The following is a 144,179-nucleotide window of genomic DNA, read 5'->3' as shown; positions in this document are numbered from 1 at the left end:
CTTCACCACCCTCTTATCCTCCGAGCTTGTTACAATAGCTCTCCAAGATATTGAATATTCTTGGGATACTCAGACCAGCATAGTCTTGTTGTTCTGCCTCCTGAATGCACTTCAGGTTCTGCTTAAAGTTAAACAACTACTTAGGAAGCTCATCCGGAGATCTGCCCGGAGGCAGTATAGTTGTGGGTGGCAGGGAGTATGGGAGGATATGGGCAGGCATCTAGAGCAGTTGGCACCCCCAGTGTTTTGGAAATTCACCCCTGAACAACTGCAAAATCCTCAAAAACTGGCAGAATGCTTGAAAAAAAGGTGTCATGATTCTGGCAGTTCCAAAGTAACACAAATCATTGTAACATGCTGGGGCCTGGCTCATGCCTATCGAGCTGCCATGGATACTGCTATCAACTTAGTGACAGACCCTGCGGCCACTCCAAGCCCTGTGATAGATCCAACGGCCACTGTGACCCCTACGGTGGACTCTGCAGCCGCTCCAGTCCCAGCTCCTGCAGCCGCTCCAGTCCCAGCTCCTGCAGCCGCTCCAGTTCCAGCTCCTGCAGCCGCTCCAGTCCCAGCTCCTGCAGCTGCTCAAGTTCCAGCTCCTGCAGCTGCTCCAGTCCCAGCTCCTGCAGCCGCTCCAGTCCCAGCTCCTGCAGCTGCTCCAGTTCCAGCTCCTGCAGCTGCTCCAGTCCCAGCTCCTGCAACTGCTCCAACTCCAGTTCCTGCAGCTGCTCCAGCTCCGGTTCCTGCAGCTGCTCCAGCTCCTGCAGCCGCTCCAGCTCCTGTGGCTGGGTCAGAGAAAAGAGCTGTAGCAGTGCAAGTTGACCCTGCAGAGGGTATTCCAACCTCTGTGGCAGACCCTGTAACAAGGTCAGAGAAACGAGCTGTAGCAGTGCAAGTTGACCCTGCAGAGGGTATTCCAACCTCTGTGGCAGACCCTGTAACAAGGTCAGAGAAACGAGCAGTAGCAGTGCAAGCTGCCCCTGTAGAGAAGGTGAAAAAAGGGTATAGAGATTCAGGTCGTTTAGAACGCAGAGAGTCTTCTGCCAAATCTAGGTATAGAGACAATGGAGACGACGACGACGACGCTGGGCCATCAAGGATTCAGGAGGAGGAAGATGAGGATGCCGAAAAATCAACAGTAACTACCCGAAGCCTAAACGAGCATGAGTTACGAGATGTGCGAAAAGATTTTGGTCGCTGTATAGGTGAGCAGCTTGTCACCTGGCTGCTCCGATGCTGGGACTCTGGAGCCAATTGTGTGGAATTAGACGGCAGGGAAGCCAAGCGACTGGGATCCCTTGCTAGAGACGCAGGCATTGACAAAGCAATTGCAGATGGAGCACAATCTCACAGCCTCTGGAGGCGTCTCCTCTCAGCTGTGAGGGAAAGGTATCCCTTCAAGGAAGAACTTTTATGTCTACCAGGCAAGTGGACCACTATGGAGAAGGGAATCCAGTACCTGAGGGAATTAGCCGTACGGGAAGTGATTTATGAGGATCCAGACCTCAGACAAACATCCACAGATCCAGATGAAGTCAGGTGTACACGACCCATGTGGCGGAAGTTTGTACGGAGTGCACCATCATCATATGCCAGCTCATTGGCAATAATGGCCTGGAAAGAGGATGAGGAACCCACAGTGGATGAAGTGGCTAAACAACTCTGGCAGTACGAAGAAAGTCTCTCTTCTTCCTTACAGGCCTGCGTCTCAGCTGTGGAGAAACTTTCTGAAAAGGTTCACCAACTTGAAGAGAGATTATTCTCCTCCACACCTGTACAAAGCAGTGTCTCAGCTATCAGGGGTAGGCGTTCATCCACACAAGGGAGACGATATGGTGGGTACTCACCCTGTGCCACCCTGTGGTTTTACTTACGAGACCATGGAGAGGACATGAGAAAATGGGATGGAAAATCTACCGCGACCCTAGAGGCACGGGTACGTGAGTTGCAAAAGAAAACAATTGGGAAAAAGGGATTCTCTGACAAGTTTGCTGCTCCAACTTCCAGCAGACAGTCCTTCAAACACAGAAACGAAGAAGATTCTGACCAGGGTTAGGGGGGCCCTGCCTCCAGCCAGGGGGAGGAAAGGGACAATCGAGTTTATTGGACTGTGTGGATTCGATGGCCTGGCACGTCAGACGCACAGAAGTATAAGGCTTTAGTAGACACCGGTGCACAATGTACTATAATGCCATCGAGCTATAAAGGACCAGAGCCCATCTGTATTTGTGGAGTGACAGGCGGATCTCAGCAGTTGACTGTATTGGAGGCTGAAGTGAGTCTGACTGGGAATGAGTGGGAAAAGCACCGTATTGTGACTGGCCCGGATGCTCCATGTATCCTTGGCATAGACTATCTTAGAAGAGGATATTGCAAGGACCCAAAAGGGTTCCGGTGGGCTTTTGGTATAGCTGCCTTAGAGACAGAGGGCATTAAACAATTATCTACCTTGCCTGGTCTCTCAGAGGACCCCTCTGTTGTGGGGTTGCTGAGGGTCGAAGAACAGCAAGTGCCAATCGCTACCACAACTGTGCACCGGCGGCAATATCGCACCAACCGAGACTCCCTGATTCCCATCCATAAGCTAATTCGTCAATTGGAGAGCCAAGGAGTGATCAGCAAGACTCATTCACCTTTCAATAGTCCCATATGGCCAGTGCGAAAGTCTAATGGCGAGTGGAGACTAACAGTGGACTATCGTGGCATGAACAAAGTGACGCCACCACTGAGTGCTGCAGTGCCGGACATGCTGGAACTCCAGTACGAACTAGAATCGAAGGCAGCCAAGTGGTACGCCACAATTGATATCGCTAATGCATTTTTCTCCATCCCTCTAGCAGCAGAGTGCAGGCCACAATTTGCCTTCACTTGGAGGGGAGTCCAATATACTTGGAATCGGCTGCCCCAGGGGTGGAAACAGAGCCCTACCATTTGCCATGGACTGATCCAATCTGCGCTGGAGCAGGGGGAAGCTCCTGAACACCTGCAGTACATCGATGACATTATTGTGTGGCATGGCGACACAGCAGAGGAAGTTTTCGAGAAAGGAAAGAAAATAGTCCAAATCCTTCTGAAAGCCGGTTTTGCCATAAAACAAAATAAAGTCAAAGGACCTGCACGAGAGATCCAGTTTTTAGGAATAAAATGGCAAGATGGACGTCGTCAAATCCCAATGGATGTGATCAACAAAATAACAGCTATGTCTCCACCAACTAACAAAAAAGAAACACAGACTTTCCTAGGTGTAGTGGGGTTTTGTAGAATGCACATCCCAAATTACAGTCTGATTGTAAACCCGCTCTACCAAGTAACCCGTAAGAAGAATGAGTTTGAATGGGGCCCTGAACAACAACAAGCCTTTGAACAAATCAAGCAGGAAATAGTCCATGCAGTAGCCCTTGGGCCAGTTCGCACAGGACCAGATGTAAAGAATGGGCTCTACACTGCAGCCGGGGAGAACGGCCCCACCTGGAGCCTCTGGCAGAAAGAACCTGGGGAAACTCGAGGTCGGCCCCTAGGGTTTTGGAGTCGGGGATACAGAGGATCTGAGGCCCGCTATACTCCAACTGAAAAGGAGATATTGGCAGCATATGAAGGAGTTCGATCTGCTTCGGAGGTGGTCGGTACTGAAGCGCAGCTCCTCCTAGCACCCCGACTGCCGGTACTAGACTGGATGTTCAAGGGAAGGGTCTCTTCTACGCATCATGCAACTGATGCTACATGGAGCAAGTGGGTTGCACTGATTACTCAGCGGGCTCGAATAGGAAACCCCAGTCGCCCAGGAATATTGGAAGTGATTATGGACTGGCCAGAAGGCAAATACTTTGGGATATCATCAGAGGAGGAGGTGGGTCGTGCTGAAGAAGCCCCACTGTACCGCCAGTTACCAGAGAATGAGAAGAAATATGCCCTGTTCACTGATGGGTCCTGTCGTATTGTGGGGATGCATAGGAGATGGAAGGCTGCTGTATGGAGTCCTACACAACGAGTTGCAGAAGCAGCTGAGGGAGAAGGTGAATCGAATCAGTTTGCAGAAGTGAAGGCTGTTCAGCTGGCTTTAGATATTGTCGAATGAGAAAAATGGCCTGTTCTTTATCTCTACACTGATTCATGGATGGTAGCAAATGCCCTGTGGGGATGGTTACAGCAATGGAAGCAAAACAACTGGCAGCGCAGGGGCAAACCCATCTGGGCTGCTGCATTGTGGCAAGATATTGCTGCTCGGGTGGAGAACCTGGCTGTAAAGGTACGCCACGTAGATGCTCATGTGCCCAAGAATCGGGCTACTGAAGAACATCAAAACAACTAGCAGGTGGATCAGGCTGCTAAGACTGAAGTGGCTAAGGTGGACCTGGATTGGCAGCATAAAGGTGAATTATTTATAGCCCGATGGGCCCCTGACACCTCAGGCCATCAAGGTAGAGATGCAACATACAGATGGGCTCGTGATCGAGGGGTGGACCTGACCATGGATGCTGTAGCACAGGTTATTCATGACTGTGAAAGATGTGCTGCAATCAAGCAAGCCAAACGGTCAAAGCCTCTTTGGTATGGAGGACGATGGCTGAAATATAAATATGGAGAGGCCTGGCAGATTGCTTACATCACACTCCCTCAAACTCGCAATGGCAAGCGCCATGTACTTACCATGGTGGAAGCAACCACCGGATGGCTGGAAACATATCCTGTGCCCCATGCCACCACCTGAAACACTATCCTGGGCCTTGAAAAGCAAGTCCTATGGCGATATGACACCAGGGAGGAAGTTGTATGTAAATTCCTTTCTGCTATTAGAGAAATTTGACGCAGTGAAAACTAAACAATATATATATATAAAAAAATAAATACATAAAAAAATAAGGTATTCTTTCTATAAGGTATACTTTTTTACTGGCAGTGTGTTTATATTAGTAGGATATATATGTATTCATTTCGTGAGAACCAGTGCCCAGGATCATGAGGCTAATACCAGCTGCTTGTAGAAGGCCTCATCAACCTCCTCCTCCTCCTCCTGATCTCGTGATCTGTAATACACCCCCACAACAGTGTCCCCCATACCAGCCCACCCCTTAATTCTCACTCACAAGCTCTCCACTTGTCCTTCACCCTCCCCCAGGTGGAGCTGGGTACACTCTAATTGCTCCCTCACATGAAGGGCAATTCCTCCCCCTCACTTCCCCAGCCTGTCTTTCCTAAAAAAGACATAGCCCTCCATGACAGCATTCCAGCCATGCGAGCTGTCCCACCATGTCTCTCGATGGGTCTCCTCTACACATCATGCAACTGATGCTACATGGAGCAAGTGGGTTGCACTGATTACTCAGTGGGCTCAAATAGGAAACCCCAGTCGCCCAGGAATATTGGAAGTGATTATGGACTGGCCAGAAAGCAAATACTTTGGGATATCATCAGAGGAGGAGGTGGGTCGTGCTGAAGAAGCCCCACTGTACAACCAGTTACCAGAGAATGAGAAGAAATATGCCCTGTTCACTGATGGGTCCTGTCGTATTGTGGGGAAGCATCGGAGATGGAAGGCTGCTGTATGGAGTCCTACGCGACGAGTTTTAGAAGCTGCTGAGGGAGAAGGTGAATCGAGTCAGTTTGCAGAAGTGAAGGCCATTCAGCTGGCTTTAGACATTGCTGAACGAGAAAAATGGCCTGTTCTTTATCTCTACACTGACTCATGGATGGTAGCAAATGCCCTGTGGGGATGGTTACAGCAATGGAAGCAAAACAACTGGCAGCGCAGGGGCAAACCCATCTGGGCTGCTGCATTGTGGCAAGATATTGCTGCTCGGGTGGAGAACCTGGCTGTAAAGGTACGCCACGTAGATGCTCATGTGCCCAAGAATCGGGCTACTGAAGAACATCAAAACAACTAGCAGGTGGATCAGGCTGCTAAGACTGAAGTGGCTAAGGTGGACCTGGATTGGCAGCATAAAGGTGAATTATTTATAGCCCGATGGGCCCCTGACACCTCAGGCCATCAAGGTAGAGATGCAACATACAGATGGGCTCGTGATCGAGGGGTGGACCTGACCATGGATGCTGTAGCACAGGTTATTCATGACTGTGAAAGATGTGCTGCAATCAAGCAAGCCAAACGGTCAAAGCCTCTTTGGTATGGAGGACGATGGCTGAAATATAAATATGGAGAGGCCTGGCAGATTGCTTACATCACACTCCCTCAAACTCGCAATGGCAAGCGCCATGTACTTACCATGGTGGAAGCAACCACCGGATGGCTGGAAACATATCCTGTGCCCCATGCCACCACCTGAAACACTATCCTGGGCCTTGAAAAGCAAGTCCTATGGCGATATGACACCAGGGAGGAAGTTGTATGTAAATTCCTTTCTGCTATTAGAGAAATTTGACGCAGTGAAAACTAAACAATATATATATATAAAAAAATAAATACATAAAAAAATAAGGTATTCTTTCTATAAGGTATACTTTTTTACTGGCAGTGTGTTTATATTAGTAGGATATATATGTATTCATTTCGTGAGAACCAGTGCCCAGGATCATGAGGCTAATACCAGCTGCTTGTAGAAGGCCTCATCAACCTCCTCCTCCTCCTCCTGATCTCGTGATCTGTAATACACCCCCACAACAGTGTCCCCCATACCAGCCCACCCCTTAATTCTCACTCACAAGCTCTCCACTTGTCCTTCACCCTCCCCCAGGTGGAGCTGGGTACACTCTAATTGCTCCCTCACATGAAGGGCAATTCCTCCCCCTCACTTCCCCAGCCTGTCTTTCCTAAAAAAGACATAGCCCTCCATGACAGCATTCCAGCCATGCGAGCTGTCCCACCATGTCTCTCGATGGGTCTCCTCTACACATCATGCAACTGATGCTACATGGAGCAAGTGGGTTGCACTGATTACTCAGTGGGCTCAAATAGGAAACCCCAGTCGCCCAGGAATATTGGAAGTGATTATGGACTGGCCAGAAAGCAAATACTTTGGGATATCATCAGAGGAGGAGGTGGGTCGTGCTGAAGAAGCCCCACTGTACAACCAGTTACCAGAGAATGAGAAGAAATATGCCCTGTTCACTGATGGGTCCTGTCGTATTGTGGGGAAGCATCGGAGATGGAAGGCTGCTGTATGGAGTCCTACGCGACGAGTTTTAGAAGCTGCTGAGGGAGAAGGTGAATCGAGTCAGTTTGCAGAAGTGAAGGCCATTCAGCTGGCTTTAGACATTGCTGAACGAGAAAAATGGCCTGTTCTTTATCTCTACACTGACTCATGGATGGTAGCAAATGCCCTGTGGGGATGGTTACAGCAATGGAAGCAAAACAACTGGCAGCGCAGGGGCAAACCCATCTGGGCTGCTGCATTGTGGCAAGATATTGCTGCTCGGGTGGAGAACCTGGCTGTAAAGGTACGCCACGTAGATGCTCATGTGCCCAAGAATCGGGCTACTGAAGAACATCAAAACAACTAGCAGGTGGATCAGGCTGCTAAGACTGAAGTGGCTAAGGTGGACCTGGATTGGCAGCATAAAGGTGAATTATTTATAGCCCGATGGGCCCCTGACACCTCAGGCCATCAAGGTAGAGATGCAACATACAGATGGGCTCGTGATCGAGGGGTGGACCTGACCATGGACGCTATAGCACAGGTTATTCATGACTGTGAAACATTTGCTGCAATCAAGCAAGCCAAACGGTCAAAGCCTCTTTGGTATGGAGGACGATGGCTGAAATATAAATATGGAGAGGCCTGGCAGATTGATTACATCACACTCCCTCAAACTCGCACTGGCAAGCGCCACATACTTACAATGGTGGAAGCAACCACCGGATGGCTGGAAACATATCCTGTGCCCCATGCCACCACCCGGAACACTATCCTGGGCCTTGAAAAGCAAGTCCTATGGCGACATGGTACCCCAGAAAGAATAGAGTCAGACAATGGAACTCATTTCCGAAACAACCTTATAGACACTTGGGCCAAAGAACATGGTATCGAGTGGGTGAATCACATCCCCTATCATGCATCAGCCTCCGGGAAAGTTGAACGATACAATGGACTGTTAAAGACTACATTGAAAGCAATGGGCGCTGGAACATTCAAAAATTGGGATACGCATTTGGGAAAGGCCACCTGGTTAGTCAATACTAGGGGATCTGCCAACCGAGCTGGACCTGCCCAATTAACCTGTTACGTACTGTAGATGGGGATAAAGTCCCTGTAGTGCATGTAAGAAATATGCTGGGTAAAACAGTCTGGGCTACTCCTGCCTCAGGAAAAGGCAAACCTATTCGTGGAATTGTTTTCGCTCAGGGACCTGGATACACTTGGTGGGTGATGCAAAAGAACGGAGAGGTCCGGTGTGTACCTCAAGGAGATTTAATACTGGGTGAGAATAGCCCATGAACTGAATTGTACCATGTTAATTACTATATAATACTGTATGTTATCACTACTATGACTACTGTAGGTGACTAATTAGAATGTATGGAAAAGAGTGTAACCTGAGCATGACATAAATGGTATGGAATAAGGGGTGGATAGATGTCCTGGTTTCAGTTAGAACAGAATTAATTTTCTTCCTAGTATCTGGTGGAATGCTGTGTTTTGGCTTAGGATGAGAAGAGTGCTGATAACACCCCGATGTTTTAATTGTTGCAGAGCAGTGCTTATACCAAGCCAAGGACATCTCAGCCTTTTGCTCTGTCCTGCCAACAGGCAGGCTGGGGGTGCAGTAAGAGCTGGGAGGGGACAGACCCAGGACAGGTGACCCAAACTAGCCAAAGGGGTATTCCATACCATCTGACGTCATGCTAAACAATATATAGGGGTGGCTAGCCGGGGGGAGGGGTCCAGACTGCTCGGGGTTAGGCTGGGCATCGGTCAGCGGGTGGTGAGCAATTGCATTGTGCATCACTTGTTTGTACATATTATTATTACTTTCCGATTATCACCATTGTATTATTATTATTATTATTGTTATTATTACTTTTGTTATTATTATTTTCCTGTCTTATTAAACTGTCTTTATCTCAACTCACGGGCTTCACTTTCCATTTCTCTCCCCCGTCCCAGAGAGGGAGGGGGGAGGGTGAGCGAACGGCTGCGTGGTATTTAGCTGCCGGCCGGGTTAAACCACGACACCAAGAAACAATCATCTTAACAAGCAACGAACTCGAGACCACACTTGCAACTTTCTCTTGCAAATTTGGAAAAAAAGCTGCTGTAATTCTTCAATTAGAGCCAGAAGTTGTTTCTGGGACACATAGAATGTTTATCATACATGTTCAAAAACAAAGCCACACCATAATCCCTGCACTTAGTTCATCTGCTGTCATGCATTACACCTCTTATGACACCATTAAAACACTAGTCTTTAATCACTAAGTTGATAAATGCACTTTATTTCCCCCTCCCCTTAACTTGTGTGAAAGAACAAATGGACAGCAGAAGAAGGCTATACTAAAGATCTTAAAATCTTTGTCAGCAACATGGACAGTAGGACTGAGTGCATCTTTACCAAGTTTGCTTACGACACCAAGCTGCATGCTGTGGTTGACACGATGGAAGGAAGGGATGCCATCCAGAAGGACCTGGACAAGCTTGAGAAATGGGCCTGTACAAACCTCATGAGGTTCAACAAGATCAAGCGAAAGGTGCTGCACCTGGGTTGGGGCAATCCCAAGCTCAAATACAGACTGGGCAGAGAATGGATTGAGAGTAGCCCTGATGAGAAGGATCTAGTGGGTGTTAGTTGAAGAGAAGATCAACGTGAGCTGGCAATGTGCACTTGCAGCCCAGAAAGCCAACTGTATCCTAGGCTGCATCAAAAGAAGCATGGCCAGTAGGTTGAGGGAGGTGATTCTCCCCCTCTGCTCTCCTAAGACCCCACCTGGATTGCTGTGTTCAGCTCTGGAGCCCCCAATACAAGAAGGATATGGAAGTATTAGAACAAGTCCAGACGAGGACCATGAAGACAATCGAGGGGCTGGAAGCACCTCTCCTATGAAGAGTGGCTGAGGGAGTTAGGGTTGTTCAGCCTGGAGAAGAGAAAGCTCTGGGGGGAGACCTTATTGTACCCTTCCAGTACTTAAAGGGGGCCTACAAGAAAGCTGAAGAACTCTTTGTCAGAGAGTGTAGTGATAAGACAGGGAGTAATGGCTTTAGACTAAACGAAGGTAGATTTAAATTACATATAAGGAAGAAATTCTTTACTATGAGGGTGGTGAGGCACTGGAACAGGTTGCCCAGAGATGTTGTGGATGCCCTATCCCTGGAAGTGTTCAAGGCCAGGTGGGATGAGGCTTTGAGCAACCTGGTCTAGTCGAAGATGTCCCTGCTCATGGCAGGGAGGTTGGAACTAGATGATCCTTAAGGGAAAACATTACATTGGTGTAGCTTTATTTTAGAGCTGTGGAGACTGAAGAGCAAAGTCATATTCTATTCATAACATCTAACATTTTAAAAATGTCTTCCTTGTCATGCTGACTATTTAAGTAATGTATCCAAAGCTGAAACAGAATCTTCCCTAGCCAAGTTTTAAAAATGAAGAGGTGGTAATTATTATTATTATTATTATTATTATTATTATTATTTTGTCTGTTTTTTTTTTTTTTTTTGAAAAGCCTGGAATGCCTCTGAAAAACAGATCCCCAACACAAAAAAACCAACCTTGACAAGTACCAAAATGGAGTTATTTTAAATATAGTTGAGGGATTTTTGAAACAGCAAGGAGGCCATGACTTGCTGCAGCTGAGCAAACCAAGCTGCCAGGACGACTATGAGAAGTTCCCATGACAGTGTTCCCACATCGCCCGATTGAGGAATTTAAAAAATATTGTTGCCAGCAGCTGGCTTCAAGGACGAGATCTATGTGACTGCTAATCACAAGGGGGTTGTTTTCTTGCAGGTGTTTGTCTGAGTGCTTTTGACCAATAATCTTGTGTGAGACACTATCCACCCCTGTTAAGTTTGCTATAAAAGTCAGGCTATTCGGGTAATAAAGGGGAAGCATGATCTGACCATACTAGTGTCTGTCATGTTTTCGGCCATTCTTCCTGCAACAAGTGGAGCCCGAACAGGCTGAGACCCGGCGAGACACGGAGAGACCTGAGAGGCACGGAGAGACCTGAGAGACGCGGAGTGGAGTCGCGGTGAAATGCGGAGAAGTGCAGTTTCTGAATTTTAATTTGATCTAGGAGAAGCGCCCCACCATTTGGTGGCTCCTGTTTGGGACCAATGACATCTTGAACCTGAATAAAGGTAAGCAAAAATTTTGATTTTTATGAGCTCCCTTGCTGGCTGCAGCACTATTTTTTGCCCGTAATTCTGCGTGCAAAGATCCGAACGAAGACGACAGAGTCGTAAGTATTTAAGGCGTATACCATTCGGTTGGGTGGGATTCGGTTGCCTGTGTGTGTAAGAGTGTGACTGAGATGAAACTGAGTTCTGAAGCGAGTGTGGAGGTCTTCTAACCGCGGTTCCAATCTCCCGCAAGGGACTTGGCCGGTGAAGGACCAAAGCGATTCCTATAGGATTTGTGGGTGGGTGATAGGTCCTAAACCCCCTGCAAGACACTCTTACTAAGGTAACCAAGGGCTGTGGGAATTGCCATAGTAAAATTCCTAGATGGGTCAGACAGAATCAAAGACCAGGGACCAGAAGAAAGGGAGCAAATTACCAGACATACCACCAGAAAGTCCATTAGGAATAATGATTGGAAATTGGAACGATAGGGGCCCCAGAAAAGGAAAAAGTAAATTAAAAATGGTCCAGTATTGTATGATAGAATGGCCAAAGGAGCCTTTAAAACCACATGTCTTTTGGCCTGTTTTTGGATCCTTTGAAGACTGGATTTGCCAGGCCTTAAATACACATGTTAATTCAAAGAAACCTTTTAGCCAAGAAGAAAATGATCATGCAGGATTATGGATCAGGACTTCACATCCTTTTCCAGCCTCAATATTTACACTAAAAGCAGATGAGAAATTTGAAGAAGAAGAAGAAAATAGGAAAAAGAAAAAGATGATGAATGGGAGCCGTTGGATAACCTACCACCTCCATATTCTAACAATCCACCCCTGGTGGCTCCCCCTCCGGTGGCCATGGTATATCCACCAGTACCACTGTTGCCCCTGCCTCCACCACCAACAGCACCGGAATTAGACTGACCTCCGGCTGCATGTATGAGAAATAGGACTGCTGTATCTGAGAGAGCTTCTCTATATCCCTTAAGAGAGGTACCCCTTGGAGGCTATCAGGGAGGCATCGGGTTTGTGGCAGTCCCATTAAATACCCTGTTTGGTCCTGTTTGGGCGCCAGTAGGGAGGATAAAATATCTATTGGTAATAGTAGATCATTTAACACAATGGGTAGAAGCTTATCCCATAGCATGAGCTACGGCACAAATGGTGGTAAAAATTCTATTAGAACACCTGATACCTAGATATGGGATAATCCAGTACATTGATTCTGATCAGGGCACACACTTTACCTCTAAAATAATAAAATTATTATGTCAATCATTAGGTATTCAGTGGAAATACCATACTCCATGGCACCCACAAAGCTCAGGGAAAGTAGAAAGAATGAATCAAACAATAAAACAATTGGCTAAGTTAATGATCGAGACACAAATGCTTACCTGGACAAAATGCTTACCGTTGGCACTTTTAAACATAAGAACTAAACCACACAGTGAGACTGGATTATCGCCATATGAAATGTTATATGGTATGCCTTATTCTCAAGGGATGACTCTAGGGAACAATGTAGTTGAGGATCGTAGCATCCAGAAATATATAATTACTATTGGAAGGAGATTACAAGAGCTAAGAGAAATTGGAATAATGGCTCAAACACCACCTTTAGGATTTGCTATTTATAAGATACAACCAGGAGACAAGGTCTTAATAAAAAAAAAAACCTGGAGGGAAGAATCATTGAACCCCCGAGGGGAGGGACTGTACCTTGTTTTACTGACTACCGAAACAGCTGTGAGAACCGCAGAAAGGGGTTGGACCCACGCACCCAGAATAAAAGGACCAATAACTACCGAAGCTTGGAGGGTTGAGTCCGCTTCTGGGGAACTGAAACTAAGGCTAAAGAGGGACTAGTATTCTGGCAACGAGGCTCTTCATGAATTAAGGGCACCAGATAAAGAGGAAAAGCCTGAAGGGAGGAAAGGGAGAAGGCAAGACCGGGGCAGGACCCTCCACTGCGGTGTGTAGGGTCTACCGAGGGAGGCAACCCCTATGGGTATTGACTGCCAAGTGAGAGGGCCTCGACCGGACTTCTCCCGTACTAAGGCCAGGTTGTCCCGGGGAAAGAAAAACAAACAAACAAAAATAATAATAAATAATAAATAAGAACTTTTTAAAACCCATATAAAATTGTAATTAGTTTTCCAGGAGCTGGATCACCCCAAAAGGCTGAACAGTAACACAAGCTCAAATTGATCCTGGAAGCGGGCCCAACCCCTTGATTGAACGCATTTCTCACACCCTCAAGATTGGACGACACAGAAGGATAAGAAATGTTATATTTCCTGGTACTATTTTTACAGGGGCAATTGAGCCATGGGCGAGAATGGAAGAATAACATTTTCATTCTGGGGGAGGAAGTAGCCAAGGCCTTTAACCTTAGTAACTGCTGGGTTTGTGGAGGACCAGGGGGGGAACTGAAAGTTGGCCCTGGGTAGCTGGCCCGGTCGAACCCAAGTGGTGGGTTAGTAATTTGAGTGAAGTTCATAATGGGACACAATTTTGGAAAGAGGAAGAAGGCCCGTGGCAATTGCACTCGTCAGATCGGGGTATATACTGTTTAAACAGAACAGGAACAGTAGAGGCAAAAAAAGCATTTGTAATTGGACTCTATATCCCAGATATGATTGTACTGATCCTGAATGTGGACCTATAAACTGTACAGCATGTAAAGGAAAATGGAATGCTACATACATGTATGTCCAGCTGAAAAACGGGACTTGGATGAAATGCTCATATAAAGAATTTTTTGGATCTGGATGTAAAACCATGGCAAGCGCACAAGCAGAGGGACAATTTGACGTTCAGATCCTGAGCTGTCAGTGTGATAACACCACTAGGGAGCAGCGTGTGGTAAGGGTCTACCGCTGGAGGTGGAAAGATGAGAATGGGAAACAAGTGTTCTTTAAACATTTCTGGTCAGCTCGTAATATGACAAGCCGCCAAGGAGAACTTGGTTGTAATTGTAAGTGGGAATCCAGTGCGGGAGCTTGGAGGTGTACATATACGAGTACTAATGGGGCGGACATTGTAACAGGACCACTCGGTAACGAAAACACTCTGTATTTTCATGTTCCAAAGAATAAAAGTGAATGGGATGGTCCTTTTCCAAATGGGACGTGGGCTCTAAAGGGACATTATTGGGTGTGTGGCAAACATGCCTACAAAAGGCTACCAAAAGACTGGTCAGGAATATGCTATGTGGGATACATAAGACCCTTGTTCTTTTTATTGTCACAAATACAAGGAAATAAATTAGGAATAAAATTATATGATGATCTGAATACAGACAAACGATCTACTGATGCTTTCTTAGCCAGGGGTAGCACCCAAAAAATGGAGAGAAGATGAATGGCCTCCTGAAAGAATCATAGAGCATTATGGACCGGCTACCTGGAACCCGAATGAGGTAGTATCGGGGGCCCGAGAACCTATTTATAATTTGAATCGAATAATTAGTTTGCAAGCTGTCCTTGAAATTATAACCAATCAAACAGCGACGGCTTTGGATCTTTTGGCTTATCGGTCCACCCAGATGAGGAATGCTATCTTTCAACATAGAATGGTTTTAGACTATTTACTATCAGAAGAGGGGGGAGTGTGTGGAAAGCTGAACGATTCTAATTGTTGTTTACAAATTGATGATAATGGGAAAGTGGTTAAACAGATAACAAAAGAAATTAGAAAATTAGCCCACTTCCCAGTACAAACTTGGAAAGGTATGGATTGGGATTTGTTTTCATGGCTGCCCGGTGAACCATGGGTTAAAAGGATGTTATTTTTATTTTTATGTGGTGTAATGATGTTATTATTTATACCTTGTATGATACCTTGCTTTACATTATTGATGTGCCGGAAAATAAATAGTACGCAATTTGTGATGACTTCGGTAGAGAAGGAAGGTGATATGTCAGTAATGATGCTTAAGAATTGGACCCACCAAGAACGGACTGATGAAATCCAGTTGTTACTGGTAAAAGTTGAAAAAGAGACACAAATTGAGGATATTAAAAAGAAGATAAGGGATTGTGAGGAATGTTTTAGCAATTCGTGTCAATAGAGAGCTTGAAGGGAAAAGTATTTGTAGGCTTTTCCTTGAAGTCTCTGATATCTGGGGGGGGTCCAGAATAACTGCTAACTATTATGACCATTGCATGGGACACTATGCAAGTCTCTGATATCTGTCCAGGAGATTAAGGAGAAGGGGAAAGCTGAAGGACAACTAAAAGACAAAGCTTGCAGGGGATGCTGCACAAGTCTCTGACATACAGCCAAGTTGGACAAAGAAGAAGGACAAGAAAAAAAGCCTGGGAGGAAGACTATGAGCCTTCAGCACGAAAGACCCCCAGAGACCCCCAGAGGGACCACCGGAGACTGATATGCATGCTCCAATGGGAGGGTTTAGATTCTGGAAACTAATTATAATAACCCTGTTTTTTCTAGAAGTAGTAATGAATATGTATTAGCCTAGGAGCATAAAAATAAGCCACCTGATGTAACTGGTGTGCGTCTTGGTGGAGCGGAGGCTCCCGGCGCACCCAGTGCTGTTTGCTTACCTCTATTCGTTTAATAAATTGTAAAACTTTGATTGTAATCCTATTTGGGACTTAGCCATTTATTACACTACGGAAGAGAGAAAAGATCTGTTCATGCATCTTACTTGGACTACTCCATTGGGGTTGACTGAGATCATTGTACATATCCCACGAAACGCTGAATCCTTTTCCTCATTGTCCCTTATGTTTTGCAGAGATGTACACCTAATAAATTGGAAAACAAATCCTAGCTAATTCTACTACTTTTTCATTCAGTCAGGTCAGAATTAGATTACAGTATTTGATGGAGTAAGTCACACTAAGATGACATTATTTTGAACACTTAGAAAAACACTTGTTGCACAGTGTTTAGTACTATATTCCCATTATGCATCACCTCTAGAATCTGGTTCTCCTGTTGCACTACATATAATTAGAAAGTGTGACCTGTATTCCATTAAATACAAAAGAAACATGCATCCAAAATATTATAGGAACTATCATCATTAGAAGTGGAACATATGTTATCACAGTATGAATTATGTCAGATACAACTTACAGAACATGTGTTTAACTTTTACAGCAGCAAGCAAGCTATTTTATACATAAAAAGTCTATAACATTCCTTACAGCTATTCAAGTCTCATACTGAATTTTAAGTAATGCACAGTTTAAATTTTACAGTATTTACATGCATTCTGGTGGATTTTAAAATGCTCTTTCATAGTCAAGCTTTAACACAACAAGCATGTGACAATCTTATTCCATGCATAAATTGGTTGTTAGCCACAACATAAAGAATACATGATGGTGCTACTGAAAACTCACAAACCTGACAGGACAAGATTAGTCACATGGTTGTCAATGATTAAGGACTAAGATTTTGAAACCAACTGAAAATATATCTAAAAGTGAGATAGAGAAAAGAAAAGAGTGAAGAAACATGAATTTTAAGAAAAGAAGATTGAATAATACACACCAGGGTCTTATAAACTGCTGTAGCACGAGGGCCACCTCTTGAGGACAAATGTAACCAAGACGACCAATTGTTATTGCTAAGGAAATGCAATCACGGTTATACACCACCAAACGCCAACCAAGACATGAACAAATGAAGGGAAGGAGGAAAAAATAAACAAAAAAAACCAACAAATAACTAAGAAACAGAAATCAACAGAATCTATGCATGATAAACATAAGATTTCACCAGTGCATTATCACCACCCCCTAAATAAGAGGCAGCAACATATATGGTATACTCTCCAGGGTAAAAGAAAAACTAAATTATTAAATGAGAGAACACCAAAACCACAATTTAAAATCCAATGGTTTTCTTTCTGATTTAAGCAGTCATTTTTCCCTCTTCAGACTTCTCTACTACATAAAAGTGTATGGCAGGTAAATTTAAAAAGTTTTTATTCAACTGTACTATTATGGATAATCTTGAAAAATGGAATTATCCATTTTAAGTTTTAGCATTAAGTACGCTATTCTTTTCCTATATTTAGAATTCAGGATTTTAATAGGTCTGCTATTTATCAGTAAAAATATATTTAGAAATAAGTTTACATTTAATATATCACAGCAACTATCTGCAGAAAAATAATTCTTTAATCCTAATTTCTCCTGTTCACAACAGGCTTTCTCATAAAAGTCGTGTAACAATATGACTTCTGATACAAAGGCATAAGAACACATGAAAAGCCAAATCACATCTTGAGATGATTTGGCAATTTGGTTATTTGTTCTGAGGGCCCAACTGAACAAGATATCATCTTGAAAATGTGTTTTAATGGTGTTTGCTCAACTCACGACGACTAATCTTTAGAAAAAGGTGGGGAATAATGTAACAGGATTACTTGAAGCAAAATACATTAATACTAAAATCCAGTAGAATTATATGAAACAGAAAAAGAAAACCTATGTTTAAGGGACATACTATGCAACACTAATTAACAGGCATTTGTAAACAGTTTCTATGAAACATGCAATAAAGCAGATGATGCATTTTCCAATAAAAGTTTGGTGTAGGACATACTAGCAGTTTGAAACATACTCAACGAAAGCTGCAACTCAATGGCAATATACTTTTTTACCTGACATTACTCAATTTCAATATGCAGCATCTAAAATTTTCAGCAGATCTAACATAAAATTATACATGTATAGTGCTGAAGTACTAATTCCAGATGAAAATGTACTCTTAAGTTTTATCTCACAGAATCATACAATATCCTGAGCTGGAAGGGACCCATAAGGATCAGCAAGTCCAACTCCTGGCAACACACAGGTCTACCCCAAAATTTAGAACATGTTACTAAGTGCACAGTCCAATCGCTTCTTAAATTCAGACAGGCTTGGTGCAGTGACTACGTCCCTGGGGAGCCTGTTCCAGTGTGCAACCACCCTCTCGGTGAAGAACCTCTTCCTGATGTCCAGCCTAAACTTCCCCTGCCTCAGCTTAACACCATTTCCACGGGTCCTATCATGGGTGTTTACAGAGAATAGGTCAGCTGCCTCTCCACTCCCCCTCGCGAGGAAGTTGTAGACTGCGATGAAGTCCCCCCTCAGCCTCCTCTTCTCCAGGCTGAACAGGCCCAGTGACCTCAGCTGCTCCTCATATGTCTTCCCCTCTAGGCCCTTCGTGAGCATCTAGCATCTTCGTCACCCTCCTCTGGACACTCTCCAGCAGTTTAATGTCCTTCTTGTACTGTGGTGCCCAGAACTGCACACGGTACTCGAGGTGAGGCCGCAGCAGTGCAGAGTAGAGCGGGACAATCACCTCCCTCGACCGACTAGCAATGCTGTGCTTGATGCATCCCAGGATATGGTTGGCCCTCCTGGCTGCCAGGGCACATTGCTGGCTCATATTCAACTTGTTGTCAACCACAACCCCCAGATCCCTCTCTTCGGGGCTGCTCTCCAGCATCTCATAGCCCAGTCTGTACGTAAAGCCAGGGTTGCTCCATCCCAGGTACAAAACCCAGCACTTGCTCTTGTTAAACTTCATGCGGTTGGTGATTGCCCGGCTCTCCAATCTGTCCAGATCTCTCTGCAAGGACTTTCCACCCTCATCCGAGTCCAAAACTCCTCCAAATTTGGTGTCGTTGGCAAATTTGCTCAGAACACCTTCTAGTCCTACATCCAAATTATTTATAAAGACATTGAAGAGGACTGGCCCTAAAATGGAGCCCTGGGGGACCCCACTGGTGACTGGCCACCAGCCTGATGTAACCCCATTTACCATAACCCTTTGAACCCTACCCATCAGCCAATTATTCACCCATCATATGATGTTTTTGTTAAGTTGTATGCTGGACATTTTGTCCAGTAGAATCCTATGGGAAACCATGTCAAAAGCCTTGCTGAAGTCCAAAAAGATCACATCAGCTGGTTTCCCTTGATCAACTAGACGGGTGATGTTATCATAAATGTTATCATAAAAGGAAATCAAATTTGTTAGGCATGACCTACCCCTCATGAACCCATGTTGGCTGGGACCAATGACTGCATTGTCCCCCAGGTGCGCTTCAATAACTTCAAGAATCATCTTCTCCATAATTTTACCAGGCACTGACGTGAGACTGACAGGCCTGTAATTGCTAGGGTCTTCTTTCTTACCCTTCTTGAAAACTGGCACAACATTTGCCAGCTTGCAGCCTACTGGGGCCTCTCCAGATTCCCAAGACCATTGAAAAATAATTGAGAGGTCACCCGATGACATTAGCCAGCTCTTTGAGCACCCTGGGATGGATCCCATCTGGACCCATGGACTTGTATGGATCCAGGTGGAGCAGCAAATCTCGCACACGTTCAGGGTCGGTTGGGAGTTTGTCATTCCCACCATCATGGTCCTCCAACTCAGGGCACCCTGGATCCGAAGCCCACCATCAGTGTTGAAGACAGAGGCGAAGAAGACATTAAATGTGTCTGCTTTGCCTATGTCATTGTCTGTGAGGAGACCTTCCCCATCAAGTATCGGACCTATATTTTCTTTGGTCCTCCTTTTTCTGTTCACATATTTTAAAATGCCCTTTTTATTGTCTCTCACAGACATGGCCAGCTTCAACTCTAGTTGGGCTTTGGGCCCACTAATTTTCTCACTACAAACATGAACAGCATCCCTGTATTCCTTCCTCGTCACCTAACCCTCCTTCCAGCAGCCGTACACTTTCTTTTTCCATCTAAGCTCCAGTAGAAGATCCCTGGTCAGCCAGGCCGGCCTTCTGCCCCACCTGCCTGCCTTCCAATACTTTGGAATCACCTGATCTTGTGCTTTTAGGAGGCAGTGCTTAAAGACTGACCAGCACTGATGGATGCCAATGCCTTCAAAAGCAGCTTCCCAGGGGACCTTAGTAACTAGTTCCCTGAGCAGCCTGAAGTCTGCTCTCCCCATATCCAGGGCTGAAGCGTTGGTGGCAGTTTTCCTTCTGTCACCATAAATTCTAAACTCAACCACTTCATGGTCAGTATGACCGAGACAGCCGCCAATTGCCATGTCTCCCACAAGACCCTCTCTGTTTTGCAGCAACAGATCAAGGAGGCCACCTTTCCTAGTTGGCTCCCTTAGCACCTGCACCAAGAAGTTATCATCTAGGTGCTTTACGAACCTCCTGGACTTGCTTGTGTCAGCTGTGTGGTGATCCCAGTTGACATCTGGCAAGTTGAAATCCCCCATAAGGACAAGGGGAGTTGGATCTCGAGGCATCTCGTAGTTCTGCAAAGGATAATTCATAGATGTCGTCATCCTGGCCAGGTGGTCTGTAATAGACTCCCACTATGACATCCCCTTTATTTATTCTTCCCTTAATCCTTACCCAGAGGATCTCAACTTTGCCATTGCCAACTTGAAGTTCAACACAGTCCAGCCCATGCTTCACAGACATCGCCACCCCGCCACCTCACCTACCCTGCCTGTCCCTCCTGAAGAGCCTGTAACCATCCATTGCAGCACACCAGCCACAGGACTCATCCCACCAGGTTTCGCTTATGCCGATGTCGTAGTTGTAGAACTGGGCCAAGACTTCTAGCTCATCCATTTTATTCCTCATACTGCGTGCGTTTGTATAGAAGCACTTCAAATGCGCCTCCCTACATGCAGCACCTTGTGGAGCTGACCGAAGGACCTTACCGGCATACAGTCCCTCTGATTCTAGTGCACCATCCCTTAGCTCATCACCGGCGTGCCATGTTTTATCCCCTTCCCCCTTTGACTCTAGTTTAAAGCCCTATCTATCAGCCCTGCCAACTCCTGAGACAAAATCCTTACCCCCCTCTGAGAGAGGTGCATCCCATCTTGTGCCAGCAGGCCTGGTGTCACGTAGACCTTCCCGTGATCGAAGAACCCAAAGATCTGCAGGTTGCACCAGTCCTGAAGCCACGTATTAATATGATGTGCCCACTTGTCAGCACTGATCCCCCCTATTGAAAGGACAGAGGCAAACACAACCTGTGCCCCTGATCCTTTAAGTAGTCGCCCCAAAGCCCTAAAGTCCCTTTTGATTGATCTTGGACTTCTCGTTGCTACCTCGTCATTACCAGCCTGAAAGACCAGTCGCGGGTAGTAGTCAGTGGGCCGTACCAGTTGCTTGACTTTCTTAGCTAAGTCTCTCACCGGAGCCTCAGACTTCCCTGTCGGTTGGGTCCAGTCGGCATATCGGGCCCTCTGTTCCTTTCAAAAGGGAGTCCCCCATGACAATAATCCTTCTGTCTTTCTTGACAGACAATGTAGCAATGGAGGGGGTAAGTTGCCTTGCCTTAGGCACCCTCTCCAACTGGGACGGGCCTTCGTCTATGTTATAAATGAAGTCTCAACTCAATCTGAATTTTGTAATATTTATAAAACAAATATTTATAAAAGGTATAAAAGGCAAGTAAACAGCGCTGGGTGTGCGGGGAGTCTATGCTCCACCAACACGCACACACGAACATCAAACATTCTAAACATATAGAACATGGCTTTTACATACTAAACCCAAGTATGCCTATACATAGGTACAATCAGGAAAGAACAAACAATCCTTTAAGTTCCGTGACTTAACAGTCTCCATTTTCCATTCCTTTTCTTGATTACAAACAACAGTCTCCATTTTCCATTCCTTTTGAACAATATGTCTCGCTTTAAGTTGTCAAGCAACTCGGTCTTTGGGCCTTATGTATCCCGTTCTTCCCAGATTGAAGAAAAACATATCTATCTCCTTTGCAAGGCCAATGAGGCCTGGGTCAAAAGGCACATCCAGGTCAGCAGGGGGCGTAACAGCAAAAGCCTTAGATGGCTGTGGCAGCAGAGGGGCCGATGGTGATGGCATAGCAGTCGGATCAGTAAAGGAGCCCGCAGCTCCCTCACTATCTGGCAAGCCACACGTTTGTGATTGTGGCTCCACATGGCTCTTTAAGGCCTCAGAGACTGCTTGCCAGGTGCTGAGCAATCCCAGTCATTTTTAGTTGCAGAGTCCCACACCTTGACCTCAGTTTGGTCCCATATTTCAGGATCATAAACTGTCCGATTGTTAAGAAGGAGAATAAGCTGTAAGGTTACCAGGACAGTCTTTGTTCCTAAGGACGTATGATTCCCCATAATGCTCAACTGCTTACCAGCAAGAGGCAGTTGTGTGCACGGGTCCGCTTCTCTCAGCTCGAGCTTCTCTCCAGCTCCAGTGCGCCTGTTTCCAGCAACTTTCTGTACGAGCTTCTCTGAGTGGGGGCGGGGGGGGGGTTGCTGGTTAGAACTGTTAACATTTATTGTTTAGTGTGGTTTCAAGTGTTAACGAAACGCGGGAAAAGCAATCATGTTTTGTTGCTTTCGGGAACCTTGTGGTGGGCAGAGCATGTGCAGAAGAAGAGGGAGACAGTCGAAGCCGCTCCTGCAGTCTGGAACAAAAGGTTGCTAATGGTGATGGGGAAACCATGAGCCTTTCACCCACAACGACCACCACAAAGAGAATTATAATATGAAGCGGGGATAGGATATCCATATGTATAGGCGTACTCGGGTTTCTTGTAAATATGTAACAGCAATGTCCTATATATATTTGGAAAGTTCGATGGTTGGGTGTGCGTGTTGGTAGAGCATAGACTCCCTGCGCGCCCAGCGCTGTTTACTTGCCTTTTATAAATATTCTTTTATGTTACTAAATTCAGAGTTGAGACTTCATTTATAACAAATTGGTGACCCTGACGTGATCTTCTTGGACTTTGGATCTGCGACCGGTAAAGGGAGGCGCCCCACCTAGTGGCCCTTGCTGATAGCAGTGCTAGAGTTCAACAAGATTTCGAACATAAGAGGCAAGTAAAAAAAAAAAAAAAAAAAAAAGAGCTCTCCGTCAGTGACCCGTAGTCTTGCGCGCGAAGACCTGAATGAAGAGGATTTGTGAGTATACCGGTATACCGTTTGGTTGGGTGGGATTTGGCTGTGTGACTGTGTATAAGGGTGTGACTGAGACGGAACGTAGTTCCGAAGCGAGTGCGGAGGTCTTCTAACCGCGGTTCCGATCTCCCGCGAGGGACTCGGCGGGTGAAGGACCGAAGCGATTGTTCTAGGACTTCGTGGGTGGGTTAACCACTTGCAAGACACCTCTACACAAACACAGCCAGGGATTCGGAACCTCTTTAAGGTTTCCAGGGATTCAGAACTTATTTTAAGCTTCCAGAGATTCGGCCAGGGATTTGGAACCTCTTTAAGGGTTTCAGGGATTCGGAACTTATTTGAAGGTTCCAGGATGGGTCTGGGGGAAAGTAGATTCTCCAACCTGGGAGACTCAGAGAACCCAGACATTCCACCAGAAAGCCCATTAGGGATAATGTTAAAATATTGGGATGTTTGGGAATCGATGAAAGGAAAAAATAAAGAGAAAATGGCTCAATTTTGTATGATAAAATGGCCAAAGGAACCTTTAAGGCCACATGTTTTTTGGCCATTTTTTGGATCCTTTGAGGATTGGGTGTGTCAGGCATTAAACCACTATGTTAACTCTAAGGAGCCTTTTAACCAAGAAGAAAGCAATTATGCAGCTCTGTGGGTAGGAGCCTCAAACGCATTTCCCCCAAAACAAATATTCGCTTTAAATACAAGAACTGACAGGGGAAAGGAAGAATGGGGACCTCTGGATAATATACCCCCTCCCTATTCATGGCAACCAGAACCGCCACATTTTGAAAGTCGATTGCCCACGGCCTGTTCTCTATCCCTCTCCTCCTGCACAAAGGACTAGAAGTAAGATAAGAGCCACAGAAAGGGAGGAAAGTGAAACACGAGGCCGGACTGATGATTTAGGAGGCCTTTACCCTTTGAGGGAGGTACCCCTTGGGGGGAACCAGGGGGGAATAGGGTTTGTAGTGGTTCCTTTGAACACGTCAGATGTAAGAAATTTTAAGAAGGAAATGGGAAACCTTTTAGATGACCCTTTAGGAGTTGCCGAAAGATTGGACCAGTTCCTAGGTCCAAACACGTATACCTGGGAAGAAATGCAGTCCATATTAGGAATCCTCTTCACTACAGAAGAAAGAGGAATGATCAGGCAAGCAGGAATGAGACTGTGGGAAAGACAAAATCAGGGAGGTCCTCCAGGGGATGTGAAATGGCCAAATACCAACCCTAACTGAGATCATCAGGCTGCTCAGGGGAGGCAAAATATGAGGGATCTTAGGACCATAATGATACAAGGGATAAAGGAATCGGTTCTAAGGGGACAAAATATAAATAAAGCTTTTAACGAGTGTCAGTGCAGAGATGAATCTCCAACTGAATGGTTAGACAGGCTGAGAAAAAGCCTTCAGATGTACTTGGGTATAGATCCTGATTCCCCTGCAGGAGGGGCACTGTTGAGAACCCAGTTTGTAGCAAAATCCTGGGAAGACATCCGAAAGAAATTGGAGAAACTTGATGATTGGCATGAAAAAGGATTAGAAGAATTATTGAGGGAAGCAGAAAAGGTCTATGTGAGGAGAGATGGGGAAAAACAGAAGGCAGATAGTGATGAAAAATTCAGAGTTGAGACTTCATTTGAGACTTGAGACAAAAGGAATGGAAAATGGAGACTGTTAAGTCATGGACTTAAAGGATTGTTTGTTACCTTTTCTGATTGTACATATGTATAGGCATACTTGGGTTTAGTATGTAAAAGCAATGTTCTGTATATTTAGAATGTTTGATGTTCATGTGTGCGTGTTGGTGGAGCATAGACTCCCCGTACACCCAGCGCTGTTTACTTGCCTTTTATGAATATTTGTTTTATAAATATTACAAAATTCAGATTGAGTTGAGACTTCATTTATAGCAAAACGTATCAAAAGATCCATCAGATGTTGTCAGCTAATGCTATGTCCAAAGACAGACTATTCTAAGTGACTAAAGAAAGTCCCACCATCACCAGGATCTTGCATTTAGCTTCCTTCCTTCAGGTGCTGTCAAGTGTTAAGCTGACCAGGGCCAGAGAGAGATTGAAAAAAAGGTCCTTTGATAGTATCGGGTCTTGGACAGCAAGTAAAATACCATGGAAACAACCCAAACTGTTTTATTCTAGCGTGCCTGTGCCATGTGAAGCACTACATAGAAATAAAACAAATTTCAATAGCTGTCATAAGAAGATGCACACAACACATACGCATATGCTATTAATAAACAAATGTATGCTACAAAACAAAAACAAAACAAAACAAAAAAAATGTTTTTTTTGCCCATGTTGTGTGTTATCTGTGCTTTGTCCAAAGTATTCTGTGTTTATACATAAATTTGCATGTCTATTGTACTCTCTGATAAAGCAATTTCTACCAAAGATGTGCTCTACTACACTGGAAAAGGGACACACAGAACAGCTTAGCTATACTGAAAGCGGTTACCCCCCAAAAAAAACAACAAAACAAAACAAAACAACCACCACTCATTAGAAATTAGCACACATTGCACCAATTTCTATGAAGTCCTATTTAACATTTATATTGATATACATATCTCCTCTGAGCTGAAAAATTGAGAACAGGAAAAAAAATCATGATGAAAAGCACATTTCACAAGCCACCACATACACAGACATTTATTAAAAATGGAAAGTATTTGTATAATAGTAGAATAATTGTGTATTAGGCAAGGCAGTCTATGTATTTTACATGTATATATTTAGTATTATCAAAATCCACGCAGAAAGATCAGCATTTCTCTTTTGTAACATGTAAAGCACATTGCAATAACCACTGAGCCAGTTTTTCAATATATGATAAGTGCTTTTACAGAACATAAGGTATACTCACTGGTTTACATGTATTTAGATGATGTCCTACAGAATCTGCTAGAGTTCCTATAGCATCATAAAGAATCAGCAGGTTTTTATGCTGGTATTTACTAAATGCGAAGACCAAAGTATCAAGTATATATGCAAGATCAGGAACAAGCTCTGTACAAGCCTCTTCTTCTAGAGTAGCAAATGCACTTAAGGACCAAAACAAACAAAACAAATAAACAAAACCCACGAAAACACAACAGGTCAGTCAGTACCTTGAAAAACAACACCACCCCAAAACACCCCACACTACCCATTTCTGTTTAAACATAAAATTGTATTTAGTTCTCAAATTCATCCAAGGTATGTTTTTAAAATGGTATTACTGAGGTAATCTCATTCTATTTTGAACAAACACATAAGGATTCAGCTCTTAAACTGTGATCAAGAAAATTCAAAAATATTCCTGTTATGTGTACACAGGAAGCCCACCCCATTCCCCCCCAGCATTACTATACATAAGTTGCAATGTATTAATTGCAATAGTAGGAACCATAACAACAAATGCTTATTTCAGCTAAAAACAGCTCACTATATTTAATGTCTACTGCTGCAGCTGCATCTAGAAGCCCCAGTGCTGTTGTGCCAGTACAGCACCAATATCAGACTGTATTCTCAGCAGTTAACTACATAGAAAAACAGACACAAAGGCATGGAAAACTAGAAGCAAAGACAGCTGACAAACAATTTTAGCCAGCCTTGGTCAATGCACAAATCATGACATCATGGAAACTTTACAGCTCCTTTGTCAAGTGTTAAATAAGCATTAAACAAAACAAAACAAAAAAAAAACAACAAAGCAAACAAAAGTCCCCAGTATGTGCCACTTCAGAGAAACAATAAAATATGAGGTGAACAAGCTCCTACTTAGCCCTCTACCAAGTACACAAATGCCTTTTTCTTAACAGTGCAACTGTGAACGCTTTGAGTGACTAGCATTATTTTATTTATTCTTTTATTATATTATTTTGAAGTATTCTTTCAGAAAGGCATAGAACGTGAGCAGGAAAACATGTTTCAATATCTTTTTGGGTACCCCCAACTAAAGGAGCAGTTTCTCAGTAGCACAGAAATGAAAGTTAGGCATCTGAGATGATACAGAAGATAGTGATGAAAACATATAGTATCCTACAACCAATTTTCAATATAGTAGACTAATGATCCGTGCAGCTATTTACTATAAGGATGCAGGTTGTTTTTGCTCCTCTCCAAGAAGTATTGCTAAATTATATTGCTATTTATAAAGCTAGTATGTTTTGACTTGACATTTTGCAGCCACTCACCGAGGTGATCGGCTCCAGGGCAGACACATTCTGCAGTGGAGCGGGGCATCGAGGTGGGCAGGGCTTTTTTTCTGGCATTGAGGCAGCTGAGGGAGCTGCCGGGACCCTTGACTTATTACAACTCAAGAGTAATTTGTGACTACTCAAGAAACAGCTGAACCTACTCAAGTTAAAAATAAAATTAAAATAAAATAAAATAAAATAAAATAAAATAAAATAAAATAAAATAAAATAAAATAAACACTAGAAATGAAGTCATGCATTCATTGATAAAGGCATTAAAATATCTTTCCATAAAAAAGCAGTGTCATGAACAGTACTTTTTGGTTTTGAAGCTTTGGCTTACCTGCAGGCAGCTTCTTGTACTCTCTTGTTGCTATCCAGGATATGCTTTAGCAACTCAGTCATTAATGGCTTCAAGTATGTGTCTGGGTGTTGACTAACTACCCAGTGTGCATAGCGACTAAGAGTCTAGCATGTAATGGAGCGCACAAGAGCCTTTTTGTTGGAAAGGCACTGAATAAGGTGAGGGATCAGCTCAGGAAGATATGCAATCATACCCTGCATGCAGCCTATAAGGAAAAAATATAGTTATTGCAGTACCAGAACCAAAACTTTTTTTTTTTTTTTTTTTTTTTTTATTTCCTAGAAGGGACATATTTTCATTCTTTATCATGTAGCAATACATTTTAACAATATACAAAGCAATCCTAAGTCCTAAAAAGAAACCTTACCATAAACAATAAATAAAATCTACAATCACATTTATATTAACTTCAACCATATTTCTACTTCAGTGTTTTGCCAATCTCTAGAAATACTGTTTTATTAAATGGATTACAACACGTAGATCTAAGTAAAATGAGTTTATAAAATTTGCATGTCCTACATCAGTCAACTCAGTGACTAAAACAAGTAGAGAAAAATTTGACCTTTATAACAAATAATCACATCATTTAAAAGGATTCATTGAGAAATCTAATTTTCTTGTCTTCTCCTAGCATCACACAAATACTGAGCAGCAATAAAAGCTACACCTTTCAAGTCAACAAGGGCAGTAATACACTTGCTAGAAGAACTTTTACCTTGCTTGTCTTGAAATCAAAATCAACAAAAGTTTTCTAGCAACAAAGAAAAAGGCACTGTGAAAAAGAAAGATAATCCAGGAATGGACCCAAATGTATTCCTTCATTTTGCAAAATGGACATAGATGATAGAAATACAGACAGAAGGCCAAGCTTGTGACTAAGAACAAAGAAATAGAAGTTATCACAGAATCATAGAATGGCTCGGGTTGGAAGGGACCTCATAGATCATCTAGATCCAACCTCCCTGACATAGGCAGGGATGCCACCCACTAGATCAGGGTGCCCAGGGCCTCATCTAACGTGGTCTTGAACACCTCCAGGGATGGGGCATCCACAGCCTCTCTGGGTAGCCTGTTCCAGTGCCTCACCACCCTCTGAGTGAAGAATTTCCTCCTAACCTCTAATCTAAATCTCCTCTCTTTTAGTTTAAAACCACTCCCCCTTGTCCTGTCATTTTTTTGCATGAGCAAAGAGTGGCTCTCCATGTTTTTTAAAAGTCCCCTTTATGTACTGAAAGGTCGCAATGAGGTCTCCTCGGAGCCTTTTCTTCTTTAGGTTGAACAGCCCCAGCTCTGTCAGCCTTTCTTCATAGGAGAGGTGCTCCAGCCCCCCCCAGTCATCTTTGTGGTCCTACTCTGGACCCGCTCTAACAAATCAATAGCCTTCTTGTGCTGGGGGCTCCAGACCTGGATGCAGTACACAAGTAAATGCACCTAGAATGAATCACAGAGCTACTTTAGAGCTAATTAAAAACACAGCAATCTGATACGCACTGCTGCCTTACCTTCAGCAATTGCTCCAAGCACAAGAATACCAGATTCTTTAACTACCCATTCTGGATGGAAGAGCAGTTCCTTCAAAAGAGGCAAGATGTATGGCAGAAGTTCATCATGTACATGTACATTGGCCAGGACATCTAAAGCAGCAGCAGAACATTTCCCTGAGGGGAATCAACAGCAAGAATCTCTGCTTATTATACAACCAGTTGTAGTTAGTATAATTCTTATTTTAACTTTGAGCCGCCAGTGAAGTCTCAGGGCATTAGAAAGAAGGATACTTCCATTTCATTACAATACATGGTGATCTACTGTGTGCTGGTGAAAAGCTACAGCTACCAGTTTTGCAGTATTTAGAATAACCACTAAAAAGACATATACACTGGGGAAGTTGAAACTCTCACTTACAGGAACCACACAATCATATTGCAACATTGCATACACTATGTAATTTCAGGATGGTGTAACACTAAGGAAGAGGTAAGGTCTGTGACATGAATGTAACATACTGGAGAAACTAAGGAGTGATGACCTAAAAAAAATTAGCATTTGATTGAAACAAAAATGTTCAAACACGATCCATGTTTCAAACCAAATTAAAGTAAAAATAAATTAATAAAAAAAATAATAAAAATCAGTCTCTACAGACTGAAAGGAATCCATCAGCCTCTGTTCTGAGCTCTTATACATTATTGCTTTTTTCTGATGCACCAGTACAAAGAACACCTCAAAAATAATTTGAAAGCTTTTAATCTTGTGTTTTTACCAAATAAAAACACATAAAAGAAAAATCAGTAACAACTTCAAAATATGATTAAGAAATCCTTACTATTTTTCTGCTGTGGTGTTATGTCTAGAAAAACAATTCTAAGATTGTTTTGTAAAGAAACTTTGTATTATAGAATTTATACTGCTTTTTTTTTGGTTATTAAAATCTCGGGTCCTTATTAATCTCTTAGAAATGGTCCAAATGGAACAAAATTACACACTAGACAGATATCAGGCAAAACATACATAGCATACAGAATCACACACAGAATCACAGAATTTCTAGGTTGGAAGAGACCTCAAGATCATCGAGTCCAACCTCTGACCTAACGCTAACAGTCCCCACTAAACCATATCCCTAAGCTCTACGTAACATGCAGAAATCCTAAAATGGACCTGAACTGTTAGTAGACCCAAATATGACACAGATAAGTTTCAGCCGGGAGGAAGGAACTATTAGAATAGATAATAAATATTAACCTTTCTGCTCTGCTCCTAGATGAGGTCCAACAGATTTGCATGAATCAAAACATAAACCCTCAACACAGAGCACATCTCAATTACAAAATAATAAACATCACCAACTCTCAACAAAGATCAATACATGCTGTTATTAGCTAAGGCTGTTTCAGCTTTCTACTAGAGGCAAAAAATGGAGGGCTCCCATAATTAATTACCAGGTGTAATTAGTAAACAATGCTGTTAACTGTTAGGCTGCACTGATGTTTCCTTTCTGTTCAAACTGGAAATCAAATATACAACAGAGGCTAAGAAATAGGGCACGAAATTCTGAATTTCAGATAATCCGAAATCTCTCGAGCCCAGATGACATATTTCAATACAGATTTCCCCAACTGTTCTGCTCTTTCTCTTTCAGGCTACCACTCACAGTAGCTTTAGCTTCCTTGCCATTTTAATCAAAACTCTGGACCACAGGGCATTCTCTGTCAATTTCAACTATGATTTTCAGGAAATATGTATTTAATTCTGCAATCTCTACACACAACAGTGACAACAACAGTGTTATGAATCTAAAAAATAACTAATAAGAGAATTTATAAAAATAAGCATATTTATGCCCATATTTTCTTCAAAAATAATAATGTATTGTTTTTACATGGCAAGGGTTTGGTAGCAGGGGGCTGTAGAGGTGGCCTCTAAGAAACAGCCCTGCAGCCACCAAGGTGTGTGAAGGAGGGGGAGGAGGTACTCCAGGTGCCAAAGTAGAAGTTCCACTGTGGCCTGTGGAGAGGACCATGGTAGAACAGGCTATCCTCCTGCAGCCCACGGTGTACCACGGTGGAGCAGATTTCCACACTGCAGCCCATGGAGGAGCCCATCGTAGAGCAGGTGGATCTGACCTGAAGGAGGCAGCAGCCCATGTTGAGCCCCTGATGGAGCAGACTCCAGGCCAGACCTCTAGCTCATGGAGAGGAGCCCACACATGAGCAGGTGACCTGGCAGGAGCTACTGCCTGTGGGGGACCCAAGGTGGAGAAGCGTGCTCCTGATGGATATACCCCGTGGTACGGACCCATATCTGGAGCAGTTCTTGAAGAGCTGCTGCCTGTGAGAAGTCCACGCAGGATCAGTTTGGGAAGGACTGCATCCCGTGGGATTAACCCCATGTTGGAGCAAGAGAAGAGAGTGACTGTGAAGGAGTGGCAGAGAGGAAGTGCTATAGACTGACCACAACCCCCATTCCCCTGTGCTGCTCAGGGGAGGAGGTTGAAGAGGGTGGAGGGGGGAGGGAAGGTATTTTTAGTTTCTCACTGTTCTAGTCTGCTAGTGATAGGTAATAAATTATATTAATCTTCCTATGCTGAGTCTGTTTTGCCTGTGACAATAATTGGTGAGTGATCACCCAGTCCTTATCTCAACCTTTGAGCCTTTACCATCATATTTTCTCCCCTGTTTTCTTTTAGGAGGGGGAGCAAGAGAGCAGTTGTGGTGTAGCTCAACTGCCCAGCAGGGTAAAACCACCATAAATAATTTAAAAATTTAGATATGTGCCAAATTTTTTTGATCCATAAACTTCAAGGTACATTCATCTGTTATGAAAACTCAAGGCTCTGTAAGAAAAAATAAAAATTATGTGGACGAATCATCTAAATTTCAAAACTGAAAAAAGGGTTCTTTAGGGAAGAAACTTTCCTGTAATATGTATTTCATGATACAGTGAGAAGAAAAAAAAAAGTGCAAGGACAAGTTGAAGTACAATTGTTGAGAACCTTCTGAACCAGAACTGAGGCAGCCACCAAGATCAGGCATTTCATTTCTATGGCTTCTCAGGGACTGAATGAAGTAGTTCAAAATCACATTATTAAGTTGTCAAAAAAAACCTACAGTATGATTTCCTATTAATATAAGTAAATCTAATTATAGATTTTATAGATTCAAAAAGAACACATATTTTCTCAAGTTAATCCACATCAAATATAAATTTCTAATGGCCCCAAGCAGTCATACTTCCTCACTTTATCTAAAGGATCATAACTGAGAAGTCAGCTCTTGGACTGGAAATAACCCTTCAGCAACAATATGAAGTTTAACAAGAGCAAGTGCCAGATTCTGCACCTGGGAAGGCACAACCCTGGTTATACATACAGACTGGGGGATGAGATGCTGGAGAGCAGCCCTGCAGAAAGGGATCTGGGAGTTTTGGTTGATAGCAAGCTGAACATAAGCCAGCAGTGTGCCTTGGCAGCCAGGAGGGCCAACCCTATCCTGGGGTGCATCAAGAACGGCATTGCTAGCCCATCAAAGGAAGTGATTGTCCTGCTCTACTCTGCACTGGTGCAGACTCACCTTGAGGACTGTGTGCAGTTTTGGGCACCACAGTATAAGAAAGACATAAAGTTGTTAGAGAGTGTCCAAAGGAGGGCTACAAAGATGGTGAAAGGTCTAGAGGGGAAGATGTACGAGGAGTGGCTGAGGTCACTTGGTTTGTTCAGCCTGAAGAAGAGAATACTGAGGGGAGACCTCATCACAGTCTACAGCTTCCTCATGAGGGGGAGCAGAGGGGCAGGTGCTGATCTCTTCTCTCTGGTGACCAGTGATAGCACCCAAGGGAACGGTTTGAAGCTGTGACAGGGGCGGTTCAGGCTGGATATCGGGAAAAAGTTCTTCACCGAGAGGATGGTCAGCAATTACAACAGGCTCCTCAGAGAAGTGGTCATGGCACCAAGCATGCTGGAGTTTAAGAAGCATTTGGACAACACTCTCAGACACATGGTCTGATTTTTTGGGTGGTCCTTTGGGGACCCAGGAGTTGGACTCGATGATCCTCATGGGTCCCTTCCAACTTGGGATATTCTATGATAACCCACTTGAGAACGTGTTCTACGTTTTCAGGTGGTCAGCACTAGAACCAACAAAAAAGACGGTGTGACAGCTACATATCTATCTCATGTGGAAGCAGATAGTCAGAAGACAAATCCTTGCCTGTTCCAGAATGAGGCTGCTTGCAAAGTATATTTAAATCAGATTTGCCAAAATTCTGCTTGTTGTCTGCTATCACTGAACTTAAATAATAATAATAATAATAATAAAAATTCCTAAAGATCCTATGACATATACACAGACCATCAAAACTATGGTTTCCTCACAGCTATCTCCAACTCTTCATAACTGAGGTACTATGTTCTGGTTAGAAGCAAACTTCTCATCAGTAGCCAGTTTCAGAGTGTAGACTGAAGTAAAAGAAAGCACTATTTAAGCTTCCCCCAGCTATGAACAATGTGTAAGAACTTTTTTTTTAAAGGTAAAGCTAAACAGGTGATCTATGATTTGTGTTATATGATTTGTATTATTCTGTAGAATTAAAATTCTAACTCCAAAGCATCTGTTAAATTACATCCATTATGTTTGCAGCTCCATCTGCCATATTCACAATAAGAAATAAGCTTACAGATAGCAAGCTTTTCTCAATGCAGTTATATAGTTCAAATATCATCTGAAAGAACACCCCCCCAAACCACCAATTATATCAGGAGATGATTCTTTTTCTGTTTTTCTGTTCAAAAGCAAAGTTTCTGTATTCCTATACAAAGTCCTATTTTTACTGTGGGATTTTTTTTAGTTATATTTTAAAACATTTTACACATTACTTTGACATACTTAAATTCCAGTCAGAAATAGTATCATCATCATCATCAAGTTCATCATCATCATTGTCATCATCTTCAATACCATCTTCTTCATGTTGCTGAGCCATTGTCCGTGAACGATGAAAACGAGGTCTTATGTCCTGTTCACTATCTGGAATAGCTTCATCTTCTTCAATATCCCCCTGTCATCAAAATATTTCATCAGTGTAACTATATTGCTTAAGGAAGTTAAGAACGCAGTATAAATTTCAGTTCAGAATTTCATAACCACATGAAAGATTCACCTCCCACTTGTGCTACCCAGCTAACTAAAAATGTTATTATTCCTGCATTCTGCTACAGTATTTACCAGAAAATAACAGGGGAAAAAAAAAAAAAAAAAAGCAAGAGAGTTAAGCTCACATAAAAGCACAAAGTATCTGTCTTGTTAAGAAATCACTCTCGATGTGAATGAATTGGAAAGAAGTGATAGAGAAATTCTGGTACAGAGGCATATCCTAAAACACTGTGATGGAAAAAGTGTAGTTCAGTCTAGAAGGGCATTAGAACTAATTCTGAACATTTTTTTTAGGCTGCATTGTTACAATAGTTCTTGGGTAAAAGTATCCCAGCTCTGCCTAAGTTGGGTGAGAGAAGGTCAGGGCAAAGCAGGAAACGCCATGGATTATTTTCCAACAAGCATGGTAACAGTTAACATTCAGTAGTTGGAACAGCACACCTTGCCCCAGAAAGATAATTCTCCATTGAACAGATGGAAGACTGGGTCTGGCCTACCAGCTGAATCATTCCGATTTACAGGTGTGTTCATTTGACTGGGCTCAAGTTATTTTTCTTTATAGAGGCTTGTATGGTGTTAAGTTTTGGATTTGTGATGAAAATAGTGCTGATACACACCAATGTTTTAGTTGTTGCTGAGCAGTGCTTACACAGAGTCAAGGACTCTCATGCTTCTCATGCTACCCTGCCAGCAAGGACGCTGGGGGTACACAAGAAGCTGGGAGGGGACACAACCAGGAGAGCTGATCTAAACTGTCTAAAGGGCTATTTCTTACCATATGATATCATGCTCAACAATAAAACTGGAGGGAATTAGCCGGGGTGTTACCATTGTTTGGGGCCTGGCTGGTCATTGGTGAGCTGGTGGTGAGCAAATGCATTGTGCATTACTTGTTTTGTTTTTCCCTTTGGTTGGGGGGGTTACTGTTTTTTTGCCCCCCCCCCCCAACTGTCTTTATCTCAACCCCACAAGTTTTCTCACTTTTGCCTTTCTGATTCTCTTCCCCACATCCAGCTAGCGTGAGCAAGAGGCTGTGTGGTGCTTAGCTGCCTACTGGGTTTAAACCATAACAACAGGTCAGAAGCTAAGCAGATATTCCCACAGAGCAAAAGAAATCAATGCTCACCTTCAGCAAAATAATATCTATCTCTGAATATCTCATACCATTTATCAGCCTGCAAAGAAATATTGATACATTTCAAAATAATACATAAATAAGGCAAGCTAATTTTCAGTTATCTGGGCCATAATTTTGATTGTAATTATCCCCCCCCCAATTAAAAAACAAAACAAAACACACAAACCACAAACTAAAAAACACAACAAAAGAAAAGAAAAACCCACAACTTCACCCTGATAACAAAAGCTAGTACCTAAACTAAGTTTCACTTCATTAAGTTCATCAATACTTTGTAATCTGCAGAAGTGTTAATTTAACAAGCTTTCTAACTAGAGGCAGACAGGTGGCACAACTGAGTTTTACACTTTAAAAACAGGATATTTTTCCATAAGATCAAACTTATTCTGAAACACCTTTCAGATATTGTCTAAAGCTTTTCAGTAATAATTCAAACTCTCATAATATGCTTGATAAATAAGTTGGTTCTCTCCAATAGTACTTGTCACTTTATTTTTGGCTGAGGACCCTATCTCAATACTGAAAGATGGAAGTTTTCACCTTCTGTGATTACTTTGAAGTATCACTCCTTAAGGCAAGTCCCCAACATAGAAATCTTGACTAATCTATATGAGAACTTCACTTAGTTATTAAACTGTTAATAGCTATGAGACTCCAACTGTAAAAAACTGAAAAAGTACTAGGGGGAAAAAAGGCAAATAGTTTACATGAAAAATATATTCACCACAACAAAATCTATAAAAATAAACATTATGTATTACAAATCAAATCAATCTAATAAAATCACCATGGACTGACTCAGCACGTGTGACAGACTCAGTCCCTGTACATTCTGAAACTGAGGAGTAATCAGGCCAGCAATAACATTCACACATTTCAATGGTATGTTACTTTCTGAACTTTTAATGAAAGAATACTAAGTATTCAGATTAATACCAATTTGCTGGCATTTCTGCAACATACTTCATGAAGTACGCAGAAGCTATGTATTTTGTAAGAAAGCCTACAGGAGCAAAATGGAACAAGAAATTAGATTTCACATAAACAGGTTTTTAGAAGATCTTGCCCCACCCTTAATTTAATATAAAAATTTTTGAGGTTGTCATCAAGTATTGACAGACTTTCAGAGCGCCCTATTCAAACTGGACTCATCAACAAACAAGTTGCTTGCAATAAACATAACATTGAAAGATCATGAGAGAAATTTCACATTACTCATCTGTTTTCCAAGAAATTTAAAAGCTTCTTAAAAAAAAAAAAATCAACCATAAAGCTCTTGCAATGTCAAGAGAGGTTAAAATTTCATACTACTCACCTTCTCAGTGTAAATATGATGTGTAGTGGGAAGGGGGGTGAGTAGAATCAAGAATTATACTATCATTCTTTTGTCTTTTGAGCTACGGGAGTAGGAATTAAGTAAAATCATTTTAAAACTTAAAAATCATTTCTCATAACATTATTTTCCCTGTTTTCAACCCCTACTTTCAGTGCTAAAAAATATGTTTTAATCTCAATTCTCTACTTTCTGATTGCTTATAAAAACTGAAATTTTGTTGATTTTTTAAATTGCTTCTCATCTAAAATTCTCATTTCTGTCAAAAAGAAAGCATCTTTACTCTCAACATCTTGAGAGTAAGAACAGAATCACAGACAGAACTGCCCTAGTATTTTCAAAAAACTTCCATGCATACATAAAAAAACAGTCTCCATTTACTGGGAACATTGAAGAATCCATTAATTATTACAAAAGACTTCAGATTAGTATGAAACAAGCTACAAACACTGCTGCAGACATGCAGATGTAAAAATCTCAAACATGGATATTCATTTCCATTCAATCTAGGACCTACATTTTGAGGCTTATAATAACTTTTTAGAACTTACAAAACACTACAGGCAATCTGGTCTGAAGAAGTATAAAGGAACACATTATACATGCTTTGTTCAAGCCTAAATTGCAGTGACAATTAATACAAAATTGATTCCTAGTTCTAAGTGATCTTATGTCATTTTGTTATGTTTATAAAGATGGGCATGACTGTGCACCCAGAAGCATTGCACAGTGATCCCCAAAATGGCAGTCATCAAGTTTATGTGTACTGTGTTATGCCAGATATTATAGGCAATGTCACGTGGAGATCACAGAATCACAGAATTTCTAGGTTGGAAGAGACCTCAAGATCATCGAGTCCAACCTCTGACCTAACACTAACAGTCCTCCACTAAACCATATTGCTAAGCTCTACATCTAAACGTCTTTTAAAGACGTCCAGGGATGGTGACTCCACCACTTCCCTGGGCAGCCCATTCCAATGCCTAACAACCCTTTTGGTAAAGAAGTTCTTCCTAACATCCAACCTAAAACTCCCCTGGCACAACTTTAGCCCATTCCCCCTCGTCCTGTCACCAGGCATGTGGGAGAACAGACCAACCCACACCTCGCTACAGCCTCCTTTGAGGTATCTGTAGAGAGCAATAAGGTCGCCCCTGATGTTTGAGCTTAAACACACATTATATCTTTGTATCCATTTGATGCTTAACAGGCTGTTAAGCCTGAGGTAAAACACCACAGTGACAGAGTTAGGTTGCTTCTGGAGCTAGCTGGGTAAGAAATTCTCATAAGTCTTTTCAACGAACTGTGCTACAAACATTTTTACTAAGTAGAAGAACTAGCTACAGGAAATCTCTTCTAAAGATGCTGCAAGCTAGATACAATCTTTATAAGAGTAACTAAGAACAAGTCAATTGAAGTTTAAAGATGACTATAAAAAAAAAAAGAGTTGTAATTACTTATACTTACTTAGTAAGATGCCGACATAATACATCTTTACAAATGGGCTGTTCAGTCAAAGTCAGCCAAAACTCACAAGCTTCCAAAGCACCATTTTCATCTTGGTCCTGGGTCCTTTGAAGCATGTACTACACAATATAGAAACAAATTACTTGTATAAGATAGAAGTTTTAAGTACCCAGAAGCTACCAACATTGCAAAGTGTGTTTGCAAAAACAGAGTATGCCACCATAACAACTTTGTTTTTTGGGGAAAGGGGGAGAAAGATACTTAAGAGACTACTTAAGGCTATGGTAAGAATAAGCTAAGGAACTTCTTTCTTAATCCTAGATGATTCAGATTCTAAACTCCTTCATTGTTTAAGTGAGAACATTATTACCAATGGACAGAAATATGAACAGCCCATGTCCTAACTGAAACCAGGACATATATCCACCCCTTATCCCATACCATTTACGTCATGCTCAGGTTACACTCTTTCCAATACATTCTGATTAATCACCATTTTCATCTATGGTATATAGTAATCATAGTAGTGATGACACTCACTCAATGCCATGTTCTTTGGCCCAAGTGTCTATAAGGTTGTTTCGGAAATGAGTCCCATTGTCTGACTCTATTCTTTCTGGGGTGCCATGTCGCCATAGGACTTGCTTTTCAAGGCCCAGGATAGTGTTCCGGGCGGTGGCATGAGGCACAGGATATGTTTCCAGCCATCCGGTGGTTGCTTCCACCATTGTAAGTACATGGTGCTTGCCGTTGAGGGTTTGAGGGAGTGTGATGTAATCAATCTGCCAGGCCTCTCCATATTTATATTTCAGCCATCGTCCTCCATACCAAAGAGGCTTTGACCGTTTGGCTTGCTTGATTGCTGCACGTTTCACAGTCATGAATAACTTGTGCTACAGCGTCTACGGTCAGGTCCACCCCTCGATCACGAGCCCATCTGTATGTTGCATCTCTACCTTGATGGCCTGAGGTGTCATGGGCCCATCGGGCTATAAATAATTCACCTTTATGCTGCCAATCCAGGTCCACCTGAGCTACTTCAATCTTAGTAGCCTGATCCACCTGCTGGTTGTTTTGATGTTCTTCAGTAGCCTGATTCTTGGGCACATGAGCATCTACGTGGCGTACCTTTACAGCCAGGTTCTCTACCCGAGCAGCAATATCTTGCCACAATGCAGCAGCCCAGATGGGTTTGCCCCTGCGCTGCCAGTTGTTTTGCTTCCATTGCTGTAACCATCCCCACAGGGCATTTGCTACCATCCATGAATCAGTGTAGAGATAAAGAACAGGCCATTTTTCTCATTCGACAATATCTAAAGCCAGCTGAACAGCCTTCACTTCTGCAAACTGATTCGATTCACCTTCTCCCTCAGCTGCTTCTGCAACTCGTTGTGTAGGACTCCATACAGCAGCCTTCCATCTCCTATGCATCCCCACAATACGACAGGACCCATCAGTGAACAGGGCATACTTTCAGGTAGCTTGTACAGTGGGGCTTCTTCAGCACGACCCACCTCCTCCTCTGATGATATACCAAAGTATTTGCTTTCTGGCCAGTCCATAATCACTTCCAATATTCCTGGGCGACTGGGGTTTCCTATTCGAGCCCGCTGAGTAATCAGTGCAACCCACTTGCTCCATGTAGCATCAGTTGCATGATGTGTAGAGGGGACCCTTCCTTTGAACATCCAGCCTAGTACCGGCAGTCGGGGTGCTAGGAGGAGCTGCGCTTCAGTACCGACCACCTCCGAAGCAGATCGAACTCCTTCATATGCTGCCAATATCTCCTTTTCAGTTGGAGTATAGTGGGCCTCAGATCCTCTGTATCCCCGACTCCAAAACCCCAGGGGCCGACCTCGAGTTTCCCCAGGTACTTTCTGCCAGAGGCTCCAGGTGGGGCCATTCTCCCCAGCTGCAGTGTAGAGCACATTCTTTACATCTGGTCCTGTTCGAACTGGCCCAAGGGCTACTGCATGGACTATTTCCTGCTTGATTTGTTCAAAGGCTTGTTGTTGTTCAGGGCCCCATTCAAACTCATTCTTCTTACGGGTTACTTGGTAGAGCGGGTTTACAATCAGACTGTAATTTGGGATGTGCATTCTACAAAACCCCACTACACCTAGGAAAGTCTGTGTGTCTTTTTTGCTAGCTGGTGGAGACATAGCTGTTATTTTGTTGATCATATCCATTGGGATTTGACGACGTCCATCTTGCCATTTTATTCCTAAAATCTGGATCTCTCGTGCAGGTCCTTTGATTTTATTTTGTTTTATGGCAAAACCAGCTTTCAGAAGGATTTGGACTATTTTCTTTCCTTTCTCGAAAACTTCCTCTGCTGTGTCGCCATGCCACGCAATAATGTCATCGATGTACTGCAGGTGTTCAGGAGCTTCCCCCTGCTCCAGCGCAGATTGGATCAGTCCATAGCAAATGGTAGGGCTGTGTTTCCACCCCTGGGGCAGCCGATTCCAAGTATATTGGACTCCCCTCCAAGTGAAGGCAAATTGTGGCCTGCACTCTGCTGCTAGAGGGATGGAGAAAAATGCATTAGCAATATCAACTGTGGTGTACCACTTGGCTGCCTTCTATTCCAGTTCGTACTGGAGTTCCAGAATGTCCGGCACTGCAGCACTCAGTGGTGGCATGACTTCATTCAGGCCACGATAGTCCACTGTTATTCTCCACTCACCATTAGACCAATAAAAACTCACCATTAGACCAATAAAAACTCACCATTAGACTTTCGCACTGGCCATATGGGACTATTGAAAGGTGAATGAGTCTTGCTGATCACTCCTTGGCTCTCCAATTGACGAATTAGCTTATGGATGGGAATCAGGGAGTCTCAGTTGGTGTGATATTGCCGCCGGTGCACAGTTGTGGTAGTGATTGGCTCTTGCTGTTCTTTGACCCTCAGCAACCCCACAACAGAAGAGCCCTCTGAGAGACCAGGCAAGGTAGATAATTGTTTAATGTCCTCTGTCTCTAAGGCAGCTATACCAAAAGCCCACTGGAACCCTTTTGGGTCCTTGAAATATCCTCTTCTAAGATGACAAGGATGCATAGAGCATCCGGGCCAGTCACAATATGGTGCTTTTGCCACTCATTCCCAGTCAGACCCACTTCAGCCTCCAATACAGTCAACTGCTGAGATCCCCCTGTCACTCCATAAATACAGATGGGCTCTGGCCCTTTATAGCTTGATGGTATTATAGTACATTGTGCACCGGTGTCTACTAAAGCCTTATACTTCTGTGTACTGGGTCTGGCTGGAATGTTAACTTTCCCGGCAGCAGCCCATACAGTGCCGTACTCTGTACTTGTAGCTGGAACAGCAGTGTTATCACACCAGTGTTGTGTCTACTGCTGAGCAGCAGTGGCACAGCATTGGGCCTTTCTCTAACCCTCCTAGGGGGTGGGCAAAAAGTGAGGAGAGAAACATCACTAGGGCAGCTGACCTAAACCAACCAAAGGGATATTCCATACCATGTGGTGTCACACTCAGCAATAAAAGGTGGAAACAGGAAGAAGAGGGGAGGGGTGGGCTCTCATTGAGAAGACGTCGGTCCTCCTCTCGAACACCGGCTGCGTGCGTTGAGGCCTTGCTTCAAGGACGTGGTCAATCATCGCTCATTTGTGGGAAGTAGAGAGTATTTTCTTTCCTCTGCACTTCCATATAGCTTTCATTTATTTTGTTTGTTTGTTTTCCTCCCTTTTTCCCCTTTCCCTTTTATTTCCCCTTAGTTAAATTGTTTAGTTCATGGTAGTCTTTATTTAATTATTATAATTATTTCCCTTTAGTTAAATTATCCTTATCTCAACCCGTGAGTTGTTCTTTGCTTTACTTCTCCCCCTCCTCATCTAAAGGAGGGGGAGTGAGAGAGAGGTTGTGGGGTTTAGCTGCCCAGCACGGTAAAACCACCACAGTCCTTTTTGGCGCCCAACGTGGGGCAACACAGCAGAAGAAGTTTTTGAGAAAGGGAAGAAAATAATCCAAATTCTCCTGAAAGCTGGTTTTGCCATTAAAAAGAGCAAGGTCAAGGGGCCTACACAGGAAATCCAGTTCTTGGGGGTAAAATGGCAGGATGGACGTCGCCATATTCCAATGGATATGATCAATAAAATAACAGCAATGTCTCCGCCAACTAGCAAAAAGGAAACGCAAGCTTTCCTAGGCCTCGTGGGATTCTGGAGAATGCATGTGCCAGGCTATAGTCAGCTTGTGAGTCCTCTATATCGAGTGACTCGAAAGAGAAATTATTTTGAGTGGGGCCCTGAGCAACAACAGGCATTTGAACAAATCAAACAAGAAATAGCTCGTGCAGTAGCCCTTGGGCCTGTCCGTACTGGACCAGCTGTGCAAAATATACTGTACACTGCAGCTGGGGAGCATGGGCTCACCTGGAGCCTTTGGCAGAAAACCCCAGAAGAAACTCGAGGTCGACCTCTGGGCTTCTGGAGTCGGGGCTATCGAGGATCAGAAGCCAATTACACCCCAACTGAAAAAGAAATACTCACAGCATATGAGGGTGTTCGAGCTGCTTCAGAAGTTGTGGGTACAGAGGCACAGCTCCTCTTGGTACCGCGGCTACCTGTGTTACATTGGATGTTCAAAGAGAAAATTCCCACTTGTGGTGTAAATGCCTGAAGTAACTAGGAAAATAAAACTAACATTCACATTTTTAAGGAAAAGGTACAGCATTGAAGAGGCTTTCAGGGTAGGGCATAACTGCTTTATCAGAGCGTTCCCTAGGCTCCCAGCCTTAGATGCTATCGCGCTGGGGAAACTTGGTGTGCTAGCTCTAAGGAACAGCACGGAGCATAGAGTGGAGTGGAGACACCACGGCTAGGCTCTGTAATCAGATGGGACCTCGATTGTTCTTGTGCACAAAGCTGCACTTTTTGCCACCCTAAGCCAAAGACCTGTCATGTTTTGACAAATGCTGTACCCTAGTGTACTTTTTGCTCATTATAATATCATTATAATACCAAAACACACCTCCATCCCAAAAGCTACCCGCCTCCAAGGTGCGACCACCCCTCACTGAGCATGCGCTCTGAATTCCTCGGAGCCTATTACTTTAAACGGAGACGGGAAAACTTTACACCAATCATAACTAAGATATGTTTGACTAGAGCCACTCAAGCTCCACCTAAAAGATAGAAAATAATATAAATTGGCCCAAGAGAAAGGGGATGTTAGGGAAGATACCACCGTCAGGGGAGATACCATCCCGAGGACAATATCCTTAGGACCTCCTGACTCCTGGGATCAGTCGACGGGCTGAGCCTCTCTTCCCCCCCCATTGGGACGCCTTTGGGTGAGATCTGAATACTTGCTTATAAATCTCTATAGAGTCTTTGATCCTTTTAACGCGTTTATTTCTAGGCTGCACACCTGTGACACCTGTAAACACCTGTAACATCTGTAACACCTGCAACACCTATAACCTCTGTAACATCTGTAACATCTATAAACATCTATAACACCTGTAACACCTACAACACCTATAACACCTGTGTATTTTATGCATACTAACTTGCTTTTGCAGACAGTCACTATCGCCGGCAATCCAAAAGAACCTGATTATCTGTTGCTGTAATAAACCATACTTGATTGCATTGTGATAACTCTCATTGAGTGCAACGAGGGTGAGGGTGGTTATCCGTGATAGTTCAGTGTTCTGAATCTAACCAGACCCCCAGGCGGTTAATGCATTTTTGGTGAATGTCCGAACGGACCCCCAGATGGTTAATGCGTTTTTGGTGAATGTCTGAACGGACCCCCAGGCCGTTAATGCGTTTTTGGTGAATGTCTGACTGGACCCCCAGACGGTTAATGTGTTTTTTGGTGAATGTCCGACTGGTTCAGTAACCTGAATCTGACCGGGCCCGTAACGGTTAATCAGCTACACCCCTTAACGCGACACCACTACACACCATGCAACTGATGCTACATGGAGTAAGTGGATAGCGTTAATTACACAGCGGGCTCGAATGGGAAAACCCAATCGCCCAGGAATCCTGGAAGAGATTATGGACTGGCCGGAAGGCAGAGATTTCGGAGTGCCAACAGAAGAGGTAACCCGTGCTGAAGAGGCACCACCATACAATGAGTTGCCAGAAGACAGAAAGCAGTATGCGTTGTTTACTGACGGATCCTGCCGTGTGATAAGGAGCCATCGGAAATGGAAAGCTGCTGTGTGGAATCCCATACGACGAGTTGTGGAAGCCATGGAAGGGGAAGGTGAGTCGAGTCAGTATGCAGAAGTAAAAGCCATACAACTAGCCCTAGATATCGCCGAAAGAGAAAATTGGCCAGTATTGTATCTCTACACTGACTCATGGATGGTGGCAAATGCTTTTTGGGGGTGGCTGCAGCAATGGAAAGAGAGCAACTGGCAGCGCAGAGGTAAACCTATCTGGGCTGCTACCCTGTGGCAAGATATTGCTGCCCGGGTAGAAAACCTGGATGTTAAAGTACGTCATGTAGATGCCCACATGCCCAAGAGTCGCACTACTGAAGAACATCAGAACAACAAAGAAGTGGATCGAGCTTCGAAAATTGAAGTGGCTCAGGTCGACCTAGACAGGGAACGTAAGGGTGAGCTGTTTGTAGCTCGATGGGCCCATGAAACATCAGGACATCTGGGGAGGGATGCCACATACAGATGGGCTCGTGATCGAGGGGTGGACTTGACCATTGAGGCCATCACACAGGTTACCCATGAGTGTGAGACCTGTGCTGCAATCAAGAAAGCCATGAAGGTAAAATCTCCCTGGAACAGGGGGAGATGGCTAGGGTTTCAATATGGTGAGGCCTGGCAAATTGACTATATCGGACCACTCCCAAAAACTCACCAAGGCAAACGGTACATACTCACCATGGTAGAAGCAACTACTGGGTGGCTGGAAACATACCCTGTAAACCATGCCATGGCCCGAAACACTATCTTGGGCCTGGAAAGACAAGTATTGTGGCGTCATGGTACACCAGAGAGAATTGAGTCTGACAATGGGAGTCATTTCCAAAACAATCTTGTTACCTCCTGGGCAAAGAGGCATGGTATTGAGTGGGTGTACCACATCCCTTATCACCCACAAGCCTCTGGGAAGGTTGAGAGGTACAATGGACTGTTAAAGACTATGTTACGAGCATTAGGTGCTGGGACTTGGCTAGTTAACAATAGGGGGTCTGACAGCCGTGCTGGTCCTGCCGAAACAAAACCCCTACACACTGTGAAAGGAGCTAAAGTTCCCGTAGTGCATATAGGAAGGTGGATGGGGAAGGCAGTGTGGGTTGCTCCTGCCTCGGGAAAAGGCAAACCCACTCGTGGGATTGTCTTCGCCCAAGGACCAGGGTATACCTGGTGGGTCATGCAAAAGAATGGGGATATCAAGTGTGTGCCTCAAGGAGATTTGACATTGAGAGAAAACTAAGTTATATGTTGTAGGAAGATGCTGTAGGATCAACGACAGGTCAACTTTGCAAGGAGCCGGGCAGTGCAACAAGGACTTGAGCTAAGCTGGTGCTGGTGTCCAGACATCCAACTCCGCCTGCCTTGAGTGGCCACTTTGGCAGATGAAGACCTAATCATCAACAGTTCTTATGAACATTTTCCAAGAAAGACCCATGGAATGAAAAGATACACCTGCCTATTAATCCTGTCCTGTTAAATCCTTGTCCTGTTAAAGGACAAGGGATAATGATGAGAATGCTTGTATGCTAAAGTATGGGGATCTGAGTGTGACACAAATGTTATGGAATAAGGGGTGGAGGTTGTACTGGGTCTGGCTGGAATGTTAACTTTCCCGGCAGCAGCCCATACAGTGCCGTACTCTGTACTTGTAGCTGGAACAGCAGTGTTATCACACCAGTGTTGTGTCTACTGCTGAGCAGCAGTGGCACAGCATCGGGCCTTTCTCTAACCCTCCTAGGGGGTGGGCAAAAAGTGAGGAGAGAAACATCACTAGGGCAGCTGACCTAAACCAATCAAAGGGATATTCCATACCATGTGGTGTCACACTCAGCAATAAAAGGTGGAAACAGGAAGAAGAGGGGAGGGGTGGGCTCTCATTGAGAAGACGTCGGTCCTCCTCTCGAACACCGGCTGTGTGCGTTGAGGCCTTGCTTCAAGGACGTGGTCAATCATCGCTCATTTGTGGGAAGTAGAGAGTAATTTCTTTCCTCTGCACTTCCATATAGCTTTCATTTATTTTGTTTGTTTGTTTTCCTCCCTTTTTCCCCTTTCCCTTTTATTTCCCCTTAGTTAAATTGTTTAGTTCATGGTAGTCTTTATTTAATTATTATAATTATTTCCCTTTAGTTAAATTATCCTTATCTCAACCCGTGAGTTGTTCTTTGCTTTACTTCTCCCCCTCCTCATCTAAAGGAGGGGGAGTGAGAGAGCGGTTGTGGGGTTTAGCTGCCCAGCACGGTAAAACCACCACATTCTGTGCATCTTACATGTCAGGCCATCGAATCCACACAGTCCAATAATCTCGATTGTCTCTTTCCTCCCTCTGGCTGGAGGCAGGGCCCCCCTAATCCTGGTCAGAATCTTCTTCGTTTCTGTGTTTAAAGGACTGTCTGCTGGAAGTTGGAGCAGCAAACTTGTCAGAGAATCCCTTTTTCCCAATTGTTTTCTTTTGCAACACACGTTGACTTCATCTGGATCTGTGGATGTTTGTCCATTGTCTGGGTCTTCATAAATCACCACCCGTATGGCTAATTCCCTCAGGTGCTGGATTCTCCTCTCCATAGTGGTCCACTTGCCTGGTAGACATACAAGCTTGTCATTGAAGAGGTACCTTTCCCTCACAGCTGACAGGAGATGCCTCCAGAGGCTGTAAGGTCGTGCTCCATCTCCAATTGCTTTGTCAATGCCTGCGTCTCTAGCAAGGGATCCCAGCCGCCTGGCTTCCCTGCCGTCTAATTCCACACAATTGGCTCCCATGTCCCAGCATCGGAGCAGCCAGGTGACAAGCTGCTCACCTATGCAGTGACCAAAATCTTTTCGCACGTCTTGTAGCTCACGCTGGTATAGGTTTCGGGTAGTTACTGTTGATTTTTCGGCATCCTCATCTTCCTCCTCCTAAATCCCCGATGGCCAGGCATCTTCTTCTCTATACCTAGATTTGGCAGAAGACTCTCTGCGTTCTAAACGACCTGAATCTCTATACCATTTTTTCACCTTCTCTACAGGGGCAACTTGCACTGCTACAGCTCGTTTCTCTGACACAGCCACAGGAGCTGGAGGGGCTGCAAGAGCTGGATCTGGAGCCGCTGCAGGAGCTGTAACGGCTGCAGGGGCTGGAACTGGAACAACTGCAGGAGCTGGAGTGGCTGCAGGGTCCATCGTAGGGGTCGGAGTGGCTCTTGGGCCTGTCACAGGACTTGGAGTGGCCACAGGATCTGTCACTAGGTTGATAGTAGCATCAATTACAGCTTGATAGGCGTAGGCCAGACCCCAGCATGTTACAGTGATTTGTGTCACTTTGGAACTGTCAGAGTCATGACACCCTTTTTTCAAGCATTCTACCAGTTTTTTAGGATTTTGCAGTTGTTCAGGGGTGAATTTCCAAAACACTGGAGGTGCCCACTGCTCTAGAAACCTGCCCATATCCTCCCACACTCCCTGCCACTCACAACTATCCTGCCTCAGGACAGATCTCTGGATGAGATTCCTAAGTAGTTGTTTAAACAAAACCTGAAGTGCATTCAGGAGGAATAACAACAAGAACATGCTGGTCTGAGTATCCCAAGGATATTCAATATCTTGGAGAATTATTGTAACAAGCTTGGAGGACAAGAGGGCAGTGAAGGAGAAAGGGAAAGTGAACAAGTAAGAAAAAATATCTCCCCCTTTCCCCTCCACAGATTGACTCCCTGATGAAAAAAAGGCAATAGGTGTTATTGTTAATGGTTTCTGAGATATGGTTTCCAAAGTATAGAGTCGACGACAGTGCTGAGTAGAAATACCAGGTTAGAGTCATGACCGGAAATTTCATCATCTCATAAGCCACTGTTACAATGCACAGGAAAGTGAAGCCTGTGAGTTGAGATAAAGACAGTCTATTAATATAGGAAAATAATAATAACAATAATAACAATAATGATGATAAAAGTACTACTACTAATAATGTGTACGAAACAAGTGATGCACAATGCAATTGCTCACCACCCGCTGACCGATGCCCAGCCTAACCCCGAGCAGTCCGGCCCCCTCCCCCTGGCTAGCCACCCCTATATATTGTTTAGCATGATGTCAGATGGTATGGAGTACCCCTTTGGCTAATTTGGGTTAGCTGTCCTGGGTCTGTCCCCTCCCACCTCTTGCTGCACCCCCAGCCTGTCCGCTGGCAGGACAGAGTGAGAAGCTGAAACGTCCTTGGCTTGGTGTAAGCACTGCTCTGCAACAATTAAAACATCAGCATGTTATCAACATTATTCTCATTCTCAATCCCAATCACAGCACCCTAACAGCTACTAGGAAGAAAATTAACTCTGTCTTAACTGAAACCAGGACAGTTTGCTATTGTGAGTAAGAACACATAGTAACAGAAATACTGCTCTAGTCTGAGTTGTTAGCAGATTACAGCTTGGAAAATTGAAAAATGCCCTAATGACTTTCCAATTGCAAACGAGACTTCATTAATGCAACTGAAATTAAGAGATTTGGCATTTTCCCTGAGAGGGCTTAAAAAAATCACAAATTTGTTGTATCCAGTTATTTTTCAGGAAGACAAAAACAGAGTAACAAAAAGTAATGTCTGAAGGCACTCCTCACTGTTGTTATTTCTTTTTTAATTATGCATTATATGTATTAATAGTATATGCTCCATGAAGTTAGATATTAATACATTAAAAAGGCTATTTAAACCCAGTGGTATAAGATAACCATGTGCACAGCCTGGAAATCATAGAAAGAACAGTGTACATAGTAACAAAGCAAAATGTGGGAAGGGTATTTGAAGGTTTTTTTTTAAATATTACCATGCCAAATTTTAATAAGTACTTCCAGTGGTAAGCTATAAAGTTCTACTGACTTCAGGCAATGGATATAGTTGCTTTGTAACCATAAATTACAAAATAGTATAGGAAGATTATTCAATAACAAACTCTATAACAAACAGTGCTGTGTTAGTCTTATTAAGTCAAAAATCAGGAAAAGAATGGCAAGATACACAAAGCATTAAGAACAAAGACTTTATGGAGTAACAGACATCTTTATCTGAAGAAAGCAACAGGATGCACACAATCTTATGACCTCAGCAACAAGCTGAGTTTCTGTTATAACTTCATATCATCAATACACCATTCATTACAAGAAATCTCATTATGCATTGTATAATAAAAAGAAAGGATTTCTACTGATAAAGACCTTAGGAACCATGCATTATATAAATGTCATCTGTGAACATACAAGTACAATCTAATAATTGAAATCTGTTAGATCTACTCCTGACATATCCTGTTATCGTGTTTTCAGAAAAAAACAAACAAACAAACAAACAACAACAAAAACAATAAAACACCCATCTGTTTCTGCCCACCTGGAAGTGATGAACATGGAGCTCTTGACCAAACTTAAACAGAAAAAGACGGCCTACAGAGAGCAGAAGCAAGGACAGATAGCCTGGGAGAGATACAGAGACATTGTCCAAGCAGCCTGGCATCGGGTTAAGAAAGCCAAAGCCATTTCTTTTAGAATTAAATTTGGCCAGGGACATCAAGGGCAATAAGAAAGGCTCCTATAGGTACATTGGTGATTAAAGGAATACCAGGGAAATTGTGGGCACTCTCTGGAAAGAAACAGGAGACATGATCACCCAGGATATGGAGAAGGCTGAAGTACTTAATGACTATTTTGCCTTGGTCTTCACTGACAAGGGCTCCAGCCACATAGCCTGTTATAAATGAAGTCTCAACTCAATCTGAATTTTGTAATATTTATAAAACAAATATTTATAAAAGGTATAAAAGCTATAAAAGGTATAAAAGCTATAAAAGGCAAGTAAACAGCGCTGGGTGTACGGGGAGTCTACGCTCCACCAACACGCACACACGAACATCAAACATTCTAAATATACAGAACATTGCTTTACATACTAAACTCGAGTATGCCTATACATATGCACATTCAGAAAAGGTAACAAACAATCCTTTAAGTTCCATGACTTAACAGTCTCCATTTTCCATTCCTTTTCTTGATTACAAACAAGTCTCCATTTTCCATTCCTTTTGAACAATAAGTCTCGCTTTAAGTTGTCAAGCAACTCGGTCTTCAGGCCTTATGTATCCCGTTCTTCCCAGATCGAAGAAAAGCATATCCATCTCCTTTTCAAGGCCAATAGGCCTGGGTCAAAAGGCACATCCAGGTCAGCAGGGGGCGTAACAGCAAAAGCCTTCGATGGCTGTAGCAGCAGAGGGGCCCATGGCGCAGCAGTCGGATCAGTAAAGGAGCCCGCAGCTCCCTCACTGTCTGGAAAGCCACACGTTTCTGACTGTGGTCCCACAAGGCTCTTTAAGGCCTCAGAGATTGCTCGCCAGGTGCCGAGCAATCTCACTGCAACCTTGCCATTTTTAGTTGCAGAGTCCCACACCTTGACCTCAGTTTGGTCCCATGTTTCAGGATCATAAACATTCCGATTGTTAAGAAGGAGAATAAGCTGTAAGGTTACCAGGACAGTCTTTGTTCCTAAGGACGTATGATTCCCCATAATGCACAGCTGCTTACCAGTGAGGGGCGGTTGTGTGTGTGGGTCCTCTTCTCTCAGCTTGAGCTTCTTCCCAGCTCCGGTGCGCCCATTTCCAGCAACTTTCTGTACGAGCTTCTTTGAGCAGTTTGCTGAGTTTGGCCGAACCTATCTTCATGAGGTGATCAACATGCCTGTTCCCTTCCTGGTCTCCGTTCTGCTAGCCTGTTCCTTTTCATTCCTTCTTTCTGCTTCTTTATTGATGACATAACTTCTTCACATCGTGTTGTCTTCTTTTTTTTTCTTCTCTTTTTCTTGAGGGCAGGCTCCCCTCTTATACCCTTCTCTCCACAACAGTTCTTTTCAAAACAACTTTTCATTGGTCAAACAACTTTGAATGTAACAACAGCAAACACACAGAAACTTCCATGCCTTAATGGCTGGAGAACAAGCAACCTGAGACTGCATGGAGTCTCCTGAATCACCCTTCTTTGTTCCCTCTAAACTCTTTTATATTCCTGATGGCCTCATCGTTAAGAGTCTAATGTTATCTCAAACACAGGGCTTTCCATCCCCCATGGCCACACTCTCAAATCTTCCCCTTCTTTATTAATATCAACCATTTTCTTGACACGAATTACCACTCCATATGTAACAGCCCAGACCCCAGATCACAAAGGCAGGGACTGGGAGAATGATGAACTGCCCAGTGTAGAAGATTAAGTTCAAGACCATCTAACTGAAAATCTTTATAAAAATATGGTCTTTGATTTGTAACAAACTTCAAATAAATATTACAGAATCTATTAATATTTCCCTTGACAAATGTGAAATCTATCAGATACAGCAGTTGGAGCTAATTAAGCAGTAAATATGTGAAAGAACAAACTCCAGAGGTATATTGTTAAAAATGGAAGTATAATTGTCATGACAGCATCTTTTTTATGCCACTATTTCAATTACATGCAAACCCAGTTTTTAGCATCAACTCTACAATAAAAAATTTGAGCATAAAGGAAAAGCACCTATGTTTCAGTACTTTTGTTATAAATTAGACCACACAATTTACTGGTCTATTGAAATTATTTTATTAATCAAGTAAGCAGACACAAGCAAAACAGCGCTGGGCAGCTGGGGAGTCTCCGCTCTGCAACAGCACGCAACTTCCCTTTCCAGGGTTGCTGTTTTATAGCAGTCAAGTTCCAGATTTTCGGGACTTGTTGAACTGGCTGAGGCTGCGCCTTCTATTGTTGAGAGGGGGGTCGTTGTTCCTCTGCTGGTGATCACGCGTTGTGTTTGTGTTCAGGTGGGGGTAGTGAAGCGGCAAACAGGATGTCTCGTTTCACTCAAGGATGTTTACCCAATACCCCCTCCTGCTATCTGCTTGCTTAATCCTCCCCTTTACCAAGGCCGTTAAATTGTACAACATTATCTCCTCAGCAGATTCTCCAAATTCCTCAAAGACAATGAACAAACCCCCACTAATTTATCACACTTTCATGCCAATAACAGGACAGGGGAAGGCTGCTGTGTGTGGGTTTTTTTTTGGGTGTTATTTTGACTCTAGCTCCTAAAAGCAGATTTCTAAACTCCACAACTCTAAAAAGCTGAACTTCATGACAAAATTCCCCCTCATAGGGCAATCATTAACTTTCAATTTCCTTCTGTAGTGAAGCTCTTCAGTCCTTCCACTGCTCTTAAACACTCAAACCTTGCTTGCTTATAAGGAGGAGCTACGCTAAGGTCCTGCCCAGCTTAGAATCCCTGGAAAGTTTTAACAGTCAGACAACTCCTAAATGGAATTATTTCCTGATAACTTCGTTGGTCCTCAACACACGCAGCATTTATTTCTTTTTAATTTAAATCCATGTTTCAACATTGGCACAAGGGGTTTTAAAACCCTTTGTGGTGCAATTGCTTGAAGTAACGAGGAAAATAAAACTAACATTCACATTTTAAAGAAGATGTACAGCATTGAAGTAGCTTTCAGGGTAGGGCGTAGTTGCATTACCTGAGCATCCCTAGGCTTCCAACCTTAGATGCTATCGCGCTGGGGAAACCTGGTGTGCTAGCTTTAAGGAACAGTACGGAGCGTAGAGTGGAGTGGAGACACCAAAGCTAGACTCTGTGACCAGGTGGGGACTCGATGGTTCTTGTGCACACTGAGACCGGTAAGCTGCACTTTTTGCTACCCTGAGCCAAGGACCTGTCATGTTTTGACAAATGCTGTCCCCTAGTGTACTTTTGCTCATTATAATATCATTATAATACCAAAACACACCTCCATCCCAAAAGCTACCTGCCTCCAAGGTGCGACCACCCCTCACCAAGCATGCACTCTGAATTTCTCAGAGCCTATTACTTTAAACGGAGACAGGAGAACTTTTCACCAATCATAACTAAGATATGCTTGACTAGAGTCACTCAAGCTCCACCTAAGATATAGAAAATAATATAAATTGGCCTAAGAGAGAGGGGATGTCAGGGAAGATACCACTGTCAGGGGAGATACCATCCCGAGGGAATACAACATCCTTAGGACCTCCTGAATCCTGGGACCAGTCGACGGGCTGAGCCTCTCTTCCCCCCCCCCCCCCCCATTGGGACACCTTTGGGTGAGATTTGAACACTTGGTTATAAATCTTTCTAGAGTCTTTGATCGTTTTAATGCATTAATTTCTAGGCTGCGCACCTGTAACACCTGTAACACCTGCGTATTTCATGTGTGAGGAATGTTTTAACAATTCGTGTCCATAAAGAACAATTCTGTTTGAATCCTGTCTGCCTCTGGGCCCTGCACTGGCAATTTAATTCTTGAACCACAGATGCAGTGTGTCCCAGTCTCCCCCTCATTCTGGTCAATTTATCAAGTCTTCAGAAAATACTCCTTAAATTTATGAACCTGTTTGCTTTTGTTATTCCGGACTTCTATTTCTAACAGTTACAGCCTTTTTTCCTGTCTTCTTCGAGATTAACTTAACACTGCTATAGATGTGACTGTCCCTGTGAATGGCTGGGGAAGAATGTTTTAATTACTCGTGAAGTGTCAATAAAAAAGCTATTTGTGTTTGATGTCTGAGAGTTTCAGAACAACTGATAACAACTAGTGACTGTTATGGGATACTATGCAGACCTTTGGTATCTGGCCAGGGGGCCGAGAGATTAAGAGGAAGGAAAAAGAAGCTGAAGGACGGCTGGGAGACAAGACCTGCAGAAAATGTTCTATAAACTTGGTATGATGCCAAGTGAGTACAAAGGGGAGAGGAAGACTACGAGCCTTCAGCATGAAAGACCCCTAGAGACCCCCAGAAGAGACCCCAGAGGAGACTGCGCATGCTCCAGTAGGAGGGACTGGACCCCGGAAGCTAATTATAATAATCTATTTTTTTTAGAAGTAGTAATGAATATGTATTAGTCTAGGAGCATAAAAATCAGCTGCTTGATGTAACTGGTGTGCGTCCTGGTGGAGTGGAGACTCCCGGTGCACCCAGCGCTGTTTGCTTACCTCTATTCCTTTATATTCTTTTAATAAATCCTATTTTTTATTTAATCCTAATTTGAATCCTGAGCCATTTATAACACATGCATGTCTTGCTTTTGCAGACAGTCACTATCGCCGGCAATCCAAAGAACCTGTGTACCTGTTGCTGTAATAAATCACACTTGATTGCATTGTTATAGCTCTCATTAAGTGCGACATAGTTCAGTGTTCTGAATCCAACCAGACCCCTAACGGTTAATGCGTTATTGGTGAATATCCGATTCAAAAGTTCTAAAATTGACGCTATTGACATGTTCTTTCTCCCCAGTGAGATGACTTCTGACAGCAGGATTAATCAGCTTGCCTCCATCTTAGTCAAAAGGTAATAGCTTTTGTCTGGTTAGTACCACATGCTAGAGACCACAAAGGAGAGTGAAGGCTGCGTTGCTTCTTCTCTGATGCTCTTTTGATGTTGCTATATTTGCTCATCCTCCTCTCAGAATTCCAGAGACCTTATTTGTGGTTGATCCTTTAAATTGATAGTTCTTGAACAGCAAAACCTGTACTCATCTCAAAGCAGCTTTAACTAGCACATGCCAACTCGTATGCTAATAGGCAGCCTAGGAAGTTAGTAATACATTTACACCTAGCTAGTATCAAGAGACCAGTGAGTACTGAACCAACCTCACTATTAAGACAGAAGCCTACAAGGATCCAACATTTAATTAGTTCACACAGGGAGGGTGCAAAGTATGTGCTTAAATAGCAACTCTCATGTAAGAATATAGTTACTCAGTTGGTATGCGTGCATCTTCAGAGTTCACACGTGCTTGAATAAACCCTGACAAGATCACTTCAAACTCCACAGTAATTGAACTACTAATCCACAGACATTTCTTAGGAGAAATCAAAGAACCGCTTGAAAATAAACAACCCCCCTCCCAAAACAAAAACAAAAACAAAAACAAAAACAAAAACAAAAACAAAAACAAAAACAAAAACAAAAAAAAAAACAAAAACATAACACACAACCACCAAATAACCCTAAAACAGCAATCCAAATGGAGCTAGAATACATGTATATCCTTTAGTGAGCTTCATCATACTCCACTTACAACTCCTATGAAGGGACAAGCAAGCATGACTTCTACAACCTGAAAGTACAAAAGTACTTGCCACTCAAAACTTGCATATACTATCATTAAGGAAATTGAGCATTAATACAATTCACAGTAAAGCAGTTACATAAGTGATGAGACAGCAGGAAAAAGCTAAGAGACAGGCATTTTTCTCTAGTTCAAAGTAAATAACACAGATGTCTGGAGAAGGAAGGCTATAGAAAAAAACACAAAGGATTCTACAGGAACAGTAACTGGTAGATTGTTTTATATGCTTGCTGAGCTGACAGGAGTCAGCTGATACAAGCTGAATTTCTTTCTGAACTGCCACCTGCTCCTGTCTTTCGTTTTGTACTCAAATATATAATTTATGTTTATTTTACTGTTTTCTATTTTCTGTAGTGGACAAGGATAATTACTACAATTAGGGGAAATCATATTCTCCAAGAGCAGACAGACAAGTAACTCTACTAGGAATGATGGGGGAAAGGGATACCACCAGGAATGCTGAAGGTAAACCAAGGGATGGCACAGTTAATGGGAACATTTACACTGGGAGCACTGAGGGTTTGGGAGCTCATTTGAAATGCCTGTACACCAATGCATAAGAAACAAACAGGAGGAATGGGAAACTTTGGTCCATTCCCAAAGCTACAATACCACTGGTATTAGTGAGACTTGGTGGAATGAGTCCCATGACTGGAATGCTGGGATAGAGGACTATAGGCTGTTCAGGAGAGAGGCAGGGCAGGTGAGATGGAGGTGTTACAGCGTATGTAAGGGAGAGGTTTGTACAGCCCTTTCACTTAAGGACGATGTGGTTAAGAGCCTCTGGGTAAAGATTACGGGGATGGACAATAAAGCAGATGTTGTTGTGGGTGTCTATTATTGATAACCAAGCCAGCATGATTGTACTGATTTTATAGGCAATTAGGAGAAATCTCTGGATCAGTAGCATTTGTCCTTATGGGAGATTTCAACTTTCCTGACATAAAGTGGGAATATCATACTGCTGCAACAAGCAAGTCTGGGAAATTCCTGAAGTATGCTGAAAATAACTTCCTGTCACAAGTACTTAGTGAACCAACCAGGAAAGGTGTCCTCTTAGACTTGTTTGTAAATAGAGAAGGCCTCATGGGAGATGTAACAGTAGGAGGCTGCCTTGGCCAAAGTGATCACAAAATGGTTGAGTTTAAAATTTTTGGTGTAATGAGAAAAAAAGGTCAGGGTTACCCCAGATTTTAAGAGAACAAACTTCAAACTACTCTGGGAGTTTGTTAGCAGGGTCCCCTGGGAATGTGCTTTTGAGGGCTTAAGGATACACGAGAGATGGTTGCTTTTCAAGAACCACCTTTTAATAGCACAGGAGCAGGCAATTCCATTGTGTCGCAAGTCAAGTAAGCGGGGCAGAAGACCAGCTTGGCTGAACTGGGAAATTCTTCTTGGAACTCGAGCAGAAAAAAGTGTATAATCTCTCAAAGAAAGGTCAAGCCACACAGGGAGATTACAGATCTGCAGTTTGCATTTGCAGAAAGAAAACACGAAAGCCAAAGCTCAACTAGAGCTGACACTGACCAGCGATGCCTCAGGTAACAAAAAAGGCTTTTTAAAGTATGTTAATAGCAAGAGATCTAAGGAAAATACTGGACTGTTACTGGATTAAACTGTTCACTTGACAAATAGGGATGATGAAAAGGCAGAGGCATTTAATGCTTTTTTTTTGCCTGTCTTTAATATTAATGACAGGACTTGGGTTGCCTGGTCTTGCAAGTTGGAAGACCTTGACTGGGGGATGTGGTGGTTTTACCGTGCTAGGCAGATAAACAACACAACCGCTCTCTCACTCCCCCTCCTTAGATGAGGAGAGGAAGAAGTAAAGAACAACTCACGGGTTGAGATAAGGATAATTTAATTAAAGGGAAACATAATAATAATAATTATTATTATTATTAAGGAAAGATTATTAATTAAACAATTTAACTAAAGGGGAAAAAATGGAAAGGGGAAAAGGGAGGGGGGAAGGGAAAAAAAGAAAAAAAGAAACAACAAATAAAGGCTATGTGGAAGTGCAGAGGAAAGAAATTACTCTCTACTTCCCACAAATGAGTGATGCTTGACCACGTCCTTGAAGCAGGGCCTCAACGCACGTAGCCGGTGTTCGGGAGGAGGACCGACGTTTTCATAACGAGAGCCCACCCCTCCCCTCTTCTTCCTGTTTCCACCTTTTATTGCTGAGTGTGACACCACATGGTATGGAATATCCCTTTGGTTGGTTTAGGTCAGCTGCCCTGGTGATGTTTCTCTTCTCACTTTTTGCCCACCCCCTAGGAGGGTTAGAGAAAGGCCCAATGCTGTGCCAGCACTGCTCAGCAGTAGACACAACACTGGTGTGATAACACTGCTTTTCTAGCTACAAGTGCAGAACACAGCACTGTATAGGCTGCTGCAGGGAAAGTTAACTTCCCAGCCAGACCCAGTACATAGGGCAAACCACATTTTGGGATGCATTAAACACAGCATAGCCAGCCAGTCAAAAGAGGTGATTCTCCTGCTATATTTAGCGTTGTTGCAACCTCACCTTGAATACTGTGTGCAGTTCTGGTCTCCACAACACAAAAAGGCTGTTAAGGTCCTTGAAAGCATCCAAAGAGGGCAACAAATCTGGTTAAAGGGCTAGAAGGCATGTCCTATGAGGGGTGGCTGAGGACACTTGGGTTTGTCACGCTTGGAGAAAAGGATGTGGAGGGGTGACCTCATTGCTCTCTATAACTTTCTGAGGAGGGGAATTGGAGAGGGAGGGGTGGCCCTGAAGTAGTCTGTCAGTTGGACTTGATAATTAGAATAAAAATTTAGAATAAAAATTCTGCTATACAACCAAAGCAGGTGTTAGAAGTTGCCTGCAAATAAGTAAAAAATGCAAATATGCTTATATTGTGGAAGAGGCACACAATAAGACAGTAGTTAGAAAATCAAAAATCCATGTAACAACAACAAAAAAATCTAGCTGATGTTCTCTTCACCATACTTTATTTACTGTTTTCTGACAGAAGAGAATAGGAAGCAAAATCATAGAATCATTAAAGTTGGAAAAGACCTCCAAGGTTATCTCGTCCAACCACCCCCCTACCACCAATATCACCACTAAACCATGTCCCACCACGTCCAACCTTTCCTTAAACACCCCCAGGGACAGCGACTCCATGACCTCCCTGGGCATAAGTATGACTTTCATATATTCCCACTGAAGATGAATATCAGCAACAAAACATGGTGAAGTTGCAACAATTATTGGAAGCAAACAGTTTTCAGAGTTTAATAATTCTTCATCCCGACTAGTGCAGCTACAATCTATATCAATAACTTTTTCAGTATGCAGAATATAGCAATAAGAGCAAACTCACCTACAGTAGCTCTGATTAAGGGGGAGGAATCACCAATATTGTTCATACATTCACTTTTAATGAAGTCAGTTACCCCATTTGGAAAGCTGTGGAAATGTGTTTTTACATTATTCTTCAAGATGAGACCACTCAGGGAACGTGTTGGTTCATCTGCAACAGAAAATAAGTTACATTCAACCTTCATTTGGCCCATAGGAGAAGGCAGATTTCCAGAACAACGCTGCAAAAGCAAAGCTTATAATGATAAATATTAATCTTTATTTCCTTATCTCTCCTTCCAGCTACACACATCAATTTATGTAGTAAAGCTTTTAATGTTCAGAATTCATTTTATTTATTTATTTATTAAAAATGAGAATATCAGTATTGTCAATTCTACACATTTTAAGAGAAAGGTTTCTAAATATAAAAGCAATAAATAGATCTGAAGTCACAGGATATAGGAGACTCATGGAAGACACTGGTCAGCCAAGGACATTCAGACATTCTGACTATACAAGACAAGTTTGCTATAGCACTGTTACTATAAGAAATTGATGACAACCCAGCTTTTACCACAATAAGACCTAAAAATGAGGTAGGGGCTATGCAGAAAGTCCTTTCCCCCCAACTCTCACAGAAATACATTGTTCAATTTTTCTACAAAATATTATACTCCCTTCAGATGCCATCTGTTCTATTCATCTATTAAATTAATAATCAGAGGGAGATGAAAAAAGGCTTTATAAATGTTAACAGATAAGTGCTATATAGTGTGAACCATAAGAAAAAAGCTACTAGAATTGACCTAAACAGAGTAAGAATTTAAATTTAAGTAAAAAATTGAGTTCTCTTCAATGAGCTATTTTTCTCCTGCATATTCCTCTAAATTATTGGAACAAGAGGGGAAAAGGAAAAAGAACAGCCAAGATTTTTCAGTTATACTGCAGCAGCCTCATGTTTGGCTCTTCAACCAATTTAAGGGCCAACAACTTGTAAATGGGGTTGCATCAGGCTGGTGACCTGTCACTAGTGGGGTTCCCCAGGGCTCCAGGGACAAGTCCTCTTCAATGCTTTCATAAACAGCTTGGATGAAGGACTTGAAGGTTTTTTGAGCAAGTTCACAGATGATACCAAATTGGGTGGAGCTGTTGACTCCGTCAATGGTGGTGAAGCCTTGCAGAGAGATTTGGACAAATTAGAGATCTGGGCAATTGCCAACAATATGAAGTTTAACAAGAGCAAGTGCCAGATTCTGCACCTGGGAAGGCACAACCCTGGTTATACATACAGACTGGGGGACGAGATGCTGGAGAGCAGCCCTGCAGAAAGGGATCTGGGAGTTTTGGTTGATAGCAAGCTGAACATAAGCCAGCAGTGTGCCTTGGCAGCCAGGAGGGCCAACCCTATCCTGGGGTGATAGAACAGCATCAAGAACAACATTGCTAGCTGGTCAAGGGAAATGATTGTCCTGCTCTACTCTGCACTGGTGCAGACTCACCTTGAGGACTGTGTGCAGTTTTGGGCACCACAGTATAAGAAAGACATAAAGTTGTTAGAGAGTGTCCAAAGGAGGGCTACAAAGATGGTGAAAGGTCTAGAGGGGAAGATGTACGAGGAGTGGCTGAGGTCACTTGGTTTGTTCAGCCTGAAGAAGAGAATACTGAGGGGAGACCTCATCACAGTCTACAGCTTCCTCATGAGGGGGAGCAGAGGGGCAGGTGCTGATCTCTTCTCTCTGGTGACCAGTGATAGCACCCAAGGGAACGGTTTGAAGCTGTGACAGGGGCAGTTCAGGCTGGATATCGGGAAAAAGTTCTTCACCGAGAGGATGGTCAGCAATTACAACAGGCTCCTCAGAGAAGTGGTCATGGCACCAAGCATGCTGGAGTTTAAGAAGCATTTGGACAACACTCTCAGACACATGGTCTGATGTTTTTGTTTGTTTGTTTGTTTGTTTTGTTTTTTTGGGGGGGGCGTCCTTTGGGAACCCAGGAGTTGGATTCAATGATCCTTTTGGGTCCCTTCCCCCTGGTATATTCTATGATTCTATGATTCCATGACCTTTTCTGGGAGAATGGAGAAGGAGGGAAGAAAGGATTTGTTATTTAAAAAAAAAATAATAAAGACTGGATGTATGATGATAATTTTTTCTCAACCACAGGACTTAAGGGTTAAGAATTAAGAGTTGTGACAAATATTATTTTTACTCTGCAAGTCAAATCAAGTAATTCTGTAATTTTATTTAAAGTTTTGAAGATATCATCAGTAAAGGTGTGTTGGGTCTGTCTGAGCTGGAGTCACCTTTTCCCTGCAGCAGTCCGCACAGTGCTGTGCTCTGCACTCGTATCTGGAACAGCACTGATATCACTCCAGTGTTGTGTCTATTGCTGTGTAGTGCTGGCACAGCATCAGGGCTCCTTCCAAGCCCCCAAGAGCCAGCAGGCTGTGGGTGGGCAAGTGATGGGGAGGGGACATCGCAAGGGCAGCTGACCTAAACCAACCAAAGGGATATTACATAACACCTGATGTCACACTCAGCAATAAAAGGAAGGGCTCTCGTGGGGGAGGGGGCTGTTCCTCCTGAACAACCGCTACGTGCTTTGAGGCCCTGCTTCCCAGGACGTGGCTGAACATCGCTCGTTGATGGGAAGTAAAGAATATTTTTTTCCCTCTCTCTGTGCTTCCTCACGGACTTATTGTTTCTTTTGTTTCTTTTTTCTCCCCATTTCCTTTCCCTCTAATTAAACCTTTCTCATCTCAAACCTCGAGTTCTCTGTGTTGTATTTTCTCCCCCTTCCTCTTTGAGGAGAGGGGGAGTGAGAGAGCGGTTGTGGTGGAGCTCGGCTGCCCACCTGAGTAAAACCACCACAAAAGGTCAGTTGGAGAATGACCTAAAGACAGAAGTCCTCACTTAAATGCTTGATCAGTCTCAGGTTTGACTGAAATGCTCTCAGAATTAAAAATAAAATCTCTGTATCAACTATTATACCAATTTAATATGTCAAATGGATTGCTTTACATAAACTCTAATCCACTGATAGCACATCTTCAAGAAATCCAGTCCTGCATAAATGATTAAGATTTAAAGTTCTGCCTATGTACCTGGCCAGGAAGGAAGCCAAAGGGGACTTCCTTTCATTTCCATATGATTTAAAGCCCTTCAAACGACAGTGAATGCATCATCTTCAGCAACCAGCTAGACACAGAATTCATTGGTTTCTCATTCTTTATCAACCAGCAGTATCTTCCTGTGGTGGAGGTGAAGGAACTCACCAAAGTTCCAAACAGAATTCTGATTATAATATTGTACATTAGCAAGTATTAATATAAACTATAGCGAGACAATATTAAACAGTGCATTTAGGAAAAATGTTTATCCTTTAGAATGCCTGGCTACGACTACAAAAGAAACAAGGCAACAGATTCAATTAAACCAAGCAGAGATAGAGATACTACCATGGAATCATAGAATCGTTATGGTTTGAAAAGACCTCCAAGATCATCTGGCTTAATCATCCCCCTACCACCACTGTCACCCACTAAACCATGTCACTAAGCACCAAGTCCAACCTTTCCTTAAACACCCCCAGGGACGTTGAATCCACCACCTCCCTGGGCAACCCATTCTAATGCCTGACCACTCTTTCTGAGAAGAAAAGTCTCATAATTTCCAACCTAAACCTCCCCTGGCACAACTTAACGCCATTCCTTCATGTCCTATCGCTGGTTATCTGGGAGAAGACACCAACCCCCAGCTCCCCACACCTTCCTTTCAGAGAGCAATGAGGTCTCCCCTGAGCCTCCTCTTCTCCAGACTAAACAAACCCAGCTCCCTCAGTCACTCCTCATAAGACCTGTGTTCCAGACCCTTCACCAGTTTTGTAGACCTTCTCTGGACATGCTCCAGGGCCTCGATGGCTTTCTTGAAGTGAGGGGCCCAAAAGTGAACACAGTACTCAAGGGGCGGCCTCACCAGAGCTGAGTACAGGGGGATGATCACTTCCCTGGTCCTGCTGGCTACACTATTCCTGATACAAGCCAGGATGCCGTTGGCCTTCTTGGCCACCTGGGCACATTGTCGGTTCATGTTCAGCTGAGCATCAACCAGCACTCCCAGATCCTTTTCCTCTGCACGGCTTTCCAAACACTCTGTGCCAAGCCTGTAGCATTGCATGGGGTTGTTGTGACTGAAGAGCAGGACCCAGCACTTACCCATGTTGAATCTCATCCCATTGGCCTCTGCCCAGCAATCCAACCTGTCCAGGTCCTTCTACAGGGCCTTCCTACCCTCCAGCAGACCGACACTTCCCCCCAACTCGGTGTCATCTGCAAACTTCCTGAGGGTGCACTCAATTCCCTCATCCAAATAATCAATAAAGATATTAAAGAGGGTGGGCCCCAACACTGACCCTGGGGGAATACCACTCGTGACTGGTTGCCAGCTGGATTTCACTCCATTCACCACCACTCTCTGGGCCTGGCCATACAGCCAGTTTCTAACCCATCCATGGGCTGCCAGCTTCTCCAGGAGAATACTGTGGGAGACCATGTCAAAGGCTTTGCTGAAGTCTAGGTAGACTACATCAACAGCCTTTCCCTCATCCACCAGGTGGGTCACCTGGTCATAGAAGGAGATGAGGTTGGTCAGGCAGGACATGCCTTTCATGAACCCATACTGGCTGGGCCAGATCCCCAGGTTGTCCCCTGCTACCAAAACCTTGCCACATAAGCCCATTACAGTGATCTAGTCTGTGATGGCTCCTAGGAAGCAACATCATCACCTCTTTCTAGATTTTCAGAAAGTAGACTTGCTGTGAAACTTTACCATGGTGTCAGAAGTTTCTTACACTTGTTCAGCTTCATCTACATGAAGCCAAATATAATCTTATAAAAGGCCTGTTATCACTTCTTACACAGGTCATATGAGAATAAGAATGCCTTTCCTATATCACCAAACAGGAGTGGAAACCAGAGAACAAATACTTTTCAATAACACCAATAATAGCACCCACAGTGTTTTTGCCAGCTGCAGAGCTGAGCACCTTTTCTGAAGGCAATCTTAAGAGCCCATACAAAAGTGTGTCTTGATCCCACAATCAAAATATCTGATGCTACTAAAATTGACTTCAGTAACTGGCTACGCGTTATTCCTGCTTTTGCAAAGTCTTTTAAAATTATTTCCATTCCTTCTACTATGACATAATTTTAACTCCTCAGAATGTGGTGGTGCAGTCCTGCCCCCCCCCCCCCCCCCCCCCGCTGGACTACTCTGCGATCTCAAGATAAACTAATGTTATGTTCTTGTCATTATTACAAGTGCAGTGAGTTGGGGTGATGAGGCACTCCCTAACTGCACCTGGAATTCCTGCTAACTGGATACCAGAACTGTACAATCTGGAATATACCTGGAATTGTATGGCTGGTGGGCAACACAAGAATTAAACAACCTGAATTGGGGCCAGGATGGAAAAATACTGACTAAAGCCAATCATCTCGCAGTCCTATAAATACTGGTCCTAAGCAAAACACCCCTCAGACCTCTCCAGGACCACAGCAGGTTGTGACCTAGCATCTCCCCCTGAGGTGGGATGCCTTTCAGGGCAAGACTCCTCAAGGTTCAATCATAGAATCATAGAATACCCCTAGATGGAAGGGACCCACAAGGATCACCGAGTCCAACTCCTGGCACCACACAGGTCTACCCAAAAATTCAGACCATATGACTAAGTGCACAGTCCAAATGCTTCTTAAACACCAACAGGCTTGGTGCTGTGACTACGTCCCTGGGGAGCCTGTTCTAGTGTGCGAAAACCCTCTTGGTGAAGAACCTCTTCCTGATATCCAGTCTGAACCTCCCCTGTTGCAGCTTGACACTATTCCCTCGGATCTTTTCGCTGGTCATTAAAGGTGTGAAATGTGTTCATCTGATTCATGTCAATATGGAACAATGCTAGGGCCACATGATGAAATGTGACCTTCTGTCTTACATACCCTTGTATAACCACAAGTCTAAGAAAAACAGAGTGGTTAATGTATATAGTTCTTGTATCTTACAAAGGAATGGTCCAGCAATTCGTGTCAGTAGGGGATTTGAAGGGTTAACATTGAGGCCTGGGTCTAGGGGATAAGAGAACAAAGGGGTTTTCAACAAAACTGCTGACTATTGCAAGTCTCTGGCATCTGGCCCAGAGACTACCAGATAAGAAGAGAGCTCAAGTTTCTGATATCTGGCCAAGAGATTAAGGAGAAGGGGAAAGCTGAAGGACGACTAAAAGACAAAGCTTGCGTGGGACGCTACGCAAGTCTCTGACATCCGGCCAAGATGGACAAAGGAAAAGGACAAGAAAAAAAGCCTGGGAGGAAGACTAGGAGCCTTCAACACAAGAGACCCCCAGAGGGACCACCAGAGACTGATACGCATGCGCCAGTGGAAGGGTTCGGATTGCAGGAACTAATTGTAATAACCCTGCCTTTTCTACAAGTACTAATGAATATGTATCAGCCTAGGAGCATAAAAACCATCCGCCTGAGGTAACTGGTGTGCGTCTTGGTGGAGCAGAGACTCCCAGCGCACCCAGCGCTGTTTGCTTGCCTCTATTTGTTTAATAAATTGTAAACTTTAATTGCAATCCTATTTGGGACTCAGTCATTTATTACAAAGGGAAGAGATCGGCGTCCACCCCTCTGCTCCCGCTTGTGAGGAAGCTGTAAAACGTGATGAGGTCTCCCCTCAGCCTCCTCTTTTCCAGGCTGAACAGGCCAAGTGACCTCAGCCGCTCCTCATATGTCTTCCCCTCTAGGCCCTTCACCATCTTTGTAGCCCTCCTCTCAACACTCTCCAATAGTTTCACGTCCTTTTTGTACTGTGGTACCCAGAACTGCACACAGTACTCGAGGTGAGGCCACAGCAGTGCAGAGTAGAGCAGGACAATCACTTCCTTCTACTGACTAGCGATGCTGTGCTTGATGCACCCCAGGATATGGTTGGCCCTCCTGGCTGCCAGGGCACACTGCTGGCTCATATTCAGCTTGCTATCATTCACAACCCCCAGATCCCTCTCAGTGGGGCTGCTCTCCAGTGTCTCATCCCTCAGTCTCATCCCCCAGTCTGTACGCATAGCCAGGGTTGCCCCTTCCCAGGTGCAGGACACGGCACTTGCCTTTGTTAAACTTCATGCGGTTGGAGATTGCCCAGCTCTCAAGTCTGTCCAGATCTCTCGTTAAGGCCTTTCCACCCTCACCAGAGTTAACAACACCTCCAAGTTTAGTGTCATCAGAAAATTTGTTCAAAACACCTCCTAGTCCTACATCCAAATCATTTAATAAAACATTGAAGAAAACTGGCCCTAAAATGGAGCCCTGGGGGACCCCACTGGTGACTGGCCACCAGCCTGATGTAACCCCATTTACCATAACCCTTTGAACCCTACCCATCAGCCAATTATTCACCCATCATATGATGTTTTAATCTAGCTATATGCTGGACATTTTGTCCAGTAGGATCCTATGGGAAACTGTGTCAAAAGCTTTATTGAAATTCAAAAAAATCACATCAGCTGGTTTCCCTTGATTGACTAAATGGGTGATCTTATCATAAAAGGAAATTAATTTTGTTAGGCAGGACCTACCCCTCGTGAACCCATGTTGGCTGGGACCAATGACCGCATTGTCCCCCAGGTGCACTTCAATAACTCCCAGGATAATCTTCTCCATAATTTTACAAGGCACTGACATGAGACTGACAGGCCTGTAGATGCCAGGGTCTTCTTTCTTGCCCTTCTTGAAAATTGGCACAACATTTGCCAGCTTCCAGCCTACTGGGACCTCTCCAGATTCCCAAGACCATTGAAAAATAATTGAGAGGTCACCCGATGACATTAGCCAGCTCTTTGAGCACCCTGGGATGGATCCCATCCGGACCCATGGACTTGTATGGATCCAGGTGGAGCAGCAAATCTCGCACACGTTCAGGGTCGTTTGGGAGTTTGTCATTCCCACCATCATGGTCCTCCAACTCAGGGCACCTAGAGTCCCGAAGCCCATTATCGGTGTTGAAGACAGAGGCAAAGAAGACATTAAATGTCTCTGCTTTACCTATGTCCTTGTTTGTGAGATGACCATCCCCATCAAGAAACAGACCTATGTTTTCTCTGGTCCTCCTTTTTCTGTTCACATATTTTAAAATGCCCTTTTTATTGTCTCCCACAGACCTGGCCAACTTCAACTCTAGTTGGGCTTTGGACGCATGAATTTTCTCTCTACAAAGGCCAACAGTAGTTGTGGTTGTAGCCAACAGTTATAGTGTCCATCTATTTTAGGTCAGCGAGTTTCTAAATCTTATTTTAATCCTGTCACAATTCTCTCCCAGTTATACTCTTCCTTTCTTCCTTTTAGTCTTCCACATCTACTACCGTTGGCAATAAAGAATTGCAGCATCCAAGTTATAGAATCTTTCAACAGAACTCTCAAAGAGGAGTCAGAAAAAAAACACTACTACTAAACAACCCCCCCAAAAAAAAATATTAAAAAAAATCATGGAATCACACAGAATCACAGACTCGTTCAGGTTGGAAGGGACCTCCGGAGATAATCTGGTCCAACCACCATGCTCAAGCAAGGACACCTACACAAAGTTGTCTGGGTCCATGTCTGTTGGGAATTGGCATACAGGACATGTGCCCGTGGAACAATTGTTCAATTTGAGCTTGCTTTAAGCAACCAGGGGTAGGCCTTAGAAATCTCAGGGCCTGCTGTAGCTGAGCAAACCAAGCTGCCAGAGTAACTGTGAGAAGCTCCCACGGCAATGACTCCCACATCGCCCAATTAAGGAACTCAGAAAATATTGTTACCAGCAGCTGGCCTCAAGGACTAGGTCTACGTGACCGCTGATCACAAAGGGGGTTGTTTTCCTGACTGCTAATCAAAAGGGGGGTTCTTTTCTTGACAGGTGGGGTTGTTTTCTTATAGTTGTTTGTCTGAGTGCTCTTGACCAATAATCTTGTGTGAAACACTGTCCACCCCTGTAAAGTTCACTATAAAAGTTAGGCTATTCGGGCAATAAAAGGGAGCAGCATGATCTGACTCAACTGGTGTCTGTCGTGCTTTCGGCCATGCTTCGCAACACATGTCCAGGCAGGTTTTGAAGATTTCCAAGAAGGGAGACTACAGCCTCTCTGTTCTACCTGTGCCAATGAACCTACAACAGAATCATAGAATCATAGAATACCCCTAGATGGAAGGGACCCACAAGGATCACCGAGTCCAACTCCTGGCACCACACAGGTCTACCCAAAACTCACAATTCAGACCATATGAATTAGAGAATGGTCCAAACGCTTCTTAAACACCGACAGGCTTGGTGCTGTGACTACGTCCCTGGGGAGCCTGTTCTAGTGTGTGAAACCCCTCTTGGTGAAGAACCTCTTCCTGATATCCAGTCTGAACCTCCCCTGTTGCAGCTTGACACTATCACTGGTCATTAAAGGGAAGAGATTGGCGCCTTCCCCTCTGCTCCTCCTTGTGAGGAAGCTGTAAAACGTGATGAGGTCTCCCCTCAGCCTCCTCTTTTCCAGGCTGAACAGGTCAAGTGACCTCAGCCGCTCCTCATATGCTTTCCTCTCTAGGCCCTTCACCATCTTTGTAGCCCTCCTCTCAACACTCTCCAATAGTTTCACGTCCTTTTTGTACTGTGGTACCCAGAACTGCACACAGTACTCGAGGTGAGGCCACAGCAGTGCAGAGTAGAGCAAGACAATTATTTCCCTTGACAAAATAGCAATGCTGTGCTTGATGCAACCCATGATACGGTTGACCCTCCTGGCTGCCAGGGCACACTGCTGGCTCATATTCAGCTTGCTATCAATCACAACTTCCAGATCCCTCTCTGTGGGGCTATGTCCTGGTTTCAGTTAGAAAATAGTTAATTTTCTTCCTAGTAGCTGGTAGAATGCTATGTTTTGGCTTAGGATGAGAAGAGTGCTGATAACACCCCGATGTTTTAATTGCTGCAGAGCAGTGCTTACACCAAGCCAAGGACATCTCAGCTTCTTGCTCTGTCCTGCCAACGGGCAGGCTGGGGGCGCAGTAAGAGCTGGGAGGGGACAGACCCAGGACAGGTGACCCAAACTAGCCAAAGGGGTATTCCATACCATCTGACGTCATGCTAAACAATATATAGGGGTGGCTATAGGGGAGGGGGCCGGACTGCTCGGGGTTAGGCTGGGCATCGGTCAGCGGGTGGTGAGCAATTGCATTGTGCATCACTTGTTTGTACATATTATTAGTAGTAGTACTATTATCATCATTGTATTATTATTATTATTATTATTATTATTATTATTATTATTATTATTATTATTATTATTATTATTTTCCTGTCTTATTAAACTGTCTTTATCTCAACTCACGGGCTTCACTTTCCATTTCTCTCCCCCGTCCCAGAGAGGGAGGGGGGAGGGTGAGCGAACGGCTGCGTGGTGTTTAGCTGCCGGCCAGGTTAAACCACGACACATACCTTGACCCTAGAGGCATAGCTACCCAAGTTGAAAGGAAATACAGCCACCAAAAGGTGTTCTACCAAAAAAATTACTGCTCCAGTTTCTGTTGGGCAGTCCCCCAGAGGGAGTAGAAAGGCTGATGTTACTTCTGACCCTAATGAAGGGACTGCTGAAGGGCCCTGCTTCTGGCTAGGCAGAGGAAAGGGACAACCAGATTTACTGGACTGTGTGGATCCGATGGCCTGGCACATTGGACCCACAAGAGTACTCTGGGAGTATTGCCATGGGGGTCGACAAGCCCCATGGTTGGTGATAACATCGGACTCATAAGGATGAAGCCATGAGGAATGTAAACAAGTTAGAAGGAACAAAGAAGTGGCGATTCATGAGAGCCTTGCTGTCTCAAACTGCTTGTTCTCCAACTCTTATGATATGGAAGTTGCTAAATGTTTGCTGTTGCTGGGCAAAGTTGTTAACCAATGAATAGCTAGTGGGAAAGTACCGCTTGTAGAGCCAATGGTATAAGAAGGGAGCCTGTCCTCAATAAAGGTTGTTGAAGTTATTGCTCCTTAAAGAAACCCTGGCGTCATTATGCCACAGAGTACAAGGCTCTAGTGGAGACTGGTGCAGTGTACCCTGATGCCATCAGGCTACCAAGGGGTTGAACCAACTGTATCTCTAGAGTGACAGGGGGATCCCAACTGTTAACTGCATTGGAGGCTGAAGTGAGCCTTACTGTGAATAAGTGCCAAAAGCACCCCATTGTGATTGGCCTGGAGGCTCCATACATGCTTGGCATAGACTTCCTCAGGAGAGGGTACTTCTAGGAACCAAAAAGGTAATGGTGGGCTTTTGGCATAGCTACCTTAAGTATGGAGAAGATTAAACACCTGCATACGTTGCCTGGTCTCTCAGAGGATCCTTCTGTTGTGGGGTTGCTGAAGGTTCAAGAACAGCAGATGCCAATAGCTACCATAACAGTGCACTGTGGAATAACTGCCTGAGGTGACTTGGAAATTAAACTGATATCCACATTTTAAAGAAAAGGTACAGCACTGAAGAAGCTTCCAGGGTGGAGTGTAGCTGCACTACATAAAAGTTCATTAGGCTTCCAACCATATATGTTGGAGACACCTATAGTGGGTTTATGTGGCAAGGTTTTGGTAGCAGGGGGCCATAGGGGTGGTTTCTGTGAGAAGGATCTAGAAGCTGCCCCATGTTTGGTAAGGGCCCCACTGCTGAACAGAGCCGAACCAATAAGTGATGTTGTTTTGCACCTCTGTGAGAGCATATTTAAGACGGGAAAAAAAATGCTGCTACTCAGCAGCTGGGAGAGTGAGAGGAGTGAGAAACAGCTTTGCAGGCATCAAGGTCAGTGAAGAAGGAGGGGGAGAGGTGCTCCAGGCACCGGAGCAGAAGTCCCCTGCGGCTTATGGTAAGGACCATGGTGAAGCAGGCTGTCCCCCTGCAGCCCATGGAGTACCATGGTGGAGCAGGGTTCCATGCTGCAGCCCATGGAGGAGATCACGGTGGAGCAGGTGGACCTGCACCGACGAAGGCTGCAGCCTGTGGAAGACCCCTGCCGGAGCAGATTCCGGGCCGGACCTGTAGCCTGTGGAGAGGAGACCACGGAGGAGCAGGTGACCTGGCAGGAGCTGCTGCCTGTGGGGGATCCAGGTTGGAGCAGTTTGCTCCTGAGGAATGGACTCCTTGGTACGGACCCATATCTGGAGCAGTTCTGGAAGAGCTGCTGCCTGTGGGAAGCCCACACCAAATCAGTTCATCAAGGACTGCATCTCGTGAGAGGCACCCCACAGCACAGGGAACGAGAGTGACCAAGAAGGAGCAGCAGAAAAGAAATGCTATAGACTGACCACAACCCCCATTCTTCCATTCCCCTGCACCACTCAGGGGGAGGAGGTGGAAGAGGGTGGATGGGGGGAAAGGTGCTTTTGTTTTCTTTCCTTTGTTTCTCACTTCTCTAGCTTGTTAGTAATAAGCAATAAATCTTACTATCTCCCTATACTGAGTCTGTTTTGCCTGTCATGATAATTACTGTGCGATCTCCTCATCCTTATCTCAACCCTTGAGCCCTTTTCATCATATTTTCTCCCTGCTCCTCTTTGAGGAAGGGGAATGAGAGACACATTGTGGTGGAGCTTGGCCACCCACCCGAGTAAAACCACCACAACACTGTGTCCAGGCTCTGTGATAAGACAGGAACTTGATTGTTCCTGTGCACACTGAGACAGATAAGCTGCACATTTGCTACCCCGTACCAAGGGCCTGTCATGTTTTTGATAAAATGCTGTCCTTTGCTCATTATAATATTATAATACCAAAACACACTTTCATCCCAAAGGCTACCTGCCTCCAAGGTGTAACCACACCTCACTGAAGATGCGTTTAAAAATGTTTCTAGTCTATACATTTAAAGCAAAGCAAGAAAATTTTGCACCAATCATAACCAAAATATGCATGACTAGAGTTACTCAAGCTCCACCTAAAAGATAGAAAATAATATAAACTGGCTTAAGAGAGAGGGGATGTTAGAGAAGATACCATTGCGAAGGATACCTTCTGATTTCTGTGATCAGTTGATGGGCTGAGTCTCTCCCCACACACACACACCCCTTTGGGTTAGACAGGGAACAAGATAAAGGATGTTGATTCCATAGGTCTTAGCTAGCACAATTGTATGTTAACGACCCCAAAGATAAGGGAGTAAAAGACTCTATGCATAGATAAGGGCACCAGAAAGAACTGGCTTGACTGTTGAAATCTGTCAAAAAAAGGAAAGGTCAGAAGTTTAGCAGCAAGGAAGACTTCTAGCCTTCATCAGAAGACCACCATAGTACACCGGATGACCACCCAGGACTCCAGTATGCATGTGAATAGGGGCGGGAACCTATGTTATTGATTCTTCGGAGACCTGATGAATATGCAAGAGACTTATGGGAAATGAAATGAATATGTATTTGTCCCACTAATAGTAACACTATTAGTAACCCTAATTACACTACTAGTAACCCTTGGTGTGTGTGTGTGTTCAGCAGAGTAATCCCCACACACACACGGTGCCATAATAAAGAATACCTGCTTAATAACTTTGGTTATTGAGTTTTCACTGCGTCATGGGTAAGATATGAACACTTGGTTATACCAAGTGCCTCCCTGGGAAACCTAGAAATCTCTATAGAGTTGCTTTATACCTTTTAAAGTGTTTATAGCCAGGCTGTGTTACTCATACTTTTGGTATTTGAGTATGCTTCGCAAACAGTGAATTTATCACTGGAAATCCAAAGAACCTGTATACCTGTTGCTTTAATAAATTGCACGAGATTGCATTAAACCTAGCCGTGATAATTCTCATTGAACACAACTGAAATCTTTAAGTGTGACCACGGTAGTTCATGGAGCGAGGGATTCACAAATGTGCTACATTAATACATTCACAAATAATGTGCTACGTTATTTGTGAATCTGTAATCATGATAATTCAGTACCCTGAATCCAACCGGACTTAGCTAATTGGGCATCACACTCAATTACTTTAACCTTTAATGAATCAGAAAAAAAATGACATAGTCGGCAGGATAGCCATGGATAAACTGCTGCAAAAATACAAATGTGTCCCTTCCCAGGCTGGGAAGGAGTGGGCTCAAAAATTTTGGAAAAATTGAGAGAAAGTGGTAGAACACATTAAGCAGTATCAGGCTGTGCAAAAGATTGGAGTGAAAATGGGTAAAGATGTAATCTGTGCAGTATTAGGAGCCTGTTTGTCTTGCACTCAGCAAGAAGCTAAGGAAATTCCTGCTCCCAAACTAATCTCTGATGTGGATATACAGCTTTAAAACTGGAAAATGAGGTGTTAAAGTCATTTTTGTTCTTTGAAAGAAAGACAGGAAAAACACTAGGAATCAGAGTTGATAAACTTTTGAATGAGAATAATCATCTTAAACAATTGCTGGAAAGGGTTAATCATCTGTTAGATAAAATACAGCCTTCTGCTCCAGTTAAGCAGGTTCGTAGATTAATGCGTAGTGCAGACCCTGAAAGCTGGGATGGTGATATTTGGCTTGACAGTGATGATGAGGTCAAAGAGACTGCCAAACCTTAATTGATTTCCTTGAGACTTTTGGTTAAAACTGAGACCACTGTTGATGACAATGATGAAATCCGCACTCCTGTGTGAACAATCCCATAGTCACCAGCAGAGTTTATAAAAATACAGGAAAAATTCTCAAGACGGTCAGGAGAATCGGAAGTCGAGTATGTGTGGTGAGATTCTCTTGAAGGTGGAGACCAAATTATGTTGAGTGAGGAAGAAGCAGGAAGCTTTCGGGGACCAGGAACATTTTAAACTACCACGCCAGGAGACAATAACTACTCTATAACTGCACGAGCTGCATACTGGGCAGGTGGTATAGAACCCCAGGAGAGAGGGGAATCACTGGAAATTAGAGCCACAGGCTATTCCATCTTGGCTGCCGCAGTACAGAAAGCAGCCTGCATACAGGCGATATATGAAAAAGAGAAATTTAGGAAATTCCCCATGTTAGCCCCCTATCGACCCAGCTCGATTAACCTCTCTTATCCGTGGCCTCCATGATTGTCTCAAGATGTCTGTAGCAAATACAAAGGATCACATACAAGCTGCTCGTAGGGATGGTGATTATAGTCGTAGATGAAATCCACACTCCCTCATTCCCACCTGGAGTGAATTTGTATGAGGCATAGGTAAGTATGGATGTCGAATGGGCTGGATCAGTTCATCCAGTACTAAGCCCCCAAAACACTCCCAGCAAGATCACCAGATCCACACTCAAAAACCCAGATACCCCAATTTCAAAGAGAGGTTCAAACCTAATAGGGAACAGGGCGAGTTGTGGTGTAAGGCCCTAGATTTGGGTGTACCCCAACCAATCTTGCATGGTGTCTCTACAGAGGATCTCCCTACATTAGTCCAATCTCTGGGTAAGAAAAATATTCCAGCTGGGGAGAATTGCCTAGCTGGAAAACTCTCAACCCATAAGTGCACCTTCTGCACCAAGCCCAATTGGCAAGGCAGAATCTCAGCAAAAAAAATCCTATCCCCGGGGAGGGCAGTGAGCCACACTGCTCAACAGGTATTAGCAATTCAATGGCTCTCTGATGAACACTCTGACCCTATCATTGCCATTCCTGTTGAACCCAAAAAAATATTGGTAAATTTTCTTATTGATACCAGGACCCAAATGTCAGTAATTACACATGAGACAGCACAGACCCCGAGCATAACACCTGGTCAACTCAGGGTTAAATTCATGGGAATCAATGGTGTGGAAAAACAATGCCCCACTGCAGAAACTTCACTCTGGTTGCCAGAGGAACAAAAATTAACCAGGATAGAAGTATTAGTTGGTGCTGCATATACTAATATTTTAGGATTTGACGTACTGCATAGGAGAATGTGGAAACTCCAAGATGGAACTGTGTAAAGTTTTGCAACATATCAAAGGGATTCAGGCACAGTGAAACTGAGTCAGTTACAAACATTTGTACCCTTACCCCCCTCTCAAATCACTGATGTTCGGCGACATGCATTGTCATCAGCAGCACTTAGGGGGATTGACGGGGTGGTAAGAGAATTGGAAGAAATAGGTATTGACCTGATGAGATACATCCAAGGGTCCTGAGGGAACTGGCAGTTGAATTTGCTAAGCCACTATCCATCATATTTGAGAAGTCATGGCAGACAGTGAAATTCCCACTGACTGGAGAGGGGAAACATAACCCCCATTTTTAAAAAAGTGTTCTGCGTCTAGCCGAAGAATACTGGCACAGCATCAGGACAAAACACCGGTGTGATACCAATGCTGTTCTAGCTACAACGGCAGAGCACAGCACTATATGGGCCACTGCAGGGAAAGTTAACTCCATCCCAGCCAGAGGCAGTACAACCTCAACCCACCAAAGGGATATTCCATATTGTATGATGTCACACTTATCAATAAAAGGTGGGAAAGGGGAAGGAGAGGAAGGGCTCTCGTTATAAAGACGTCCGTCCTCCCAAACAACTGCTACACGTATTGAGGCCCTGCTTCCCAGGACATGGCCACACATTGCTCATTGATGGAAAGTAGAGAGTAATTTATTTTCTCTCTCTGTGCTTCCGTGCAGCCTTTGCTTGTTTTCTCCCCTCTTCCTTTTCCCTTTAATTAAATTATCCTCAGCTCAACCCGTGAGTTGTTGTTTTTTTGTTTTGTTTTGTTTTGTTTTGTTTTGTTTTTCTTTCCAGCATACTTTCTTCTTCCCCTCTTCTTCTAAGGAGGGGGAGTGAGAAAACAGTTGTGGTGGAGTTCAGCTGCCCAGCAGGGTAAAACCACCACAGTCCTTTTTGGCACCCAACGTGGGGCTCGAGGGTTGAGATAACAGTAGAATTGATTAAAATGCTTATGTCTAATACACTTACTTTCTAGTCACCATGTTCAGTTTCCTGTTAATATTTTCCTGTTTGATCAAGCCTCATGTAGTCCATGCCATGTTCTCCCTTCTCTATATCCAATCAGAGAGTATGCTAAAATCTGTATTCGGATTCTTTAGTTCACTGTGCTGTAAAGCACTGGCCTTGAGTTTAATCTGGTACTCAGGCCCTGCACTGTTATCATTCTGGTCTCTTGGAAATCATCTTTTTGAGAATATTAAAAATTACACTGCTTTCTTTTCCTCCTCTGGAAGTCAGTTTATGAATAGTATTGGGAATGATGTCTCCTCCTTCTTTCTTTGTGGACTAATTACAGCAGTTTTTGAGTACCTTGAATGTCCATGGCTAACCAACATACTCCTATTGCTAGGTCTCCACAGTGTGTTTCTTCTTTTTTCGTTAAACAATTAGTTAAGAATACCACCCAGGAATCTGCCCCAAGACAGTGTGGTGGCAGGTGGCAAGGTGTGTGGAAGAATATGGGCAGGTACCTGTCACAGTTCTCTCCTCCAGTGGTTTTGAACTTCACCCCTGAACAAGTGCAAAATCCTAAAAAAAATTATAGAATGATTGAAAGTTGTATGCCCTGACCCTGGCAATGCCGGAGAGCTACAGCTCACTGCACTGTGCTGGGGTGTGGCCTGCACCCATCAAACAGTAATTAACACTACCCAGCACCCTCAAGGGAAGAAGGAGGTCTCTGAATCTGATGACCAGATAACATGCACTGTGGCTAAACCAGAGGGCCAACCATCCATGGTATCAGTCGCCCCCATAGCCAAGACAAAACAATGGAAACAAAGTAAGCTCCTTTAGTGAGGGAAGAAGCTCCTCCTAAGAAGGAGGGAAAAGAGGAAAAGGCAGGAACCTCTAAAGCACAGCTACCACAAAAACAGCAGGAAGAAGAGACAAATCAAAAATAAATCAGAAACCACCTGATCCCTATGCCTGAGTGAGCTGCAAGATACATGAAAGGATTTCAGTCCTCACCCAGGCAGGCACATCCTCACGTGACAGCTTTGATGCTGGGACACCAGGGCCAATAGCCAGGAACTAGAAAGCCAGGAAGCCAAGCAGCTAGGATCCCTCTCTAGAGAAAGGGTCATTGATAGAGTAATTGGTAGAGAGGCAGAGCTTCTCAGCCTCTGGAGGCAACTCCTGTCAGGTGTAAAGGAAAGGTATCCCTTCATACTGTATATCACCAGCAGTGTGCAGGCCACAGTTTCCTTTCACTTGAAGGAAAAGGAAAACCTGGGGAACTACAGGCCAGTCAGTCTCACCTCCGTGCCTGGCAAGGTCATGGAGCAGATCCTCCTGGAAACTACGCTAAGGCACATGGAAAATAAGGAGGTGATTGGTGACAGCCAACATGGCTTCACTAAGGGCAGATCATGCCTGACAAATCTGGTGGCCTTCTATGACAGGGTTACAGCATTGGTGGATAAGGGAAGAGCAACCGACATCATCTACCTGGACTTGTGCCAAGCATTTGACACTGTCCCCCATGATATCCCTGTCTCTAAATTGGAGAGACACGGATTTCACGGATGAACTATTTGGCAGGTCAGTGGCTCAACGTCAAGGTGGAGATTGGTAACGAGCGACTTTCCTCAGGAGTCAGTATCTGGACCATCACTGTTTAACATCTTTGTTGGTGACATGGATAGTGAGATTGAGTGCAGCATCAGCACATTTGCCAATGACACCAAGCTGTGTGGTGTGGTCGACATGCTGGAGGGAAGGGATGCCATCCAGTGGGACCTTGACAGGCTTGAGAGGTGGGCCTGTGCGAACCTCACGAGGTTCAACAACAAGGCCAAGTGCAAGGTCCTGCACTTGTCTTAATGACATAATGGTCTATCCTTGTATATTACTACTTATGCTGCATACATGTATATTGGATAATGACTACATAAGTATTTCCCAATGATAGCAATTACTAGTTAAGTTTGAAAACTGCACTGAACATTGGGAGCAGTTATTCTCTCTATGCAAGGCGCCAGACTTGGGTGTCCAGGTTAGGAAGGAAATCTGTCTGCTTCCTATATCGTTAGAAGAAGATGAGATGTTGTTCGGAGCAGGAGCCTAATCTGGGTGCTGTGAACAGCACTCTGCAAGAGTGCCCCTTTTCCTCCACTCATTGCAACGGGAACTGAGGAATCATAGAATCATAGAATGATTTAGGTTGGAAGGGATCTTAAAGATCATCTAATTCCACCACCCCCCTGTCGTGGGTATGGACACCTCCCACTAGACCAGGTTGCTCAAAGTCCTTGAATACTTCCAAGAATGTGGCATCCCCAGCTTCTCTGGGTAATCTGTTCCATTGCCTCACCACCCCTTTAAGTACTGAAAGCCTGATAAGGCTATAAGGAATATGAACCTTTCAATTCAGGCCACTAGATTAAATGCCTAAAAATTAACTGTGGTAACTAAAGCTTATAATGGTAACATTTTATATTGTGTATGGAAAGTGACCAAGTTACCAATTTTGAATGAAGGCTAAAGTATTTCTGGGTGCTTAGCTGATGACAAGTCAAAAAGGCATTGGTTCATTGTTGGCACGTAAAGGTGGTATATGAAGCCCTGCTGAAGTGAATGAACACTTTGTCACTTCTTCAGTTGCTGAGTTTCATCTAAACTTAAATGTCCAAATAAAATGGTAGTTAAAGAAATGACTGGAGATGAAACTCTTGATTTTGCCTCTTGAAATATTCATTGATGGCCAAGATGACCAGAAGGAAAAATGATTGATGTATACTTTAAATGAAAGCAAATTCATTTACTTTACCTTTTTTCCTCTGCCTCCGTGTCATATTGGTAGATGCTAACCCATAACCTCATCCTATAATATTGATTCAGGTTTGTTCTCACTGAATGTCACCTGGTTTCCTAGCAACACACACATGCCACAACCATTTTGTAATGCAAATCATTCTATAAAAGGTGTGGTATATAAACTGAAAGTGAAACAGTGGTATATAAACTGAAATTTAATGAAATAGTAAAGTATATGAAATAGTAAAGTAAATGAAATGAAAAGGAAATGAAAAGAAATGAAATAGTAAAGTAAAAGCTTGTGGGTTGAGATAAAGACAGTTTAATAGGACAGAAAAGGAAGACAAATAATAATAATAATAATGATAACAGTAATGTGAGAAACAATCTGTAGCCAATAACACAGGTTCAGGCAAGGATCTCAGTGAGGTAGCATTTTTATTCGTGATTGTAATGGCAGGCATCCTGCAAGCAGGAGTGCACAGCAAAAGTATATCATAAGCTTATATTCCCTATTACCTGACACTTGATTCCTCCCGTTTTCTCATTGGCTGAGTACTACAGGTTCACAACCTACTTGACGCACTTCTATGCCATATATGTACAATTTTATTTGACCAACCATTAATTTCTCCTTTTCCTTTTTTTTTTTTTCCTTCTTCTCTCGTGACTAGAGGGCCTGTGATTTTTTGTTTTTACAGATTTTGCACTGCTCATCCTGTTTTCCCTAGATGTCCTCCTTATTTGGGACCTTCCCCTTATCTGCTTAACATGCTCCACACTGCTATGCCTCTGTTATGCCTTCCCAATCACTTTTGAATATGCAAGGTTAGTGGAATTTTCCACTGCAAAAACACAACTTTAATTCTCACAATTCCCCCCTCCTCTTCTTTTCTTACTCCTATTGTTGCTTTTGTACCTTTTTACATTCCCCACTCTTGAGTTTTTCCAACATTTCCCTGTTCCTTTTCACTAGAAGATTAGCTGGAGTCCTCTTAATTCTGTGTGTATTGGTTTGTGGTGTAATTGCCTGAAGTAACTAGGAAAATAAAACTAACATTCACATTTTAAAGAAAATGTACAGCATTGAAGAGGCTTTCAGGGTAGGGCATAGCTGCATTACCTGAGCGTTCCCTAGGCTTCCAACCTTAGATGCTATTGCGCTGGAGAAACCTGGTGTGCTAGCTCTAAGGAACAGTACGGAGCGTAGAGTGGAGTGGAGACACCACGGCTAGGCTCTGTGACCAGGTGGGGACACGACTGTTCTTCTGCACACAAAGACGGATAAGCTGCACTTTTTGCTACCCTGAGCCAAGGACCTGTCATGTTTTGACAAATGCTGTCCCCTAGTGTACTTTTGCTCATTATAATATCATTATAATACCAAAACACACCTCCATCCCAAAAGCTACCCGCCTCCAAGGTGCAACCACCCCTCACTGAGCATGCACGCTGAATTTCTCAGAGCCTATACCTTTAAACGAAAGTGAGAAAACTTTAAAACTTTTCACCAATCATAACTAAGATATGCTTGACTAGAGCCACTCAAGCTCCACCTAAAAGATAGAAAATAATATAAATTGGCCTAAGAGAGAGGGGATGTTAGGGAAGATACTATCCCGAGGGAATACAACATCCTTAGGACCCCCTGACTCCCGGGACCAGTCGACGGGCTGAGCTTCTCTTTGCCCCCCACTCCCCCATTGGGACGCCTTTGGGTGAGATTTGAACACTTGGTTATAAAAATTTCTAGAATCTTTGATCCTTTTAACACGTTAATTTCTAGGCTGCCCACCTGTAACACCTGTGTATTTCATGCATGCTAGCTTGCTTTTGCAGACAATCACTATCGCCGGCAATCCAAAGAACCTGTGTACCTGTTGCTGTAATAAATCACACTTGATTGCATTGTTATAGCTCTCATTAAGCGCAACTAGGGTAAGGGTGGTTATATGTTATTGGTGAATCCGTGACCGTGATGGTTCAGTGTTCTGAATCCAACCAGACCCCAGACGGTTATTGGTGAGTATCCGACCGGACCCCTAATGGTTAATGCATTATTGGTGAAATCTGTGATTGTGATAGTTCAGTACCCTGAATCCGACCGGGCCCATAACGGTTAATCAGCTACACCCCTTAACGCGAAAGGGTCCCAAGGGGGCTTTGGCTTTGTATGTCTTCAATAATAGTTACATTTGGAATTATCGCCCCCAGGGCATTTCTCTTCCATCCTCGGGGCAACACATTCCTCGCTTTATTACCGCATAGCCAATATCAGCCCTTGCCGTTTGGGACTGGCCATCTGGTTACAGGATGATTCCATTGTTGTGTCTGATGTGCATTATACATATTAGCATTCCTGTAGCTACCATATTCGGTACCGTATGGATAATTTCCTATCTCACACGTAACATTTCTACACCTAGGATCAGTATTATTGTCCCGTGAATTTTCATCAGTATGGAGAATAATCAAGATACTAATATAAAAACCAGAATACCCTGGAAACACTCTAACTCTATGTAATCCAACTCTTTTTCCCAATTACACGTGGTATTCATTAATTTTTCCTAAGGAAAAGTTAAATGTCAATTTACAACTATGATTCACACCTCCTCCTTATTTTTAATTTTAAAGGTTCGCCTATAGGAACAGTCTCTCAGGTCTCATACTTAGGAATTATCTATTCTAGAATTACCTTAGCTACCGTGTTCGCAGCAGCAGATACTGATGGGAAAGTTTCCACCCAGCCTGACAAATGATTGACCAAGACTAGTAACTATTAAATCTACGTACTCTAGGGAGTTCTGTAAAATCTACCTGTATGCTTTGGAAGGGTTGAATTCCTGGTTCTCGCCCCGCTTTGGACTGACTGCAGATAATTTTCCTATTTACCTTCTGACATCCTACACAACTCCTGCATACTTGCTTAGCCAGAATACAGATATTCCTACATATACATGTATATACATGTATTTCCCTAGCACAGCATTGGAGGTATGCCTCCAACCACCTGGGTTTCCTCGGGTCCTCCAGCGTTGCCCTCAGCCTTTCCCACGTGTGTCCTGCACCATCAGGAGCCTGGAGGCGACAAAACATGGACTCCTCAATGCCAGGTGGAGATTAAACAAGGTGCTTCTTCCTCAGCCCCCCGAATCGAATACAAATAGAAAGCTCCAGCAGCCACAACACGCGAGGGAAGAAGCAACACCTGGACCTGGCCACCTCGGGACACCTGTAGCTGCAAACACCCAAACCCCAACAGCGAGCAAGGAGGTTGCAGCCAACAGAGAAGCAGAGATGAGAAAGCAGACACAGGAGTTAGGAACGTCGTTACTGTTTACCATCTGTTTTACTACTTGGCCAGCAGGTCAAGCGAGGTGATTCTCCACCTCTATCGAGACTCTTATGAGACCCCAGTTGGAGTACTTGGTTCAGCTCTGGAGCCTCCAGCAAAAGAAGGACATGGAAGCATTAGAACGAAAACCAAGGATGGCCACAAAGATGATGAAGGGTCTGGAAAATCACTCCTAAAAAGACAGGCTTAGGGAGTTGGGGTTGTTCAGCCTGGAAAAGAGAAGGCTCCAGGGAAAACTTATAACAACTTTCCAATAACTAAAAAGGGCCTACAGGAAAGATAGAGATGGGGTGTAGTGATAGGACAAGAAGCAACAACTTTAAACTAAAAGAGTGTAGATTTAGAATGGATATAACAAAGAAATTCTTCGCTATTGTATTGGGTTTATGTGTCAAGGTTTTGGTAGTAGGGGGCTGCAGGACAGGCCTCTGTGAGAAGAATCCAGAAGCTGCCCCACATTACATAAGAGCCAGTTTCAGCCAGCTCCAAAGGGATCCAACGCTGCTCAGAACCAAGCCAATGTGATATGATTGTGCCTCTGTGAGAGCATATTTAAGAAAGGGAAAAAAATTGCTGCACAACAGCAGCTGGGAGAGAGAGGAATGAGAAACAACCTTGCAGACACCAAGGTCAGTGAAGAAGGAGGGGGAAGAGGTACTCCAGGCACTGGAGCAGAAGTTCCCCTGCGGCCTGTGGAGAGGACCATGGTGGAGCAGGTTGTCCCCCTGCAGTCCATGGTGTACCACAGCAGAGCAAATTTTCACATTGTAGCCTGTGGAGAGGAGCCCACGCAGGAGCAGGTGATCTGGCAGGAGCTGCCACACGTGGGGGACCCGTGTTGGAGCAGTTTGCTCCTGAATCACAGAATCATACAAATCCCTGAATAATCTCCAGGTCATTAGCTAGTGTAATCCATGTTATCAATATGTCAAATTATACCAGCTGAAAAACTAACCTGATGCATCTGTTCTATAATACAAAAGCTTTCACCTAGATATTTCTTTTAACCCCATCAAAAAGGCTATCATTTATTATCTTTCAGCACATGTATGCTAATTAACAGAGGAAAGACTTCCCAAAAGATAATTCTTTCCCTGCTGCTCACATACCAGAGCTCTCATTACCCTGGGTACTGAATGTATACAATTTACTTCTTTAGGATATACACCATCCTTCTACACAGAAATGTGGCCTTACAGTTCGACTACTCTTCATAATTAACCAAAAATTAGCATTTCCCATTTATTGGCATTTACCCTGCAGAACCACACTGATATTAATACTGAATAAATTTAACCAGAAATGTGCATATTCTCCTATAACTTGTCAATTACCTGAAAGTCAAAAGTTGTTCAAAAATCACATAACAAACTATGAAAAACTGCTTTGGATGGAACCCATGGTACAGACCCATATTGGAGCAGTTCTTGAAGAGCTGCTGTCCATGGGAAGCCCATGTAGGATCAGTTTGGGAAGGACTGCATCCTGTGGGAGGAACCTCACGTTGGAGCAGGGAAAGAGTGACTGTGAAGGAGCAGCGAACACAAAGTATTATGGACTGACTGCAACCCCCATTCCCTGTTCCCCTGCACTGCTCGGAGGGAGGATGTAGGATGGAGGGAGGGTGGAGGGGGGAAGAAGATGTTTTTAGTTTACTTTTAGTTTCTCACTCTTCTAGTCTGCTAGTGACAGGCAATAAATTCTATTAATCTCCCTATGCTGAGTCCATTTTGCCCGTCATGATAATTGTTGAGTGATCTCCCTATCCTCATCTCAACCCTTGAGCCCTTTTCAATGTATTGTCTCCCCCTTTCCCTTTGAGGAGGGGGAGTGAGAACACAGTTGTGGTGGAGTTCAGCTGCTCGGTAGTGTGAGGAATGTTTTAACAATTCGTGTCCATAAAGAACAATTCTGTTTGAATCCTGTCTGCCTCTGGGCCCTGCACTGGCAATTTAATTCTTGAACCACAGATGCAGTGTGTCCCAGTCTCCCCCTCATTCTAGTCAATTTATCACTTCTTAAAGTTATGAACCTGTTTGCTTTTGTTATTCCGGACTTCTATTTCTAACACTGCTATAGATGTGTCTGTGAATGGCTGGGGAAGAATGTTTTAATTACTCGTGTGTCTGGGAGTTTCAGAACAACTGATAACAACTAGTGACTGTTATGGGATACTATGTGGATCTTTGGTATCTGGTTAGGGGGGGCCGAGAGATAAAGAGGAAGGAGAAAGAAGCTGAAGGACGGCTGGGAGACAAGACTTGAAGAGGATGTTCTATAAACTTGGTATGGTGCCCAGTAAGTACAAAGGGGGAGAGGAAGACTACGAGCCTTCAGCATGAAAGACCCCTAGAGACCCCCAGAAGAGACCCCAGAGGAGACTGCGCATGCTCCAGTAGGAGGGACTGCACCCCGGAAGCTAATTTTAATAATCTATTTTTTTTAGAAGTAGTAATGAATATGTATTAGTCTGGGAGCATAAAAATCAGCTGCTTGATGTAACTGGTGTGCGTCCTGGTGGAGCGGAGACTCCCGGTGCACCCAGCGCTGTTTGCTTACCTCTATTCCTTTATATTCTTTCAATAAATCCTATTTTTTTTATTTAATCCTAATTTGAATCCTGAGCCATTTATAACAGTGGGGTAAAAACACCACGACTATGAGGCACTGGAACAGGTTGCCTAGAGAAGTTGTGGATGCCCCATCCCTGGAAGTGTTTAAGGCCAGGCTGGATGGAGCTTTGAGAAACCTGGTCTAGTGGAAGGTGTCCCTGCCCATGTCAGGGGGTTTGGAATTAGATGATCTTTAAGGTCCCTTCAGTTATAAATGAGGTCTCAACTCGATCTGAATTTTGTAATATTTATAAAACTAATATTTATAAAAGGTATAAAAGCTATAAAAGGTATAAAAGGCAAGTAAACAGCGCTGGGTGTGCGGGGAGTCTACGCTCCATCAACACGCACACACGAACAGCAAACATTCTAAATATACAGAACATTGCTTTACATACTAAACGCAAGCATGCCTATATATACATACAATCAGGAAAGGTAACAAACAATCCTTTAAGTTCCATGACTTAACAGTCTCCATTTTCCATTCCTTTTCTTGATTACTAATAAGTCTCCATTTTCCATTCCTTTTGAACAATATGTCTCGCTTTAAGTTGTCAAGCAACTCGGTCTTCAGGCCTTATGTATCCCATTCTTCCCAGATCGAAGAAAAGCATATCCATCTCCTTTTCAAGGCCAATAGGCCTGGGTCAAAAGGCACGTCCAGGTCAACATGGGGCATAACAGCAAAAGCCTTCGATGGCTGTGGCAGCAGAGGGGCCGATGGCAGTGGCATAGCAGTCGGATCAGTAAAGGAGCCCGCAGCTCCCTCACTATCTGGCAAGCCACACGTTTGTGATTGTGGCTCCACATGGTTATTTAAGGCCTCAGAGATTGCTCGCCAGGTGCCGAGCAATCCCACTGCAACCTTGTCGTTTTTAGTTGCAGAGTCCCACACCTTGACCTCAGTTTGGTCCCATATTTCAGGATCATAAACTGTCCGATTGTTAAGAAGGAGAATAAGCTGTAAGGTTACCAGGACAGTCTTTGTTCCTAAGGACGTATGATTCCCCATAATGCGCAACTGCTTACCAGCGAGAGGCAGTTGTGTGCACGGGTCCGCTTCTCTCAGCTCGAGCTTCTCTCCAGCTCCAGTGCGCCTGTTTCCAGCGACTTTCTGTACAAGCTTCTCTGAGCAGTTTGCTGAGTTTGGCCGAACCTATCTTCATGAGGTGATCAACGTGCCTGTTCCCGTCCTGGTCTCCGTTCTGCTAGCCTGTTCCTTTTCATTCCTTCTTTCTGCTTCTTTATTGATGACATAACTTCTTCACATCGTGTTGTCTTCTTTTTTTTTTTTTTTTTTTATCTTGAGGGCAGGCTCCCCTCTTATACCCTTCTTTCCACAGCAGTTCTTTTCAAAACAACTTTTTCATTGGTCAAACAACTTTGAATGTAACAACAACAGCAAACACCCAGAAACATCCATGCCTTAATGGCTGGAGAACAAGAGAACCAGCTGGAGAACAAGCAACCCGAGACTGCATGGAGTCTCCTGAATCACCCTTCTTTGTTCCCTCTAAACTCTTTTATATTCCTGATGGCCTCATCGTTAAGAGTCTAATGTTATATCAATCATGGGGTTTTCCAACCCCCATGGCCACATTCCTAAATCTCCCCCTTCTTTATTAATATTAACCATTTTCTCGACACGAATTACCACTCCATATATAACACTTCCAACCCAAACCATTCCATGATTCCACATAGATCAATCAACCAGCAAACTGACTATAGGTATAACTGGTACCCGCTGCTCCTGACCCCTGACAGTATGGTTAGCAGAACCAGCAATAAGGCAAATATCCGTAATATGTAAGCAGGCTGTTAATGTATACCCCTGCCCCCTTCTCCTCCCCCTCTCTGGCCCCAGGGTGTGAGGACACCCTTTGTCATGGTGATAAAAAGCATTAGTGTTATCAAGACCCAAGTGCTGAATCACCAAGGATGATATGGGGGAACCAACTGACAGGGTGATTAAGTTTCTCAGGGCTATCAATACCCAGGTGCGGGGTTGCCAGGAGATGATGACATCCCTCCTGGAACAGGGAAATGTAACAGCACAGGGTGCATTGTCTATAAAATCGAGCAGCAACAAGCCCTAATTGGGACTTAGACTGGAAGTGCTGCCGGGCAACAAAACCCATGATATCCTTCCCCCTCACCCAGTGGCCAGGGCTGCCTCCACCACTCCACCATCACCTTTTTCCTCAGAGGACTGAGTGAGTGACTCATGTTCTTTTACATAAAGCCTGAGTCTAGGTTATGATTATATTACACAGTGAACAATAAGAATTTGACCCAATCTGCAGAAGGTCCATCCAGGTAACTGAAAAGCCTGTGTAACTCACAATTCTAGAAATTCTGTGCAACTATAAGCTACGCTAAGTGCTAGAAACTGTAGATAAGCCATACTGATTGTTAATATATTTTTAATGTAATAATAAAAATAAATCTATAATTGAAACCACAACCCTGTTGCAGTCCTCATTCTGCCAAGGGTCCCTAAAGAACCTGCCTGTCCTCCATAGTGCTGGATGACAACAGGAATAAGCTTCCTATTTCTATCAAACTGAAGAGAAGAAAGTGAGGCGGGGGGAGGGGGGAGCATAAAACAGTCAATATCTCAAAAAAAACTTACCTTCAGACTTTAACTTTGTAAGAACAAAAATCAGGTAGTTGTTGAAATCTGGATACTGACTGAGTTCTTCTAGTTTCTGAAGAGAGAACCTGTTAAGGAAAAGCTGAATTTGGTACACACAGCATTTATAGCTTTCTAGATACAAAGATTATTGAATGAGTTTATGTACTACTGTGTCATTTCAAACAGCAATGACCATAAGCTCACAATACGCAGAGTGAGAACAATCTGAAAGTAGTTTCTGCAGTTTTCATACTGAAGCAATAGCTTTTAGCTAAGGTGAAATCTGAAATTAATAACATAAAATAACATAACATAAAATAACATAAAATAAAAACAAAACCCAGGGACAAACACACAAACTGATGCTTAAATATAATCAAATCCTGAAAAAAAGCTTCCTCTTAACAGTTTTGGATTTCAATATTTACACTTTGAAGCCCATGATACCTAAGAAATCCACTGAGAGACAATCACATAAGTCTTTATTTGTATCTGCAACAATAAAACAGCTATTACGATTCTGATAAGCTACTCATTTTCTTATTATTAGAAATATACTTCTTTATGATTAACTAACCACATCCTGAGCTTTCAGCAGTTAGATTGTTAACTGCAAATGCCCAGATATTTGTACCAAGAAGTTTATGCTTATCCACTGTCTCCTAATAAAAGTAAAATAAAAATCTGTATTCATACCCATTTTCTACAATGTCAACTCATTGAACGAGCATCTTACTAGCAATACCAACACATTCACTATGCCCTTGAGAGAACCACAAGAAGAATTACATTTCTTAACAGCTATGAAGCTATATAGCAGTTTTTCTAGAATTTGTAACTCTTTCGACCTCAAACCTCCAAGTATTCTGACACTGCTTGACTAGAGCATTAACCTGGCATTCTTGTTATACCCTGTTCTCACACCCTGCTATTCATTAGTATCCTCCTTATTCCTTTCCTCCTAATTTCTAACCTAAATCTCCTCTGCCTTAGTTTAAAACCATTCCCCCTTGTCCTATCACTATCAACACATGTAAACAGGCGTCCCCCCTCCGGTTTATACACTCCCTTCAAGTACTGGAAGGCCGCAATGAGGTCTTCCTGGAGACTTCTCTTCTCCAAGCTAAACAAGCCCAGTTCCCTCAACCTTTCTTCATAGGAGAGGTGCTCCAGCCCTCTGATCATCTTAGTGGCCCTATTATTGGTCAAAGCACTCAGAAAAACAACTAGAAGAAAACAACCCCACCTGCAAGAAAACAATCCCCTTGTGATTAGTAGTCACGTAGACCTTATCCTTGGTACCCGCTGCTGGTAACAATATTTTCCTGCATTCCTCAGTTGGGCGATGTGGGAACACTGTCATAGAAGCTTCTCACAGTTATCCTGGTATCTTGGTTTGCTCAGCTGCAGCAGGCCGTGGGATCTATGCTGTTTCCCGATTCCCTCAACAATTCCCCCTTCTTCTTTTGAGCAAACCAAGCCTGACACAGCAGTTTTACAAGTAACTCTTTTAGCTATACCTACAACACACTACGATGATTACCACCACCATAAACCAAATCTTTAATCCCCTTGTGACTAAACCCAGCAACCATCTACACCTTGTTTAAAACAAATCATCGAGCTATTAATTGAAAGAACCAATATCATTTTGAGTCTCTCTCATGTACTACTCTTCTGGAGTAGGTGACGCCCGGGACAGACAGGGTGACATTATACTGTTCTGACCATCTCCGGCACTCACAGATTTTGTTGTTGCTTGATCTTGGTCACAAGTGCAAGCATTGCTGACAATATTAGAATCTCCGTCCGTAATTTCTCCGTCCGTTGGAACATTCTGGACGGCCTTCACGAACCGGCTTGGCACCCAAACTGGTCCGGCCGTTGTAGAGACACAGAAATATCCCCGGCCAATGAACAAGACAGGAACTGGACCCTTCCAGACTCCTGTAGCAGGATCATGGTAACTTACTCTTATTTGCGGCAGCACATTTGGTGCTGCTTTATTCATGGATTGAAAATGGATACTTGCAGGAGGATCTTCTCAGTCACCGGTCAAGCATAGATGATTCAAGACGAATAACGCCTTGGACAGTCGCTCATCAACATCTTTAATTTCTTTTAACCTTGCTAACTGTTCCTTTAAGACTTGATGTGATCGTTCGACAATTGCTTGGCCCGTGGGAGAATATGGGATGCCTGTGATATGCGTTACTCCCCACATCTTCATAAAGGTGCTGATCTTTTTGCTGACATACGCTGGGCCGTTGTCCGTCTTGATCTGCTGTGGTACCCCCATGATGGCAAAGCACACTGTCAAATGCCTGCACACATGGAGTGCCTTTTCCCCTCCCTGTGCTGTTGCCCATATGAATCGTGAAAAGGTATCAATACACACATGCACATATCTTTTAGTACCAAATTCTGGCATGTGCGTGACATCCATTTGCCATACCTCGAGTGCCTTAACACCCCGTGGATTAATACCCAAGCCTAACCCCGGCCCATGATGACTGCAGGAGGGGCATGCTCTTACTATTCCTTTAGCTTCTGCCCAAGTAAGTCCAAACATTCTCCGAAGACCTTTTGCATTCTGGTGAAACATTTCATGCGACACACGTGCATGCATAAAGTCACTTTCTGGTCTTGCTGTGATTACACTTACCAACTTGTCTGCTTGCGCATTACCTTCTGCTAATCCAATTGAGAACTGGTGACTACGTATGTGAATGACACAGTAAGGTGCGGTTCTTCCTTGAATGGCATCTCGCAGTTGCAGAAACAATGACAACAATCTGTCCTTCTTAGTTTGCCGTATCAAGGCGTCCTCAATCCGGTTCACTACATTGACAACATACAGAGAATCTGAAACGATATTAATTGGCTCATGCATCCAGCGTTGGCAAGCCCAAACAACTGCGGACAATTCTAGTGTTTGAAATGTATCCGCTGTTGTCCCTGTAATTAGGTGATTTTCCCAGGTGCCATTCTCATACCACACACACACTGCCTGCCTACTTACTGCACCGGCATCAGTATAGACTGTGCGACCCACTACCGGCCGAGGCGAAATTTGCGGTACCGCTTGCCATTTATACGATCTTATAACTTGCCATAGAGGCCCTTTCGGGGCCTGGGAATGTACCAATCCCGGGAATCCTAGCACGGCTTCTTGTAGAGGAATGGATTGCTGTAAACACCATTCCAAATGATCCTGAGTTATCGGTAGACTAATATCCCCGGGTTCCTGGCCGCTGATATCAATACTCCGAGAGCGACCCTTACGTACCAATTCCGCAATAGCTTCCGCCTGGGTCTGGATACTCATTTTTGGCTGTATTGATAGAAAAATCCATTCCAAAATTCGAAAATGTTGCCCTATCATCCTTCCTTCATAATTATCTATTTTAGTTATATCATTTCTACTTTTAGGGTCAGTGGCATCCGCCTCACACTGTTCCTGTCTTTGTTGCCCCTTATTTTCACCCTCTTCTTTTTGCCACTGACCAATCACTGCAAATGGGTGAGACACATGATTGACTATTACAAAAGAGAGTGGAAGTTTTGTGATGCGTCTGCAAGCCGCGCCAGCTGCAATCTTTAAAGATATGCGGGAAAGGGCCTGCCGTTGTTCATTCATCAGTGTAATGCTTTGTTCTGCCCTCCTACCCCGCAACAAAGGTAACAATAGAGCCAGGTCATCATTACTAATTCCCACGATACGCCTGACCCACTGAATATTGCCCAAGAATGTTTGGACGTCCGTTAAATTATGCAAAGTAGTAGATATATCGACCTTCTGTGGTCGGATGGTAGAGTCTGATATCTTCCATCCCAAGGATAGCCAGGGCCGTTTCCGCTGAACTTTTTCTGGAGCTATCTTTAGTCCTTTCGCTTCCAGGGTGTCGTGGTTTAACCCGGCTGGCAGCTAAATACCACGCAGCCGTTCGCTCACCCTCCCCCCTCCCTCTCTGGGACGGGGGAGAGAAATGGAAAGTGAAGCCCGTGAGTTGAGATAAAGACAGTTTAATAAGACAGGAAAATAATAATAACAAAATAATAATAACAATAATAACAATAATGTTACAATGGTGATAATAGGAAAGTAATAATAATATGTACAAACAAGTGATGCACAATGCAATTGCTCACCACCCGCTGACCGATGCCCAGCCTAACCCCGAGCAGTCCGGCTCCCTCCCCCCGGCTAACCACCCCTATATATTGTTTAGCATGACGTCAGATGGTATGGAATACCCCTTTGGCTAGTTTGGGTCACCTGTCCTGGGTCTGTCCCCTCCCAGCTCTTACTGCACCCCCAGCCTGCCTGTTGGCAGGACAGAGCGAAAGGCTGAGATGTCCTTGGCTTGGTATAAGCACTGCTCTACAACAATTAAAACATCGGGGTGTTATCAGCACTCTTCTCATCCTAAGCCAAAACATAGCATTCCACCAGCTACTAGGAAGAAAATTAATTCTGTTCTAACTGAAACCAGGACATCTATCCACCCCTTATTCCATACCATTTATGTCATGCTCAGGTTACACTCTTTTCCATACATTCTAATTAGTAACCTACAGTAGTCATAGTAGTGATAACATACAGTATTATATAGTAATTAACATGGTACAATTCAGTTCATGGGCTATTCTCACCCAGTATTAAATCTCCTTGAGGTACACACCGGACCTCTCCGTTCTTTTGCATCACCCACCAAGTGTATCCAGGTCCCTGAGCGAAAACAATTCCACGAATAGGTTTGCCTTTTCCTGAGGCAGGAGTAGCCCAGACTGTTTTACACAGCATATTTCTTACATGCACTACAGGAACTTTATCCCCATCTACAGTACGTAACAGGTTTGATTGGGCAGGTCCAGCTCGGTTGGCAGATCTCCTAGTATTGACTAACCAGGTGGCCTTTGCCAAATGCGTATCCCAATTTTTGAATGTTCCATCGCCCATTGCTTTCAAGGTAGTCTTTAACAGTCCGTTGTATCGTTCAACTTTCCCGGAGGCTGGTGCATGATAGGGGATGTGATACACCCACTCAATACCATGTTCTTTGGCCCAAGTGTCTATAAGGTTGTTTCGGAAATGAGTTCCATTCTCTGACTCTATTCTTTCTGGGGTACCATGTCGCCATAGGACTTGTTTTTCAAGGCCCAGGATAGTGTTCCGGGCGGTGGCATGAGGCACAGGATATGTTTCCAGCCATCCGGTGGTTGCTTCCACCATTGTAAGTACGTGGCGCTTGCCATTGCGAGTTTGAGGGAGTGTGATGTAATCAATCTGCCAGGCCTCTCCATATTTATATTTCAGCCATCGTCCTCCATACCAAAGAGGCTTTGACCGTTTGGCTTGCTTGATTGCAGCACATGTTTCACAGTCATGAATAACCTGTGCTATAGCGTCCATGGTCAGGTCCACCCCTCGATCACGAGCCCATCTGTATGTTGCATCTCTACCTTGATGGCCTGAGGTGTCATGGGCCCATCGGGCTATAAATAATTCACCTTTATGCTGCCAATCCAGGTCCACCTGAGCTACTTCAATCTTAGCAGCCTGATCCACCTGCTGGTTGTTTTGATGTTCTTCAGTAGCCCGATTCTTGGGCACATGAGCATCTACGTGACGTACTTTCACAGCCAGGTTCTCTACCCGAGCAGCAATGTCTTGCCACAATGCAGCAGCCCAGATGGGTTTGCCCCTACGCTGTCAGTTGTTTTGCTTCCATTGCTGTAACCATCCCCACAGGGCATTTGCTACCATCCATGAATCGGTGTAGAGATAGAGAACAGGCCATTTTTCTCGTTCAGCAATGTCTAAAGCCAGCTGAATGGCCTTCACTTCTGCAAACTGACTCGATTCACCTTCTCCCTCAGCAGCTTCTGCAACTCGTCGTGTAGGGCTCCATACAGCAGCCTTCCATCTCCGATGCTTCCCCACAATACGACAGGACCCATCAGTGAACAGGGCATATTTCTTTTCATTCTCTGGTAACTGGTTGTACAGTGGGGCTTCTTCAGCACGACCCACCTCCTCCTCGGATGATATCCCAAAGTATTTGCCTTCTGGCCAGTCCATAATCACTTCCAATATTCCTGGGCGACTGGGGTTTCCTATTCGAGCCCGCTGAGTAATCAGTGCAACCCACTTGCTCCACGTAGCATCAGTTGCATGATGCGTAGAAGAGACCCTTCCCTTGAACATCCAGCCTAGTACTGGCAATCGGGGTGCTAGGAGGAGCTGCGCTTCAATACCGACCACCTCCGAAGCAGATCGAACTCCTTCATATGCTGCCAATATCTCCTTTTCAGGTGGAGTATAGCGGGCCTCAGACCCTCTGTATCCCCGACTCCAAAACCCCAGGGGCCGACCTCGAGTTTCCCCAGGTTCTTTCTGCCAGAGGCTCCAGGTGGGGCCGTTCTCCCCGGCTGCAGTGTAGAGCACATTCTTTACATCTGGTCCTGTTCGAACTGGCCCAAGGGCTACTGCATGGACTATTTCCTGCTTGATTTGTTCAAATGCTTGTCGTTGTTCAGGGCCCCATTCAAACTCATTCTTCTTACGGGTTACTTGGTAGAGCGGGTTTACAATCAGACTGTAATTTGGGATGTGCATTCTCCAAAACCCCACAACACCTAGGAAAGTCTGTGTTTCTTTTTTGTTAGTTGGTGGAGACATAGCTGTTATTTTGTTGATCACATCCATTGGGATTTGACGACGTCCATCTTGCCATTTTATTCCTAAAAACTGGATCTCTCGTGCAGGTCCTTTGACTTTATTTTGTTTTATGGCAAAACCGGCTTTCAGAAGGATTTGGACTATTTTCTTCCCTTTCTCGAAAACTTCCTCTGCTGTGTCACCCCACACAATAATGTCATCGATGTACTGCAGGTGTTCAGGAGCTTCCCCCTGCTCTAGTGCAGACTGGATCAGCCCATGGCAAATGGTAGGGCTGTGTTTCCACCCCTGGGGCAGCCGATTCCAAGTATATTGGACTCCCCTCCAAGTGAAGGCAAATTGTGGCCTGCACTCTGCTGCTAGAGGGATGGAGAAAAATGCATTAGCGATATCAATTGTGGCGTACCACTTGGCTGCCTTCGATTCAAGTTCGTACTGAAGTTCCAGCATGTCCGGCACTGCAGCACTCAGTGGTGGCGTCACTTCGTTCAGGCCACGATAGTCCACTGTTAGTCTCCACTTGCCATTAGACTTTCGCACTGGCCATATGGGACTATTGAAAGGTGAATGAGTCTTGCTGATCACTCCTTGGCTCTCCAATTGACGAATTAGCTTATGGATGGGAATCAGGGAGTCTCGCTTGGTGTGATATTGCCGCCGGTGCACAGTTGTGGTAGCGATTGGCACTCGCTGTTCTTCGACCCTCAGCAACCCCACAACAGAGGGGTCCTCTGAGAGACCAGGCAAGGTAGATAATTGTTTAATGCCTTCTGTCTCTAAGGCAGCTATACCAAAAGCCCACCGGAACCCTTTTGGGTCCTTGAAATATCCTCTTCTAAGATAGTCTATGCCAAGGATACATGGAGCATCCGGGCCAGTCACAATGCGGTGCTTTTGCCACTCATTCCCAGTCAGACTCACTTCAGCCTCCAATACAGTCAACTGCTGAGATCCGCCTGTCACTCCACAAATATAGATGGGCTCTGGTCCTTTATATCTCGATGGCATTATAGTACATTGTGCACCGGTGTCTACTAAAGCCTTATACTTCTGTGCGTCTGACGTGCCAGGCCATCGAATCCACACAGTCCAATAAACTCGATTGTCCCTTTCCTCCCCCTGGCTGGAGGCAGGGCTCCCCTAATCCTGGTCAGAATCTTCTTCATTTCTGTGTTTGAAGGACTGTCTGCTGGAAGTTGGAGCAGCAAACTTTTCAGAGAATCCCTTTTTCTTGATTGTTTTCTTTTGCAACTCACGTACCCGTGTCTCTAGGGTCGCAGTAGATTTTCCATCCCATTTTCTCATGTCCTCTCCATGGTCTCGTAAGTAAAACCACAGGGTGGCACAGGGTGAGTACCCACCATATCGTCTTCCTTGTGTGGATGAACGCCTACCCCTGATAGCTGAGACACTGCTCTGTACAGGTACGGAGGAGAATAATCTCTCTTCAAGTTGGTGAACCTTTTCAGAAAGTTTCTCCACAGTGTTCTCTTTTGGTCGGTGGACACTGGTTGGTTCAGGTGGGGATGAAGATAGATTCTCTTTAAGTTGGTGGAACTCTTCAGAAAGTTTCTCCACAGCTGAGACGCAGGCCTGTAAGGAAGAGGAGAGACTTTCTTCGTACTGCCGGAGTTGTTTAGCCACTTCATCCACTGTGGGTTCCTCGTCCTCTTTCCAGGCCATTATTGCCAATGAGCTGGCATATGATGATGGTGCACTCCGTACAAACTTCCGCCACATGGGTCGTGTACACCTGACTTCATCTGGATCTTTGGATGTTTGTCTGAGGTCTGGATCCTCATAAATCACTTCCCGTACGGCTAATTCCCTCAGGTACTGGATTCCCTTCTCCATAGTGGTCCACTTGCCTGGTAGACATAAAAGTTCTTCCTTGAAGGGATACCTTTCCCTCACAGCTGAGAGGAGACGCCTCCAGAGGCTGTGAGATTGTGCTCCATCTGCAATTGCTTTGTCAATGCCTGCGTCTCTAGCAAGGGATCCCAGTCGCTTGGCTTCCCTGCCGTCTAATTCCACACAATTGGCTCCAGAGTCCCAGCATCGGAGCAGCCAGGTGACAAGCTGCTCACCTATACAGCGACCAAAATCTTTTCGCACATCTCGTAACTCATGCTCGTTTAGGCTTCGGGTAGTTACTGTTGATTTTTCGGCATCCTCATCTTCCTCCTCCTGAACCCTTGATGGCCCAGCGTCGTCGTCGTCTCCGTCGTCTCTATACCTAGATTTGGCAGAAGACTCTCTGCGTTCTAAACGACCTGAATCTCTATACCATTTTTTCACCTTCTCTACAGGGGCAGCTTGCACTGCTACTGCTCGTTTCTCTGACCTTGTTACAGGGTCTGCCACAGAGGTTGGAATACTCTCCGCAGGGTCAACTTGCACTGCTACTGCTCGTTTCTCTGACCTTGTTACAGGGTCTGCCACAGAGGTTGGAATACCCTCTGCAGGGTCAACTTGCAGTGCTACAGCTCGTTTCTCTGACCCTGTTACAGGGTCTGCCACAGGGGTTGGAATACCCTCTGCAGGGTCAACTTGCACTGCTACAGCTCTTTTCTCTGACCCAGCCACAGGAGCTGGAGCGGCTGCAGGAGCTGGAGCAGCTGCAGGAACCGGAGCTGGAGTGGCTGCAGGAACTGGAGTTGGAGCAGTTGCAGGAGCTGGGACTGGAGTAGCAGCAGGAGCTGGAACTGGAGTGGCTGCAGGAGCTGGGACTGGAGCAGCTGCAGGAGCTGGGGCTGGAGCGGCTGCAGGAGCTGGGACTGGAGCGGCTGCAGGAGCTGGGACTGGAGCGGCTGCAGGAGCTGGAACTGGAGCGGCTGCAGGAGCTGGAACTGGAGCGGCTGCAGGAGCTGGAACTGGAGCATCTGCAGGAACTGGGACTGGAGCATCTGCAGGAACTGGGACTGGAGCATCTGCAGAAGCTGGGACTGGAGCGGCTGCAGAGTCCACCGTAGGGGTCACAGTGGCCGTTAGATCTGTCACAGGGCTTGGAGTGGCCGCAGGGTCTGTCACTAAGTTGATAGCAGTATCAATGGCAGCTCGATAGGCATGAGCCAGGCCCCAGCATGTTACAATGATTTGTGTCACTTTGGAACTGCCAGAATCATGACACCTTTTTCTCAAGCATTCTGCCAGTTTTTGAGGATTTTGCAGTTGTTCAGGGGTGAATTTCCAAAACACTGGGGGTGCCAACTGCTCTAGATGCCTGCCCATATCCTCCCATACTCCCTGCCACCCACAACTATACTGCCTCCGGGCAGATCTCCGGATGAGCTTCCTAAGTAGTTGTTTAACTTTAAGCAGAACCTGAAGTGCATTCAGGAGGCAGAACAACAAGACTATGCTGGTCTGAGTATCCCAAGAATATTCAATATCTTGGAGAGCTATTGTAGCAAGCTCGGAGGGTAAGAGGGTGGTGAAGGAGGAAGGCATAGTGATGCAGGAGGATACAGGGGTGGTGAAGGAGAAAGGGAGAGTAATCAAGTAAGAAAAAATATCTTCCCCTTTCCCCTCCACAGATTGACTCCCTAATGGAAAAAAACAATAGGTATAATTGCTAATAGTTTCTAAGATACAGTTTCCAAAATACAGTCGACGATGTTACTGAGTACAAATACCAAGTTAGAGTCATGACCAGATATCTCATCGTCTCATAAGCCATTGCTACAACACTCAGTACCATAATGATCTGAAACCAGGGCCCGGAGAGGATAAACAACATGACAGAGAGCAAGTACGGAAAATAATGTACTATAATACTCAATTTGGAAAACAGGCGCAGCAGAGTTGAGATTAAAGCGATCAGCATTATGACAAGTGACTATTAAGCAGGTCTAATACTTACACCAATTTTAGTTTAACACACTGTGGTCAGATCTGCCGTTATCTCAACCTTTCGTGCCCCACGTTGGGCGCCAAAAAGACTGTCGTGGTTTAACCTGGCCGGCAGCTAAATACCACGCAGCCGTTCGCTCACCCTCCCCCCTCCCTCTCTGGGACGGGGGAGAGAAATGGAAAGTGAAGCCCGTGAGTTGAGATAAAGACAGTTTAATAAGACAGGAAAATAATAATAACAAAATAATAATAACAATAATAACAATAATGTTACAATGGTGATAATAGGAAAGTAATAATAATATGTACAAACAAGTGATGCACAATGCAATTGCTCACCACCCGCTGACCGATGCCCAGCTTAACCCCGAGCAGTCCGGCTCCCTCCCCCCGGCTAACCACCCCTATATATTGTTTAGCATGACGTCAGATGGTATGGAATACCCCTTTGGCTAGTTTGGGTCACCTGTCCTGGGTCTGTCCCCTCCCAGCTCTTACTGCACCCCCAGCCTGCCTGTTGGCAGGACAGAGCAAAAGGCTGAGATGTCCTTGGCTTGGTATAAGCACTGCTCTACAACAATTAAAACATCGGGGTGTTATCAGCACTCTTCTCATCCTAAGCCAAAACATAGCATTCCACCAGCTACTAGGAAGAAAATTAATTCTGTTCTAACTGAAACCAGGACACAGGGTATTCTGAATAAACTGTAGATCGGAATCCTGGAAGCAATCTGGCCTGCAAAACAGAATGTCATCCATGTAATGGTAAATAATGACATCACACCACGCTGTTCGGATTGGCTCCAAGGCCCAGGCTACATATAGTTGACATAATGTGGGGGAGTTCTTCATACCCTGCGGAAGCACGTGCCACTCGTAGCGTTTTGCTGGGGCTTGCTTGTTAATGGCAGGTACCGTAAAGGCAAATCTCTGGCAGTCCTTGTCTGCTAAGGGAATTGTAAAGAAACAGTCTTTTAAGTCTATGATCAAAAGGGACCAATGTTCAGGCAGCATGGTCGGGGATGGTAAACCAGGTTGCAAGGCTCCCATAGCTTGCATTTGGTCATTTACTTTTCTGAGATCTTGTAGGAGTCGCCACTTTCCCGATTTCTTTCGAATCACAAAAATCGGCGTGTTCCAGGGACTCGTGGATGGGTGTATGTGTCCTGCCTGGAGCTGTTCTTGAACTAAAGTCTGTGCTTGCTGCAACCTGTCTGTCGTCAATGGCCACTGCTCCACCCAGATAGGCCGATCAGAATGCCATGTCAAGGCCAGGGTGGGCGGTTGCTCAGCAGTGGCCACTAAGGAAAATCCTTGCTGTCAGTAGTAATCACTGCCCCAAGCTGAGAAAGTATATCCCTCCCGATTAACATTTGAAGATTTGCGGGCAGTGCCATCACGTACAGTCTAGCTGAAATCGTTTTCTCTTGGAATTTTAACGTCACAACCTGTGCACTGAGATATGTCGCTGAGCTGCCGCCAACTCCCGTAATTCCAGTGGCTGGAGATGTTAGTGGCCAATGTTTTGGCCATATCGTGATGCTGCAGATCGTAACATTCGCACCAGAATCGATCATGCCGGTGACAGTAATTTGGTGTGATCCGATGGATAATATCACATTCATCATAGGTCGGGAGGCCAGAGATCTGGTAAAACAGATAACATGGTCCGTGGAGCCAAAACCTCCTGTTCGGTCGACCTGTGCTCCCGCACAGGGTTGATAATTTTGGAGTGCAACAAGTTGGGCTATTCTGGTACCTTTCGGAATAAACAAGGGTGGGTTGAACGTGTACGCCATGACTCTAATTTCTCCTACGTGGTCAGCATCGATAACCCCCGGAATGACCATCAATCCTTTAAGGCCTACAGAGGATCTACCTAATAGCAAGCCGCCTAATGGTGTGTTTGATAGTGGGCCTTGGATCCCCGTAGGAATGGCCGCTACAGACTTATCGGAAAGCGTGACGCTTACTGATGTTGCCAGGTCCACCCCGAGGCTTCCTCTGGTGGCTGGGGCATTATTGTCGAGAAATCCGCCCCGTCTGGCTGTACTGCGGCTACTGTTATCGTCGCGCGGCCGAACGCACTCCTCTTGGAGTTTCCCTGAGCCCTGCACATCGGTGTAGCATGTGTATCAGATCGGCATAGGTCGCACCAGAGGGTAGCTGTACACTGTCTTCTTGTATGGCCAAGCCTCCCGCATCGATAACATCGCCACTGCTCCTGGGGGTTACGTCTCGAGGGACCACCATTGGATCGGGACACTATGGCAGCCAAAGGATCACCGATGGCTGATGCAACAGCTTGAGCCATCACAGCTGCTTGCTTGGACTGATCAACACACTCTACCCTCTCCAACATCTCTTCGATGGGAGCAGTTTTTGGTAGTGTAGCTAGGATGCTTTGGGTTTTTGTGTTCGCGTTGTCAAAAGCAAGCATTCTAAACATGCTCCGTTTCAAGTCTGGTGTCAGGTCAGGATGATCCATGATCGCTGTCCACAATCGGTCGATGAACTTGGCATAAGGTTCACCTTGGGCCTGGTGGATTGAAGCAAATGGAGGAGCTTTCTTTTCCCCAGGGAGGGCAAAAAGAGCTCGAAGTGCAAGCTGTGCAGCTGTTCGATGAACAATCTCAGGGAACTGCAGCTGAAGCTGAGGGTCGAAGTACGGGCCTGTCCCTGTTAGCATTTCAACTGTGGTGCCATATAGGGGGTCCCCCGTTGGACGCGGTTGACTCGCTTCCACTTGTGCCAATCGTAGCCATTCTCTTTCAAAAATCAACAGTTGAGAGGGAGTTAACAACAGACGGGCTATGTTTTGGCAGTCGAAGGGACACATCAAATCTGCCTGGAAGATCCAGTGAATTATCTGTCGTGCTGCTTGGGAGTGTAAGCCATAATCCGTGACTGTTTTTCTAGCTTGTTGTAGAAGCTTCCAATCATGTGGCTGCCATGATCCGGTGCCTTGCCCAGAGTTGACAATAACTGGGCAGGCCAAAGAGGAGGAGGCATGCCAATCTCCCTCGAGAATGGCGTCACGTATGATACCCGACCACCTGGTTGATATCGGTGCTGATGGAGTTGGGGTGGCAGATAACGGGGGAGAGACACCCTGGGTGGATTTATGGTTCTCTGGCGGCGGCGCAGATGCTGGGGGCATCGTGTCGAGATTTTCCGGTGCAGGAGGCGAAGAGGGCAGTTCACAGGCCGCATCCGTACCGGGCTCAGACAGTCCCTTGGAGATGGCTGCTGCTGAGTCCTTTATTGAAGAGGTCATGCCTCGAACCGGGGTCAGTATAGGACCCGATGGAAATAATCGTGACAATGAGGTGTCGGATTTCGTAGTCGATGTTTTGGTAGCCCCAGACTGCACGGACAAAGCCTGTGTCGCTGCCATGACAACCTGGCGTTCGGCCTTCAGACCGCTCAGGGCATCAATCACCAAACGCCAAGTTTTACATAAATCCTTGTCAAACTTTCCACGTGTGGTACTCGTCTGACATAAACGGTCTCCTATGAGTTGCCACTCATCTGGGCTAAAAGTTTGAGGGGTCTCCTTCAGAAAACCCTCCTTCTGGGCCCAATTTATCAAGGATTTAACCTTTTTCGTATTGCAAGCCACGCCTCTCATAGTGAGGATGTTAGAGAGAAGCTGCACGGCCGCCTCCGCCTCCATGGTTACGCGATCTCCGCCCTGCTGTTGTTCGGCGACGCCTCTTATCTCCCGTAGCAACTCGATCCCGGACGGCCTGCGTCGCACCGTGATCACGTCAATTTCCCACGTTCCGTAGCAATTCCGCGTCCCGCCGCGATTCCGCGTCCCACCGCGATTCCGCGTCTCACCGCGAGTCCGTTTTCCGCGTCCCACCGCAATTCCGCGTCCCACCGCGATTCCGCGTCCCTCCGCGAGTCCGTTTTCCGCGTCCCACTGCGATTCCGCGTCCCTCCGCGAGTCTGTTTTCCGCGTCCCACCGCGATTCCGCGTCCCACCGCGAGTCCGTTTTCCGCATCCCACCGCGATTCCACGTCCCTCCGCGATTCCGCGTCTCACCGTGAGGCCCGTGTACAGTGTTTTCGGGTCGGTGTCTGGTCTGCTCCAGCGCCGGTCAGATGGGTGCTCCGATGTCCCGGCGGCGCGGCGGGGTCGCGGCGCCGCTGCTCCCGATGCCGCTGGCTTCTTGGTCCCCCTGTGGTCCAATGTGCCGGCGCCGCTAGTGTCCCACTGCGCTGCGATGTCCGTCCCGGCACCGCTGCGATGTCCTGTTCAGGTCAGCCTGTTCGGGCGCCATATATTGCAGGAAGCACAGCCGAAAGCACGACAGACACCAGTAGAGTCAGATCATGCTACATTTTATTGCCCGAATAGCCTAACTTTTATAGAGAACTTAACAGGGGTGGACAGTGTTTCACACAAGATTATTGGTCAAAGCACTCAGAAAAACAACTAGAAGAAAACAACCCCACCTGCAAGAAAACAATCCCCTTGTGATTAGTAGTCACGTAAACCTTATCCTTGGTACCTGCTGCTGGTAACAATATTTTCCTGCATTCCTCAGTTGGGCGATGTGGGAACACTGTCATAGAAGCTTCTCACAGTTATCCTGGTATCTTGGTTTGCTCAGCTGCAGCAGGCCGTGGGATCTATGCTGTTTCCCGATTCCCTCAACACCCTTCAAGTACTGGAAGGCTGCAATGAGGTCTTCCTGGAGCCTTCTCTTCTCCAAGCTAAACAAGCCCAGTTCCCTCAACCTTTCTTCATAGGGGAGGTGCTCCAGCCCTCTGATCATCTTAGTGGCCCTCCTCTGGACCCGTTCCAAGAGCTCCACATCCTTCTTGCGCTGGGGGCCCCAGGCCTGCACGCAGTATTCCAGGTGGGGTCTCACAAGGGCAGAGTAGAGGGGGACAATCACCTCCCTCTCCCTGCTGGCCGCCTCTTTTTTAATGCAGCCCAGGACATAGTTGGCCTTCCAGGCTGCAAGTATGCACTGCTAGCTCATGTCCAGCTTCTCGTCCAGAAGGAAGTCCATCAAGTCCTTCTCTGCAGACTACTCTCAAGTTCTTCTTTGCCCGGTCTATATAAATACCTGGGATTGCCCCAGCCCAAGTGCAAAACCTTGCACTTGGCCTTGTTGAACCTCATTACGTTCTCATGGGCCCACTTCTCCAGCCTGTCCAGGTCCCTCTGGATGGCATCCCTTCCCTCTATTGTATCGACTGCACCGCTCAGCTTGGTGTCATCTGCAAACTTGCTGAGAGTGCACTTGATTCTGTCATCTATGTCGTTGATAAAGATGCTGAAGAGTACCAGTCCCAAGACCAACCCCTGAGGGACACCACTTGTGACTGGCCTCCACCCAGACATAGAACCGTTGACCACAACCCTTTGGCTGTGACCAACCAACCAATTCTTTATCCACCTAACAGTCCATCCTTCAAATCCATACCTCTCCAATTTAGAGAGAAGAATGTGGTGAGAGACCATATCAAAGGCTTTGCTCAAGACCAGGTAGATGAAATCCATCACTCTTCCTTTGTCCACCGATGCCATCACTCCATCATAGAAGGCCACCAGATTGGTTAGGCAAGATCTGCCTTTGGTGAAGCCGTGCTGGCTGTCTCGAATCACCTCTTTATCTTGTGCATGCCTTAACATGTCTTCCAGGAGGATCTGCTCCATGATCTTCCCAGGCACAGAGGTGAGGCCCACCTGCCTGTAGTTCCCCGGTCTTCCTTTCTCCCTTTTTTAAGAACGGGAGTAATGTTTCCCTTTTTTCCAGTCACCGGGGGCTTCACCCGACAGCCATGGTTTTTCAAATATGATGGAGAGTAGCAACCACATCATCCATCTCTCTCAGCACCCTGGGATGCATACCATCTGGCCCCATGGACTTATACACACCCAATTTCCTTAGGCAGTCCTGGACTTGTTCCACTGCCCCCGTGGGACAGAATCCGCTCCTCTCACCCTCTCCTTGAGGTTCAGGGTCCTGACAGACATAGGAAACTTGACCACCAGTGAAGACTGAAGGCAAAGCACTTATTGAGTACCTCATATTTTTACATGTCTAAGAAAAGCCAGTTCTCCCGTCTCATTTATCAGAGGGGGAACACTCTCCTTGGCCGGTCTCCTCCTGCCTATGTATCTGTAGAACCCCTTCTTGTTATTCTTCATATCCCTTGCCAAGTTCAGCTCCATCTGTGCTTTGGCTTTCCTGATCCCGTCTCTACACATCCGGATGACACCCCTGTATTCCTCCCAGGCTACACAACCCTGCTTCCACTTCCTGTACATTTCCCTCTTTTCTCTCAGTTTAAGCTGAAGGTCCTTGCTCAGCCATGCTGGTCACCCACCTCCTCTGCTCTATTTCTTTTGCTGAGGGATGGAGAACTCTTGCACTCTCAGAAGGGTGTCCTTAAAGAGCTGCCAGCTCTGTTCCGTTCCTATGCCCTTAAGGACAGTTTCCCAGGGGATCCCAGCAAATAGTTCCTTGAGCAGCCGGAACTTTGCTCTCCTGAAGTTCAGGGTCCTAACTCTGCTTTTTGCAGACACATATTCCTCAAGATCACAAACTCCACTAGGGCATGGTCGCTACAGCCAAGGCAGCCTCCAGTCTTAACCTCTCTAATGCTCTCTTCCACACTGGTGAGCACCAGGTCTAGTAAGGCTTCACCTCGGGTCAGTCCATCTATTACCTGGACCAGGAAGTTATCCTCAACACACTCCAGGAATCTCCTGGATTGCCTGGAACCCGCCGTGCTGCTACCCCAGCAGATATCTGTGTGGTTGAAATCCCCCATCAGGACAAGAGCTTGTGAGCACGACAGTTCTTGCAGCTGAAGCAAGAAGGCCTCGTCGACAGACTCCCCCTGATCAGGTAGCATGTAGCAGACCCCAACCACTAGATGTCCTTTACCAGACCGATCCTTGATTTTCACCCACAAGCTCTCAACCTGGTCACGGCTGTTTCTCAGGCACAGCTCTTCACAATCTATCCACTTCCTAACACAGAGAGCAACTCCTCCTCCCCCCCTTCCTCGCCTATCCCTTCTGAACAGTTTGTAACCATCAACAGCCACACTCCAGTCGTGGGAATCATCCCACCAGGTTTCTGTGGTGGCAACTACATGATAGTTCCCCACTAGCACGGTGCCCTCCAGCTCCTCCTGTTTGTTACCCATACTGTGTGCATTAGTGTAAATGTACCTCAGCTGGGCCACCTTTTGGGAGGGAGAAGCCCTAATACCCTCTTGACCATACTCAGGTGATTCCATAGTTCCCAACCTCTCGCCAACCCTTGTGTCCTTCCTGCAAAATGTTATGTCACCCTCATCCTTCCCAAGACACAAGATTGCAAGGTCTTGCTATCACATTCCTTACCCACAAGAACTGGCACGATACATTCAGGCTCCTTTACAGTGCCCCTGGTTCCACCCCCACCCCCCTTCATACTTAGTTTAAAGCTCTGTCAGTGAACCCTGCCAACTCCCATCGTAAAATCCTTTTCTGCCGGTGAAAAAAGCTATTCCTGTATGTTGTCAGCAGTCCTGGTCTCAAGTAAATCGACCCAAGATCAAAAAAAAACCAACCCTGCTCGTGACACAAGGCTCAGAGCCAATTATTAACCCGCTGGCTCATCACGTCCAGTCCCTCGTTATTTCTTATAACTGGAGGGATAGAGGAGAACACGACTTGCGCTCCCGAACCCTTGACCAGTCTCCCCAAGGCTCTGAAGTCCTTCTTCATAGTCCTTAGAGGAGTTCTTAATATTTCACAGAATTCACAGAATCATCCAGGTTGGAAGAGACCTCCAAGATCACCTAGTCCAACCCCTGACCTAACACTAACAAGTCCTCCACTAAACCATATCACTAAGTTCTACATCTAAACGTCTTTTAAAGACCTCCAGGGATGGTGACTCCACCACTTCCCTGGGCAGCCCGTTCCAATGCCTAACAACTCTTTTGGTAAAAAAGTTCTTCCTAATATCCAACCTAAACCTCCCCTGGCGCAACTTCAGCCCATTCCCCCTCGTCCTGTCACCAGGCACGTGGGAGAATAGACCAATCCCCACCTCGCTACAGCCTCCTTTAAGGTACTTGTACAGTGCGATAAGGTCGCCCCTGAGCCTCCTCTTCTCCAGGCTGAACAAGCCCAGCTCCCTCAGCCGCTCCTCGTAGGACTTGTTCTCCAGACCCCTCACCAGCTTCATTGCCCTTCTCTGGACTCACTCGAGCACCTCCATGTCCTTCTTGTAGTGAGGAGCCCAAAACCAAACACAGTACTCGAGGTGCAGCTTCACCAGAGCCAATTACAGGGGGACAATCACTTCCCTAGACCTGCTGGCCACACTGCTTCTGATACAAGCCAGGATGCTGTTGGCCTTCTTGGCCACCTGAGCACACTGCTGGCTCATATTCAGCTGACTATCCACCAATACTCCCAGGTCCTTCTCTGACAGGCAGCTTTCTAACCACTCTTCCCCCAGCCTGTAGCACTTCTTGGGGTTGTTGTGCCCCAGGTGCAGGACCCGGCACTTGGCATTGTTGAACTTCATACAGTTGGCCTCAGTCCATCGGTCCAGCCTATCCAGATCCTCCTGCAGAGCCTTCCTGTCCTCAAGCAGATCGACACATGCACCTAACTTGGTGTCGTCTGCAAACTTACTGAGGGTGCGCTCAATCCCCTCATCCGGATCATCGATAAAGATATTAAAGAGGACTGTCCCCAGTATGGAGTCCTGGGAGACTCCACTAGTGACTGGCCTCCAACTGGACTGGACTCCATTTACCACGACTCTTTGGGCCCGGCTATCCAGCCAGTTTCTAACCCAACAAAGCATATACCAGTCCAAGCCAAGAGCAGCCAGTTTCTTCAGGCGAATGCTGTGGGAAACGGTGTCAAAAGCCTTGCTGTAATCAAGGTAGACCACATCCACAGCCTTTCCCTTATCCACAAAGCGCGTCACTTTGTCATAGAAGGAGATCAGGTTCGTCAAGCAGGATGTGCCTTTCATAAACCCATGCTGACTGGGCCTGATCGCCTGCTTGCCCTGCAAGTGCCGCGTGATGACACTCAAGATAATCCACAAGCTTTCCTAGTGCTGAGGTCAAACTAACAGGCTTATAGTTTCCCGGGTCTACCTTCCGGCTCTTCTTGTAGATGGGTGTCACATTTGCTAGCCGCCAGTCGACTGGGACCTCCCCTGATAGCCAGGACTGCTGATAAATGATGGAAAGCAGCTTGGTCGGCTCTTCCACCAGTTCTCTCAGTACCCTCAGGTGGATCCCATCGACTTGTGTACATCCAAGTGCTGTAGCAGGTCGCCAACCATTTCTTCATGGATTGCGAGGGCCACATTCTGTTCCCCATCCCCTTCTACCAGCTCAGGGTACTGAGTATCTAGAGAACAACCGGTCTTGCCATTAAAGACTGAGGCAAAGAAGGCATTGAGTACCTCCGCCTTTTCCTCATCTCTTTTTACTATGTTTCCCCCCACATCCAGTAAAGGATAGAGATTCTCCTTAGTCCTCCTGTTCGCGTTAATGTAGTTATAAAAACATTTTCTGTTATCTTTAACACCAGTAGCCAGATTGAGCTCCAGATGAGCTTTGGCCTTTCTAATTTTGTCCCTGCACAGCCTCGCAACATCCTTATAGTCCTCCTGAGTAGCCCGCCCTCTTTTCCAAAGATTATAAACCCTCTTTTTTTTCCTAAGCTCTAGCCACAACTCTCTGTTCAGCCAGGCCAGTCTTACATGCTGGCTCGTCTTTGGGCACGTGGGGACGGACAGCCATTAAGATTTCCTTCTTGAGGAGTGCCCAGCCTTCCTGAACTCCTCTGCCCTTCAGAACTACCTCCCAAGGGACTCTGCCAACCAGTGTCCTAAACAGCTCAAAGTCTGCCCTCTGGAAGTCCAAGACAGTAGTTTTACTGGTCCTGGTTTCATCACTGCCTACTTGAAACAATAAAAGAGGATAATAGCCTGAGGGCCGTACTAGGGAAGGAAGTTTCTTCCTTACGTCTTTAACCTGGGCCCCAGGAAGGCAGCAGACCTCCCTGTGCAGCGGGTCTGGTCTACATATCAGGCCTTCCGCTCCCTTCAGCGGTGAGTCACCAATGAAAATGACCTGTCTTTTACTTTTTACTGGGGAGGTTTTAATGCAGCGGGTAGCCTGATTAGACTTTGGTGACACCTCCAAGTAGGAAGAGCCATCACCCTGGCCATTGTACAGTTGTCCTCGCAGAGCAGTGTACCTGTTCTGCAGAGGCAGCTGGGGAGGTAGGGGAATCACCAGGCAAGTGCACCTGCTATGCTTGTAACGCCGAGCAGGGACCTTTTGCCATTGCCCCCTGTCCCCCAGTTCATCGCCATCTTTGTTAGGGGGAGGAGAGGAGAGGGGGTTCACTGTAGCAGGCACTCTGTCTGCCTGCTGGTCCCCTCCTATTACCTGCTCGCAACGTGGTAGGGGGTGATGTGTTTCTTGTGGAGCCTCTGCTGGCTGCCTAAGCCTCAGGGCTGGTATTTGGGGTGTCTCACCCCGGTGCCTTTCTTTCAGGCCTGGCAGGGAGTTGCTCCACCAGTCTATCTCCTGTTCACACTCCCTGATAGCCCTTAACCTCTCCACCTCCTCCTTGAGCTCTGCCACCAGGCTGACCAGGTCATCCACCTGCTCACACCTCACACACGGTGTCTCTGCCACCCTCAGATGGCAGCAACAGGCATCCCTTCCCTCCAGCGTGTCGACCACACCACACAGCTTGGTGTCATTGGCAAATGTGCTGATGCTGCACTCAATCTCACTATCCATGTCACCAACAAAGATGTTAAACAGTGATGGTCCAGATACTGACTCCTGAGGAAAGTCGCTCGTTACCAATCTCCACCTTGACGTTGAGCCACTGACCTGCCAAATAGTTCATCCGTGAAATCCGTGTCTCTCCAATTTAGAGACAGGGATATCATGGGGGACAGTGTCAAATGCTTGGCACAAGTCCAGGTAGATGATGTCGGTTGCTCTTCCCTTATCCACCAATGCTGTAACCCTGTCATAGAAGGCCACCAGATTTGTCAGGCATGATTTGCCCTTAGTGAAGCCATGTTGGCTGTCACCAATCACCTCCTTATTTTCCATGTGCCTTAGCGTAGTTTCCAGGAGGATCTGCTCCATGATCTTGCCAGGCACAGAGGTGAGACTGACTGGCCTGTAGTTCCCCGGGTCGTCTTTATTTCCCTTTTTAAAAATGGGGGTTATGTTTCCCCTTTTCTGAACAGTGGGAACTTCACCAGATTGCCACGATTTCTCAAATATGATGGATAGTGGCTTAGCCACTTCATCCACCAGTTCCCTCAAGATCCATGGATGCATCTCATCAGGTCCCATGGACTTGTGCACCTTCAGGTTCCTTAGATGGTCTTGAACCTGATCTTCTCCTACAGTGGGAGGTTCTTCATTCTCCCAGTCCCTGCCTTTGCCTTCTGGGGCTTGGGCGGTGCGGCTAGAGCTCTTGCCAGTGAAGACCGAAGCAAAAAAAGTCATTGAGTACCTCAGCCCTCTCCCTATCCCAAATAACCAGGTCTCCCGTTTCCTTCCATAGAGGGTCCGCAATTTCCAGAATCTTCCCTTACGTATAGAAGCCTTTCTTGTTGCTTTTGATGTCCCTGGCCAATTTTAATTCTAATAGGGCTTGTGCTTTATTAATCTGATGCCAAGCTGCTCGGACAATTTCTCTGTATTCCTCAGAGGCTACTTTTCCTTGCTTCCACACTCTGCAGGCCTCAGTTTTCTGCTTGAGTTTGGCCAGGAGCTCCTTGTTCAGCCATGCATTTTTGCTTGACTTCATCTTTGTTGGGATGCATCCTTCCTGAGCTTAGAGGAGGTGATCCTTGAAGAATATTAAACAACTTTCTTGGTCCCCTCTTCCCTCCAGGGCTTTGCCCCACGGGACTCTACCAAGCAGATCCCCGAAGAGGCTAAAATCTGTTCTCTCAAAGTCCGGGGTAGCGAGCTTGCTGTGCTCCCTTCCTTGCTGCCTTCAGGATCCTAAATTGCACCATTTTGTGGTCGCTGTAGCCAAGACTGTTCTTGAGCTTCACATTCCCCACCTTGTTGGTGAGAATGAGGTCCAGCATAGCACCTCTCCTTGTTGGCTCCTCTATCACTTGGAGAAGGAAGTTTTCATCACTGTATTCCAGAAACCTCCTGGATTGCTTATGTCCTGCTGGGTTGTTCCTCCAACAGATATCTGGGTGGTTGGAGTCCCCCATGAGGACCAGGGCTCGCGAACGTGAGGCTGCTTCTGTCTATAGAGGGCCTCATCTGCTTGGTCTTCCTCATCAGGTGGCCTGTAGCAGACCCCCACTATAATGTCATGTCACCTGTCCCTGCCCTCCCTGTAATCCTGACCCATAAGGTCTCTGTCAGCTCCTCATCCATTCACTGGCAGAGCTCCACGCATGCACTCCAGCTGTTCATTGACATAGAGGGTGATGCCCCCTCCTCATCTCTTGTGCCTGCCCTTCCTAAAGAGCCTGTGTTCCTCCATTCCAACAGTGCAGTCATGGGAGCCATCCCACAGTATCTCTGTAATGCCAATGAGGTCATAGCTCTGCAGTCATGTGTACATTTCTAACTCCTCTTGTTTATTCCTCATGCTAAATATGTTAGTGTAGAGGTATTTAAGTTAGGCCCCTGATGAAGCTGACTTACTGGGGCCAGCTTCCAGTCGACTGGGGCCTCTCCAAATTTCCAAGATTGTTGAAAAACAATTAAAAGAAATCTCACGATAACATCAGCCAGCTCTTTGAGTACCCTGGGATGAATCCCATCAGGCCCCATAGACTTACGTGCATCCAGTTGGAGTAGTAAATCCCCCACAAGTTTGGAATTGGCTGGGAGTTTATCATTTCTACAGTCACGGTCCTCCAACTCAAGGTCCCAGGGCCCCCGTCATCAGTGTTGAAGACAAAGAAGGCATTAAATATCTCTACTTTGTGTATGTCTCTATTTGTGAGGTGCCCATCCTCATCAAGTAATGGACCAATGTTTTCTCTGGTACTCCTTTTGCTGTTAATATACTTAAAGTCCTTTTTGTCGCCTTCCACAGTACCGGCCAGCTTTAACTCTAATTGAGCTTTGGCCTCACGAATTATCTCCCTGCAATGTTGAACAGCATCTCTGTAGTCCTCCCATGTCATCTGACCTCGCTTCCAGTGTCCATACACTTTCCTTTTCTGCCTAAGCTCTAGAAGAAAATGTTCCCCTCAGAAGTGAATCACCAATTACAATAACCATTCTTTTTTTTTCTTGTCAGAGATGGTCATGATGTAGGGGGGGTAGGCTGACTTCCCCTTGGTGACCTCTCCAACCCATAATGACCTTCATCCACATCATAGGAATAGTCAGCATGGATTCACCAAGGGGAAGTCATATTTGACCAATCTGATATCCTTCTATGATGAGATGACTAGTTGGGTAGATGAGGGGAGAATGGTGGATGTGGTCTACCTTGACTTCAGCAAGGCTTTTCACACTGTCTCCTATAGCATCCTCATAGGCAAGATCAGTAAGTGCAGCCTAGATGACTGGACAGTGAGGTGGATGGATAATTAGCTGGATGGCAGAGCTCAGAGGGTTGTGCTCAGTGGTGCAGTCTAGTTGAAGGCCTGTAGCTAGCAGTGTGCCCCAGGAGTCAGTCTTGTTCAACTTATTCATCAACAACCTGGACAATGGAATGAGAGTTTGCTGAGAACACAAAAGCTCGGAGTGGCTAATAGCCTAGAGGGCCGTGCTGCCATTCACAGGGACCTGGACAGGCTGGAGGGTTGGACCGAGAGGAACCTCATGAAGTTCAACAATGCAAGTGCAGGGTCCTGCACCTAGGGAGGAATAGCCCCAAGCACCAGTACAGGCTGAGGGATGACCTGCTGGAGAGCACCACTACTGAAGCAAGTTCAGAGGAGGGCTACTAAGATGATTAGAGGACTGGAGCACCTGTCATATGAGGACAGGCTGAGAAAACTGGGCCTGTTTAGCCTGAAAAGGGGGAGACTGAGGGGAGGGTGTCAAGAGGGTAGAGCCAGTCTCTTTTTAGTTGTACCCAGTGCCAAGACAAAAGGAAACAGGCACAAACTGAAGCACAAGAAATTCCATATGAATATGAGAATCACAGAATCACACAATTGAAGGGGTTGGAAGGGACCTCAAAAGTTCATCGGGTCCAACCCCCCTGCCAAAGTAGGTTCCTCAGAGCAGGCTGCCCAGGTAGGCGTCCAGACAGGCCTTAAATATCTCCAGAGAAGGAGACTCCACAACCTCCCTGGGCAGCCTGTTCCAGTGCTCCATCACCATCACCGTGAAGAAATTCTTTCACGTGTTGGTGCGGAACTTCCTGTGCTCTATCTTGTGACCATTATTCCTTGTCCTGTCCCTACAAACCACTGAAAAGAGGTTGGCCAAATCCCTCTGTCTCCCACACCTCAGGTATTTATACACATTGATGAGATCCCCTCTCAGTCTTCTTTTTCTCCAGGCTGAACAGACCCAGGTCTCTCAGCCTTTCCTCATAAGGAAGATGCTCCAGGCCCTGTATCATCTTTGTGGCCCTCCGCTGGACTCTTTCCAGGAGATCCCTGTCTTTTTTGTACCGGGGAGCCCAGAACTGGATACAGTACTCCAGGTGAGGCCTGACCAGGGCAGAGTAGAGGGGGAGGATCACCTCCCTTGACCTGCTGGCCACACTCCTTTTAATGCCCACCAGGATCCCATTGGCCCTCTTGGCCACGAGGGCACACTGCTGGCTCATGGTCAGCCTGTCATCCACCAGGACCCCCAGGTCCTTCTCATCAGAGCTCCCCTCCAGCAGGTCGTCCCCCAGCCCGTACTGATACATGCGGTTGTTCCTTCCCAAGTGCAGGACTCTACACTTGCTGTTATTAAACTTCATTTGGTTTCTTCCTGCCCATCTCTCCAGCTGGTCCAGGTCTCGCTGAATGGCAGCGCAGCCTTCTGGCGTGTCAGCCCCTCCTCCCAGCTTTGTGTCATTGGCGTACTTGCTGAGGGCAGACACTATTCCCTCATTAAGGTCGTCGATGAAGATGTTGAACAAGACCAGACTCAGCACCGACCCCTGGGGAACACCGCTATTCACAGGTCTCCAGCCGGACTCTGCGCCGCCGATCACCACCCTCTGAGCTCGGCCAGTCAGCCAGTTCTCAACCCACCTTACTGTCCACTCCTCTATCCCACACTTTCTCAGCTTTGCTATCAGGATGTCATGGGAGACAGTATCGAAAGCCTTGCTAAAGTCAAGGTAGATGACATCCACTGCTCATCTACCCAGCTGGTGATGCCATCATAGAAGGCAACAAGGTTGGTCGAGCACGACTTCCCCTTGGTGAATCCATGCTGACTACTCCTCATAACCTTCTTCTCTTCCAATTGCTTGGAGATGGCATCCAGAACAAGCTGTTCCAACACCTTCCCAGGATCAGAGGTGAGACTGACTGGCCTGTAGTTTCCCGGATCCTCCTTCTTGCCCTTCTTGAAGACTGGAGTGACATTGGCTATCCTCCAATCTTCAGGCACCTCTCCTGTTCTCCAGGACCTTTCAAAGACGATAAGAGAGCGGTTTGGCAATCACCTCTGCCAACTCCCTTAGCACACGTGGATGCATCCCATCAGGACCCATGGATTTGTGTGCATTGAGCCCACTCAAACGCTCCCAAATCACTCCCTCATCAACCGGGGGGGAGATCTCCACTTCCCAGACTCTTTCTCCTCCCTCCAGGGTCGAGGAGTCCCGGGGGGGAGTCCTTAAAGCAAAGACTGAAGCAAAGAAAGCATTCAGTATCTCCGCATTCTCAGCATCTCCCGTTACCAGGACACCCCCCAAGGGGGTGAGGGGGCACTTCTTTACTGTGAGGGTGACAGAGCACTGGAACAGGTTGCCCAGAGAGGTTGTAGAGTCTCCTTCTCTGGAGATATTCAAAACCCTCCTGGATGCCATCCCGTGCAAGGTGTTCTAGGTGAACCTGCTTGGCAGGGGTTTGGACTAGATGATCTTCAGAGGTCCCTTCCAACCTCGGCCATTCTGTGATCATCACTTGTCTGTCCATCAAGTTCCAGAGCCTCATACCTGTTGTATAAGGGCACCTGGAAAGGCGAGGTAGACAGGGAAGGGATTTGTCTGCTTGGGGTGGCAGGCAAACATGTAACATATACATATGTATACATTGTTACATACATACACAGACATTTTCAATTACAGGACATGCCCTGTCAAGTTATAATGAAACATTTTCCCAAGCTGACATACAATGATAAAAATATGCCACAAATCTAACCTTTCCAATCCAACATATGAGGACCTTCTTGAAAGCACAGGTATCTCAGCACAGCAGGGAGTTACTACTGCCACTTGAAAAGAATTTGAAACATCAGTTAACTGCACCTTTGTTTAGTCAATTTGTACTCGTATTCAGGACAGCATCCACTATATTGCCCATCCTGCACATACAGTGCTATTTTTCAATACACAAAACAGATGCTATTAAGTTATTTGAAGCAGAACTTTAAAATATAATTTCACATTAAAACTATTGTTGCTATAAACATTTTTGTATTTGAAATACTGAAGAAGAACACCTATTTAAGTTTAGGGCATTATCAGAACTTATTCACTTTGCATAGAATTTTTCAAAGGAAGCAATAGCATCTTGAAAAGGTTAAACATCTGCAAGAACAAGATGATTAAGATGAAAACTAACCACCTTTTAGATAAGGGCAGAAGCCTTCCCAAGCCTGACTGCATCTGTTAGGAAAGCCCAGCAGTCAAGTAAATTTGGCTTCAAGCTAAACTCTTAAAATAACCATATATATGGGTCTTACCTATGTCAGTGAATTATTTTGCTTTATGTGAAGACCTTCAAGCAAATGCCTTAAAAAGGGATCAAAATGATAAACTCATAACCTTCATAGATGTTCAGAAGGACTTCTTTGTATTTCAAAGCACTTATATGTTAACTTAAAGAGCAGGAGACAGTAGGTAAGAGTTTGATTTTTCAAGATCTATGCTTCTATTAGTCTTAATTTAAAATTTCCCCCTCAAACTTTGTTCCTTAAAACTCTGCTATTTTATCATTTCTACAATCAAAAGAGACTTAAGGGGGAAAAAAAAAATATAAATCCAAAACACTAACATCGAATGCACTGCAAAGCAGCACGAGAAGCTGCATACAGTAGATTACCCCCTTCTTGTCAATTTGAAAGACAAATAAGAAGCAGTATTTTAGGCTCAGGCTTCCAGACAAGCAGCAACATCCTCACAATGCAGCAAAACATGCAGCGTCAGGGCCAGCGAAAGCATGCAGGCAACGGCTCCACCAGCGGCACATACCCCCCACTAGCTCCGGCTTTCGTCTCGAATCCCAGCGCCAGATTAGCTCAAAGGCTCCTGCTTGCTGCCCCTCCCCTTCCCCCCTTTGCCGCATGGACGATGGGTACTCCGCAACGCGATGCGAGCTCTGCCACACGGGCAGCGAACCCCCCCCCCCCCCCAGCCCCCTTGGCGCGATCCGCCACGGCGAGGGCGGCGCTCCTGCCCCGCCGCGGCTGGGCGCTGGCAGTGGCCCAACGTAAATCCGGTAAAGCGACAGATACCGAAGCAGCCACGCCAGGATTTGAAAAAAAAAACAACAACCCTTAGCCTTTCTTTTTTTTTTTTTCTTTTTTTTTGATACCAACAGGTGTCCGGACCTGCGGCGGGAGAAGGCGACTCTACACAGCCTTTCAAACGCCGCGCCACACGTCCATCCGTTGAGCCGGCGGAGGCTCGGCTCAGCACGCCGCCACAGCAGTGCTGGTCTGCGGCTGCGCAGGCCACACTCCCCCCACCCGGCTCCCCAGTGCCCGCCCGGGCCCCCCTCCGCCCTGCCTGTCCCATGCAGGCCTCGGCCAAGGATACATGTTGCACAGCTCTCTGTGTGGTAGTGTCTGGGGATTGGGACTCCCTGAGTAGCTGCTCGTCAGGCTTCCACTCGTACTCCATCTTTGCTTGCTGGAAAACACCAGAAAACAGGAGGACGCGGTTAGCAACGCAGCAGACCCCAGGCCGTGGGGGAAGAAGAGATCAAGCGAGCGGCCAGACCCGGCCCACTCTCACCCCTTTGGTCCGCCAGCCCAGAGCCCGGCCCCATGACCGGCCGGAACCGACCTGTTCCTGCTGCCGCCTACTGAGCGCCACACCGAGCCGACAGACAGCGCGAATTTGCAATCTGGCCCTAACAGCCGCCTTGCGAACTCCTGGGTCCTAGTGCCAGGCACGCCTCCGACCGCCTGGGCTGCCTCGAACCCGCCAGCGTCGCTGTCAGCCTTTCCCGGGTGCGTCCCACACCGTCAAAACAAAGTGCTTCTTCCTCAGCCCCCCGAATCGAATACAAATAGAAAGCTCCAGCAGCCACAACACGCGAGGGAGGAAGCCGCCCGGACCTGGCCACCTCGGGACACTTGTGGTTGCGAACACCCAAACCCCGACAGCGAGCAAGGAGGTTGCAGCCAACGGAGGAGAAGCAGAGATGAGAAAGCAGACACAGGAGTTAGGAACGTCGTTACTGTTTACCATCTGTTTTACTACTGTGTGATTTGGTTTAATGTTGAGTAGGTTTCAGAAGTTCTCAGTGTCACATGTATAAAGAGGGAATAGGTCTGACTACACAAGGAAGGGGGAAAGAAACTCAAAAGAAACTGTTGTGAATACCTAGTGTATCTTATCCTTAGCCTCAAAATATATATTTTAAGGGAGATCTCAGGACAAAAATATCAATTTATACATATGTATATCATATAAATGTATTATATATATTATCATAGTGTTGTGGTTTAACCCGGCAGGCAGCTAAGCACCGCACAGCCATTCGCTCACTCCCCCACAGTGGAATGGGAGAGAGAATCGGAAAAAAGTAAGAATGCAAGAACTTGAGGGTTGAGATAAGGGCAGTTTAATAAGAAAAGGGAGAAAACAAGAATAAGAAAAAGAAAAGTGTCGTGGTTTAACCCGGCCGGCAGCTAAACACCACGCAGCCGTTCGCTCACCCTCCCCCCTCCCTCTCTGGGACGGGGGAGAGAAATGGAAAGTGAAGCCCGTGAGTTGAGATAAAGACAGTTTAATAAGACAGGAAAATAATAATAATAATAATAATAATAATAATAATAATAATAATAATAATAATAATAATAATAATAATAATAATAATAATAATACAATGATGATAATAGTACTACTACTAATAATATGTACAAACAAGTGATGCACAGTGCAATTGCTCACCACCCGCTGACCGATGCCCAGCCTAACCCTGAGCAGTCCGGCCCCCTTCCCCGGCTAGCCACCCCTATATATTGTTTAGCATGACGTCAGATGGTATGGAATACCCCTTTGGCTAGTTTGGGTCACCTGTCCTGGGTCTGTCCCCTCCCAGCTCTTACTGCACCCCCAGCCTGCCCGTTGGCAGGACAGAGCAAGAAGCTGAGACGTCCTTGGCTTGGTATAAGCACTGCTCTGCAGCAATTAAAACATCGGGGTGTTATCAGCACTCTTCTCATCCTAAGCCAAAACATAGCATTCTACCAGCTACTAGGAAGAAAATTAACTCTGTTCTAACTGAAACCAGGACAAAAAGCAATAAAACAAGTGATGCACAATGTAATTGCTCATCACCTGCCAAGAGATGCACAGCCAGTCCCCAAGCAACAGTAGTCTTCCCAGCCAAGTTCCCACAGTTTTATTCTTGAGCAAGACATCATATGGTAAGGAATATCCCTTTGGCCGGTTTGGATCAGCTGTCCTCGTTTTGTGGGAACCAGCTTTTCCTGCATTGAACATCCAAACCAGTAAACGTATGTTCTTTTAGATAATACAATTTCAGATTTGCGTACGGTTATTTGATCTTCATTTCCTACTGTCATCCATTCCCTTTGGCTGGTGGGTCTAGGAATAGAATAAGAAGCTGAGGAAACTAAATTGCTAGCTTTCTATCCTATTGAGACAATTCCAGCTATAATAGTTTTTGCTTTATGTTGCATATCATACTAGAAATTGTGTACATGTGCAATCGATCCCATAATACACCACTTTGTAATGAAGCTGACCTCAGGTTTCCCGGAACACTGGACATTTCAATACTAGAGGCAAATAAATCTGTAATGCGATTATTTCTCCATGGAATATCAGCTAGATATAGTACCTTTGATCAACTAATCTTCTGGACAAAGGCCAGAGTAATTCATAGGATCATAGAATCATAAAAGTTGGAAAAGACCTCCAAGATCATCTAGTCAAACAGCCCCCTATGTCGCATTAAGGGGTGTAGCCGATTAACCATTATGGTCCTCCTCAAAGGGAAAGGGGGAGAAAATACGATAAAAAGGGCTCAAGGGTTGAGATGAGGACAGGGAGCTCACTCAACAATTATCGTGATGGGCAAAACAGACTCAGCATAGGGAGATAATAAGATTTATTGCCTCTTACTAACAAGCTAGAGAAGTGAGAAACAAAGGAAAGAAACCAAAAATGCCTTCCCCCCATCCACCCTCTTCCACCTCCTCCCCCCAAGAGGCACAGGAGAACGGGGGAATGGGGGTTGCGGTCAGTCTATAGCACTTCGTCTTCACCGCTCCTTGGTCACTCTTGTCCCCTGTGCCGTGGGGTCCCTCCCACGGGATGCAGTCCTTGATGAACTGATCCGGCGTGGGCTTCCCACAGGCAGCAGCTCTTCCAGAGCTGCTCCAGATATGGGTCCGTACCACGGGGGCCATGCCTCAGGAGAAAACTGCTCCAAACTTGGTTCCCCATGGACAGCAGCTCCTGCCAGATCACCTGCTCCTGCGTGGTCTCCTCTCCATGGGCTACAGGTCCGGCCCGGAATCTGCTCCGACAGGGGTCCTCCACAGGCCGCAGCCTCCGTCAGTGCAGGTCCACCTGCTCCACCGTGGTACTCCATGGGCTGCAGGGGGACATCCTGCTTCACCATGGTCCTCACCACAGGCCGCAGGGGACTTCTGCTCCGGCACCTGGAGCACCTCTCCCCCTCCTTCTTCACTGACCTTGGCGCCTGCAAGGCTGTTCCTCACTCCTCTCACTCTCCCAGGTGCTGTGTGGCAGCATTGTTGTTTTTTTTTTTTTTTCCCCTCCCCTGTCTTAAATATGCTCTCACAGAGGCACAAACGTCGCTTATTGGCTTGGCTCTGGTCAGCAGTGGGGCCCTTACCAAACATGGGGCAGCTTCTAGATTCTTCTCACAGAAGCCACCCCTATGGTCCCCTGCTACCAAAACCTTGCCACGTAAACCCACTACAATATCTGAATTAGTTTGGAAGCAGGAGTTTCCTTAGCTTCTTCCTGAGCACAAGACAGACACCTGATACTGCACAGATTACAGCTTTACCTTTTCTCCCTCCAATCTTTTGTGCAGCCTGACACTCCTTAATGCTTTCTACCACTTTCTCTTTATTTTTCCAAAAATTTTGAGCCCACTCCTGCCACACCTGGGAAGGGACACATTTACATTTTTGTAGCAGTTTATCCATAACAGTCCTGCTGACTACGTGTAATTTCTCTGTCGCATTAAGGGGTGCAGCCGATTAACTGTTATGCGTCCGGTCGGATTCAGTGTACTGAATTATCATGGTCACAAATTCACCAATAACATATTAACCGATATGGTCCAGTTGGATTCAGAGTACTGAACTATCACGGTCACGGATTCACCAACAACGTAACATGTCCTCACTCTAGTCGCGTTCAATGAGAACTATCACGGCTAGGATATGTGCTCGCTTCGGCAGCACATATACTAAAATTGGAACGATACAGAGAAGATTAGCATGGTCCCTGCGCAAGGATGACACGCAAATTCGTGAAGCGTTCCATATTTTTTTGCCCACCTGTTAAACACGTGGCTCTGGGGCTGGTGCCAACGCAGAAATCTTGGGTTTTTCGACCATGGGGCACTTTACTCAGCATCCGGCCTGATGGCCGCAGACGGGTCCCTATCTTTTAGGGGAAAAAGGATCCTGGGCCAGGAGCTGGCAGGGCTCATTGAGAGGGCTTTAAACTAGGTAAGAAGGGGGATGGGGCTGAAGCAAGGATTGTTGGGGCTGTGCCAGGGGGAACAATGGCAAGGCCGGAGGATAAGGTAATGGCCCAGCTGAAGTGCATCTACACCAATGCACGCAGCATGGGTAACAAACAGGAGGAGCTGGAAGCCATCGTGCAGCAGGCAGGCTACGACTTGGTTGCCATCACGGAGACATGGTGGGACCAGTCTCATGACTGGAGTGCTGCAATGCCTGGCTATAAGCTCTTCAGAAGGGACAGGCAGCACAGAAGGGGTGGTGGTGTGGCTCTCTATATTAGAGAGTCTTTCGATGTTGTAGAACTCGAGGCTGGGAATGACAAGGTCGAGTCCCTTTGGGTTAGGATCGGCAGGGACAGCAAGGCTAGTGTCCTGGTTGGGGTCTGCTATAGACCGCCGAACCAGGATGAGGAGACGGATGAGGAGTTCTACAGGCAGCTGACAGAAGTTGCGAAATCTTCAGCGCTTGTACTCGTGGGGGACTTCAACTTCCCTGACATATCCTGGAAGCACAACACAGCCCTGAGAAAGCAGTCTAGGAGGTTTCTGGAGAGCGTGGAAGATAGCTTCCTGACGCAGCTGGTTAGTGAACCTACCAGGGGTGGTGCCCCGCTAGACCTTCTCTTCACAAACAGAGAAGGACTGGTGGAGGATGTGATTGTCGGGAGCTGTCTTGGGCAGAGTGACCTCGAAATGGTGGAGTTCACTATTTTTGGCGAGGCCAGGAAGGGGACCAGTAAAACCGCTGTATTGGACTTTCGGAGGGCTGACTTTGAGCTGCTCAGGACACTAGTTGGTGGAGTCCCTTGGGAGGCAGTTCTGAAGGGCAGAGGGGTCCAGGAAGGCTGGGCGCTCTTCAAGAGGGAAATCTTAATGGCACAGGAGCGGCCTGTCCCCATGTGCCCAAAGACGAGCCAGCGGGGAAGAAGACCAGCCTGGCTCAACAGAGAGCTGTGGCTTGATCTTAGGAGAAAAAAGAGGGTTTATAATCTTTGGAAAAGTGGGCAGGCCACTAGGGAGGACTATAAGGATGTAGCGAGGCTGTGCAGGGACAAAATTAAGAAGGCCAAAGCTCATCTGGAACTCAATATGGCTACTGCCGTTAAAGATAACAAAAAATGTTTTATAAATACATCAACACAAAAAGGAGGACTAAGGAGAATCTCCATCCTTTACTGGATGCGGGGGGAAACTTAGTTACAAGAGATGAGGAAAAGGCGGAGGTACTCAATGCCGTCTTTGCCTCAGTCTTTAGCGGCAATACCGGTTGTTCTCTGGATACCCAGTACCCTGAGCTGGTGAAAGGGGATGGGGAGCAGGATGTGGCCCTCACTATCCACGAAGAACTGTTTGGTGACCTGCTACGGCACTTGGATGTGCACAAGTCGATGGGGCCGGATGGAATCCACCCAAGGGTACTGAGAGAACTGGCAGAGGAGCTGGCCAAGCCACTATCCATCATTTATCAGCAGTCCTGGCTATCGGGGGAGGTCCCAGTCGACTGACGGCTAGCAAATGTGACGCCCATCTACAAGAAGGGCCGGAGGGCAGACCCGGGGAACTACAGGCCTGTCAGTTTGACCTCAGTGCCAGGGAAGCTCATGGAGCAGATCCTCTTGAGAGTCATCACGCAGCACTTGCAGGGCAAGCAGGTGATCAGGCCCAGTCAGCATGGGTTTATGAAAGGCAGATCCTGCTTGACGAACCTGATCTCCTTCTATGACAAAGTGACGCGCTGGGTGGACGAGGGAAAGGCTGTGGATGTTGTCTACCTTGACTTCAGCAAGGCTTTTGACACCGTCTCCCACAGCATTCTCCTGAAGAAACTGGCTGCTCTTGGCTTGGACTGGCGCATGCTTCGTTGGGTTAGAAACTGGCTGGATAGCCGGGCCCAAAGAGTCGTGGTAAATGGAGTCAAGTCCAGTTGGAGGCCAGTCACTAGTGGCGTTCCCCAGGGCTCGGTGCTGGGGCCGGTCCTCTTTAATATCTTCATCGATGATCTGGACGAGGGCATTGAGTGCACCCTCAGTAAGTTTGCAGATGACACCAAGCTATGCACGTGTGTCGATCTGCTTGAGGGTAGGAAGGCTCTGCAGGAGGATCTGGATAGGCTGCACCAATGGGCTGAGGTCAACTGCATGAAGTCCAAGTGCCGGGTCCTCCACCTGGGGTGCAATAACCCCAAGCAGAGCTACAGGCTGGGAGATGAGTGGTTGGAGAGCTGCCAGGCAGAGAAGGACCTGGGAGTATTGGTGGATAGTCGGCTGAATATGAGCCAGCAGTGTGCTCAGGTGGCCAAGAAGGCCAACAGCATCCTGGCTTGTATCAGAAACAGTGTGACCAGCAGGGCTAGGGAGGTGATCGTCCCCCCGTACTTGGCTGTGGTGAGGCCGCACCTCGAGTACTGTGTTCAGTTTTGGGCCCCTCGCTACAAGAAGGACATCGAGGTGCTTGAGCGGGTCCAGAGAAGGGCGACGAAGCTGGTGAGGGGCCTGGAGAACAAGTCCTACAAGGAGCGGCTGAGGGAGCTGGGCTTGTTCAGCCTGGAGAAAAGGAGGCTCAGGGGCGACCTTATTGCTCTTTACAGATACCTTAAAGGAGGCTGTAGTGAGGTGGGGGTTGGTCTATTCTCCCACGTGCCTGGTGACAGGATGAGGGGTAATGGGCTAAAGTTGCGCCAGGGGAGTTTTAGGTTAGATGTTAGGAAGAACTTCTTTACCGAAAGGGTTGTTAGACACTGGAACAGTCTGCCCAGGGAAGTGGTGGAGTCACCATCCCTGGAAGTCTTCAAAAGACGTTTAGATGTAGAGCTTAGGGATATGGTTTAGTGGGGACTGTTAGCGTTAGGTCAGAGGTTGGACTCGATGATCTTGAGGTCTCTTCCAACCTAGAAATTCTGTGATTCTGTGATAGGAACAATGCAATTAAGTGCAATTTATTACAGCAACAAGTACACAGGTTCTTTGGATTGCCAGTGATAATTTACTGTCTGCAAAAGCAAGCTAGCATGCATGAAATACACAGGTACACAGCCCGGCTATTAATGTGTTAAAAGGCACAAAAACTCTATAGAGATTTCTAAGTTTCTGTGGAGACACGCAGTATAACCAAGTGTTCAAATCTCACCCAAAGTTGTCCCATTGGGGACGGGGGAGGAAGAGAGGCTCAGGTCGTCGACTGATCCCAGAAGTCAGAAGGTCCCTCACAACAGTATCTTCCCTGACAATGGTATCTTCTCTAACATCCCCTTTCTCTTAAGCCAATTTATATTATTTTCTATCTTTTAGGTGGAGCTTGAGTGACTCTAGTCAAGCATATCTTGGTTATGATTGGTGAAAAGTTTTCTCACTTTCGTTTAAAGGTATAGGCTCTGAGAAATTCATAGCGTGTGCTCAGTGAGGGGTGGTTGCACCTTGGAGGCGGGTAGCTTTTGGGGTGGAGGTGTGTTTTGGTATTATAATGATATTATAATGAGCAAAAGTACACTAGAGTACAGATTTTTGTCAAAAACATGACGGGTCGTTGTCTCAGGGTAGCAAAAGTGCAGCTTATCCGTCTTGGTGTGCACAAGAACAATTGAGTCCCCCTCTTGTCACAGAGCCTAGCCGCGGTGTCTCCACTCCGCTCTACGGCCCCTACTGTTCCTTAGAGTTAGCGCACCAGGTTCCCCTAGTTTGGTAACATCTGAGGTTGGAAGCCTAGGGATGCTCAGGTAATGCAGCTACACCCTACCCTGAAATGCTGTACATTTTCTTTAAAATGTGAATATTATTTTCATTTTCCTATTTACTTTTAGGCAATTACTCCACATAATCCACCCCATGACTATAGTCACTCAAGCTTCATGACATTTGGAATGTATCAGGTATATCACATACATTCTTGGGATGAGGATTATCGAGTGTATGTATATTGTGTAGGGTTACTTAACATTTCATCATGATCCAGAGTTTAACATACAAACTAGTTGTTAGCATAAAGCATAATACAATGAGTATTAACAGAACAACAGGGCGAAGCATCTTGTTGAAGATTCCTGTGGCAGTTGGCGACCATCCAAACAAAGTGTCCCACCAGTGGTGTTTTTCACCTTTCCTTACTCTTTCCATCACTCAATGTATTTCTTCTATATCATGATGGACGGTAATCAGAGTCTTTCATCCATTTTCTCAAACTTGTTTCATCAGCCACTTCAAGTCTTCATGTAACACTAATTTCTTCACCAGTGTAAGGTTCATTCCAATAGGAGTAGGCAGCAGATTATGAAGCAGAATATAATTGGATGTAACAAGTTGGTAAGAGGTGACAGGAGCTGAGTAACTAAAATCATATCATAGAATTTTGGTAAAGTTACAAACACAAACATTAGGGTGACCACTTTACAGTAGTATTATCTTTGCTCATGCAAACACAGCCTTTCCCAATATATACAAGTACAGTTTCAAGGGTTTCATTAGGATGTACCTCAAAGTGACAAATGTTTTGTTCAGTGTCAAGACAAATGTCTTGGGCTTCGAGCGTGTTACTTTCACAGATGAAGCCTCTTTGTTCACGCACAATACATGCATTTACATGAATTGTCTGCCACTTTCCTCCCTTTTGATGGGCCCATACTTTACGCTCCTTAGGATAAAGTATAGTTCCATTATGATTGAGTCCTAATGCAATGATTGGATACACATTGTATACTGTGACATTGCTTATGGTAAGTATAAAGGCAATAATTTTAACACTTTCTGCATAGTAGGTAAAGTTGACTAATTGCCACCATGTTTGAAACTCCTTTTCAAATTCTGAAGCATCATCCCAAATCAATTTTCAAATTTCAGTGGGCAAAGTTCCTCCTTCTCCCTCTCTAATAATAGTTGCTGCTACAGACTGTATCCACAACTGTGCTTGGATGCAGCTCAAGGCAAGGGAAGTATCACCTTGAGTTTTTCCAAGGTCATTTACAATTAATTGATGATCATTTTCTTCAGTTTGTTCCCAGTGGGGTAAAATGTCTGATAGAAGCCATTGACTTGCTCCTGAGGTCGATAAGGATGATTTTATTGGTCATTCCAATTTCCTTAGGTTGTCTGTGGTAGCAGTTATTCTACTCATTAGAACCTCAGCGTCAATGCTATTTAGTATACCTAATCCTGTTCCCAATAACCCAGTGGCATCTCGTGGCATGCACCGAGATTGTTTCAGAGAACGTCTGTGTAACCATGCTAACCAGCTGGTGTAGGCAGTTCTCTAAAAAGTGGTACATTTTGGGTTGATTTCTGAGAGATTAATGCACAGAACTAGCTCTACCCTTTTTAGAGACCAGCTAGGTTTAAAGAGAACTCGTTGTTGTCCCACATTTTTAATTAAGTAAGGATCTGTGTTGAAGATGGAAGGAGTTAGACTAATGGGAGGCCAAGTTGGTATATTTTGTGGAAGAATCAGTATAAAAGGTCTCAATTTCAGTCAGCCTATTGTAAGTAGACCCATTAGTTATTCAGCAACTGATTTGTATTGAGCAAAACTAAGCTATATGCCAAATTGATGTCCCCAAAATGAAAAAGCAATTGTGAAGATTCCTAGGGATGGCAGGTTATTGCTGAATTTGGATCACCAGTTTTGGACTAATAGCAAAGCCTCTGTATGAAGCAACAAAGGGGACAGAAAATGTGTCCGAAGGGACTGCCGAGTGCCAAAAGGGATTTGATAATATAAAAAGGGACCTAATGTCAGCCTCAGCCCTAGGGCTGCCAAACATGAAAAAAACTTTCCAATTGTTTGTTCATGAATGAAGGGGGTGGCGGTCGGGGTGATGACTGTGGTGGTTTTACCGTGCTGGGCAGCTAAACCCCACAACCGCTCTCTCACTCCCCCTCCTTTAGATAAGGAGGGGGAGAAGTAAAGCAAAGAACAACTCACGGGTTGAGATAAGGATAATTTAATTAAAGGGAAATAATTATAATAATTAAATAAAGACTACCATGAACTAAACAATTTAACTAAGGGGAAATAAAAGGGAAAGGGGAAAAAAGGAGGAAAACAAACAAACAAAATAAATGAAAGCTATATGGAAGTGCAGAGGAAAGAAATTACTCTCTACTTCCCACAAATGAGCGATGATTGACCACGTCCTTGAAGCAAGGCCTCAACGCACGCAGCCGGTGTTCGAGAGGAGGACCGACGTCTTCTCAATGAGAGCCCACCCCTCCCCTCTTCTTCCTGTTTCCACCTTTTATTGCTGAGTGTGACACCACATGGTATGGAATATCCCTTTGATTGGTTTAGGTCAGCTGCCCTAGTGATGTTTCTCTCCTCACTTTTTTGCCCACCCCCTAGGAGGGTTAGAGAAAGGCCCAATGCTGTGCCACTGCTGCTCAGCAGTAGACACAACACTGGTGTGATAACACTGCTGTTCCAGCTACAAGTACAGAGTACGGCACTGAATGGGCTGCTGCCGGGAAAGTTAACATTCCAGCCAGACCCAGTACAACGACCCACATATTTGGAAGATGGAAAAGACCAGTGGCATATTTTTCCAAGCAGCTAGATGAAACGAGTAAGGGATCGCCTTCTTCGAGGGCAGTAGCAGCGACTGCACTCCTAGTCCAAGAGGCTAGAAAACTGACTCTGGGACAACCCTTGATGGTATTTGTGTTGCATGCAGTGCTAGCTGTAATGGAAGCCAAATGAAACGTCTGGCTATCCCCAAGCCAAACAACTAAATATTGAGCTGTACTAGTAGACCAAGGAGACATAAAGTTGTCTGTAGTCAGCACCCTGAACTCAGCAACGCTTCTTCCAGCCAAGGAGACGGGAGAAATCCAACATGACTGTGCGGGTATTATTGAGCACACATACACCAGCTGAACTTACCTTAAAAATGAACCAATCGCTAACGCGGACCTTGAGTATTTTACGGATGGTAGCAGTTTTATGGAAAACGGACAACCCAAAGCAAGATACGCAGTTGTGGCCCTTTGGGACACTGTAGAAGCAAAGTCACTCCCCCACAATACCTCAGCACAAAAAGCTGAATTAATTGCCTTGACTAGGGCCTTGGAATTTGCAGAAGGGAAGACCCTCAACGTCTATACAGATTCTAAATATGCCTGTGGAGTTTTTCACACCCATGGAGCCATCTGGAGGGAACAAGGGCTATTGACAACAGCTGAAGGACCAATTAAGCACAGTCCAGAAATTTTACGGTTGTTAGAAGCAGTGCAAAGGGCCAAAGCTGTAGCAGCAATGCACTGCAAGGCCCACCAAAAGGGTGATCATGACATAATAATAGGAAACAGGAAAGCTTACTTAGCAGCCAAGGAAGCAACTAGAAGAGCACCAGGAGACCTACAAGGCATGTTAGTCCCCTGTGCAAAGACTTTGCTCAGTCCACCAGAATATACCACTAAAGAGATCCAACTAGCGGAAAAACTAAAACGTACAAAGCAAAAAGATGAATGGTGAGAGACCCCCAATGAACAGCTCCTGATAACAGAAACTATGACTGAACAGCTAATGAAAGACTTACACAAAGGGACACACTTTGGTGCTGATGTCATGGTAGATTGCCTGAAGCGCTTTTTAATTGGAATAAAAATGCAAACTATCGCAAACCAAGTAGTGCGAAGGTGCCCTGTGTGCTGTGCCAGCAACCCCAAGATCCAGCCAAAACCAACGCCAGGGCACATAAGGAAAGGGATGAAACCTGTGGAGTATTGGCAAGTGGTCTTTTCCAAATTGCCTAAGCAAGGATCATATTGATATCTTCTAGTATTGGTGGACACATTCACTGGATGGCCAGAGGCCTTCCCTTGCCGAACTAATAAAGCTAGGGAGGTAGTAAAGGTTTTACTGAAAGAAGTAATTCCTCGTTTTGGAATACCAGAGGGACTTTCATCAGACAGTGGACCTCATTTTACCACAGAATCACAGAATCAGAATTTCTAGGTTGGAAGAGACCTCAAGATCATCGAGTCCAACCTCTGACCTAACGCTAACAGTCCCCACTAAACCATATCCCTAAGCTCTACATCTAAACGTCTTTTGAAGACTTCCAGGGATGGTGACTCCACCACTTCCCTGGGCAGACTGTTCCAATGTCTAACAACCCTTTCGGTAAAGAAGTTCTTCCTAAGATCCAACCTAAAACTCCCCTGGCGCAACTTGAGCCCATTCCCCCTCGTCCTGTCACCAGGCACGTGGGAGAATAGACCAACCCCCACCTCACTACAGCCTCCTTTAAGGTATCTGTAAAGAGCAATAAGGTCGCCCCTGAGCCTCCTTTTCTCCAGGCTGAACAAGCCCAGCTCCCTCAGCCGCTCCTTGTAGGACTTGTTCTCCAGGCCCCTCACCAGCTTCGTCGCCCTTCTCTGGACCCGCTCAAGCACCTCGATGTCCTTCTTGTAGCGAGGGGCCCAAAACTGAACACAGTACTCGAGGTGCGGCCTCACCACAGCCGAGTACGGGGGGACGATCACCTCCCTAGCCCTGCTGGTCACACTGTTTCTGATACAAGCCAGGATGCTGTTGGCCTTCTTGGCCACCTGAGCACACTGCTGGCTCATATTCAGCCAACTATCCACCAATACTCCCAGGTCCTTCTCTGCCTGGCAGCTCTCCAACCACTCATCTCCCAGCCTGTAGCTCTGCTTGGGGTTATTGCACCCCAGGTGGAGGACCCGGCACTTGGACTTCATGCAGTTGACCTCAGCCCATTGGTGCAGCCTATCCAGATCCTCCTGCAGAGCCTTCCTACCCTCAAGCAGATCGACACACGTGCATAGCTTGGTGTCATCTGCAAACTTACTGAGGGTGCACTCAATGCCCTCGTCCAGATCATCGATGAAGATATTAAAGAGGACCGGCCCCAGCACCGAGCCCTGGGGAACGCCACTAGTGACTGGCCTCCAACTGGACTTGACTCCATTTACCACGACTCTTTGGGCCCGGCTATCCAGCCAGTTTCTAACCCAACGAAGCATGCGCCAGTCCAAGCCAAGAGCAGCCAGTTTCTTCAGGAGAATGCTGTGGGAGACGGTGTCAAAAGCCTTGCTGAAGTCAAGGTAGACCACATCCACAGCCTTTCCCTCGTCCACCCAGCGCGTCACTTTGTCATAGAAGGAGATCAGGTTCGTCAAGCAGGATCTGCCTTTCATAAACCCATCCTGACTGGGCCTGATCGCCTGCTTGCCCTGCAAGTGCTGCGTGATGACTCTCAAGAGGATCTGCTCCATGAGCTTCCCTGGCACTGAGGTCAAACTGACAGGCCTGTAGTTCCCCGGGTCTGCCCTCCGGCCCTTCTTGTAGATGGGCGTCACATTTGCTAGCCGTCAGTCGACTGGGACCTTCCCCGATAGCCAGGACTGCTGATAAATGATGGATAGTGGCTTGGCCAGCTCCTCTGCCAGTTCTCTCAGTACCCTTGGGTGGATCCCATCCGGCCCCATCGACTTGTGCACATCCAAGTGCCGTAGCAGGTCACCAAACAGTTCTTCGTGGATAGTGAGGGCCACATCCTGCTCCCCATCCCCTTTCACCAGCTCAGGGTACTGGGTATCCAGAGAACAACCGGTATTGCCGCTAAAGACTGAGGCAAAGACGGCATTGAGTACCTCCGCCTTTTCCTCATCTCTTGTAACTAAGTTTCCCCCCGCATCCAGTAAAGGATGGAGATTCTCCTTAGTCCTCCTTTTTGTGTTGATGTATTTATAAAACATTTTTTGTTATCTTTAACGGCAGTAGCCATATTGAGTTCCAGATGAGCTTTGGCCTTCTTAATTTTGTCCCTGCACAGCCTCGCTACATCCTTATAGTCCTCCCTAGTGGCCTGCCCACTTTTCCAAAGATTATAAACCCTCTTTTTTCTCCTAAGATCAAGCCACAGCTCTCTGTTGAGCCAGGCTGGTCTTCTTCCCCGCTGGCTCGTCTTTGGGCACATGGGGACAGGCCGCTCCTGTGCCATTAAGATTTCCCTCTTGAAGAGCGCCCAGCCTTCCTGGACCCCTCTGCCCTTCAGAACTGCCTCCCAAGGGACTCCACCAACTAGTGTCCTGAGCAGCTCAAAGTCAGCCCTCCGAAAGTCCAATACAGCGGTTTTACTGGTCCCCTTCCTGGCCTCGCCAAAAATAGTGAACTCCACCATTTCGAGGTCACTCTGCCCAAGACAGCTCCCGACAATCACATCCTCCACCAGTCCTTCTCTGTTTGTGAAGAGAAGGTCTAGCGGGGCACCACCCCTGGTAGGTTCACTAACCAGCTGCGTCAGGAAGCTATCTTCCACGCTCTCCAGAAACCTCCTAGACTGCTTTCTCAGGGCTGTGTTGTGCTTCCAGGATATGTCAGGGAAGTTGAAGTCCCCCACGAGTACAAGCGCTGAAGATTTCGCAACTTCTGTCAGTTGCCTGTAGAACTCCTCATCCATCTCCTCATCCTGGTTCGGCGGTCTATAGCAGACCCCAACCAGGACACTAGCCTTGCTGTCCCTGCCGATCCTAACCCAAAGGGACTCGACCTTGTCATTCCCAGCCTCGAGTTCTACAACATCGAAAGACTCTCTAATATAGAGAGCCACACCACCACCCCTTCTGTGCTGCCTGTCCCTTCTGAAGAGCTTATAGCCAGGCATTGCAGCACTCCAGTCATGAGACTGGTCCCACCATGTCTCCGTGATGGCAACCAAGTCGTAGCCTGCCTGCTGCACGATGGCTTCCAGCTCCTCCTGTTTGTTACCCATGCTGCGTGCATTGGTGTAGATGCACTTCAGCTGGGCCATTACCTTATCCTCCGGCCTTGCCATTGTTCCCCCTGGCACAGCCCCAACAATCCTTGCTTCAGCCCCATCCCCCTTCTTACCTAGTTTAAAGCCCTCTCAATGAGCCCTGCCAGCTCCTGGCCCAGGATCCTTTTTCCCCTAAAAGATAGGGACCCGTCTGCGGCCATCAGGCCGGATGCTGAGTAAAGTGCCCCATGGTCGAAAAACCCAAGATTTCTGCGTTGGCACCAGCCCCAGAGCCACGTGTTTAACAGGTGGGCAAAAAAATATGGAACGCTTCACGAATTTGCGTGTCATCCTTGCGCAGGGACCATGCTAATCTTCTCTGTATCGTTCCAATTTTAGTATATGTGCTGCCGAAGCGAGCACATATCCTAGCCGTGATAGTTCTCATTGAACGCGACTAGAGTGAGGACATGTTACGTTGTTGGTGAATCCGTGACCGTGATAGTTCAGTACTCTGAATCCAACTGGACCATATCGGTTAATATGTTATTGGTGAATTTGTGACCATGATAATTCAGTACACTGAATCCGACCGGACGCATAACAGTTAATCGGCTGCACCCCTTAATGCGACAGAGAAATTACACGTAGTCAGCAGGACTGTTATGGATAAACTGCTACAAAAATGTAAATGTGTCCCTTCCCAGGTGTGGCAGGAGTGGGCTCAAAATTTTTGGAAAAATAAAGAGAAAGTGGTAGAAAGCATTAAGGAGTGTCAGGCTGCACAAAAGATTGGAGGGAGAAAAGGTAAAGCTGTAATCTGTGCAGTATCAGGTGTCTGTCTTGTGCTCAGGAAGAAGCTAAGGAAACTCCTGCTTCCAAACTAATTCAGATATTGTAGTGGGTTTACGTGGCAAGGTTTTGGTAGCAGGGGACCATAGGGGTGGCTTCTGTGAGAAGAATCTAGAAGCTGCCCCATGTTTGGTAAGGGCCCCACTGCTGACCAGAGCCAAGCCAATAAGCGACGTTGTTTGTGCCTCTGTGAGAGCATATTTAAGACAGGGGAGGGGAAAAAAAAAAAAAAAACAACAATGCTGCCACACAGCACCTGGGAGAGTGAGAGGAGTGAGGAACAGCCTTGCAGGCGCCAAGGTCAGTGAAGAAGGAGGGGGAGAGGTGCTCCAGGTGCCGGAGCAGAAGTCCCCTGCGGCCTGTGGTGAGGACCATGGTGAAGCAGGATGTCCCCCTGCAGCCCATGGAGTACCACGGTGGAGCAGGTGGACCTGCACTGACGGAGGCTGCGGCCTGTGGAGGACCCCTGTCGGAGCAGATTCCGGGCCGGACCTGTAGCCCATGGAGAGGAGACCACGCAGGAGCAGGTGATCTGGCAGGAGCTGCTGTCCATGGGGAACCAAGTTTGGAGCAGTTTTCTCCTGAGGCATGGCCCCCGTGGTACGGACCCATATCTGGAGCAGCTCTGGAAGAGCTGCTGCCTGTGGGAAGCCCACGCCGGATCAGTTCATCAAGGACTGCATCCCGTGGGAGGGACCCCACGGCACAGGGGACAAGAGTGACCAAGGAGCGGTGAAGACGAAGTGCTATAGACTGACCGCAACCCCCATTCCCCCGTTCTCCTGTGCCTCTTGGGGGGAGGAGGTGGAAGAGGGTGGATGGGGGGAAGGCATTTTTGGTTTCTTTCCTTTGTTTCTCACTTCTCTAGCTTGTTAGTAAGAGGCAATAAATCTTATTATCTCCCTATGCTGAGTCTGTTTTGCCCATCACGATAATTGTTGAGTGAGCTCCCTGTCCTCATCTCAACCCTTGAGCCCTTTTTATCGTATTTTCTCCCCCTTTCCCTTTGAGGAGGACCATAATGGTTAATCGGCTACACCCCTTAATGCGACATAGGGGGCTGTTTGACTAGATGATCTTGGAGGTCTTTTCCAACTTTTATGATTCTATGATCCTATGAATTACTCTGGCCTTTGTCCAGAAGATTAGTTGATCAAAGGTACTATATCTAGCTGATATTCCATGGAGAAATAATCGCATTACAGATTTATTTGCCTCTAGTATTGAAATGTCCAGTGTTCCGGGAAACCTGAGGTCAGCTTCATTACAAAGTGGTGTATTATGGGATCGATTGCACATGTACACAATTTCTAGTATGATATGCAACATAAAGCAAAAACTATTATAGCTGGAATTGTCTCAATAGGATAGAAAGCTAGCAATTTAGTTTCCTCAGCTTCTTATTCTATTCCTAGACCCACCAGCCAAAGGGAATGGATGACAGTAGGAAATGAAGATCAAATAACCGTACGCAAATCTGAAATTGTATTATCTAAAAGAACATACGTTTACTGGTTTGGATGTTCAATGCAGGAAAAGCTGGTTCCCACAAAACGAGGACAGCTGATCCAAACCGGCCAAAGGGATATTCCTTACCATATGATGTCTTGCTCAAGAATAAAACTGTGGGAACTTGGCTGGGAAGACTACTGTTGCTTGGGGACTGGCTGTGCATCTCTTGGCAGGTGATGAGCAATTACATTGTGCATCACTTGTTTTATTGCTTTTTGTCCTGGTTTCAGTTAGAACAGAGTTAATTTTCTTCCTAGTAGCTGGTAGAATGCTATGTTTTGGCTTAGGATGAGAAGAGTGCTGATAACACCCCGATGTTTTAATTGCTGCAGAGCAGTGCTTATACCAAGCCAAGGACGTCTCAGCTTCTTGCTCTGTCCTGCCAACGGGCAGGCTGGGGGTGCAGTAAGAGCTGGGAGGGGACAGACCCAGGACAGGTGACCCAAACTAGCCAAAGGGGTATTCCATACCATCTGACGTCATGCTAAACAATATATAGGGGTGGCTAGCCGGGGAAGGGGGCCGGACTGCTCAGGGTTAGGCTGGGCATCGGTCAGCGGGTGGTGAGCAATTGCACTGTGCATCACTTGTTTGTACATATTATTAGTAGTAGTACTATTATCATCATTGTATTATTATTATTATTATTATTATTTTCCTGTCTTATTAAACTGTCTTTATCTCAACTCACGGGCTTCACTTTCCATTTCTCTCCCCCGTCCCAGAGAGGGAGGGGGGAGGGTGAGCGAACGGCTGCGTGGTGTTTAGCTGCCGGCCGGGTTAAACCACGACACTTTTCTTTTTCTTATTCTTGTTTTCTCCCTTTTCTTATTAAACTGCCCTTATCTCAACCCTCAAGTTCTTGCATTCTTACTTTTTTCCGATTCTCTCTCCCATTCCACTGTGGGGGAGTGAGCGAATGGCTGTGCGGTGCTTAGCTGCCTGCCGGGTTAAACCACAACACTATGATAATATATATAATACATTTATATGATATACATATGTATAAATTGATATTTTTGTCCTGAGATCTCCCTTAAAATATATATTTTGAGGCTAAGGATAAGATACACTAGGTATTCACAACAGTTTCTTTTGAGTTTCTTTCCCCCTTCCTTGTGTAGTCAGACCTATTCCCTCTTTATACATGTGACACTGAGAACTTCTGAAATCTACTCAACATTAAACCAAATCACACAGTAGTAAAACAGATGGTAAACAGTAACGACGTTCCTAACTCCTGTGTCTGCTTTCTCATCTCTGCTTCTCCTCCGTTGGCTGCAACCTCCTTGCTCGCTGTCGGGGTTTGGGTGTTCGCAACCACAAGTGTCCCGAGGTGGCCAGGTCCGGGCGGCTTCCTCCCTCGCGTGTTGTGGCTGCTGGAGCTTTCTATTTGTATTCGATTCGGGGGGCTGAGGAAGAAGCACTTTGTTTTGACGGTGTGGGACGCACCCGGGAAAGGCTGACAGCGACGCTGGCGGGTTCGAGGCAGCCCAGGCGGTCGGAGGCGTGCCTGGCACTAGGACCCAGGAGTTCGCAAGGCGGCTGTTAGGGCCAGATTGCAAATTCGCGCTGTCTGTCGGCTCGGTGTGGCGCTCAGTAGGCGGCAGCAGGAACAGGTCGGTTCCGGCCGGTCATGGGGCCGGGCTCTGGGCTGGCGGACCAAAGGGGTGAGAGTGGGCCGGGTCTGGCCGCTCGCTTGATCTCTTCTTCCCCCACGGCCTGGGGTCTGCTGCGTTGCTAACCGCGTCCTCCTGTTTTCTGGTGTTTTCCAGCAAGCAAAGATGGAGTACGAGTGGAAGCCTGACGAGCAGCTACTCAGGGAGTCCCAATCCCCAGACACTACCACACAGAGAGCTGTGCAACATGTATCCTTGGCCGAGGCCTGCATGGGACAGGCAGGGCGGAGGGGGGCCCGGGCGGGCACTGGGGAGCCGGGTGGGGGGAGTGTGGCCTGCGCAGCCGCAGACCAGCACTGCTGTGGCGGCGTGCTGAGCCAAGCCTCCGCCGGCTCAACGGATGGACGTGTGGCGCGGCGTTTGAAAGGCTGTGTAGAGTCGCCTTCTCCCGCCGCAGGTCCGGACACCTGTTGGTATCAAAAAAAAAAGAAAAAAAAAAAAAGAAAGGCTAAGGGTTGTTGTTTTTTTTTTTCAAATCCTGGCGTGGCTGCTTCAGTATCTGTCGCTTTACCGGATTTACGTTGGGCCACTGCCAGCGCCCAGCCGCGGCGGGGCAGGAGCGCCGCCCTCGCCGTGGCGGATCGCGCCAAGGGGGCTGGGGGGGGGGGGGGGGTTCGCTGCCCGTGTGGCAGAGCTCGCATCGCGTTGCGGAGTACCCATCGTCCATGCGGCAAAGGGGGGAAGGGGAGGGGCAGCGAGCAGGAGCCTTTGAGCTAATCTGGCGCTGGGATTCGAGACGAAAGCCGGAGCTAGTGGGGGGTATGTGCCGCTGGTGGAGCCGTTGCCTGCATGCTTTCGCTGGCCCTGACGCTGCATGTTTTGCTGCATTGTGAGGATGTTGCTGCTTGTCTGGAAGCCTGAGCCTAAAATACTGCTTCTTATTTGTCTTTCAAATTGACAAGAAGGGGGTAATCTACTGTATGCAGCTTCTCGTGCTGCTTTGCAGTGCATTCGATGTTAGTGTTTTGGATTTATATTTTTTTTTTCCCCCTTAAGTCTCTTTTGATTGTAGAAATGATAAAATAGCAGAGTTTTAAGGAACAAAGTTTGAGGGGGAAATTTTAAATTAAGACTAATAGAAGCATAGATCTTGAAAAATCAAACTCTTACCTACTGTCTCCTGCTCTTTAAGTTAACATATAAGTGCTTTGAAATACAAAGAAGTCCTTCTGAACATCTATGAAGGTTATGAGTTTATCATTTTGATCCCTTTTTAAGGCATTTGCTTGAAGGTCTTCACATAAAGCAAAATAATTCACTGACATAGGTAAGACCCATATATATGGTTATTTTAAGAGTTTAGCTTGAAGCCAAATTTACTTGACTGCTGGGCTTTCCTAACAGATGCAGTCAGGCTTGGGAAGGCTTCTGCCCTTATCTAAAAGGTGGTTAGTTTTCATCTTAATCATCTTGTTCTTGCAGATGTTTAACCTTTTCAAGATGCTATTGCTTCCTTTGAAAAATTCTATGCAAAGTGAATAAGTTCTGATAATGCCCTAAACTTAAATAGGTGTTCTTCTTCAGTATTTCAAATACAAAAATGTTTATAGCAACAATAGTTTTAATGTGAAATTATATTTTAAAGTTCTGCTTCAAATAACTTAATAGCATCTGTTTTGTGTATTGAAAAATAGCACTGTATGTGCAGGATGGGCAATATAGTGGATGCTGTCCTGAATACGAGTACAAATTGACTAAACAAAGGTGCAGTTAACTGATGTTTCAAATTCTTTTCAAGTGGCAGTAGTAACTCCCTGCTGTGCTGAGATACCTGTGCTTTCAAGAAGGTCCTCATATGTTGGATTGGAAAGGTTAGATTTGTGGCATATTTTTATCATTGTATGTCAGCTTGGGAAAATGTTTCATTATAACTTGACAGGGCATGTCCTGTAATTGAAAATGTCTGTGTATGTATGTAACAATGTATACATATGTATATGTTACATGTTTGCCTGCCACCCCAAGCAGACAAATCCCTTCCCTGTCTACCTCGCCTTTCCAGGTGCCCTTATACAACAGGTATGAGGCTCTGGAACTTGATGGACAGACAAGTGATGATCACAGAATGGCCGAGGTTGGAAGGGACCTCTGAAGATCATCTAGTCCAAACCCCTGCCAAGCAGGTTCACCTAGAACACCTTGCACGGGATGGCATCCAGGAGGGTTTTGAATATCTCCAGAGAAGGAGACTCTACAACCTCTCTGGGCAACCTGTTCCAGTGCTCTGTCACCCTCACAGTAAAGAAGTGCCCCCTCACCCCCTTGGGGGGTGTCCTGGTAACGGGAGATGCTGAGAATGCGGAGATACTGAATGCTTTCTTTGCTTCAGTCTTTGCTTTAAGGACTCCCCCCCGGGACTCCTCGACCCTGGAGGGAGGAGAAAGAGTCTGGGAAGTGGAGATCTCCCCCCCGGTTGATGAGGGAGTGATTTGGGAGCGTTTGAGTGGGCTCAATGCACACAAATCCATGGGTCCTGATGGGATGCATCCACGTGTGCTAAGGGAGTTGGCAGAGGTGATTGCCAAACCGCTCTCTTATCGTCTTTGAAAGGTCCTGGAGAACAGGAGAGGTGCCTGAAGATTGGAGGATAGCCAATGTCACTCCAGTCTTCAAGAAGGGCAAGAAGGAGGATCCGGGAAACTACAGGCCAGTCAGTCTCACCTCTGATCCTGGGAAGGTGTTGGAACAGCTTGTTCTGGATGCCATCTCCAAGCAATTGGAAGAGAAGAAGGTTATGAGGAGTAGTCAGCATGGATTCACCAAGGGGAAGTCGTGCTCGACCAACCTTGTTGCCTTCTATGATGGCATCACCAGCTGGGTAGATGAGCAGTGGATGTCATCTACCTTGACTTTAGCAAGGCTTTCGATACTGTCTCCCATGACATCCTGATAGCAAAGCTGAGAAAGTGTGGGATAGAGGAGTGGACAGTAAGGTGGGTTGAGAACTGGCTGACTGGCCGAGCTCAGAGGGTGGTGATCGGCGGCGCAGAGTCCGGCTGGAGACCTGTGAATAGCGGTGTTCCCCAGGGGTCGGTGCTGAGTCTGGTCTTGTTCAACATCTTCATCGACGACCTTAATGAGGGAATAGTGTCTGCCCTCAGCAAGTACGCCAATGACACAAAGCTGGGAGGAGGGGCTGACACGCCAGAAGGCTGCGCTGCCATTCAGCGAGACCTGGACCAGCTGGAGAGATGGGCAGGAAGAAACCAAATGAAGTTTAATAACAGCAAGTGTAGAGTCCTGCACTTGGGAAGGAACAACCGCATGTATCAGTACGGGCTGGGGGACGACCTGCTGGAGGGGAGCTCTGATGAGAAGGACCTGGGGGTCCTGGTGGATGACAGGCTGACCATGAGCCAGCAGTGTGCCCTCGTGGCCAAGAGGGCCAATGGGATCCTGGTGGGCATTAAAAGGAGTGTGGCCAGCAGGTCAAGGGAGGTGATCCTCCCCCTCTACTCTGCCCTGGTCAGGCCTCACCTGGAGTACTGTATCCAGTTCTGGGCTCCCCGGTACAAAAAAGACAGGGATCTCCTGGAAAGAGTCCAGCGGAGGGCCACAAAGATGATACAGGGCCTGGAGCATCTTCCTTATGAGGAAAGGCTGAGAGACCTGGGTCTGTTCAGCCTGGAGAAAAAGAAGACTGAGAGGGGATCTCATCAATGTGTATAAATACCTGAGGTGTGGGAGACAGAGGGATTTGGCCAACCTCTTTTCAGTGGTTTGTAGGGACAGGACAAGGAATAATGGTCACAAGATAGAGCACAGGAAGTTCCGCACCAACACGTGAAAGAATTTCTTCACGGTGATGGTGATGGAGCACTGGAACAGGCTGCCCAGGGAGGTTGTGGAGTCTCCTTCTCTGGAGATATTTAAGGCCTGTCTGGACGCCTACCTGGGCAGCCTGCTCTGAGGAACCTACTTTGGCAGGGGGGTTGGACCCGATGAACTTTTGAGGTCCCTTCCAACCCCTTCAATTGTGTGATTCTGTGATTCTCATATTCATATGGAATTTCTTGTGCTTCAGTTTGTGCCTGTTTCCTTTTGTCTTGGCACTGGGTACAACTAAAAAGAGACTGGCTCTACCCTCTTGACACCCTCCCCTCAGTCTCCCCCTTTTCAGGCTAAACAGGCCCAGTTTTCTCAGCCTGTCCTCATATGACAGGTGCTCCAGTCCTCTAATCATCTTAGTAGCCCTCCTCTGAACTTGCTTCAGTAGTGGTGCTCTCCAGCAGGTCATCCCTCAGCCTGTACTGGTGCTTGGGGCTATTCCTCCCTAGGTGCAGGACCCTGCACTTGCATTGTTGAACTTCATGAGGTTCCTCTCGGTCCAACCCTCCAGCCTGTCCAGGTCCCTGTGAATGGCAGCACGGCCCTCTAGGCTATTAGCCACTCCGAGCTTTTGTGTTCTCAGCAAACTCTCATTCCATTGTCCAGGTCGTTGATGAATAAGTTGAACAAGACTGACTCCTGGGGCACACTGCTAGCTACAGGCCTTCAACTAGACTGCACCACTGAGCACAACCCTCTGAGCTCTGCCATCCAGCTAATTATCCATCCACCTCACTGTCCAGTCATCTAGGCTGCACTTACTGATCTTGCCTATGAGGATGCTATAGGAGACAGTGTGAAAAGCCTTGCTGAAGTCAAGGTAGACCACATCCACCATTCTCCCCTCATCTACCCAACTAGTCATCTCATCATAGAAGGATATCAGATTGGTCAAATATGACTTCCCCTTGGTGAATCCATGCTGACTATTCCTATGATGTGGATGAAGGTCATTATGGGTTGGAGAGGTCACCAAGGGGAAGTCAGCCTACCCCCCCTACATCATGACCATCTCTGACAAGAAAAAAAAAGAATGGTTATTGTAATTGGTGATTCACTTCTGAGGGGAACATTTTCTTCTAGAGCTTAGGCAGAAAAGGAAAGTGTATGGACACTGGAAGCGAGGTCAGATGACATGGGAGGACTACAGAGATGCTGTTCAACATTGCAGGGAGATAATTCGTGAGGCCAAAGCTCAATTAGAGTTAAAGCTGGCCGGTACTGTGGAAGGCGACAAAAAGGACTTTAAGTATATTAACAGCAAAAGGAGTACCAGAGAAAACATTGGTCCATTACTTGATGAGGATGGGCACCTCACAAATAGAGACATACACAAAGTAGAGATATTTAATGCCTTCTTTGTCTTCAACACTGATGACGGGGGCCCTGGGACCTTGAGTTGGAGGACCGTGACTGTAGAAATGATAAACTCCCAGCCAATTCCAAACTTGTGGGGGATTTACTACTCCAACTGGATGCACGTAAGTCTATGGGGCCTGATGGGATTCATCCCAGGGTACTCAAAGAGCTGGCTGATGTTATCGTGAGATTTCTTTTAATTGTTTTTCAACAATCTTGGAAATTTGGAGAGGCCCCAGTCGACTGGAAGCTGGCCCCAGTAAGTCAGCTTCATCAGGGGCCTAACTTAAATACCTCTACACTAACATATTTAGCATGAGGAATAAACAAGAGGAGTTAGAAATGTACACATGACTGCAGAGCTATGACCTCATTGGCATTACAGAGATACTGTGGGATGGCTCCCATGACTGCACTGTTGGAATGGAGGAACACAGGCTCTTTAGGAAGGGCAGGCACAAGAGATGAGGAGGGGGCATCACCCTCTATGTCAATGAACAGCTGGAGTGCATGCGTGGAGCTCTGCCAGTGAATGGATGAGGAGCTGACAGAGACCTTATGGGTCAGGATTACAGGGAGGGCAGGGACAGGTGACATGACATTATAGTGGGGGTCTGCTACAGGCCACCTGATGAGGAAGACCAAGCAGATGAGGCCCTCTATAGACAGAAGCAGCCTCACGTTCGCGAGCCCTGGTCCTCATGGGGGACTCCAACCACCCAGATATCTGTTGGAGGAACAACCCAGCAGGACATAAGCAATCCAGGAGGTTTCTGGAATACAGTGATGAAAACTTCCTTCTCCAAGTGATAGAGGAGCCAACAAGGAGAGGTGCTATGCTGGACCTCATTCTCACCAACAAGGTGGGGAATGTGAAGCTCAAGAACAGTCTTGGCTACAGCGACCACAAAATGGTGCAATTTAGGATCCTGAAGGCAGCAAGGAAGGGAGCACAGCAAGCTCGCTACCCCGGACTTTGAGAGAACAGATTTTAGCCTCTTCGGGGATCTGCTTGGTAGAGTCCCGTGGGGCAAAGCCCTGGAGGGAAGAGGGGACCAAGAAAGTTGTTTAATATTCTTCAAGGATCACCTCCTCTAAGCTCAGGAAGGATGCATCCCAACAAAGATGAAGTCAAGCAAAAATGCATGGCTGAACAAGGAGCTCCTGGCCAAACTCAAGCAGAAAACTGAGGCCTGCAGAGTGTGGAAGCAAGGAAAAGTAGCCTCTGAGGAATACAGAGAAATTGTCCGAGCAGCTTGGCATCAGATTAATAAAGCACAAGCCCTATTAGAATTAAAATTGGCCAGGGACATCAAAAGCAACAAGAAAGGCTTCTATACGTAAGGGAAGATTCTGGAAATTGCGGACCCTCTATGGAAGGAAACGGGAGACCTGGTTATTTGGGATAGGGAGAGGGCTGAGGTACTCAATGACTTTTTTTGCTTCGGTCTTCACTGGCAAGAGCTCTAGCCGCACCGCCCAAGCCCCAGAAGGCAAAGGCAGGGACTGGGAGAATGAAGAACCTCCCACTACTGGAGAAGATCAGGTTCAAGACCATCTAAGGAACCTGAAGGTGCACAAGGCCATGGGACCTGATGAGATGCATCCGAGGGTCCTGAGGGAACTGGCAGATTAAGTTGCTAAGCCACTATCCATCATATTTGAGAAGTCATCACAGTCCAGTGAAGTTCCCACTGACTGGAAGAGGGGAAACATAACCCCCATTTTTAAAAAGGAAAAAAGGAAGACCCGGGGAACTACAGGCCAGTCAGTCTCACCTCCGTGCCTGGCAAGGTCATGGAGCAGATCCTCCTGGAAACTACGCTAAGGCACATGGAAAATAAGGAGGTGATTGGTGACAGCCAACATGGCTTCACTAAGGGCAGATCATGCCTGACAAATCTGGTGGCCTTCTATGACAGGGTTACAGCATTGGTGGATAAGGGAAGAGCAACCGACATCATCTACCTGGACTTGTGCCAAGCATTTGACACTGTCCCCCATGATATCCCTGTCTCTAAATTGGAGAGACACGGATTTCACGGATGAACTATTTGGCAGGTCAGTGGCTCAACGTCAAGGTGGAGATTGGTAACGAGCGACTTTCCTCAGGAGTCAGTATCTGGACCATCACTGTTTAACATCTTTGTTGGTGACATGGATAGTGAGATTGAGTGCAGCATCAGCACATTTGCCAATGACACCAAGCTGTGTGGTGTGGTCGACACGCTGGAGGGAAGGGATGCCTGTTGCTGCCATCTGAGGGTGGCAGAGACACCGTGTGTGAGGTGTGAGCAGGTGGATGACCTGGTCAGCCTGGTGGCAGAGCTCAAGGAGGAGGTGGAGAGGTTAAGGGCTATCAGGGAGTGTGAACAGGAGATAGACTGGTGGAGCAACTCCCTGCCAGGCCTGAAAGAAAGGCACCGGGGTGAGACACCCCAAATACCAGCCCTGAGGCTTAGGCAGCCAGCAGAGGCTCCACAAGAAACACATCACCCCCTACCACGTTGCGAGCAGGTAATAGGAGGGGACCAGCAGGCAGACAGAGTGCCTGCTACAGTGAACCCCCTCTCCTCTCCTCCCCCTAACAAAGATGGCGATGAACTGGGGGACAGGGGGCAATGGCAAAAGGTCCCTGCTCGGCGTTACAAGCATAGCAGGTGCACTTGCCTGGTGATTCCCCTACCTCCCCAGCTGCCTCTGCAGAACAGGTACACTGCTCTGCGAGGACAACTGTACAATGGCCAGGGTGATGGCTCTTCCTACTTGGAGGTGTCACCAAAGTCTAATCAGGCTACCCGCTGCATTAAAACCTCCCCAGTAAAAAGTAAAAGACAGGTCATTTTCATTGGTGACTCACCGCTGAAGGGAGCGGAAGGCCTGATATGTAGACCAGACCCGCTGCACAGGGAGGTCTGCTGCCTTCCTGGGGCCCAGGTTAAAGACGTAAGGAAGAAACTTCCTTCCCTAGTACGGCCCTCAGGCTATTATCCTCTTTTATTGTTTCAAGTAGGCAGTGATGAAACCAGGACCAGTAAAACTACTGTCTTGGACTTCCAGAGGGCAGACTTTGAGCTGTTTAGGACACTGGTTGGCAGAGTCCCTTGGGAGGTAGTTCTGAAGGGCAGAGGAGTTCAGGAAGGCTGGGCACTCCTCAAGAAGGAAATCTTAATGGCTGTCCGTCCCCACGTGCCCAAAGACGAGCCAGCATGTAAGACTGGCCTGGCTGAACAGAGAGTTGTGGCTAGAGCTTAGGAAAAAAAAGAGGGTTTATAATCTTTGGAAAAGAGGGCGGGCTACTCAGGAGGACTATAAGGATGTTGCGAGGCTGTGCAGGGACAAAATTAGAAAGGCCAAAGCTCATCTGGAGCTCAATCTGGCTACTGGTGTTAAAGATAACAGAAAATGTTTTTATAACTACATTAACGCGAACAGGAGGACTAAGGAGAATCTCTATCCTTTACTGGATGTGGGGGGAAACATAGTAAAAAGAGATGAGGAAAAGGCGGAGGTACTCAATGCCTTCTTTGCCTCAGTCTTTAATGGCAAGACCGGTTGTTCTCTAGATACTCAGTACCCTGAGCTGGTAGAAGGGGATGGGGAACAGAATGTGGCCCTCGCAATCCATGAAGAAATGGTTGGCGACCTGCTACAGCACTTGGATGTACACAAGTCGATGGGATCCACCTGAGGGTACTGAGAGAACTGGTGGAAGAGCCGACCAAGCTGCTTTCCATCATTTATCAGCAGTCCTGGCTATCAGGGGAGGTCCCAGTCGACTGGCGGCTAGCAAATGTGACACCCATCTACAAGAAGAGCCGGAAGGTAGACCCGGGAAACTATAAGCCTGTTAGTTTGACCTCAGCACTAGGAAAGCTTGTGGATTATCTTGAGTGTCATCACGCGGCACTTGCAGGGCAAGCAGGCGATCAGGCCCAGTCAGCATGGGTTTATGAAAGGCACATCCTGCTTGACGAACCTGATCTCCTTCTATGACAAAGTGACGCGCTTTGTGGATAAGGGAAAGGCTGTGGATGTGGTCTACCTTGATTACAGCAAGGCTTTTGACACCGTTTCCCACAGCATTCGCCTGAAGAAACTGGCTGCTCTTGGCTTGGACTGGTATATGCTTTGTTGGGTTAGAAACTGGCTGGATAGCCGGGCCCAAAGAGTCGTGGTAAATGGAGTCCAGTCCAGTTGGAGGCCAGTCACTAGTGGAGTCTCCCAGGACTCCATACTGGGGACAGTCCTCT

General features: G+C 45.8%; 1 protein-coding gene and 2 non-coding genes across 3 annotated transcripts; 1 reads left to right on the top strand and 2 right to left on the bottom strand.

Moving 5' to 3' along the window:
- Positions 1-23,102: 23,102 nt before the first annotated feature.
- LOC116501383 (transportin-1-like) lies at positions 23,103-121,804 on the bottom strand. Its single transcript, XM_032206908.1, is given in 11 exon segments — positions 23,103-23,132; positions 26,026-26,203; positions 27,684-27,909; positions 29,210-29,365; positions 34,088-34,259; positions 35,481-35,529; positions 38,293-38,411; positions 58,996-59,141; positions 87,322-87,397; positions 115,824-115,916; positions 121,790-121,804. Coding segments are annotated over 11 exon segments (1,260 nt in total).
- On the top strand, positions 119,686-119,792 carry LOC116501482. Its single transcript, XR_004254446.1, has one exon. It is a non-coding gene; the product is annotated as a U6 spliceosomal RNA (small nuclear RNA).
- Positions 121,805-131,012: 9,208 nt separating the features above from the next.
- On the bottom strand, positions 131,013-131,119 carry LOC116501481. Its single transcript, XR_004254445.1, has one exon. It is a non-coding gene; the product is annotated as a U6 spliceosomal RNA (small nuclear RNA).
- Between the last annotated feature and the right edge of the window lie 13,060 nt (positions 131,120-144,179).

Source organism: Aythya fuligula, chromosome W (assembly GCF_009819795.1).
Source record: "Aythya fuligula isolate bAytFul2 chromosome W, bAytFul2.pri, whole genome shotgun sequence".
Taxonomy (NCBI): Eukaryota; Metazoa; Chordata; class Aves; order Anseriformes; family Anatidae; genus Aythya; species Aythya fuligula.
This window is presented reverse-complemented; position numbering and strand designations above follow the sequence as displayed.